Below are 144,179 nucleotides of genomic sequence, written 5' to 3'. Positions count from 1 at the left end.
GCAGCCTTACGATGACCTATGCGCGTCGGTGCTTGCCAGCTATAGCCTCACGTACCGACCACTTCCAGGGACCCGGGATTTTCATGTTTTCCCTGCGTCGCAGCGTGCTGGACCCTCCGGCCCGAAGATCTCATCTGACCGCAACCTAACTTCCCCGACAACGTCTTCCTCCACCTTTGGTCCGGCCACTAGCGCAGTGATTTTCGCACCCGGTCACAGATCCGACGAGGTTCTTGGAAGTCGTTCCTGCTACCGACAACCTGTCCACCACGAAGTGCATTTTCTCGAAGTCCTCGGCCGATGGTCCTTCTGGCACGCTTGCTACCTGCACGTTTTCCACGAAAGCGACGGCACGTGACACCGTGACCCCACCAGACTCCATGATGACCACCTTGCCACCGGCCTCGGAGTCTGGCACAGGTGACCTTTCGCCCGTCATTGACTTCCCGACCTCGAAGCTTTCGCCTTCAACAAGATCCGATAAACGAGACTTAACCTCTCGTCTGGCCACTAGCGACGCGTGTCCTGAGCCCGACTGCCCGTCCGCCAAGGCTCTCGACATTTGGGCTGAATACAACCAGTCAGCCACGAGGTTTGGGTTTTCATCGTTCTTGGCCGACGACGCTGCAGGCATGCTTACCACCGGCTCGTCTCGGCCGACCTCCATGGCTCATAACCCGGCTGACACGTCAGGTTATACGACGGCAACATCACCGAACGCCCTGGTGGCTACAACGACTATGGGCACTGTCACAACCGCTATGCACCTACCGGTTGCGAAACCTTCACCCTCCCCGATGTCCGAAGGCGACTGTCAACCAGCCTCAATGCTCTGCACGTCCTGCCAGCAACGACCACCATCGTCCTCGCAGTTTCCCACCCGATGTCCGAAGGCGACTGTCGACCAGCCTCAATGCTCTGCACGTCCTGCCAGCAACGACCACCATCGTCCTCGCAGTTTCCCACCCCTGAAGTTAAAGCCACCAACCATCAACCACGGCCAAGATTCCAAGACGCTGCGACTATGACTGACGCGTTTGAGGACGACGTGCCCGGTCCGCTTCAGACAGGACTCACCAGGCATACCACGCCTGCGGTGGAGCAATCTAGGGGGTGTTGGCTAGAGGCAGCCATCAATTATGCAGACATGCACTCCAACCCTCGTGCGCGGACTACCGGAGGTCATTACACGAGCACAGGTGTCCTGTCCAATACTCCAGGCGAGCCCACGCTGACTGGGTTCCACCACCACCATTCCCCGGAGCCTTTGCCTCCGGACGGCAACAACCAGACGTGTGTCCACAACGCCAGCTCGTGTGTCACAACCGCGACGACACTCATACCTCATACGTGTCTACCACCTATTACCCTACGTCGGCGACGACAACGTGCTTGGCGTCACACATTGCGGCAACTTTTGAGCCGCCCTGCTACGCAGCCATGAGTTGCAGTCACAGCCCTGAAGGCGGCGCAAGCGCCTACTCGGCCTATCCGACGCAATGTCCCACCACTAGTCGTGTACCCGACTACACACCGTACATTTGGCAGCATTGTTAGGACACGTTCCTGCGTGCGTCGGCACGTCTATCTACACCGGCACGTCAGACGCCGCTCGACTTTGAGGTCTGTGTTGCGTCTACCCCATTGTCAAAACCCACACTGCTGACCCTCTGCCGACGTTAGCAGCATGACCTCGCGACACACGGTCCACTCTCGGCCTGTCCGACCAGGTCATCGTGAGACCCGCTTGTCGGCAACCACAGCGACCCGGCACTTCCTTCTTCGTCCCTTGCGTTTCTCTCAGAGTCGCCCACCGGAGACACACTTCTTACCAATGGCCTATAAACGTTGACAACCTGGACTTGCCAAACGAACACTTTATGGATTGTCGTTCATGTATATAGCACTTGTCGCTCTCTTTCTTTTTTATATGCCTTCAAATCGTGCAAAGCGCTAGGGGGGGGGGCCCTGTAGTGGCACCATCACCATCATGATTTCTCAATCACCGCGCCGCGCCTCTCGCACAGCTGATGCTAGCTTGAGCTGCGCTAGGATTAGAACAAGCAAGCGCACTTTGTGTGAGGGACGTGAAAAGCCACGCGGTTCCGCTTCGGGCGTGAAATAAAGTGGCGAGAGAACGACACGACCACGTTCTACTTGAGCTACACATTCTACTTGAGCTGCAGAGGCTAGAACGCTTTTCTAGTGTCCGGAGCGGCGGAGTATTGGTGTAACATTTCTCGATCCTGTGGGTAGGTGGCGCTGCCGCTCGCTGGCACGCATTCAGCGCGGGCGCTTGTGCGCACTATCCTGCCATTCTACACCTTGGTAAATGAGCGTTGTTTTCTTCATTTCACTTTTGACAGGCTCCCTGGCCTTTTCATTAACGCGAATTTAGCTCAAAAGACTGCTGGCTTCGGCTGAAAAGTATGCGAGTGTTGCTAGCTGAATCCGCGTACGTTGTAGCTCTGTTGGCCGCGATTTAAGTTCTCGACCTTGCTGCGTGAAATAGGTATCCTGCCTTGTACCTACGCTTTTTTACAGTGTCTCAAAATAAAAGCGCCCTCGGCGTTGCCGTGGCACTAATTACGCAAGCGCCCACATTGTCGACAACCTAAGTAAACAGCTTAAAGTGAAACAGGGCAAAGCGTTACAGTGCCTGGTCTGCAAACCGCGCACCATTAGTCCCCCACGTTTTTGCTGAAGGCAGCACATTAACAGCGTCAAAGTAATATTGAAAGAACACAGTAGGTCAGAAATCAGCACATGCAACATCTTTACGGTTTATTGTATAACTTTTCACAACACGAAACTGAAACACTGAACTTGACTCGACACTCACTGGCACCACCTCATCTTCAGAAGCTTTTTCTTTTGCCTCTGCAAATTTCTAGATTTGTTGGAGGCTTTGGCGATAAAATACAGCCTCGTGAAAGCACAGACTTTGATGATGTTTGCTGTCACTTCCCGGCCGTGAACTTGGCAGCCAACCATCTTGTGTTCATTGCCTTGGATAAAGCTAAGAAAACAGGTCATGCTCTCAGCATGCAGCTGGTTGCGGCTGAAAAAAAATTGCCCGCAGCTTCCCTCGGGGGAACACTGAGGAGGATGCGGAGCATATAATTGGTTAACGGGGTGTTAAAGTGCGACTTACTTGGGTCGATGGCTAAATTGGTTAACGTGGTTGTGAAATGGGGTGTTAAATTGCGACTTACTTGGGTCGATGGCTAAATTGGTTAACGTGGTTGTAGGAGGGGGTGTTAAATGAGTGAACACGTACACATGTATGCGAAAGGGCGGCGCTGGTCGAAGGGACGTCGATCATTGTGTTTGTGGATTCGTTGGAATTCATTTCACCGCGACCTTGGACGTCGACGCGCCGTACAAACCAACCGACGAGCGGCAACTGAGCGAGCGAGCGCCGACCTTGAGTATATATACAGCTCGACGGCGCATGCACTGTCAGCTGTTGAATGTTCTCGAAGCGCGACGCCACATGCGCGTCCACTGGAGAATCAGGAGAATTGTAGATGTCGAACGCGGTGTGTAGAGGAGGAAGGGTGCACAGATGGTGGAGGAGTGAAGCACGCGCGGTGTGTAGAGGAGGAAGGGATGCAGAGATGGCGGAAGAGTGGGCGACGGCGTGACGGCGCATGCGCGCGCGTCAGCTGTCGAATGTTCGAGAAGCGGTGCGGACGGCGCGGACGGCGCGGACGGCGCACTACAATGTGCGAGTATAAGATGCTCCGCATCTAAAACAGTAAATGCGTTCTCAAGTTCTGTCACAAGGCGTTGAAGTGGTTTCGTTGGGTAAAGCAAGCCACCATGATCAAATGCTTGAGTTAGTGAAGCGTTACAATTCAACGTGGCCTGAACAGGAAGAATGCATAGTGATGATGCACACTCGAGACACGATATTTTCTTCATGGTCTTGCTTACAGCGTGACCAGCTCCATAATAAATTAATCGGCTGTCACTCTTGTTTTCTACAAAGTCCTTGTGATGAAGCAAGGAGCTGTGCTTCTCCATCATATTTGCGGCATCTGCTAAATTTCGTTCATCTAAAAGCCTGTCCACGAGAGTTGTCATTTTACCAGCTTCTTGCGTAGATGCGTCAGACGGCGCCAAGAGTGCACTGATCAGCTCAGGCTGAGGATTTCCACCCCTGGGTGGTCTTGCTAAGCTATAGAAGCTTAGGTTATTAATAATGATCAACAACTGTCCTGGAGTCGGATGATCATTACATCTGAATGACTGACGAACAATCCCACAGACGTTCTCTACTTTGTCCTGACTGAGGTTCGCAGTAAGCAAGTACTTATTATGAAGCTTGGAAGTGGCATAATACAAAAGAGACAGTGTACTTTTCAGTGTTACATGAAGTCCCAGGGCAGTCCCTGCACTCAGAAAACTACCACCATGCTTTGCTGCATGCTCCTTTTCGCTTAAAAAAATAATGAACTCTTCCAAAAACTCTGCACTTTTTCAGTCTGATCGAAGACCTCTGAGTGGTGTTCGCGACGACATGATGAAAATCAACTTATCCATAAGCCTTACAAAGTGCTCTGTAGGCTCGATCATACAGAACTTTTCCTGCAGTTCACTCTTGTAGAAAAAGAGTCTTTTCAGGACCTCTTCGCTAAACAGCTGGTATGCCAGGTTTACGCGCATTTTTTCAAAAGCATTTGGCTCGACAAGTGCTTGTGTTATATGTGGCATCGCTTTCAGTGTGATGGCTGCTCTGTTATTTTTCCAAGCCTCCTTGATAGGACGGACATGGACGTGGCCTTGTGGGATCTGTAATTCTTTCGAAACAAAGGCATTCCGCACGCACTTAACAAGGTGTGGAAAGTCAGAAATCATGAGTAGGTGTCTCGCAAAATCAACAGGATGGGGAGCCTTGCATATGATTTCCACTGATGACGCTGCAACCAGTAAGAAAGTTATTTAAGCTAATGCAGGCAAGAAAAACATTGTTTTACAATGATGTACAAAATGAGGCAACCTACCCTTTATTCCTAGCAGCTTCCCAAGACTTCTGTTCCATGGCGCACCGTCGCTTGTCCATTAATCAACACGAAGACCTGATTTTTCGGCAAGTATTGTCACTTCAAGAAGTAATTTTGAAAGTAGAGGGGCCTTTACGTTGCCTTTAGAAGAAAACACGCCAAGTATTTGGGTCCATTCGCCTGTAAAGAAGACGAAGCAATTATTGCAGTGTTTTGGACAAAGCAAGGCTCTTTTTTGACATATGCGAAATTAAAAAGTGGACAGAAACCAAATTCTTGTTCTTTTTAGGCCCCACGTGGCATTAATGAAGTATAATTAACAGAAACCACCCACCTTGGAAATGCTGAAACATTATGATGAGTCCGTGGTCGCTCAGAGAAGTCTTGTGTTCTGGTTCAGTGAAGTTACCAAGGTCTGCAAAGCCACTCAATTCTCCACACGCTTTCAATGCAATATTCTCGGATAGTTTCAGTTCATCAAAAACAAGGCCCCCATGGAGACTGAACTCATATATATCCTTTGTTTTTTGCTCCAGGGCTGAAAACACCTTGGGGTTGAAACCGAATGTGCTTTTAAATCCCTGCAAGTGCTTGTCCAAACAAGTCTTGCTTGGCAGTGCCATGATTTCATGCTTCCTTATATGTTCATATAACTGCGGGCTCTTCATCCGCATCAGGATGCATTCCAGAACCCACAGCTTGTCGTAAGCCGTGTCACGGCTCGACTTTCTTGACGCGGCTTTAAAACAAGTTCGTACAGCCAACTGCTGTTTTGGCGGCAGTCCGCAAATTTTTTGCTCGAAAGCCGTATCGGCCACAGACTGAGTCACAGGCAGCAGTTTTTCTACCGTTTCTTGGGCTTTTGCAAGCTTTCTCCTAGTTCGCAACAGCTGAACAGATTGCCTGGCAGCTCGTTGCCGGAATTTCGGTTTGAGATTCTGCTTCTGTCTGCGCATCTGATTTGATATAAGCTTCCTGGTGTACTTGCAACGCAAACACTGTTTCCCTTCTGCCGTTGTAACCGAGCATGCATGCGAGTAGTACGATTCACCAAACTTCGTGCACTGACCGGTCTTGATGGGCTCAATACCACACCCAGGGCACAGAAACAGCGCGTCAGCTTTCTTTAACGCCGCGAGCGCACCACTTTCAGTGGCCACACAAAATTCATCAACCTTGACGTTGCGGCAGTATATTCGGCACAACGATGTTTCAGCCTGTTCCTGCGTCGTTTCGGAGCACCCTGCGAATGTGACGTGCTTTTGAACGAGCACATCTCTGCATTTTTCCCCACAAATGTGCCATCCGGAGCAAAGTTCCCCAGGCTCATTAGTCAGCACAATTTTGGTGCAAAAAGCTGACGGCGGTGAAATATTGCTGAACAGGTGAGCAGAAGTCTCTGACGCTGATTGTACATCAACACTCTCGGTGAGTTCACTGTCGGGCATGCCTTCATCTAAAGCCATGCGCGTCGGTGGTGCGGCATAGTGGTTAGCGAGGTCTCTCTCTTTCCTTCTTTTTAGAACATGCTTTGTGAAGTACAAAGGTGCATCTGGGTATATGGTCGGCACAGCGTCATCGGTCAGCGCTGGCCGTTCGCGTTCAAACTCCACAACCTCTCCATTGATGACATGTTTGAATGTTCTCTGTATGCAGCGTTCATCAAAATGACGGGAACACACCACACATGCATTATCAAGTACCTTGTCGTCTCGTTTGATGTTTCTCGACCATTCCTGCAGACGAACAGGATCTGTTGGAGCTCGAAACAATGACACTTTTACCTCTGACGACTTGTATCCACCCTTGCAGAGTGGCACAAACCACGTGCTACCCTTACGGGCAGGCATGGTCACACATCCTACGAGATAGATGAACGCCGACAATATATGATGTTTGCAGCTCCTTCACAAGTCAACACAGCATCAGGACGAAGTAGTTCGAAACCACGCAAGCTCAGCATACGAACAAATATACTGCATACACCACGCTACCACGCCTGACAGGCCTGGCGGTGAACAAACTTGCCAGCGAGCCAGCGGGCTGCAGAGCCATCTGACGGACAGATTCGAACACATTACACTTCTTACATCGAAGATGTTCTCGCCCTTTGCCGCTGCATCGACTAATATATGGCGGGAAACGACCGTGTGCGCCACCTGCTAAAAGGCATTGCGACATTCGCTTTTAATGCACATGTGATGCAGAATCTCCAGGCCATAGCCGATGTTGTCGCTACCTGTCAGCGCCCTAAAGAGCTTCAGAACACTCGGGTGCAACCTGATACATCTGAACTGAGCTCAAGTCAACATACAACAGACCTGCGTGCATTGATTCGCTCTATCATCCGCGAGGAACTTCATGCAAAGGCTTCACCTCGCCCTCTTGATATCCGAACGACGCCATCTCCTACTAGTTTACGCGACGTCGTGAGGGAGGAACTGGCCTTGATCACAGGTACACCAGTTCCGAGTTCACATCATGTGCTTATTCCAAGTTATGTACACGTTGCTGCAACGACACCTTCGCCCCAGCAAAGCCTGGCCTCGATGACAGTCACAACAGTTCCGAGCTGATATCCTGGGGCCATGCCAACTTCTGCTCAAGTTGCTGCTAGGGCACCTGCACTTCAGCAAAGCCCAATGCAGCTACCAGTGGCCAGTTGGCATGGTTCGCTCAACTCACTCGCACCGCGACCATCTTCGCAGCCTTACAACGACTGGCACACTTCGCGGCCGACTTGCTTCTATTGCGGCATCCATGGTCACATTTCAAGGTTTTGCCAACGCCGTCAGCGAGACGAAAGACGAAGCTACGATAACATTGAACGAAACGACTTCTACCCCACTGGACCATCCTATCGCTGACTGTATCAGAACAGCACACGTCGGTCGCCGTCTCTGCAGAACTTTGGCTCAGTTCGCAGTTCCCGTTTCTCACGTCGTCGCTCACCTTCACTGATGCGGCGCTCCTCTTCTCCTGTCCGACCTTCTACTTTAATTCCCGACCGCCAACTGGAAAACTAAACAATGGAGCTTCGGGAGAGAAAGCTACATCTTTCGAACTGCGTCAAACACCTCCGGACCGCCCATCGAATGTTTTATTGGTGTATGTTGGAGGTATACAGACAGAGGCACTAGTAAACACAGGCGCATCACTTTCCACAATTCGTGCAGACTTTTGTGCCCGCTTGAAAAAATTTAGGACGCAATACGATGGCCCTCCCCTTTGTTGTGCAGATGTAGTCCCTATTCAGCCTTCAAGTGTTTGCACAGTCCGCGTTTTCATAGATGGCATCCTTCACCACACTCAGTTTCTTGTGCTTCCTTGGTGCACTCACACAGTACTTTTATGATGGGACTTCCTTTCTTCGGCATCAGCTTTTATATTGTGTTGTCACCGAGTAATTCAAATGTCAGCTACTGAGAGTTCATACAGTGTCGATCTATACAGCTTCCGTTTCGTTGTTGCCGCTGATTGTTTCATTTCACCACGAGATGAACAAATTCTCACGATCACTTTGCATACTATAGTTAACGGTGACGTGTTAATAGGTCCATCAGTTCGCTCCAAACATGCGGGGCTCACCATAGCACCCGGCCTTGTGTGGTTTAACGACAGTAAAACATTGGTCACTGCCTTTAACCCAACTTCATCGCCAGTAATGCTGCCCCAGGGCACTGCTGTGAGCTGCTTCGCTGACAGCAAGCCTTTATTGCTGGTTCCCCTTCACGCACAATCAACGCCTTTGTCTGCTACAGCTGATATGAAGGATACCACTGTTGCTTTAAATGACACCATAAGTCCTCACCTTACTGCCGAGCAAAAGAGAGACCCCTTGGACCTTTTCCAAAAGCACAGCCTTTCGTTTGACGTATATTCCATATTTCTGGGCCGTACCTCTGTTGCAGAGCACAACATCCAAACCAAAGGCAGCTACATTGTAAGCCACCGCCCATACCAACTGTCTTCTGCGGAACGGCAAATTATTGAGGATAACGTCACCGACATGCTAAAACGGGATATTATTCGATAACAGAGCAGGAATGTCTCGCTGTCGTTTGGGCCAACCAGACATTTCTACCTTATCTGTATAGACGCCACTTCACTGTGATTACCGACCACCATGCCCAATGCTGGTTGTCCTCGCTGAACAATTTGTCTGGGCACCCCGGTCACTGGATACTGCTATTGCAAGAGTACACTTTTGACGTTGTGTACAGGTCTGGCAAACAGCATCAGGATGCTGACGCTCTCTCTCGCTGCCCTCTGCCACTTTCATCTCCAATTACGCATCCTTAATGCCCTACAGGTGATCAAGCGGCTTCCTCTTCACTCACGTTATCACCGGTGGCAGTTGCTGGGTCACTATCTTTAAACAGCAGCACCCAGTTTGCCACATGCCAACGTGACGACCCCTACTGTAACCGCATCATTGTATACTTGAATGGCTCGTCTTCTCCACCTAATTGCAGACTACGTCGTCAGCTACGGCAGTTCAAGCTAGAGAACAATATCCTGCAGCGCTATACTTGCAATGCAGATGGGCATCGGTGGGCGCCAGTACTTCCCCATTCGCTGCAAAAACAAGTTCTGGAAGCATTGCATGATGACCCATAAGCTGGACACTTAGGTTTTCAAAAGACCTACAAGCGCTTTAGGAGCCGTTTCGTCTGGCCAGGTATTTCTACCTTTGTGGCTAATTATGTCGCTTTTTGCGCACTTTGTCAACGCCAAAAAACGACCAACTTCAGCTACTGCTGGCTTATTACAACCCATTCCATGTCCCGATACACCTTTTGACGTTGTCGGAATAAGCCTCGTCGGGCCAATTCCCGTACCGCCTGCTGGCCACCGCTGGATTGTCACAGCCATCATACCACTTCACACGGTACGCGGAGACTGCTCCTCTACGCACTAGCTATGCCTCAGACGTTGCCGCCTTCTTTTAAGAAGCCATTGTGTTGCGTCATGGTGCACCTCGCGCGTTGTTGAGTGACCGAGGCAAGGCCTTCCTGTCCACAATTCTCGACGAAATCCTAAAAAATTGTGGCACAGTTCATAAGACCACATCCGCTTAACACCCTAGACAAACGGCTGACAGAGAAATTTCACCGGACTCTAATCGACATGATATCCATGTACGTCGGACCGAACCACAATGACTGGACAAAATCTCGCCGTCCGTAACATTTGCACAAAACACCGCTGTTCAACAAACCACCAGGTATTCACCTTTCTTCCTCGTCTATGGTCGTGCACCGACATTCATCATTGACGCCTCTTTCTTCAATGTAATGACAAAAACGTCCACGACTACGCCAGAACATTTCGTCTTCAAGCTCGCTGAGGCATGGAAACGTGCTCAACTCAACACGGAGGCCAGTCAGCAAGACCGCAAGCAACGTTATGACAGCTTTCGTCGAGACGTCACTTTCCGTCCTGGAGATGAAGTATTACTTTAGACGCCTGTTCGCACACCCGGATTGTGAGAAAAGTTTCAGTCACGCTTTCTGCGACCTTACGTTATTTGTGAACGAACATCTTCTGTCAATTACCTTGTAACTCCCGTCGAGGGTTCCTCGGACCTTCGTTACCGTGCCTCTGAGATAGGCCACGTTTTACGTCGTAAGGTTTTTGTTCGCCGTACCTTTCCCGCCTAAGCCTCGGCCGGGCCAGCCGCACAAGTGCGCAGAGAAAATAAGGGTGAGGATTATTTATGCGCCCCATCTTTTCATCTGTACATACTCATTATCACCAGTCAAGTTTAGGTTGAGGGGCACATACTCGAGACAATAAAACGAGTTTTGAGGGTACTCGACGCCAACTGAATATATATATATATATTGCCAATAGTACAAGTTCTGAAAGTATTATTTCCATAGATGTTGGCAGGCTTGTAAGTGCCACTGTTCAGAAGAGGACGAAGATACGCTGCAGAGAAAAACGATAAAGTCGTATTGCCGTTGTTCGAATCAGTTTGACGTCCTTGTGTGCCATTATCTACAGGTTACAGTCACGTTGTAACGTGACAATATATATATATATATTTATATATATATATATATATATATATATCACCAGAAGAAGCAAACGAGCAAACGAAAAACGACGCTTTATTGCCAACGTTACGACCGGGGACCAGCCTTCGTCAGAGCACACCAAGACGTATGCTCTGACGAAGGCCGGTCCCCGGCCGTAACGTTGGCAATAAAGCATCGTTTTTCGTTTGCTTGTTCGCTTCTTCTGGTCACTTATAACTCGACCCGAATCCAGGAATACTTTCAAGAAAATATATATATCCTGATGAAGGCCAGACTCTAGGCCGAAACGTCGAAATAAACCACGTTGTGACCACTCACGGAGGATCTACTGGAATATATATATATATATATATATATATATATATATATATATATATATATATATAGATATATATAGATAGATATAGATAGATATTGTGATGACCAAGAAAGTCGCTGGAGCGCTCGGGTTGCTAGAGCAAAGAGAACGAAGAGGCATAATAGAACAGCTTGCCCAACGAACGGGTGTTGTGTCTTTCTCACTCACGCCAATGGACGCAGCTCGACAATTAAACCTTGCAGCTCTAGCCATCTGTCCATATCATCATCAGTCATCGGCAGTGCGGGCTTCTCTGTCCAGGAACGCCTTCCCCGCTTCCTTGGTGATGGAGTCATCAACACAGCCGCCGCTTCAGCTGCCCATCGGACCATTATTAGACGGCATCCATGCCTCCCTTGTGGTACTAGGGCATCAGCCAACCTACACCCTGCCTACACTTCACGGCCGCTATACGCACGCACTCCTGTCCTTTAGGAATGCTGTTCAAGCTTCATATGACCTGCATTCCATTGCTGGTACTCTCCCAACATACGAGCTGCCAATAAACGCTGTTAATGTTTTTTTGAATTTACTACTAGTATCGCTTATTCCGTGGACATGAACCAGCACTGTTCCGGTGCCTCGTCAGAGAGCACCACGCAGCTGCGCCGTACGACGACGTGGTTCTGCGTCACAGTCAACGCCATGACAGCGGCGAGCACCGCCATCTCCCCCGACATTCTTTCGGCATTGAGCGCAGCCGACGCTATGCTGGACGTAGCTGCCTCATACTACCTAGAGGCGAGCACACTCGAGTAACGCAGACAGCTCCACAATAGCCTCTGGCAACTCGAAGACCAGCTGGGTGGCTTCGAGTTGGCACTCTGTGCCTTTTCTCCTAAGCTCCTATCATCACACGCAACCTGTACAATACCCGAATTCCGTGGCTTCCAGAACAACGCAGCCGGCTGGGTGGCGACCGTCAACGCCTTTGAAGCTCGCGAGGATTGGACAAACCAACAAAAATGGTGCGTTGTCATTGACTACCTTCGAGATGGTGCAATGGCGTGGCACAAATTTGAAGGCATGCGGCAGCTGTCTTGGACAGACTGGAGCAACAAGCTCATTGCAGCCTTCGGACACATTGGCTACAACCTCACTTCCACCGTGCATTCTAACCTCGCCGCGAACGAGAATTCAGCCCTGGAGAAGCATCACCTCGAGACAGGTACTGCGCAGTGCAACGTGTCGACAGCAAGCTTCTCACCTTGCCCTTATACAAGCAATGCACTCGGGCAGCGTTCTTACACTGCGCCGGTGTCCGACACAGTATCATCACGACAAGGAGCTGAGACCACACTCCCTCCAGAGGTGATGGTCCAACGTCACCCGAGCTCATCTTCTCTTGGTAACCTGGATGTGCCAGATACACTCGTACTCGGTGTGCAATCACTCCAGACGGCGGACGAATCGAATGCCATGTTAATCTGCGACACCATTCCAGCCTTTTTGTGATGGGAAGAGCCGCCGCTCAGATAGAAACAGAACCACAGTACTTTATTTAATTGCGACAAAGACTTTCCTTCAAGGCATAATATTATTTTTAAATGTGCGCTGTTAGCTCGGTGTTGTGTATGAAGTTAAGTAGTGTTTTGTGGAATCTGTGTTCATGTATCCAGCGGTTGAAAGTGGCTGTGTCGCTGTAGCGAAGGCCGGCTTGAGCGAGGTGACGAGAGAGTTCTGGCTGCAACCCTTTACATGTTCATAAAAGCTGTTATGTGTCTGCTTGCATTCCTGGAGTGGTAAAATACCAACACGTATCACCAACTCGTAAATGTGACCAGTTCCATGACGATATAATGGCAGGTGTAAGGGCCACCCCTGCCCGAAGCCTCCTTAGCACAACTTCCTCCACCCTAGTACGGTGAGGGTGGAGAGAACAGACAGACGGTGGAATGAGAGCACCTGTATCCCGCCGGAGAACATTTTTACGGGTATGAAGTGAGCTTAGGAGTAGCTAACGGCGTATTATCAGTGGCTGGACGAGATGCAGTGTCATGGGTTGAACAGAGAGGAGTTCAGTCAGGTTTCGCGGAACGAGCGCAGGAAGGCGGCCCTCTCGCTTTTGCCACGGTATTCTGCCGGAATAAAACCTATGCTGGACTTCACACACATGGCACTACAAGAGACACGTAGGCCACTTCCAGAGCCCTCGGAGGTCAATGAAACTGCAAAGAGGGAGTGGCCCATTGATAAGACTCCAGACGACACTCTTGACCGTCTTCTTCGCGCTGACAATCATGCGGGTCATACGACGTCGCAGTGCGGTCGAAGCAGACCACTGTGATTTAGTCAGGTCCTCCTCCCAGACCCACCTATAGAAGAACCACCAGCCAAGTTGCAGCATCACGAGAACCCACCGTTGCAAGGCAGCCAACATCGACCACAGTATGCACTTCGGCCAGGTCTCCAAGACTAACCACTTCTATGCAGCCAAAGTCGCCAACAAGAGACGCTCCTCGGAGATGCCCGATCCATGTTGAAATGTGGTCAAGACCGACCATAACGAAGCAGCCAAACCCGCCCACCAAAACAACTGTAAGCAGCTCCGCGCGCGCGCAGTCATAACTGACTGTCATTGCGAAGAAAGTTCTTCGCATTCACAAAGGTGACACGACGAGCATTTTTATAGATACCACAAAGTTCATTCGCACCTTAACACAACGAGGAATGGTGACATTAGCACAATTTCCGCGTTCATTATGCCACAGTCATTTTGCTAACACGATTCTTTCTCTGATTATTTTTTGGCGGTTAACTTCTACAAATACCAGAATAGTTTATTTAATAAATTTATCATGGATGTTAGTCGTCTGAATGGAGATGTACCAAGCGTCAACGATGATGCATCAATGTTTAAAGGGGATAAAGCTGCCCAACACCAAAACATACTCTCGGGAAACCCTCTTTATCTATATAAAGCAAACAAATATTTGCGCCTGCAAAGGCGTGTTTTACTTTCGTGTTATATGCCGATTACTCTGCTGGAGGGATAAACCATGTTTTTTTTTTTCAAGGAATGATTGCTGTTATATTTTTCGTAATAAGTATTACACTTGCTTGCATATATTCAGGCATGTGTGTAATATAATTTACCTTTATTTTTAATAGTCATGATGGTTACTGTTTCTAGAGCACGCAAATATTAATAAAACTGCTATTGATATTTTGCTGTTATTAACTTCATGTCAACTTCTCAACCACTTTTTATACGTAATATCTGCCGTGTTAGGCGCGTAGTACACTGCTCAAATTTATTGTATTTGTAATAAGATTTCTCAACGGGCCCCCAGGAACCTGCACAAACATGTCGATGCATTTGGTGTAAAAAAATTTACTTTGAAAGAACAAAATGTGGGCGATTATAACGTTACACTAACCCTCGTTGCTTCCTTTCGAAATGGTCGTTACCTGTATATGATTAGAGTGAATTGCCATTGTCACGCACACATCACTAGCTTGTTACGCGAGGCAGCAAATGACGCGAAAATGACCCATTGCGTAAAGACCCCTTACACACGACCACGTAAAAAAACTAAAGAATAAACTATTTTTGATACGGCGTGTTGTTTGCCGTCGGTTCTTCGGCATTTGAAATAATCTGTGTGCCTCAAAATCATCTGCTTGGTACATGACGTCTGGAAGCCAGAAAGCGTCTCCTTTAAATGCAATTCAAGAAGGATAGTTGCCAATCACATAAGCATTGGCTACATATAGCACCTGGCGAGATATATTATGAGTTTAATAAAATATTTCCATTTGAAGCATAACGATTTTTATTAGTTTTCCCGTGCATACACTTCTGTGAGGTCATACTTGCAGAGAGAAAGAAGAATAGAGAGAAATAAGCAGCGCTGCACGTGCGTGCTTCTTTGCTTTCCGAGATGTAATTTGAGCTGCAAAGTACAACTCAAGTTGAGTGAAAACTGTCTAGCCACACTCTTAACGTAGCCTCCATAGTGCTAAAAACCATGGTATTTAACCTTCTTCCTGGTTTGGTGTGTCAAGTTGTGGGGCAAGCTTAGAAGCTGAGCTTCCTATTGTGCTCGAGTCCACTGCTTTATTTGTAGCCACTTTTAAATTTGTCGCTATGGCTCCAAGATACATAAGCAAGGCTCATTAGGTTTATCATGGAATAAAAGCAAACAACTTTTGGTGTTAGAGTACGGAAAAATCTAAGCATCAAAAACAATTCGTCACACTCATCGGCTCGCAACAGCTCTGACAGAGCAGCGGGGATGATAGATACTTTTCAAAAAAATATTGACCGGAAGCACAAAATGCGTTGACCGACCCATAGAAAGTTTGGTCGTTCCCATTCGTAACTACATCAACAATTCAAAGCAAAATAAAAGCATGAACAAATGATGTAGTCTTATAGGGCACGTGTTCAGCGCTTGCATGCTCGGCAATATTACATCACAAGACTCGAAAGCGTCGCATAGGCAACGCGCACCTCAAAGAACCTGCAAAGAAAATCACCACAGCACAAATGTTGGGGAAATTTCGCTATGTTTTAGCATTTCCTCGTAACAATTTCATTTTGCCGTATAAACATATTTTATGATCACTGTTGTGACAGAAAACTTTGCCTTACTTGTTGGTTTCCTCAGCGTGCAGACAAGACTCAACATGATGCACTGTCGAAAGTGGCGGCGATGAGCCCCCTTGAAACAAATACATATATACATATATATATATATATATATATATATATATATATATATATATATATATAAATATATATATATATATATATATATATATATATATATATATATATATATATATATATATATATATATATATATATATGAGGAAAGAAGTGTGTGCCTAAGGGTCGTTTTTCCGTGTTTTACACAATATTAAGAGATTTTAACAGACAATAATGCCAAGGAATGTATAGAGGAAGATATTAAACCAAATTGTATTGTAAATATGAAGAAAGAAAAGTGGGTGAAAAGATAACTTTCCATGGGCAGGATCCGTACCTGCAATCTTCGCTTGACGCATTCGATGCTCTACCACTGAGCTACCACGGCAGCTATCCCCCCAGCCACATTATTGGATTTATATGTGAATTTAAACGTGGGAGTGTCAGTCAGCTCCACCAGTAGCCATGGCAGCGAGGGTGACACACTCTTTGGCTCAATATATATATATATATATATATATATATAAAATATATATAGTCCAGTAGATCCTCCGTGAGTGGTCACAACCTGGTTTATTCCGACGTTTCGGCCTAGAGTCTGGCCTTTATGAGGATCCTGATGAAGGCCAGACTCTAGGCCGAAACGCTGAAATAAACCACGTTGTGACCACTCACGGAGGATCTACTGGACTATATGCAACGCTACGGCCACTCAACCACGATGCCTGCCTATATTATAATATATATATATATATATATATATATATATATATATATATATATATATATATATATATATATATATATATATATATATGTTTTGGTAGCAGGAACACAGAGGTTGTCCCCTTTCTTGCCCTTTTGGTGTTGTTTTCTCACCATGCACATTTTTGTCATTACTCTACCGTTACTCGAGGAAGGAAGATACCACCCATTATTGTTTGCCACCGTTTGTCACAAAAGATATAACGCATAGCGAAAGCTAAAAAAAACTAAGTGCCGCTACTACAACGTCTGCGCTGTGATACTGGAAGCACTTTACAGCACAGGTGACCTGCACAGTATGGCATTCTGCAATGTGGTAAGCATAATAGAAAGAGGAATTTTTGTTGATTGACCGAGGTGAGCTGAATTTCTTCGCGATAATTGTAGTTGCCGAGATTTCGACACTTTGCAGTAAAGATCGCTCATGGCCAGTGCGCCAAACATTGTCGGTCCTTGAATGCAGAAGTTTTCGTACTCAATTGACTACGTTCACAAGTCACGGGATCAAATTTCAGTCTCGGCGGCCGCATTTCCTATTGTGGCGAAATTTTTTAATGCCCTTGTGCTTTCATTTAGGTGCACGTTAAAAACTCCAGGGGGTCATAACTTCGGGAGCCGCCGATGTGGTGGCTCTCATAAATGGTGGTTTTGAGAAGTTAAAATCCAACAATCATTTATATTACTTTAAAGCGATCTCAAACTGACACCGCTGATGCATTCTTCACTCGTGGACAACTTTCTGTGGCAATGAAGATAAGGCTATGAAACCAAAGTGGGTGTGTGCCAACGTTCAGGAGTACAGTCACACAAAGCCTGTGTTTTCCACGTCAAGATAATAAAAACAAAATTACTTTCTGTTCTAAGGAATGCTGGTTATAAAGAAAGGCTGCATGAACCAAGGAGTAATATTATTTGTGAAGCTTTGGTAATTGTCATTTGGTGTTATTGCACGTCCGCAAACGTCACACGTTGTAGGTGCACCTAAAAGTCAAAATGACATCTTTGTTTTTAGGTGAGTGCTCGTCATCCTCCAACTATACCAACCGACTCGTCGAAGATATTATGCCGAATTTCGCCTACAAACAGCTGTGTAAGGAAACGTACCAAATTCAGCGCAGTTTTATTATTCAAATACGGCTAGCATTCAGAGAGCGAGTCGAGACGGACTTCTTCGCGCAGGACTACTAGTGCTGTGGCTTTACCTGCGTAGCTTTCCCTTCATTGCCACAAAAAGTGTTCGGCGATTATAGTTCAGCTCAAAATTATCGAGTCGATTTGTATTGAACGTCAGTATAAATGGCACAACTGATTAGCCGCTCATTAGTATAGCATTATATTCATGAGTGGGCTACAAACTACTAACGTGTTATATTTTTCGTTGGTATGATACAAGAAGTAATTTTAAACTTCTGAATACACTTGCAGGACTGTGCCTCTTATGATGGTAACAGTTGCAGTTTGCGCTTTCTTGATGCACCACATGGGTGATGGACCACTCTGGATGGATATTATAACAGCATATGAGGGCACTTGCCGAGACAATTGGTGGATGAATCTTATATACATTCAAAATTTTATCAATACGAAGAAAGCCGTAAGTTTCAATCTGTGCACCCTGGTTGTAATCAAGATAGGAATCCTTTATATACGCTTACTACACATTACAATTTTAGTAGTACCTAATGCTGGTAGGTGGTCGGCACCACACGATGAGGGTAAGTTTCACATGCCTGACTAATGCAAAATATTTTTTTTCAGATGTTCCACCATTTCATACATCCTTAGTAAAATATATATATTTTGCATGACACGCTCAATATCAGAGCGAAATTTCCCTCTATGATTGCGTTTATATGCACTTGTTCAGCTGCACTATAAGTGAAAGTGGCTTGTTAAAAAAATCGCACTAGTCAAAAAGATGTCCCACCTAAAATGCCTAGGTACTCCTCCTTATCACGAAATAAAAATATTCGTTTTCTTTTTTTATGTGTAACTTAATGATTGTACATTAGTACAGTTGAATTTATTGGGTCACACGTGCACCTGGTCGTGGGTTAGAGCAGTTTTGAACCTGCAGCTTCTGAAAATTGACCGCGCTTTTCAAGTATAAATACGTCTTGTCTCACCCATTTCAATGTGCAGGCTCTTTCAAACATATAGCAATGCTTAAAGCACAATGCTATGCCCTATGAGTTTTTCTCTAGTGTTCAACAGACTGTACATGCATTATTCATATAGCTGAAATGAGTAATTTAGCAATTTAGAGTGTGCGGGGTCTATAAAGCTCAGATATATGCTCGAAGTTCCTATTTCAGGGACAACGCTGAACAAACTAGTCAGAAAACAGTATTGGTTTGCACATTAGGCGTCATAAGCAAAACAAATTGGCTGCGTATCTGCGTGATTCACGGCAAATGTCGAAAGACGTCCATCGGTCGTCTTTTCTCGTGCAGAGCGTCGCATAATTAGCGCAGCATAAGAAATAGTAAAATTTAGTGTGAAGCTGGGAGGTAAATGAGAGGTACGAAACCATGGGTCGTACCTCCCATGTTACTGTAGTTATCGTAGCAGTAGCCAGTGGCATTGCATTGCATGTCAATAAAAAGAGTGTCGCAGCATAACCACGGAATGAATGACGATGAGTGAGGTGAAGACCCAATCAGTCCGTTCGTGCTTTCGTGAGTCCGTCCGTTCGTTCGTTTGTGCACCGTTCGGTCGCTCTGTGCATCCGTCCGTGCGTTCGTTGTTCTGTTTGCGTGTCTGTATATCTGGCAGCAGCAAGCACAGGACCGGGTTAACGGGCGGAACATGGGAGAGGCCTTTGTCCTGCAGTGGACGTAGTCAGGCTGATGATGATGATGATATCTGCCTGCGTGTCTGTCTGTCTGTCAGCTCGATGGAATGACAGACAGACAGACAGAAGACAGGCAGGCAGGCAGGCAGGCAGGCAGGCAGGCAGGCAGGCAGGCAGGCAGACAGACAGACAGACAGACAGACAGACAGACAGACAGACAGACAGACAGACAGATGGGCGGACGGACACTTCGCCCCACTAATTATCATTTACTCCGTGGATATGATGTGAATTATTTTGAGTTACCCATCTAAGCATTTCCTGGGGAAGAAACACACCACGTAATACTTTCGAACGGTTGTTGTGCATCAGAGATTGATAATATATTCTTCTTGAGCAGCAATGTTGAAAAGTATGAAAGCGGCTTCCAGTTTAAGATGGCTGGCCGTTTAGGATGGGCGGAAACTTCGGCTGGATGGCTAAGCTTTGTGACAGACTGCCCAACCGACCGAAATGTCTGTGTTCAAGTCTGCCAAGATATACCATTGTCTTTATTAGGAACCTATATCCTAAATGCCTAGCAAAGCGGCTGAATAAGTCAAGGAGCTGACTTTACCTGCGATATTGTGACAGCAATAAAGCCTACCTCTAATTGGGAGTCAGATATGAGTATTTCGAATCTTACCTATAAATCGGGAATGTTACAGTCTCTGTGCCGTGAAGCAGTTTTCATTGCGTACGGGATTCCTGAGAGAGTTCTCATTCACCAAGAGAATGCTCCTTTAACTTATTTGCAGTGCTTACGACATACATGGTACTCAGCAGTTGACTTTCAACTTTACTGCATCGCTCCAATATTTATTTATCTTCTGTACAGGTAGGTTACACTTAGTATAAATTTTGTACATTATGGCTATTTTAATTTAGTACTTCTGGCCTTAAAATAATTAGGCTCAATCGATCTTTGTGTAGTGCAAGGGTTCAAACACGGCGCCCTCGGATATTCAGCTAGCGGCTTGGCCAGCGTATGAAATGTCCCAAGTATTATTATTTTTATCCCGAGTAGGTATGCCAAAGATATTTACAATTAAAGCTCACCTCAATATTTTTTTCTAGGCACTCCGTGTGGTCATAAACATTGTACCAAAGCTTTGAAAGAGAAACTATATTTAGGAATCAATTCCTATAATATAGTCTTCCTGGATGTCAGCATCAATTGGTTGCAGACATCAAATCTCGTTCACGGATGTCTAATATAAAAGATTCTGTACAGGCCTTGTTCGAAGGGCCAAAGTTAGCGGGAAGTTGCTCACCCCCTCATCTCATGCCACCTGTCCTGTTAACTCTTCACCGTCTCAGCTATTCTGTGAGGGTGATTTCGTTGCCACAACCCGGTAGCTGAGGTGAGTGAGACTCCTTTTGTGTAGTGCATGCAATTAAGCTGTTGTTACTAGCGCAACAATATTGAACATCTTCATTAGCACTGTACGGATGAATTGCTCTTTGTGATCGCATATGGCACTTGAGAACATAAAACTAATGAAGAAGGTACTATTGTGCATGAACATCACAATCTAAATAAAACAATGATACCTCATTGTCATAAATTATGTTTTAATTGAAAGAAAACAGTGTTTTTCGAGGGCTTTTTTTTAGACTAACATTATTGCGACTGTCTGTTCGACAACAAACAATATCTGTTAGTTCGGTCGATACAGTTGTTTTCAGGTCACCTACGCACTTTGTTTCTTTTTATTTTTATGTTTCCAGATGGCCTCGTGTAGGAAATATGGTGTGCGGAGTGCTTGTTGTGGCTTCCGCTAGTTTCACCACAGTGTATACTGCAGTGCATGGATTGGGGTTCGTATTCTTTTTGCGCACTTTTGTAGGATGCCGGTTTTCCTACGTATGGGGAAAAAATGCTTTAGTGCCAATGCTGACGCTTACACAATGGGAAACATTCCTGAAATGGCCTGCGATATGTCTTTTTTTTTTAGCTGCACACTCCTTTAGGGCGATCACGTTACTTTGTTGCATGCTTGAATGTGCTGCTATAAAATAACAGAAAGAATCGGCACAACACTGCGAATAGTCATGCTTTACCTGCGCAACTTTTGCTAACAAAACGTCGTGGACAGTAATGAGGTAGCTGTTTGGCGTGCGTTCATCTCTCCGTAATAGAAAATTCAGAAACAATATTGACGGCCATGCTATATATCTAGTGTTTCGCTCACAGAAAATAAGTTCAGGAGCAGTGAGGGAATTGGTTTATGGTCTCAAAGTACTAAAGCAATACTAAGGCTAAAAAAGAAAACTGCCTTATTAGTACCTTCAGGTCTGCTGTCAGTCCCTTAGAGCTGTGCATCAAAATAAGTGTAAAAAAAAGGAGGCTTGAACTAGAATATTTGCTCCGTGAATTTTGAAACCAGTGTTATTTTTGAGAAGTGTGCAACAGAGTGCCTAAAGTAACTTGTCACATTGCAAAATTTCAGTGAATGCTAGCACAATGTTGTTGCGGTCGCTGGGTGCAGCAGCACGCATTCGACTTCGTTTTGATTAAGCGGCGGCGGCAACAGCTCGCTACCAAGCAGTAACGCATAGCTCTGTAACTTCTGCTGTGAACTTCTTCGTGTCTTTCTTTTCATCGGTGGTTTTGTTTAGCGACTCAAAACGTTTATCGCTAGTGGAAAAAGTGCATGCAAATATTTACGCTAAAATAAACCTCACATACTTTGCTACTCTCATATTCTGTGAAGCCTAAGGGTGCGCTTCCTAGTTGAAAAAACAAGTTCCACTGTCAACGCCGTTTCTCCTGCAAGTGCTGATTAACGTTCCCGCGTTTGAATATTCCTATTTATTTCATAAAGCGGACGCGGACGGGAAGAATCACCACCGTTGTAACTCATTTGATAGAGCACAGAATTCGTTATTTGAAGTTATAAGTTTTGCTGTCAGCGAAAACTAATATTTCTCCCCATTCATTTTCCTAACAATTCCACCATAACTACTTCAGGTAACAGGCTTCGTAATTTCCAATTATTTATAGTCTCTAAGTTCTAAAGAAGTTCCTTAATGCAAGCTTTATTGAGATTGCGTCCTTACTTCAGCTAAGTAGTTAGGAGAAAGAACTGCATTAACTGTTAAGAAACTGTATAATTCTGGGTAATTGTAGTTGGTTATACATTCGATAGGCAGCGGGAATTTCCCGCTGATTGATATCTCGACCATAAAAGAGTTCGGTATGCTGTTGCACCTAGGAAAAAAACCATGTTCGCGCAAGTCATTCAGGTACGTTAGAAACAAAAAAAAAAACAAAATAATCGCCAAAACGAACGAACGTTCGACTTATAAAAACATAATATTGAAGCCATCGAACGTTACAACTAATATGCGAAAGAACGAAAATTATAAAGGACATGTGAGGAGAAGTATTGTATAACGGCATTTCTCATCTTTACGCGAAATCTCACTTTTAACACCTTGAGTTCCTTGTGCTGACAACATTTGTAACTAGAAATTGCTCATATATTTCATAGCTATTATTTGCAGAGTCAAGGCGCATTCTGCTGTCGTCGCCATGCTGCCTATAATATTATGTCACGATGCTACATATTAAACGCGCATTCTGCTGTCACCATGATCCTGCATATAACTGTACAGTCCAAAATCGGACTCCACTTACAGGCATCAGGTGTAGTGAACGACAGACGAGGACGAATCACGCGAGCAAGCACCAGCGTAAGTAGCAGCACCAGACTCGAGGTTGCGTTCGCCTGGATTTCAGCTGCTTGATGCCCGCCGCTTTTAGACGCTCCACCTCTAACGTTTCTCGAGCTTCCCTGATGTCCATCGTCAATAAACCACGTCACACTCTTTATTCTCACTGTGAATATAGGCCTTGTTTTAGGGTCGCTTAAGAAAGCACCTTCCATCCATTTCTAGAAGGGTTCGTGCACTGTGCAGGCAGCACGCAGTCATCTTGCGCTAATCGCGACCAATCAGATGGGCGACAAAGCGGCAGGCGTCGCGAGTACGTTTGGTGTATGCGCGCCACCAGGTGGCGTCGACCCTTTCAAAGAATGACGGCACTCTAAGCGAAGGCGCGCATCGAGGCACGGTAGTGGAGGCAGGCGTTGGTGGTGCGTGCCCCGGCGGTGACACGCGACAACCCAACGCCTTGGTGAGAAAGGAAGCTGCTCCATAGACACCGAATGGGAACCATGCGATATATAGGGCGCATACGGTGGCGCATTCGACACGGAAGGCAATGGAAACGTGCTTCAGAAGAGCTTTGTGAAATGGCGACTCTCTTTTTCTGCATGTACCTTTCAAAAGGAGTCAAGTGAGTATCTGAAGGGAACTTGCATGTCAGAACCCACTTTGGACTCTTTTTGTTTAGAGTGCAAAACACTCACAGCTATTTTATCCTGTGCATTAACAAACCCACGAACCAGATGAAGAGTTCCGCATGTTCGCGTGTTGCCCCTGGAAGGCGTCGTGGGCCCTTGGCCAATTCACCAAAGGAAAAGTTTCAAAAGTTTTGGCACATTGAGCAACAAATATAGGTGCTTGCAATAGTAATTTAACGATACTTTGAAACGGTTAATGTCGCGCGCACACTCATTCATTTATTGGACGGCATGGTTGAGGCATATACCAAGAACTGAAGCACGTTATTAGTTCGAACGCAATGCGTATAACGCCTCATTGCGTTATCGCGATTTACTTTAAGGTACTGAAGAAGCACCCTTTATTTTTCCTTTATTATTTGGCGTCTCTATCTTCAGACGCTAACCTCTCACAACATGCTTTTTCAATGAGCATGAAAATTATGAAGCTTTTGCTTGAGAACATGGATCTTGAAGTTCACGCTTGAAGTCTAATTGAACTCCGCAATATATGGCACTAATTTGTGTGATTTTTGACATTCAGTACCTAATGATATTTCTATATAACACCTCTTCACTCATTTAGTGATTATAAATTATGTGATTGCATTGACTACATGAATATTACTCCACGTCTTGCCATAGTAATGTATAATCAGCAGATTTAAGCCACAGTGATCACGAGCTGTATGTGCTATGGGCCTTCAGCTACACTTTAATTGTTTATATTGTAAGGCAACGTTTTGGCTGCAAGACACTTCTTTCACTTGCCTCTCCTCTCCTCCACAAAACAGGTCACACTGATGATGATAAGTATGTAGATATAATAAAATGAAGCGTATGAATAATGCTCACACTCATTCCCCCCCCCCCCCCCCCCCACGCGTGAACGGCCAGCCCGGACGCATCCTTTAGATGGAAATGGATTGTCGACCGAATGGCTTCAGATGCGATACGTGGACAATCTCCGAACCACGACAGCGACTATCCGAAGAACGGTTGGTGGGAGTGACACAATAGTTCACTGGTGATGTTTGTTCATTGATTGTATAGGGTCCAATGAAGCGTGACTGAAACTTATTGCACAATACTGGAGTACGAAGAGGCACCCAAAGCCACACTTCATTCCGCGGACTGAAAGAGACGTCGCGATGAGAGCTGTCGTAGCGTTGCTCGCGACCTTGCTGATTGGCTTCTGTATTAAGGTGAGCCTATTGGCGACATACCTCGAGCCTTGTGATAAACTGATCTGATACGATTGCCGAGGCGTCAGTTGGAACATTTAGGAAAGAGACGTCGATGGTGAATGTCGGTGTACGGCCGTACACGAGGTAGAGAGGCGAGTAGGCAGTAGTTCTTTGAACAGCGGTGTTATGGCCAAACGTCACAAAATGCAAAATCGTATCCCAGTTGCCGTAGTTTGGTGCGATGCACATCGATAGCATGTCTGTTGGTGTCCGATGAAATCTCTTCGTCAGGCCATTAGTTCGGGGTTGGTAGGCTGACGACGTCTTATGTACTGTGCCACAGGTTGTGAGCAGGGTTTCGATTATGATGGACAGGAACGTCTTGCCGCGATCACTGAGAAAGACGCGAGGTGCACCGTGATGCAATACAATAAGAAGTCAGCGAAGTCTAAACCCGAACTTGTGCGTGGCGCAGCAGTCTCTGCGTACCGTGTCAGCTGATTGACAGCAGTCACAATCAAATTACCTGATGGCGTGATGAGGAGAGGTCTGAGTAGGTCTATGCCAACGATGGCAAAAGGAGTCTCGGGACACGGGATGGGTTGCAGAAGGCCAGCAAGAGAAGAAGTTGGTCGCTACCGTTGTTGACACAGATGGCAAGATGCAATGAATTTGGCCACATAGGTAGAGATGCCAGGCCAGAAGAAACGTGTCATGATGCGGCTTTGTGTTTTGTGAAATCCCAAGTAGCCTGCACATGGGTCGTCGTGAAAGGCTTCGAGGACTTAATGACATACAGAACGTGGAAGTGCTGGAACCCAGCGGTGTCTATCAGTAGTGTAAACGTAACGATGGAGCACATTGTTATTGAGCTTAAAGTACCGTAGTTGTTTGCGCAATCTAGCAATAGGAGTAGGTGATATGAATTTAGGCGTTGGATAATGCGATTGCAGTATGGATCATCACGCTGGCCTGTGGCGAACTCGGTGTAGCGATTTGAAGCCGGCGTGTCGATGACCGCAAGGCGTGATAGTGTGAGGAGTGACGCAGTGTCTTACCGACCAGACGAGCAATCAGCCGACGTACTCGATGATGACAGAAGAACGGGGCAGCGAGAGAGAGCATCTGCATCTTGGTGCCTTTCGCCAGACTTATAGATGACGTCAAAATCGTACTCTTGTGGGCGGAGCACCCAACGCCCGAGGTGAGCAAACAAGTTTCTCAATGACCATAGCCAGCACAAGGCGCGATGGTCTGTAATAACTGTGAAGTGGGGTCCGTAAAGACACTGTAAAAATTCTTGTGCGGCCCAAGCAACAGCGCGGAACTCCTGCTCAGTTATGGAGTAGTTCTGTTCTGCAGCCGTAACAGCGCGACTAGCACACGCAATAACTCTTTCCCGTGAAGTGGTTGGCATCCCGCTGTAGAAGAACTGCACCTATGACATGGCCACTCGCGTCGGTGTGCAGACATGTAGGTGCGTTCTGGTTGAAATGGCACAGAGCAGAATCGGATGATAAATTATGCTTGAAAGCTTGAAAGGCACACTTGCAGTCGTCGTTTAGAGCGAAAGTTGATCCGGATGTCAGCAGCTTGTGAAATAGTGACGCGATGGCAGCAAAATGACTAATCAAGCGGCGGAAGTAGCACGGTCGGCCCAGGAAACTTCGTAGGTGTTTCTGATTTTTTGGCCGAGGTAAGCGTATTACGGCACCAAGCTTGTCAGGATCCGGCCAAAGGCTATTTTCGCTGAAAAGGTGGCCCAACACCTTGATGTTCTTGTTGGCGAAATGGTAGTTTTTTGTGTGTAGCTTACGTCCAGCATTAGAAATACACGTCGAAACTTCGTCCAAATGATCAAAATGCTGACAAAAAAGGAGGAGAAAATGACGATGCCAATATTGACAAATTCTTTGAAAGAAATGGTTGAATGGCTACTTTATAACCGATAGTGCTATGAATATAATTGCGTCACTCTGCTATAGCTTTTGACTGAGTATTCAGCTCTTATGATTTGAAACTTGTAGCATAGGTGATGACTTAGTGTTCTAATCTATTTTCGCAGGAGTGTTCCTGGTGTTTATGACTACATGGAAGATGTTTACATCAAGCCCTATTTTCGCATCTCGACGTATCTTGCTGGCATTCTTTTGGGAAAATACATTGTAGCCAACAAAGAGAGCATCTCGACTACAAAAGTAAGGAGGCAATGTGTATTTATTCCCCTTTAAATATTCTTTATATGCTACGCAAGATTTAGCAAAAATATGAACATGTGCGAAAATTGTTCCAGAAGTTTCCTAAAGAAGTAATTTGGAAGGAAAGGCATGCCTGTATTTCGTGATGGCCTGAGCTTTATGTGTATCAGTATATTATTTTTGTATGTGCTATTGTGATTCTCTGTTGTTGACGAAATTTCGTCCATGAAAAGCATAGCTGTGGTGCGTTCTCACATCTTGAAACCCCATAAATTTCACTGAAATGAGCGCCCTGAAGTGGGAGACGCCTCAAAGTACTAAGAATGTGGCAACTTCTATGGACCGCGAACCAATGTCCTTGCAGGGTTTTCCTCTACAATGGCTTGCTTGGGGAGGCTTCGTGCCCGACCGACCACGTAACTCGTCACTAATCGATTAAGTCGTGTCCTTCCAGAGTGAGATGGCAGTAAGCACTGATCTGCCAAATCACCCACGTGACGGGCCACCCCCTCTTCAGTGAAAGGGCCGGGGGGACAGCGAGTCAGCAAGTGCATGTGTTATTTATTAAGTGTATTTGGTTTCCAACCAAAAATCAGGAGCCCGACTAAGGGCCTCAAAACAACCACGCAAGGTGCAAGTGGCTCTGAATCTTGATTTAATGGTTCATCCACCACGATCGTCGTTTGCTGAATTCTAACCTATGTTTTAAAGAGTTGTACGAAACGACAGTATATCTGCTTGTTATTGTTTTCCCCAACTTCTCAGCACCTTTTCCTCCACCCGAAGTCGCTCCACGCTAGAACAGGAGGCCCGGTCTGACGCAACTTTCACATCTCTGTAACATACTTCAATGCTGCCGCATCAGGTAGACCCCAGGCTCGCAACAACGACAAAGCAGTACCTTTACCATGGTGGTGCCACCTCCAGTGATGAATTTTATTTTGTAGAGTCACATTTAATTGCATTGGATGTGAAAATGCTACCAAGTAACATCTGGTATATACTTAGTGTTTAAAAAAATACTATGTTAAGCTTTCTAGATAGATGTCGCTGCTTTCTTCGTGGGGAAGTCGTTGTATATTGAATGGAGATAAACATTGAACAGCCGCTTTATTGAGGTGTTGCCTCCTCTTGTGTAACAGTATATGTCTAACTTAGTGGTGAGGTTTCTAAGTATGGCTTGCTTTGTAGCCTTCTTGTGACTTTTTTCTTGAATACTTCCAGTTATTCTCATTTCAAATTACGTAATGCAGTTCGTTTAGGTGAAAATTTTTCATCAAGATTAAAAATAGAAATTAGTGGTTTGGTGCACTCTAGCCCAGTCGATTCAGATAAGGACAATAAGTTAGCCACTTTGGTACTTAAATAGGTAGTTGTAAGTATTGCTTCGAGTGTAGCTACATAATCATCTAAACAATTATTCGTCAATTTCATTGGACTAAAATGATGATGAATTGCGCCAAAGAATAGCAACAAATTATAACTGAACCATGTTTTCTCTCTCTTTTGCTCTGGGGATTTCCCCAACCTCTATTACCATTCTTCGAGGAGAACCGCCAAAAAATTGAATGCAGTGTACTGCAGAAAAAAAAGTTTTTAGGTCGCTCCAACATTTACTTTCACTCAGCCGACCACATAACAAAGTAAAAACGCAATGCTCCAAAAGAAAGTGTGAGGGGACAACAGCGCCGTTATATTCTTACCAAAATTAGAGCTTTCTTCGAAATGCTCCTACCGAATGCAGTAGGGAGGGCTGTCTGTTTAGAGGTTGAGCGCTTGCTGCTCGTAATTGGTGAATTGAATATACATTGAAATTTCGCATGGCAGTAAAACACTTTTGATACTTTTCAGTGTTCATACTGCATCGGTATGCACCAATTTTATCTCTGAGAATATCTTGAATTTTGCGCATCATCACAAGAAACATCAGGGTAACTCAATAGAAGCACAGTACTTCTATAATCAGACAGAAAATTAACTGACTCTCAATTTCGACCAAGCTTGCCTATGCGAGCTGGCTCACTCACTCATGTGAGACACCGAGAATAAGGTTTTTGTGCCAGGGCGGGCGAAGTTTTCTTTAAATTTGTCAAAAAAGTGAACTCGTGTATGCGAGGATGCCTTAGACACCCTGCAATGCAGTTTTAGGAACCGGTCATACCGTCGGGTGGGCCAAGCAATAAGTTTGAAAGAGCTCGCACGCGCTGGTCAGTTTTTCCTGCACATGTCTAGCATGGTTCTAGCGTTTACTTTTCGAGTATTTGTCCTTCGCATTCAAAACATTTGTGCCCGCTCGTGTAATTCAAGCTTCAATGGCATCATCAGAAGCGTGTGGTCGCATCCATGTGAAAATGAAAATTGGGTGCAAGTATTGATCTGTGATCGACTGCCACAGTCGCGAAGGTAAGCCGGGTGTGAGGCTGAACAGATTCTAGTTTAAACATCGGGAGAATTGACGAATGCAAAAGTGGATAATTGCCATGTGACTGGTCAAGTAAAAAAATTGTCTTTTTAAATTGAAACGGCTGCACATTGCGAAAGCAGCCGAGGACGAGCGTGATTCATTATGTAAGAGCGATTGGGTAAAATATTTTTGTCAATGTGCGGGGGATATACACAAGGCAGTTGCCCAATGTGAGCCTATTGTATGGTGAATGTTTAAAGTTTTGTGGGTTGATATTTTGGAACTAAAAATGCTGAACTCATCCTGCCGATTTACAAAGCGTGGAACACGACCTCTGCGATAGCTTTCGACGCACTGTGTTGTCGTCTTGTGGCACCTGTATTTTTAAATGCAGAGCATTTCCTACTCACTCGATGTCATACGTCGTGGGTCGGTGGAAATATCTACACCCCCACTGCACATGCGCCTCGCGTATCGTGCCGCATGCTTGCGTTTTGTACCGACTGTTTGCTCCCCTCCCCTCTCTCGGCTCGCAAGGCCGAGGCAGGCAGCGTCTTCAGTAAAACCTACTGGTTGAGCTACACAACCGTTCACAGGCCACCCTGCATATGCAGGCACTGAATCGCAAAATACCGTCCCATCACTTGTTGAAGGCAATGCTTCTCCTGTATTCAGTAAATAAGACTAACAAAGACAAAATAACAGATAAGCAATCCCAAACGGAACATTCACGCGATAGCCCCACCACTCTGTGACGCATTTACTCAAGTCTGGGAGTGCTAAAATTTTCCCAGTATATCAGACCATCACACTTATACATTATTCGAGTGGGATGCGACCTTATGCAGCTCTGATCCAGTGTAGCAACAGGCCCTGGTCGACCGAACCCGGACGGCGGCAAGAACCAATGGTCGTCCGGGCTAGGAGGCCCAACCACTGTAGTGACTTATTTATTACCAATGAATCTTTTACTCTCACTATATCTCCCCCCCCCCAAGTGGAAAGATGTGGGCCGCATTATTCAGGGGCGAAGCTCCTTATGTTGTTGGTCGTGCGTCTGCGATGTATATATGTAGTGAATGTCCGCGCTGGATGGTGGTACATCTATATGATGAATATCTGACTAAAGATGCCAGATGGTGGTACTAATAGTGGTCACTAATTTGGCGAACGGATGGACAAATACCTGGATGAATGGACGGATGGACAGACAGATAGATGCGCAGATGGACGGACCTAAGAACGTATAGACGGACGCACAGATGAACGCATGTACGGGCGGACTTATGAACGCACAGACGGGTGTATAGACCGACAGGCGCAGAGATGGACGGACGGATGCCAGGACGTATATACGCACGGACGAATGCGCGGACGAACGCACAGATGGACGGATGGTGGCACAGATGTGCGCATGGATGCATGGACGGATGCATCAGCGAACGCACAGAAGGACGCACGGATGGACGAATGGATGCACGCACGAACAGATGCACGGACAAACGCACGGACGGATGGACACATGGATGGACAGAAGCAAGAACGAACGGACCGTCTGAGGCACGGACGGACTAACGAACGCTCCACCTACTCGTCAGCATTCGCTCCGTGGATATGCTCTGACTTTTTTCATAATTACGATCACACTAACACTTGTTCTCCACAAGGAAATGGAAAATTGCACATTCACGAGAACTCGTCCTCCATTTACTTCGCGCTTTATTTTGTTTCGATGCTGTATTCTTTATGCGGTGTTGTCTAGGTTGATAGTGGCAGGCAAGAAACGGCAGGTAACCAGTACTATCAAGCGTATTTCTTGTGCGCTGGCTACTTTGACGATTTATTAGGTCTATTTGTTCCTAACCGTTGTATCAGTGCATTTCTGTACATTAAAAATTACAAAAACTTGTACGGTGCTCAAGCAGAAGACAAAACAAATAAGTGAGTAAACTTAGCAATAATAAAAGAAATAATGTTATCGTCTGGGGTGTTTCAATGCTCTTATATTATGACCATTTCATTGATTCACACTCAGTGCTACGGATGCTGTAGCAGGTGATTAGCAATTAGTCTTGCTTTATTCATTTCAAATTGAGGGCTCCTCTAGCTGGTGGCCGGTTTATTGTCCAGCAAGCGGTGCCATATTCGCAATAGCAATGGCCGAAATTAGTCGTCCGTGTCTTCGACAGGCGTGAAACCACTATGTAATACTTGTGACATTGCGCGCAGCTTGCGCACTGTTTGCATGGGCTGCTAATAGACAAAAGCGTCTGAGCAAATGAATTGTTGCACAGTGGAACTTTGAGGGGTGCTGCGACGTTGTAAGAAGACGAGACCACAGAACACGACATGACGATCGGAAAGAAAGGGACGAAGGCAGCTGACACGTGGTGGAGTGCCTGTGTCATCGGCGACATCTCCGTTGGGGGCGCGGATGTCAGTATACTGGTAGCACCGCCCGACGATTGTTAGTTCTCTATACTCAAGCGCTCTTCTGAATGATCCACAGCCCGTGATTTTATCAGTGGTGCGTGCCTTCAAGGACGGAATAAAAAGCCATGAATTGCTTTACTTCATCCCATATCTGTATTATTTTTTTCAATTTTGGTGGTTCTATAATCGTAAAGTGGTGACCAATCACTTCCTATAGGTCGAACTGCATGTATGAACATTTCACTATAGGTTTAAAAATAGCCACTGTTTCAATTAGTTTTGTTAATGAGCTGTGCTTCGCAGGCTTGCTCGCCCGCAAACCACATCACACTGGAATCAGCCAAACTTCTAGCATGCCCGACTGTACTTGCTTGACCCTACGCTAAGTCTTCAAGTCTCGTCGAGGCTTTCTCAAGCAGACCAGACCCTGTTATGTAGGCTGTGGTTGGGCGTTGCGTTTACCAACGCCTACGCTTTCCGCATTAGGATGGCCGACACCGCAGCCCGTGGCCACTGTGGCAAATAAAAAACGATCGAACATAATTTTTGTGTTGGCCTAGAGTATAGTAAACAACGACTATGCCTTCGCAAGGAACTCGGCAAATTAGATAATCAACCTCTGTCGGAGCAAGAAATTTTACGTGATTGACAAGATGCAACTTCACAGAACAAGGCCCTGAAAGCGCTACTCCAATTTTTGCGATCGACTAGCCTTACTGATCGGTTTGTACCTAGGACGCCCTTCCTGTGTGTGTTTTCATTTTCACATGAGTGCGCGTGTTTTTTTTTCTCTATATACCCTTTCTTTCTTGCCCCTATTTCAGCCCCCGCCCCCGTGCTGGGTAGCAAACCAGATACCAATATCCGGTTAACCTCCTGGCTTTTCCTTTTCTCTCTCTCTCTCTCTCTGTCTTCTTTTTTGTAATCGAAGTTTCAACTTTTGAAACTGACTACTTCACCCTATTTTATTAAATGCACAGATCTGCTCACTACCTGGTCTGGCGTACTCACTATCAGCCTGGTTACACCGAAGAAATATGAAGTTTTTCTTGAAAGATTTGCGATGACACGTTGTTTAACTGTCTTGTAGGTCATCTTTCTGCTAAAAACGTCAGGTTGACATAGAAACGTGGTTAAAATCAAGAGGTAAGGATGGCAAAATGACCTTTCTTTTGGCCAGACCCATTTTTTGTCCCCGTGTTTGCACGTCTTACACTCTTAAAATTATTTTTATAACAGCCTCATAGTCACGAGTTACAATGCATTCCTTATTTCAGAAAGCTCTAGATGCCAATGATTGAAAAAATGGCTGTTTTATTTCAAAGAATTTTGAGTTGCAACATTACATCATTTTGATATCGCAAAAGTTCGCGTTATTTTTTTTTCTTTGCAGTGCAATGGTCGCTTAGGCTGGTTGTGCTGCATTATCTGCCTACTGTTCGCCGTTTTTGGCCTAAGAATTATGAATCCTCCTTTGGAAAGTCCCTTGCGTGGAGCTTTCAAGGCTTGTGCGCCAACTGTGTGGTGCCTCGGGTTGGGTTGGATTGTGTACTCGTCCTTGGCGGGATGTGGTGGTAAGTAGCACATCAAATAAGTGCTCCCCAGGGCAAATACGTTATCACATTGTAACTATTAGGTAATTTTTCGAGCGAGAAGCTGAACACAGGGAATCATTTATTTTACAGCCAAGAAAGACACCTGGAAATTCTGCACTATGCAGGTACTAAATGCTGAGGAATGGCCGAAGTTCAAGAAGTAAATATGGTGAACTGTGAACCTCTGTGCATTTTAACGTTAGATGATTGCATGACGAGTCAGAAACACTGAGAGTGTTTGATAAAGTTTATAAAGAGTGATTTATTATTCATACAGTGCCGATGATGGTATTTGCTGAGGAGCTATTTTTTTTTACGGACCACAACTGGGGGAGGTCTCCTCATTCTTTGGGTCATATGTGACTTTAAGCTCAGGGGAACGTTTCCCGTTCAGTACATCAGCCTTGTGTTAGTTTTACTTCGGCTTCGCGGGTCCTAAGCTTTGGGTCTGTTTTTCGACAAGCCCGTATGCTGCTTCGGTTTTGTGAGACTTCAGCTCCGCATCAGCTTCTTTTTGTGCTCGCTTTCCTTCGGCATCACAGATCCTCAGCTTAGGGCGCCCTTATCGATGAGCCCGCGCTGCTTCGGCCTCGCAGGACGTCAGTTCAAGATCGACTTCTTTTTGTGCTGGTTTCGCGTCAGCATCATGGATCCTCAGCTTCTGGTTCGCTTGTCAAAAACACGTGCTGCTCCGGCATCGCGGGACTTCAGATCGGGTCGTCTCCTTTTTGTGTTCAATTTTCCTTTTAGACATTGCGGATTCTCCGTTTCAGGTGCGCCTGTCAACGGGCCCGTGCTGCTTCAGCTTCGCTGGACCTCAGTTCAGGACCTTCGCTACACCTGAGCTCCTCTTTGCGCTTGTTTTGCTTCGGCACCGTGGATCCTCAATCTGAGTGCACTTGTCGACGAGCCCATGCTGAGTCTACTTCGTGGGACCTCGTCTCGGTATCGGCTGCGATTTCCACTAGTTTTGGTTCAGCATAGTGGATCTTCAACCCCAGGTGCGCTTGGCGACGAACCAGTGCTCCTTCAGCTTCCCGGCACCTCAGCTCAGAATGGACTCCTTTTTGCGCTTGATTTGCTTCGGCATGGTATATCGCAAGCTCCCGGGGCACTCCTCGACTAGCCCGTGCTGCTTCGGCTTCGCGGGGTCTCAGCTAAGAATTGGCTTTTTGTTGTGCTTGTTTTGCTTCAGGATCATGAGTCCTCAGCTTCGAGTGCGCTTGTCGACGAGCACATTTTGAAGCGCACCCATCGGCCACCCTGGTTGGATGATCACAATTTTCCACAGGCGATGATCACTGGAGAACGCAGAGTTAAGCAAGGCGAAGCGCCTCATTTTCTAAGAGCATTTTTGATATGAATTGATTGTATGAGCGACGCCGATGGTTGGGGTAAAGTCGCCACCAGGGTTACCTTACCCCAAAAGCATTTTTATATTTCACTTCTCTTAGTACGCACCGATGCGACAGGCGCATAAAAACAACACGTTTGGGAACTGGTAGTGGATGTCACGCTAATGATGCATTACTGCACTTTACCAAGAATGCTGTGACAGGACAATATTTAATATAAAAGGCGCGTTTTTAAATTGTATGGAGTGTTTGACCATGGCATACACCCCATAGCATGCTCGCAATGTGTTGCCGAAACGTCAGCCCACCAAATCAATGTTTAGCTAATTTATACAATGAACACACTGGTCTCGCGAGCTGTGGAATGCAGAAACGCTGATTGTTTGCAGCCTTACTTCTCAGAACCACGATGTGTTTTTCATTCATGCTTTAGTGGAGGACACCGAGCATATCAATCACACCAGACATGGTAACGTTCCTCTAAACCGAAGTGCAGAGGACTGCAGCTTTTAGCCGCTATTGAAATGCAACCATCACCACCAAGGCGGTTTGATGGGTAAGGCACTAGGCTGCTGACGTGCCGGTCGTGGAACTGAGTCCCGGAGTCGGTGGCGGTATTTTCGAAGGAGGCGGAAATGCATGAGGCCTGTTTGCTTAGACTTGGGTGCAGGAAAAAAAGGCAGCATATCCACGGAGTGAATGAGGAAGAGTGGGGCGAAGCATTCGTCCGTCCATGCGTTTGTCTGTGTGACCGTCCATGCTTCTGTTTGTGCGCCCGTCTCTGCGTTGGTTCATGCATTCGCTCCTGCGCCCGTTCCTGCGTCCATTCATTCATCTGTCTGTGTGTCCGTTCGTCCATCTATTCAACACTCCAAGTCCCACCATCTCGCATCTTTTTATCGTATATTCTCCATATAGAAGCACCGCCATTCAGTGGACATTCCAAGGACTAAACGAGAGGTGGCACACGCACACTTTCTTACGGCTTGCGCTACGGGTCTACTTCCCACCTTCAACTACCTTGAGTTCATGGTATATACTAGTTCACTGTATTCATGGCACTGCGGCGCAATGCTCGCTAAACCTTTCTAAAACCAAGGAGGTTACGCCCAGCGAGTATAACGTAGCAACCTTTTCCTGTCAGATAGTGCTCAATGTACATGCCAGTGGCTGCTAATGAGAAATGAGAGACAGGAGGATTCAGCTTTTAATTTCTTACGGCTTGCGTTTCGTATCTGCTTCCCCCCTTTAACCACCTCGAATTCATTCATAGTATATGCTAGTTCATTGTATTCATTGCCCTGCGGCTCAACACTCGCTAAACCTTTCTAAAACTAAGGAGGTTACACCCAGCGAGTATACTGTAGCAACTCTTTCTTGTCCGATAGTGCTCAATGTACATGCCAAAGGCTGCTAATGGGGATCGCAGCGTGCGCGTTGACTAAAAGCCGAATGCTCCTGTCTCTCATTCTCCATTAGCAGCCATTGGCTTGTACATTGAGCACTACTTTTATTGTTAAACAACGCACAGAAGAAATCTCTCACCGGCACCACCTTGGAGGTCAAATGTTATACATATTTCGGGTATGTGCCACTGGTGGTTACGTTCTACGAGGGACGCCCAAGCCACGCTATGAGGAGCTTCACCCCTAAAAAAACTGCAGGTGACCACATTTTCGAGAGACCTTCACTACGGCATCTGCCATAATCATGTGAGGTAATTGGGACGTTAAATTGCAACAATGATCACTATAAAATGCAACCGTTGCAATCAGAATCAAATCAGAAGCTTACACGTCAGCAGCCCAACACTCTAACATCTGTACCACTGTAATATCAAGTAGTGCGATAAATTTTCATGACCGTGAAGGTAATAGGAGTTTAAGGGTTCAATGAATAAAACTGTTCTCCCTGGTATGTCATTATCTTTCAGTGCATTTGAGTTTAATCGCTGTGCCCCTATCTATTTCTTATTTGTAGCACACCTATGTGCCTGTAGCCAACTACGATATCATTATCACTTATGTTCCATCGAGAAGTAAATTCCACAGCAACATCTAAGTTGAACACGTCTTTTTTCTGTAGCTTGTAAACATGCTCATACTCCATAACTTTCCTTCCAGGTCCGGTGGCAAAGTTCCTCTCCTGCAGTATATTTGCACCACTCAGCAAGCTTGTGTTTGCAGTATACCTTACGCATCATCCCCTGCAGTATCTCTTCTATGCTTCACGACAGGAAAGCTTCGACTACAATTATTTTCTTATGGTGGGGTTCCTGTGTCGTAGACATTTCAAGTTGATATATTGCTGTTCCGCTCCGAAAGCCGTCTACCGGTCAATAAACTCTAACACATGCCTTCAAATTTTACGTCAGCTCAACATTCATGCGTGTCTATGATTGCTTTTCTGAACGCACTGAAGGCTCTTGCAGGGCCAATGTGTTGCCACGTAATTGGGTTCTGATTTCTCCAACAAATATATTTCCCCAGTTGATTGACATGGCGCACCCCCCCCCCCCCCAAAAAAAGCCACCACTATTCATACTCTCGTTGCATTCAGCATTCAATGTCACCGGTATTCATCATGCTTATGTCGAGTCATTCAACTGCTCAACCCTAATAATGCGCACTCATACTGCATCGAACAGGTCTAGGATAGAAAAGTGAACGCATTGAAAGCACGCTATAATTGCTGTTTTGCAAACAGCCTTTCAGGTAAGCCATGCGGTCACACACTAACAGACTGTACATGCTTTAATTGAAGTGTTCAGTCACTTTGAAAATTCCCAATTTTTTGGTTAGAGAAGCATGTATACTTCGTGTTAACGTCAAGTATACGCCAACGATGAATAAAAATAAGGGCGTGCGAGTATCGAAGGCTTAAATTGTATGCTAAGCTTTATTTTACGTGTGGTGTGTAAGTCAATGCAGATACGGACTTTCCAAAATTTGTTCGTTTAGAGTATTCCAGGACTGCTACTTCCTCTTGTAAAACAGTTGTAAAAGAGGATACAAATGGGCTTAACATGCCACAGACAGAGGTACAAGCTCTATTCTTTAAATACCTGTCCTATGTTACGACAAATTAAGCCTCTATATTTTCTTTAAACGTCTCTTTTTTTACGCAGCCTACATGCCCCAATGAGTATCTCAATGTAATTGATATTTAACTGTTGCTCGCCTAAAATAAGCTTGACAATAAAGCGTAAACTCTAGGCTCAAGATAGATAGTCAGGGCAGTACTAAACAATACGAATATCGAAATGTGTGCGGTGGTATCCTAACATATAGATACAGAGGTACAGATACATAGGTTTTGACGTGACGGTATACTACACAATTAATTTCGAAAAATGACAAGGAAAGTATCCCGAAAAGCAATACAGTTACAAGGATAGATACTCAAATATTTTTCTATGGGATGCTGATGCTTCACATTTGTAGGGCGCAGATTGATAGAGGAAATTACACTGCACGCAATGAAACTAAATTTAAACATGTCACCCAAAGAAATGGTGAACATGATTGGGTTCAAGGACAAAAGTTTATGTTTGGCATAAGCATTGTTTTCAGCAGGAATATTGTTGCATTGCTTGCACCTAAGAAACAAGACATCGCAAAATAGGTTGAATTTCACGCAGCGAAATTTAGGCGTGCACAACGCTATGGCGAAAACGAAAAGCACATCTATCGTGGAGACACGTTTATGTTGTGTTACAGTGAACAACTATCTCCCTCATGGCAGAAATGTCTTGCAGCATGGTGATGTCTTGTGTCAGCTCATTCATAAAAACTCGAATCTAAGCATTCTCACGCTGTTCGTTCTGTGTGCGTGGAGAAGTCTTCGCCCCTTTCCGAGTGTGGCTGACACGCAGTGTGTCTTTCCTTGGCGTAGTACAGAAATTTTTTCATTTTCTATTCAGGACACACGTCTGGTCATTTAAAAAAAAGGCAGCACTTTTGTGGACAATGTGCTGAAAAAAACCACTTCAAAGCCAGTTGCGCTCGATCGATAAGAGTACGAAGTAAGCTTTTTGAGCTCGTATGTTGTTGTAACGCATTTGAGAACTACGGAAATTTCATCTATCGACAATGTGCGTGTTGGACAGCGCTGATCTTGTCTGAATTTGTTTTTTTGTAATTGTGCTAAATGATATCAAATGGCAAAGGTGCTTTCACCGTGTCATAGAGCGCAGGAATTTTATGGTGAATGTATCATGCAATAAAGCTTTTACGACACTATTGTTTGCTATATTTTTCGGATTAGGTTTGATAATCGTTGGTTTATTATTGTATTCTGTTAATTAATTGAGATGTTAGTGTATACAGACAACTGACATGTGCTATCCTGTCCCGGCTCGCACGTATACATGATGCAAACATATTCATATTGACGAATTCATTATTTTTGATGACTCTATATATTCTAACGCATGTCAACTTAATTTCTTTTTTTTCAGGGTTATTTCTTCGTTGGAAATCTGGTGCTCTCTTTTGCTGTTGCTGCACTGCTAAGCCTCGCCATTGAGATGCCCATGTGCAATCTCGAGAAGCTGGTTTTAGGACGAGAATAAAGATGATGCAAAAGGTCATCTCAGAAGAAGTTGTTACTGCACTGGTTGATGACTTATGATTATATAGACTAAATTCAGCACCATACTTTACCAAACATTTTCTTTTCAGCCAATGTGCCCATTCTGTTCTCGTACAAACCACATGCAATTTTGGCAAGCGCTATACCTGTCTCTTTCTTACAACATCGTGTATCTTTTACATACTATTAGTTAGTTCTTTGAGACAATAAATAAAACAATAAAGTTTATTCGAAACGAGTGCGACAGTTTGCTTGGACGAAGGGGGAGGGGATGGAAAAGAAACCCTTGCCCCATCCCACCGTCTGTCGGTGGCTGAAACTGAATAAGGAGTACTAGTAGCTCGCTCGGAAAGCTTTTCATGCTCGCGCCTTGTTGCGTGACGGTGACATGTACACTTCCCCGGTGACTTCAGAAATGCTCGCGTCACGAGCGCTTCGTTTCCCTTCGCACGACGCTCACGCGGTGAGCCCTCTGTTACCGCACAGCCGCGCAAGAACACCTTAGAAGTGAAGGCAGCCGTGCCGCGGGCTCGCAGTGCAACAACAGCTCAGGTTCGCAGCGAACACGCTGCAGTGACAGAATGGGAAGTCGGAGCAAAGAAGTACATCTGAATCACGCAAAATAATTGCATAGCTAAACACATAATGTCAAGTTAAGCTCTCCGATGCTCATCGTGCGACTGCAAACATCCCACTACTATCAGGAGCACCTGTATGAATGTTGCCTTCTCGAACATTTTATTACCTCCCATGATCAACGATCCCTTGGCCACACACCTTAGTGATCATTAACTAACAATCGGTAATAGAAAACGAGCCCATGAGCTCGTCTGGGAATACCCTTTTGGTAATTTGTCAAATAACATCTTTTGCGTATATATAATGTATAAAGTTCGTGCAACATAAAGCAATTATCGCTGAAGGAAAACGAATCCCCGAGCTCAGCGAGGGTGCCCTTCTTGCAATTCGCCAAGTACCTTCTCGAATATATATATATATATATATATATATATATATATATATATATATATATATATATATATATATATATATATATATATATATATATATATATATATATATATATATATATATATATAAATTTATATATATATATATATATATAATCAGCCTGACTACGTCCCCTGCAGAACAGAGGCCTCTCCCATGTTCCGCCAGTTAACCCTGTCCTGAGCTTGCTGCTGCCACTTTATACCCGCAAACTTCTTAACCCCATCTGCCCACCTAACCTTCTGTCTCCCCCTAACCCGCTTCCCTTCTCTGCGAATCCAGATTGTTAATTGTTATATATACATACATATATATATATATATATATATATATAAACATATATATATATATATATATATATATATATATATATATATATATATATATACATATATATATACATACATCTATATATTTATATATATATATATATATATATATATATATATATATATATATATATATATAGTTACTGACACTCCCATCTCCCGTTTAAATTCACATATAAACACAAAAACGTGGCTGTGGGGTGGGGATAGCCGCCATGGTAGCTCAGTGGTAGAGCATCGAACACGTCACTCGAAAGTCGCAGGTTCGGTTCCTGCTCATGGCAAGTGATCTTTTCACGCACTTTCAGGCACCACGTTCCCCGAACCAGACTACAGGCTTCCGGATGTGCTAGCTGATAACCGAGGCACTACCCCTTCGCACGCGCCGGCGAGATGCAAGTAGTCATCTCGCAAGTTTGTCACCCTCGCCCAGTTGAGAACATGCCCCGCTTATGCAAAGGGGATCGACTGGAATATAATTAAAGGCGGAGGATTCAACAATGGTATACGAATGATTGCGTCCATGTCGATGCCAAGAAGAGATTCAGGGTACACGAACGTGATTTAAGCTCAAAGTATCACCCTGCTAAACAGTATGGTTGCCTATACGACATGAGATAGAAGAATATCATCGAGTATCTCTTCAAGAAGTTCTTAGTGTGCGTTTGTATTGGCTCGCCACCTATACTTAGCCGTTCTTCTAGTTGCAATGCAATGATTGTCTGCCTCGTAGAAATCTGAACTTCACCTCAGGTTAGCTCAACCTGCCTGTGTCTACCGTCAAGCTCCAGCTGCCGAAAATATCAGCTTTGCAACGCCGCCGGAATCACACTCGGGCAACAACTCATCGAGATTTCTCGCATCGGATCGTCGCGGATCCAACGCTGCAAGGTAACTCAGGTATGCCATCACCTGTTAGTACTTCGCAAACTCTGTCACGATTTAGTTGTTGTTTTATTGTCAACTGTGTTAATTTAGTGCTTTCGAATGCTTGTTGCTTGTTTGCTTAGCTATTGTTCATATACATATATATATATATATATATATATATATATATATATATATATATATATATATATATATATATATATATGTATATATATATATATATATATATATGTATGTATATATATATATATATATATATATATATATATATATATATATATATATGAGATCTAACAGATAATAATGCCAAGAAAAATGTTGGGGAACTTATTAGACTAAATTGTAATGTAAATATGAAAAAAGTGGGTGAAAAAAAAATAACTTGCTGTGAGCCAGTGACAGGCGTCGGCCTATCACTGGCCAAGCTTCATCGACGGTGGCCTACAACCTCAGCAGTTATAGCGAAGCCGCACGACGACTCACACGGTCGAACGTCAACTGACTGCCAAAGAGTTCAGGTATGGTTCATTCCCCAAAACCGCGATCACGCTCATTTCAACAGATTAGGAAGATAATTGAGAAACGTGTAATATACGACCTCCACTACTCGACGCTGACGTCATACTCAACCTGTGATTCGGTACAAAAAAGTTTATCTCTCAAGCTTAATCCCGCAATGACAACCTTAAGTCGAGAAGAACAAGCACAGTGGGAGAAAACACTTCACAATGCATCGCTGCAGCTCATGCAGATCATTATTCAGCACATCAAAGGAAAATCTCGTGAGCTTAATGAGAAAGAACTGTAACTTAGGCGTCAGTCGGACCTCAGCCAAGAGGACAATAATGATCTCGAGAGCTATGAAAAAAAAAACAGCAGTGACAAAAGAGCGGAGGTGTCGCAAACTAAAACGGGATGGGGTAACTGAGACAATTACTACACATGAAGCTATACCGACGACACCACTAAATATCAACCGGGATGTGGAAACGGTGCCTCCGAGTGTAATTATACTTTCTTCAGCACAGCTATCTGCGACCGAAATCGGACTTCTTTCAAAGGGCCAATATTCTGTCCGGCTAGTGCAAAATTTCGTAAATTCCAATTGTATCAGGATTTAGATAACTTTGCTAGAAATTTGCGCATACGGGAGTACTTCCATGACCATGAACCGAGCCGAACAGCATTCCCTGCTTCTTCAGAAAAAACTTGGTCACCACCTGAACAGTGGGACAGACACCTAGACATGTATATATCGGCAGTACAAAAAGACTTCATAGCGTCTTGTTCAAAAACCCGGCACTATAGAAACAATCTCTCCTCAGTAGAACGTAAGTCACCGGAGCTCCTAAGCCGTCGGGCGGATTCGGTAATTAAGCCTGCGGATAAGGGTGGTGCGATAGTAGTATTAGATAGAACTGATTACCTGAGAGAAGGCTATCGGCAACTGTAAGAGAAAAACTTCTATGCGGAACTCGAAGATGACCCCACTAACTTATTCGAATCAGAAATAATTCGGCACTATAGAAACAATCTCTCCTCAGAAGAACGTAAGTCACCGGAGCTCCTAAGCCGTCGAGCGGATTCGGTAATTAAGCCTGCGGATAAGGGTGGTGCGATACTAGTATTAGATAGAACTGATTACCTGAGAGAAGGCTATCGGCAACTGTAAGACAAAAAACTTCTATGCGGAACTCGAAGATGACCCCACTAACTTATTCGAATCAGAAATAATCCGTGAACTAAGTTCACTGCGTAAGAATAGAAACATCACGGCTGATATGCTCAAGGAAATGCAACAGATTCAGCCTGCTCCAGGCCGGTTTCACTTGCTCCCTAAAATACACAAAGCCAACTACCCCGGTCGTCCTATTGTTTCAAGCAACGGCACAGTAAACGAAAGAATGTCAAGCGCACTAGATTTCATCATTAAGGATATTGTTCCAACTATCCCTTCATACATTAAGGACACTAACAACTTTCTCCATGAAATCAGCGGACTCGAGGTTCCCACCGATAGCATCCTTGTTACAATGGATATAGTGTCACTTTACACGAACATTCCACATCAGGTGGCATTGACGCAACAGCCCCAGCTTTCAAGAAGGCCAGTGTGCCAGTGTGCTTAGGAGAAGACACGCTTACGACTTTACTGCATTTGGTACTCAGCCACAATAACATTGGGTTCAATAATAGGCACTTTCTTCAGATAATTGGCACAGCTATGGGTACAAAGATGGCTCCTAATTACGCGAATATTTTTATGGCATCTATTGAAGAGCCATTTCTTGCAAGCAGAACACTGAAACCTCTCGTTTACAAAAGATTCTTGGACGATATATTTATTATTTAGCACCACGGAGAGGAAAGTCTGCTGTTATTCATAGATGATTTTAATTCAACTCACTCATCAATCTCGTTCACACACACCTACTCTAAGTCAACTATAAGTTTTCTCGATGTCAATGTTCGAATTAATGAGAAACGAATTTGCACGGACCTATACAAAAAACCAATGGATCGCCATCAGTACCTACATTTTAAGAGTAGCCATTCGCATCACTGCAAGACAGTCATCCCATACTCGCAAGCATACCAATACCGCCGAACTTGTTGAGTTGTGTCAGATTTCTAAGATCATGCCAAGGATCTTGAAATGGCCCTTGTGGCAAAAGAATACCAGAGAAAATAATCGATGATGCTATAAGCCGGGCACGTAGCTTGGATACGAATGACATTTTGTCGGGCTCGAAAACACACCATTCAAAAAACCAAGCTAACCTTGTCATCGCATACTCGTCCACACTACCGAACCTCAACAATATCCTTTCAAAACATTTTAACATTACACAGCATAGTGCGCGCCTATGCTCAATTTTCACGAAGCCACCGCAAGTTGTCTACAGCCGCGAAAAGAACATAAAAGACATAATAGTTTGAGCTAAGACGACCGAGTCTGAAAGCAGTGATGGGGGTTGTAATCCATGCGGGAAACAACGTTGGCAAGTCTGCAAGCACATGACTACAACCTCTGTTGCCGAGGTTTTGTCCTCATACTTCACATTCAAAATTAAGATCCCGCTGAATTGTGACAGCTAGAACGTAACATATATGCTGCATTGCAATGTCTGTGGCCAGCAGTATATCGGTCAGACTGGTACGGCATTCAGACTGCGGTTCAATAACCACAGAGCCCACTCACGCAGTTTGCTAAATCTGCCTTTTTCCAATCATCTGAACTTGCCAGGGCACTCAATCAAGAAAATACGAGTCAACCTCTTCCAGTAAGGCTTCCGCGGGACTCGTGAACGGGAACAAAGAGAGTCATACTTCATCCACAAATTCGAAACACTAACACACGGTATCAATGAAAGCATCGGCAACCTGTCGTTCCTTAGGTCGTGCAGCGGCGAGATGGGACAGGAATCGAGTCAGGCGTAGATTTTCATTTTAAATTTCTTATTCTTTTTAAATTTTTTATTAACTTTTAAATTAAAAAATTCAATTTTTGCCCAATAGGTATTGGGGGAATGGACCAACCAAAAAAATTTTTTCATGTACCATTGGTATATGTACTTTTGTTCGGTGAGTTCTTTTCTTATTATTTTATTATTACTTTTATCGGATTCATTTTATTTTTTGTTACTTCTTGTCTGTCCCTGAGTTTCTGGATTTGTGCATATTTCTCTCGCACAATATCACCCATTCCATTATATTTGTTATTATTTGTTTCATTTTCACTGTTCACCTTTTTTTTATTTTTCTTTGTCATTCTAGCTGTTTAACTTATATTTCCCTTGTTATCTGTAAGTGAGAGAGCCCAACCAGCACCAGCCAATTTCAACCACAGGCGCTTCGGGGAGTCTTACAAAACGGCTGTAGACACGCACGCAGTCATATTGACAACGTGTGCCTTCCCATTCTTAATGTCTGCTTTACTTTCCAAACCGCCTTTTGTGCTTTCACCATCTTTGCCCCGAAATCTTCCTCCCCTCCCCCACATATGGAAGGTGTCAGTATAGTTTCAGTGAAAACGAAACATGTGATTCTCCTTCCCTTTTTCTAAAGTGCCAACCACTGGCAGCACGCGTATGCTCTGGTCTACGCGTCAAAAGCGTCAAATGGCCCTCTCGGCGTCAGCGTCGGAGGAGCATACGCGAGGAGGCGCGAGGGATCAAGCCGGGCTTGATGTTTTTGCCACGCGTACGCTACGTCACCATGCGTACAGTGGCGCCAACCAACCAGAGGCCGCTATGTCTCGGAACGTTATGCCTAATGGCCGCCGCTTCGAAGGCACGGCTGAGTGCTGGAAGCAAGCACGGAAACTACTCCATGCGTTCGTGAATGGCCGCTTCGTAATCTGGAATGACAACAAAACGACGAATGACTTCGAGTGCTACCAGCGTGACGTGGTTTCGTGCCGAGTTCGAGCACCGCCGACATATCCAGCGAATGCCGGCACCGGTCCCGAGTGCAATCGTCGGCCGAGCGAAAACATCGCACTGACAACTGGAGCATGTCGGTGTTCTTGTGCTTTGATCTGTGATTTTATGTGCTAAAAACGAGTGTATAAAGACTTCGGAGGTTCGAATGTTTGAGCGTGAGCCTTCACCTACCACGGATGCGATTCAGAGTGGTGTCATCTGCATACAGCGTTGGCCTCTACCGTCTAGTTCGGATGAACCAGCACAAGCGAGGAACATCGACTGAAAACAATCTGGGGTAGTTTCTGTCGCAACAAGACACCATATACGACGCCCGAAACATCGCGTAGTGCATACGGAGGAGTTTTTATCTGCACTGTGTTTGTTGTCAACATCGGTATTCATCATCGCTAAAAGCGAACCTCGCACTAGCCAGCACAGTTCGGTGATGTGAAATCGTACGTACCTATATAAGTGTATTCGCAAATTGTATGACGCTGAAACATACGTTGGCTTCGGGGCTAATCGTTTTCGTGTGTTGCCAAGCTAATAACAAGCGTGCGCTGGTTGGTAGCAGCGCGATGTGACTTCGTGTCGGATACCAGCGACGCTGACGCATTGAGCTGTCAGCGGTCTCATTTCCATTCATGTAAAAGATAGAAACTCGAACGTGCGTGGCTGTGATGATCGAAAAAAATTACATAATTAAGTGCTGCTGGTATTGCCTGCCATTTCACTTCTCGCTTGTTCTGCTTCTCTGCCACGCTCAGTAGCACATACGTTGTTTGGAGGCATTCTAAAACACACATTTTTAATTAATAGTTCATTCTGATATTCATAGCTATAGGCATACAATGGCGCTTCTTGATTGTTTTTAAGTTTACCATAATATAACATGCGTTTTGATAACAGTTGGACAGATAGCTGAACACCTTGCGAGAAGCACATGATTTCAATTCAGCTGCACGATGACACGGTGGTAGGAAGAGAAGGGCACCCCATGTATGATCAGAATGAATGAAAGTGCACTGGTACTGTGCTGCACTTTGTATTGAAAAAATACAAAAAGTACCTCATGTGACTACCTTTCAGAACTGTGCATGTATTCCTCCGGACTGTCATTTGTATGTGTTTCCAAGGACTGCTTCATTTCTGTTCAGTTTTTTAGTATACACATTATCTTGGACTATATATGCATGCACTTAAGCATATTCAAAATATCAAGATATTCAGTTTAGCTATGTTAGGAAACTTGCCAAAACTTCTGTATGGTGCTCTGATGCTATCCTATGACATGTATCTGTCCCATCAAAAGTTTTGGGCATCCTTTTTTGCATTATAGGCTATTTTGACTACTGATGACATGTGAAAGCCTTCTACACAGTGCTTGGCTGCAATCTCAAAACCAATGTCTGTCTCATCAAGAAGTCAGATGCATTTTGTAGATGTTAAAGGATACTTAAACTAGCAGCAATGTGCAGAAACCTTCAACACAGCACTGATCTGCAATCACAATCTAGCTTAAAAGGCATTTGTAGTGCTCTCTAACGCGTTCGAATAAAGTTATCAGACACTGGAATGATCTACTTGGTTCGGGTCGCGATACTAGTGTGTCTGACTTTTTGGAGGCACTTGTATAATAATAATGTTCTATTTCTCTTCTCTCAATTCTTACCGGGGTGCACTCAGAAGGTAGTGATATTTGTTTACGTTAGCACACTTATTTTGATATTACTGGTTATATGATTTCATTTTGTATATATGTACAACCCTCCTGCAGTAGCCTCACATAGGGCTGCTGTATTTGAAAATAAATAAATATGCCATCTGAAAGTGTTCTACACTGTGCTCGGTTCCAATATGATAACTAGTATTTGTTCGAATCAGGAAGTGTCGGGTGAGTTTTATTGCTTTGGAGAACATTTTGGCTGCCTTCTATACAGGGTTCAGTTCCAGTATTATGGCGGATATCTGTGACCTCATGTAGAGTTGGGTGCGGTTTGTCGTTTAAGAAAATACTCTAACTACAGACAACGTCCAGAAGTCTTCCATACAGGGTTCATTTGCAGTATTATGACCAATATTTGTCTTATCATGAAAGTTTCAGGTATAGCTAGTTGTGTTAGAGTATATTTTGACTACAAAAAATGCCCAAAGCTTGGTTCCATTCTTATGACCAGTATCTGTTGTATCATTAAGAGCCAGGTGCGGTTTCTTGCATTAGATGATATTTCTAATACGCTTATCATTTGAAAGCCCTCGGAACAGGGCACAAATACAGCCTCATGACCTAAATCTGTCACATCATGAAGAGTAGGGTGTGGGCTGTTGCATTGGAGAACATTTCGGCTACAGACAACATTCAAAAGCCTTATATACAGAGTTCAGTTCCAATATTATGACCGATATCTGTGACTTCATGAACAGTTTGGTGTGATTTGTTGCTTTCGAGAATACTTTGACTAAAGACAATGTAAAAGTATTCCATACAGGGTTCAGTTCCAAAATTATGACCAATATCTGTAACTTCAAGAACAGTTGGGTGCGATTTCTCGCTTTGGATAATACTTTGTCTAAAGACAACGTCCAGAAGTCTTTCATACAGGGTTCAGTTCCAATATTATGATCGATATCTGTGACTTCATGAGCAGTTGGATGCATTTTTGTCGCTTTAGAGAATACTTTGACTAAAGAAAACATCCAGAAGTCTTTCATACAGGGGTCAGTTCCAATATTATGACTGAAATTTGTTATTTATGAAGTGGCAGGCACAGTTAGTTGCATTAGAGCACATTTCGACTATGGAAAATGTCCAAAGGCATTCTACACAGTATTTGGTTCCTATCTTATGACCAATATCTGTTGTATCAATAAGAACCAGATGTGCTTTGTGGCATGAGAAGATATTTCTAAGACACACATCAGCCGAAAACCTGCTACTCTGGCCTCAATTGTAGTTTTATGACTTCAATCTGTCAGATCATGAAGTTTCAGGCGTAATTATTAAGTTGAGGGCTATAAAGTATGAAGTGTATATGTACTGAAGGTACCAGCATATTCACGGTATTGTTTATAAATTTGGTAGTGCAGGTATAGAAACCCGGTGGTGTAAACCTGATTAAGAGGGCAGCCGCCGCCTCATTCACCGAAGAGAGAGGGGGGGGGGGGCGAGCTCAATATTGTCACGGGGTCGTGACGTGGCCGAAGACAGGAGACTTCTTGTTGGAATTTAACTGTTTATTTGGGCGAACCTGTGCCCGGTAAACAGAAAGTCCAATTACAGCAGCAGTCTCGCACAGATAGCAGTCTCAAACTGATAGCGGCGAACGGAGCGTCGGCTTTCTATCAACTACTGACAAGCGGCGAAGCGCGTCGGCATTTATACTCCCGCCGTCGAATGTTCTAGTGCTATCGCTGGCGGCGGCGTGCGTTCCAGAACAATCTGTACCATTCGCACAGTGGGCGTGATCTTATCGAAATGATCTACTACAGTCCGGAACCCTCTAGAAAACTGCAGGCGCGGTTTGCGCTGAGAATCGTGTGGTGTTTTGGGACGATAACAAAAACTTGGGAAATGGAACGTGGCATTGCCCCCCTCTGAAAAAGGCATCGTCTCGATGCTTTAACTAAAGATGAAGGTACAATAATAATGCAAGAAAGTACAATGAATAAATTACGATACAACAATAATACAAAAAAACACTCTTTCAGTTTGTTAACGCGCATGAAACGGCTTGAGGCGTGCGACATGGACGACGTCAGGTCGCGATCGACGTCGTTGAGAGTTCGTGATGCCGTCGGGGACAACCTCGTAATCAAGTGGGCCGAGACGTCGAACAACCCTGTACGGTCCGAAGTACCGTCGCAGAAGCTTTTCACTTAGTCCACGTCGGCGTATCGGCGTCCACACCCAAACACGTTCACCGGGCTGGTATTCCACGAAGCGTCGTCGAAGGTTGTAACGGTGGCTGTCGGTCGTCTGTTGATTCTTGATACGGAGCCGCGCAAGTTGTCGGGCTTCTTCGGCGCGATGAAGGTACTCGCTCACATCGAGGTTTTCTTCGTCGGTGACGTTGGGTAACATGGCATCGAGCGTCGTTGTCGGGCTCCTTCCGTAGACCAATTTGTATGGAGATATCTGCGTCGTCTCCTGAACCGCCGTGTTGTATGCGAAGGTCACATACGGAAGAATGGCATCCCACGTCTTGTGTTCGACATCGACGTACATTGACAGCATGTCGGCGATCGTCTTGTTAAGCCGCTCGGTGAGGCCGTTGGTCTGTGGGTGGTACGCTGTCGTCCGGCGGTGGTTTGTTTGGCTGTATGCCAAGATCGCTTGAGTTAAGTCGGCAGTGAATGACGTTCCTCTGTCGGTGATAAGGACCTCTGGGGCGCCGTGACGTAGGACGATATTTTCGACGAAGAACTTAGCTACCTCGGATGCACTGCCTTTTGGCAGGGCTTTTGTCTCGGCGTAGCGGGTGAGGTAGTCGGTGGCTACCACGATCCACTTGTTTCCGAAAGCCGACGTCGGGAACGGCCCCAATAGGTCCATACCAATCTGCTGGAAAGGTCGGCAAGGTGGATCAATTGGCTGCAGAAGTCCCGCTGGCCTTGTCGGCGGTGTCTTGCGTCGCTGACAGTCCCGGCATGTCCTCACATAACGAGTGACGTCGGTTGTAAGACGCGGCCAGTAGTACCTTTCTTGTATCCTCGCGAGCGTGCGAGAAACACCGAGGTGCCCTGACGTCGGATCGTCGTGCAGGGCCTGCAGGAGTTCTGGTCGCAGAGCTGAAGGCACCACAAGGAGATACTTAGCCCGAAGCGGTGAAAAGTTTTTCTTTTGTAGAAGACCGTTTCGTAGAAAAAACGACGCAAGTGCGCGCTTGAATACCTTCGGGACTTCGGCGGTCCTGCCTTCGAGGTATTCTATTAGGGCCTTAAGTTCCGGGTCGGCCCGCTGTCGTTCAGCGAAGTCGTCAGTAGTTATCGTTCCCAAGAAGTAGTCGGCATCCGGGTCGTCGGGTGGTGGTTGGTCGACAGGCGCACGAGAGAGACAGTCGGCGTCGGAGTGTTTTTTGCCGGACTTGTAAATGACAGTAATGTCATATTCTTGAAGTCTCAGGCTCCATCGTGCGAGGCGACCTGAAGGGTCCTTCAAAGTGGCTAGCCAACACAAGGCGTGGTGGTCGCTCACAACTTTGAAGGGCCTGCCATAGAGGTATGGGCGAAATTTCGACGTAGCCCAGATGATGGCGAGGCACTCCTTTTCTGTTGTGGAATAATTTGCTTCTGCTTTGGATAGCGATCGGCTGGCGTAACTAATAACCCTTTCAAGTCCGTCAGCCCTCTGCACAAGAACGGCGCCAAGACCTACGCTGCTTGCGTCAGTATGTATTTCTGTCTCGGCGAATTCGTCGAAATGGGCAAGTAACGGAGGCGTCTGGAGGCGATGTTTAAGCTCCTGGAAAGCGTGTTCCTGTGGCGTTTCCCACTTGAACTCCACGTCGGCCTTGGTAAGGTTAGTGAGAGGATCGGCGATGCGGGCGAAGTTTTTCACGAACCGCCTATAATAGGCGCACAGGCCCAGAAATCGGCGCACGGCTTTCTTGTCAGTGGGCGGCGGGAATTCGGCGATGGCGGCAGTTTTTCGTGGATCAGGACGAACTCCAGACTTGCTGATAACGTGCCCCAGAAACAAGAGCTCCTCATACGCGAATCTGCACTTTTCTGGCTTCAGTGTGAGTCCGGAAGTCTTGATGGCTTGAAGTACAGCTTCAAGGCGCCGAAGATGCTCGTCGAAACTCGAGGAAAACACGACGACGTCGTCCAAGTACACAAGGCAAGTCTGCCACTTCAATCCTGCCAGTACTGTATCCATAACGCGTTGAAAAGTTGCATGTGCTGAGCAAAGGCCGAAGGGCATCACCTTAAACTCGAAGAGGCCGTCCGGTGTTATAAACGCCGTCTTCTCTCGGTCTCTTTCGTCGACTTCGATTTGCCGATAGCCAGTCTTGAGGTCCATTGACGAAAAGTACTTGGCGTTATGGAGTCGATCAAGTGCGTCGTCTATTCGTGGGAGAGGATACACGTCCTTTCTTGTGATTTTGTTCAGGCGGCGATAATCGACGCAGAAACGTAGGGTCCCATCCTTTTTCTTCACTAACACCACGGGGGATGCCCATGGGCTCTTGGACGGCTGGATAATATCATCCCGCAGCATTTCATCAACTTGTCTCTTGATGGCCTCACGTTCTCGCGTCGAAACCCTGTACGGACTCTGACGGAGTGGTCTGGCATTTTCTTCGGTTATGATGCGATGTTTCGTGATTGGGGTCTGTCGAATTTTCGATGACGACGAAAAGCAATCTTCGTATTGCAGGAGCAGGGCCTTGAGCTGTTCTTGCTTATCGTTCGGAAGTCTGGGATTGACGTCGAAAGCTATGGGAGGGGCTTGGTTCCTCTGAGCAGGTTCCGCAGAATCGGCGAGGGTGAAAGCGCTGGTGGCTTCGACAATTTCTTCGATGTATGCGACCGTTGTTCCTTTGTTCACATGTTTGTACTCATTGCTGAAATTTGTGAGCATAACCGTTGCTTTGCCTCCCCGCAACTCTGCAATTCCTCTTGCGACGCAAATATTTCGGGTGACCAACAGATGCTGACTGCCTTCAACGACGCCTTCGAAGTCAGGTGATTCAGGAGTGCCGACTGAAATAATGACGCTTGAGCGAGGCGGAATGGTGACTTGTTCTTCCAGCACATTCAAGGCATGGTGTCCAGACGGCGTGCGCGGCGGTAGTGCTTCTTCTGTGGATAACGTTATCGACTTTGTTTTTAGGTTGATGACAGCACCATGGAGGCATAAGAAGTCCATGCCAAGGATGACATCTCTCGAGCAACGCTGTAGGACTACGAAGTCTGTAGGATAAATACGGCCGTTTATGGTGACTCTCGCTGTGCAGATTCCTGCAGGCGTTACGAGATGACCTCCGGCTGTGCGGATCTCAGGGCCTTTCCAAGTTGTCCTAACTTTCTTTAACTTCGCGGCGAACGACCCACTGATGACAGAATAGTCGGCTCCAGTATCGACGAGAGCGGTCACACTGTGGCCGTCGATAAGAACGTCGAGGTCGCTAATTCGCCGTCTCGCATTACAGTTAGGGCGTGGCGTGGTGTCACGGCTGCGTCGGCTTGTTCCGCTGCTTCCCTGTTGCGTCGTCAGGCCACCTTCAGTAAGTGAGCTTTCGCCGTCAGGGCTTTGCCTGTTTGGCGTTGTGTTCGGAAAGCTCCGTCGCGGCGTCGTCGTCGTCGGAGGATCTTCGGTAGTTCGTCGCACAGCAACCGCACCTCCACCGGTTGCTGCCCTTAGTTTCCCGGATACGGGCTAGGAGACCGGCCCCGCGTTGGGCCAGAGTACTGTCGGTGGTGTGGTGACGTGCGGCGGCTAGGCGACGGCGAACGCGAAGGGCTTCGTGGTGTCCACCGAGTTCCTGTCAGGTAGTCGGCGATGTCACGTGGTCGTTCTCCTGGCTGTGGACGCGGTGCGTTGACGGCGAAGCCACGCAGTCCCATCTGTCGGTACTGGCAACGGCGGTATGTGTGTCCGGCCTCGCCGCAGTGGTAGCAGAGCGGGCGATGGTCAGGGGTGCGCCAGACGTCAGTCTTCCTCGGTGCACTGCGCTGGGCCGCTGGCGAACGGTATGACGTCGGTGGGGGTGGTGGCGGCGGTGGCGTCTGTCGACGGAAGTGCGATGGGGCGGCGTTTTGGCGTGGACGGGGAGGAGCGTTGTGGCGCAGTGCAGCGGCGTAGCTCATAGCTTCCGGCTCGGGCAGCGGTGCGTGGGGAATTTGAAGCGATTGCCGAACTTCTTCTCGCACAATGTCGGCGATCGAATCCACTTGAGGCTGCGCCGAAGGCAACAGCTTGCGCAGCTCTTCCCGCACGATCGCTCGGATCGTTTCACGCAGGTCTCCGTAGTTACTGACTTGAGCAGCAGCGCAGTCTGCACTCAGGCGACGATTATACTGTCTGGTGCGCATGTCCAGGGTCTTTTCAATAGTGGTCGCTTCGGCTACGAATTCTTGGACGGTTTTCGGTGGGTTTCTCATCAGCCCCGCGAAGAGCTCCTGTTTGACCCCTCGCATGAGGAAACGAACTTTCTTTTCCTCAGGCATGTCTGGGTCAGCGTGACGGAATAGGCGGGTCATCTCCTCTGTGAAAATTCCAACCTTTTCGTTTGGTAGCTGAACCCGGGTCTCGAGTAGAGCAGCGGCCCTCTCTTTGCGAGCGACGCTTGCGAACGTTTGAAGAAATGCGCCGCAGAAGACATCCCACGTTCGGAGCGTGGACTCCCGATTCTCTAACCAGGTCCTTGCGGTGTCTTCCAGGTAGAAGTACACACGACGGAGCTTTTCTTCATTGTCCCAGTGGTTGAGGGCGGCCACACGGTCGTATGTTTCTAGCCAGGTTTCCGGGTCTTCGAACGATGACCCATGAAAAATTGGTGGTTCCCTGGGTTGATGCATGACCATCGTGGGCTGGGACGCTGCGGTTGTCATTGTCGCTGCAGTCGCGGTCATGGCTTTGGTCTTCCGCGGCTTGTCGTGTAGAAGCCCCTACTCCGGTGGTAGCCCTTGCTGTCGGCGGCTTGTTCGCTGCTCCTGGTTGGCGTCGGTGTCTTCTCCGCGACGTGGGCTGGGTTCACGGCTTGACGGGGGCGTCCGGTACATGAACGAAGCAGCACCTCCACCAAATGTCACGGGGTCGTGACGTGGCCGAAGACAGGAGACTTCTTGTTGGAATTTAACTGTTTATTTGGGCGAACCTGTGCCCGGTAAACAGAAAGTCCAATTACAGCAGCAGTCTCGCACAGATAGCAGTCTCAAACTGATAGCGGCGAACGGAGCGTCGGCCTTCGATCAACTACTGACAAGCGGCGAAGCGCGTCGGCATTTATACTCCCGCCGTCGAATGTTCTAGTGCTATCGCTGGCGGCAGCGTGCGTTCCAGAACAATCTGTACCATTCGCACAGTGGGCGTGATCTTATCGAAATGATCTACTACAGTCCGGAACCCTCTAGAAAACTGCAGGCGCGGTTTGCGCTGAGAATCGTGTGGTGTTTTGGGACGATAACAAAAACTTGGGAAATGGAACGTGGCAATATCAACTCCACATATATTCATAATAGGGAGGGAGCGCTAAGTCAGCCCCTACATGGACATAATAGGAAGGGGCACTGACAAACTTTCGCCCCCCCCCCCCTCAAGGAGAACTTTGATAGACGTACACCATCCCCTCCCCCATTAAGGAGCCTATGATAGACGTACAGTATCCTAGACACGAATGTTTATTTGCGGGAGCGGCGCACGCACCGATGTTGATTTCTGGTGTATACCACTGTAGTTACTTTAGGGACTGGAATGTCAATTACTTCTAAAATAGTCTAAACTGTGGTGGGTGAAGCACCTACATATATATATATATATATATATATATATATATATATATATATATATATATATATATGCCGTTCGGCCTATATACTATGCTAACTGCCGAAGAGCATCGAACGCGTTATTCGAAGGTCGTAGTTTCAATTCCTACTCACGGCTGGTTATTTTTTCACCCACTTTTCTTTCTTCTAATTTACATTCCATTAGTCCTAATAACTTCCCCTGTACATTCCTTGGCATTACTGTCTGCTAGATCTCATTATTATTGTGTCAAAAACACAGAAAAACGAGCCCTTCTACGAGCCCTTCTTCCTCGCTCGTTCAGTTCGCGTTACATTTCCCTCCGGGCCAGACGAAGCTCACCGAGCGAGTAGACGCGATCGGTTGTTGTAGGGCTTCAATCGGGCAATGTGCACAATTTGCGTCTTGCGCGAATGCCGGTTCTGAGCTGTCACTTTCGCAACAGCATAAGTGATGTCACTTAAGCACTGAGTAATGACGAATGGTCCAGAGTACTTAGAAACAAACTTCTGGTAAACTCCCTCCTTTCCACAGCCAGACCAAATCACCTGTAGCGAAAGTCACGGGCGGGTGCTTTGTGTCATAACGGTCTTTCGCGCGAGCCTGGGCGGAAAGAGTTCGGAGACGAGCAAGTCGACGAGCTTCTTCGGCGCGACACAAAGTCTGCGCGACACTGGCGTTTTCGTTCGTCCAAAATGGAAGTATGGTGTCAAGGAAACTTTAGGAATGACAAGCATAGAGAATAAAGAAAGGCGTATAACCCGTCACTTCGTGTTTCGCGGTATTAAAGGTGTATGTAACAAAAGGTAATGCGGCATCCAAGTTCTTGTGATCCGCTGCGATGTACATTGAAAGCATGTTGATGATGGTACGATTGGTGCGCTCAGTGAGGCCGTTGGTCTGGGGGTGGTATGGCGTGGAATGGCGATACTAATACCCACAAAGCCGTAGCAACTCTTCGACAACGTCAGCGGTAAACTGTCGGCCGCGATCACTTATCACCACACGAGGGGCCCCGTGACGAAGTATGATCGAGTGTAGAAGAAACCATGACACATCAGATGATGTGGCTGAAGCAACTACCATCGTTTCAGTATACCGCGTCAAGTAATCTACGCACACAATAATCCAGCGGTGGCCGGTGGTAGACTTAAGGAAAGGGCCTAGTAAATCTATGCCGACTTTTTCGAATGGTGATGTCGGTGGCTTAACCAGCTGCAGTGGGCCGGCCAACGGTGTGGTAGGTTGTTTGTGGTGTTGGCAGACATCACAACTTGCGACGTAGTGCTTGGTGGTCTTCTAGAGTCGAGGCCAGTAAAAACGTTGTCGGATACGGTGAAGCGTTCGGGCAAATTCAAAGTGCCCAGACGTGATGTCATCGTGCATGGCTTGGAATACCGCAAGACGCAGGCATTCTGGTACGACGAGTAGTAGTGTGGAACCATGGCTGGAATAATTCTTGCGATACAGTAGGGCGTCATAAATCACGAATGGCGTGGCGCGTCACATCAATCATTGGTTTGAGCGAAGGGTCACGCTGTTGCTCGTGACGCAAGACGTCCTAATTCGGGAAGTTGGATGATATTGCGGCCAGGTAGTTGTCGAAATCTTCATCATCAGCATCCACAGTTGGAGATGGAAGACGAGATAAGAAGTCGGCATCTGCGTCACATCGGCCGCTCTTGTAGGTCACAGAATAATTATATTCGTGAAGCCGTAAGGCCCAGCGAGCCAACCGACCAGCTGGGTAACGTAGTTCGACAAGCCAACAAAGCGAATGATGATCTGTGACGATCTTGAACTGCAGGCCGTACAAATAAGGTCTGAACTTTTGGACGGCGAGAACAACTGCAAGACATTCCAGTTCAGTGACCGTATAAATCCTCTCCGCCTTAGTTAAAGTCCGACTTGCATACGCCACGACGTGCTGGTGGCTGTCGTGATAGTGAACTAGCACGCCACCAACACCGACCCCACTAGCATCTGTATGCAGTTCCTTGAGTGCCTCCGGGTTGAAATGACGCAAGAGGGGCCTGGAAGTAAGCAAATACTTCAGCTGCTCGAAAGCAGCCTCACACTCAACGGTTCATTGGAATGGGGCGTTTTTGCGGAGCAACTTTGTCAGGGGATGAGCAAGCTGGGCGAAGTCTTTGATAAACCGACGAAAATAAGAACACCGGCCAACGAAGCTACGGAGATCCTTCACAGACGTCGGTTGCTTGAAGTCTCGGACAGCACTGATTTTGTGCGGGTCTGGTCGTATACCGTCCCTGTCGACGAGATATCCAAGCACAAAGGCTTGACGCTCACCAAAAACACTTCTTTGCGTTTAAAACGAGACCAGCTTGTTTGACGCAATCTAGAACAACGCTAAGCCGATGGTTGTGCTCGCGGAATGTCTTGTCAAAAATAATTACATCATTGAGATAACACATACATGTCTCTCATTTGAGACCGCGAAGGATGGAGTCCATGAATCGCTCGAAGGTAACGGGGGCATTGCATAAGCCAAACGGCATAACGTTGAATTCAGATAACCTATTCGGCATGACAAAAGCAGTCTTCTCTTTGTCAGACGGATGCATTGGTATTTGCCAGTATCCAGACCTTAGGTCGACGGACGAAAAGTATGCGGCCGAGTGCAGACAATCAACAGCATCGTCAATGCGTGGTAGCGCATACCCGTCTTTCTTTGTGACGGCGTTGAGACGGCGGTAGTCTACACAAAATCGCCAAGCATTGTCTCTTTTTTACCAATATAACAGGAGCTGCCCAGGGACTGCTTGACTCTTGAATAACGTCTTTTTGCAGCATGTCGTTGACCTGATCGGCGATCATTTGCCTCTCTGACAGGAATACGCGATAGGGTTTCTGGCGTATCGGTGTAGCATCTCCCGTGTTGATGCGGTTGTGCATACGGGATTCGGGCAACATGGAACAATCCTTGTTTTGAGCGAAATCAAAGACTCCCGCGTAGCGTGTAAGTACCTCCTCAAGTACATTCTGCTCCGAGGAAGGCAACGACTTATTGATCATACGTTTAATCTCAGCTGAGTTGTTGGGCAAAAGAATCGGCAATGAGTAAGGTAAAAACACAGTATACTATAGTGATGCACGACTTTAATGCAAAAGTAGGGAAGAAGCAAGCTGGAGACCAGGCAGTAGGAGATTATGGCATGGGCACTAGAAACGCCAGAGGAGAGCTACTAGTAGAATTCGCAGAACGCAATAATTTGCGGATTTGAATACCTTCTACCGAAAACGAGAAAACCGCAAGTGGACATGGAGGAGCCCTAATGGCAAAAATAAGAACGAAATAGACTTTATAATGACTGCACACCCAGGAATTGTGCAGGATGTGGTAGTGGTTGGCAAGGTACGATGCAGTGACCATAGAATGGTGCGGTCTCGAATTCGCCTAGACTTGAAAAAGGAACGACAAAAACTGATACGCAAGAAGCCAATCAATGAGCTAGCACTGAGAGGGAAAGTGCAGGAATTCAGAGTGTCGCTGCAGAACAGGTACTCGGCTCTTAGTGAGGAAACCAACCTTAGCGTAGATACAATGAATGATAATCTGACGAGTATCATTACGGAGTGTGCAGTGGAAGTTGGAGGCAGGGTAGTTAGACAGGACTCTGGCAAGCTTTCACAGGAAACAAAGAACCTAATTAAGAAGCGTCAAATCATGAAAGTGTCAGTACAACAGACAAAATAGAACTGGCAGAGCTTTCGAAGTTGAATAATAGACGTAAAGTATGCGATGTAAGAAGGTATAACATGGAGAGAATTGAACACGCTCTGAAAAACAGAAGAAGCGTCAAAGCAGTGAAGAAGAAACTTGGAATAGGCAAAAGTCGGATGTATGCACTAAGGGACAAAGAAGGCAAAATAACTACCAATATGGATAGGATAGTTAAAGTAGCGGAGGAGTTTTACAGAGATCTGTACAGTAGCTGAGACAACCATGACCTTAATACTATAAGAACTAGCAGTAACCCAGATGACACCCCACCAGTAATGATAGAAGAAGTCAGAAAAGCTTTGGAGAGCATGCAAAGAGGCAAAGCTGCTGGTGAGGATCAGGTAACATCAGATCTGCTGAAAGATGGAGGACAGATTGTGTTAGAAAATCTAGCCACCCTGTTTACGAGATGTCTCCTGACGGGAAGGGTACCAGAGTCTTGGAAGAACGCTAACATCATCTTAATACATAAGAAAGGAGATGACAAGAACTTGAAGAATTACAGGCCGATCAGCTTGCTCTCTGTACTATACAAGCTATTTACAAAGGTATTTGCTGACAGAGTGAAGAAAACATTAGAATTCAATCAACCAAAGGAACAAGCAGGATTTCGAACAGGCTACTCAGCAATTGACCACAGTCATACTATCAATCAGGTAATAGAGAAATGCTCAGAGTATAACCAACCACTATACATAGCCTTCATAGATTACGAGAAGGCGTTTGATTCAGTAGAAATATCAGCCGTCATGCAGACACTGCGGAATCAGGGCGTAGATGAAGTATATATAAACATTCTGGAAGAAATCTACAGGGGATCAACTGCTACCATAGTGCTTCATAAAGAAAGCAACAGAATACCAATCAAGAAGGCTGTAAGACAGGGGGACACAATCTCCCCAATGCTATTTACCGCATGCTATCAGGAGGTTTTCAGAAGCCTAGAATGGGAACAGTTAGGGATAAGAGTTAATGGAGAATACCTTAGTAACCTGCGCTTCGCCGATGACATTGCATTGCTGAGTAACTCAGGGGACGAATTGCAACTCATGATTACGGAGTTAGACAAGGAGAGCAGAAAGGTGGGTCTTAAAATTAATCTGCAGGAAACGAAAGTAATGTACAACAACCTCGGAAAGGAGCAGCGCTTTGAGATAGGTAATAGTGCACTTGAAGTTGTAAAAGACAATGTCTACTTAGGACAAGTAATAACTGCTGAGCCTAACCACGAGATTGTAGTAACTAGAAGAATAAGAATGGGGTGGAGCACATTTGGCAAGCACTCTCAAATTATGACAGGTAGATTGCCACTATCCCTCAAGAGGAAGGTATATAACAGCTTTATCTTGCCGGTACTTAGCTACGGAGCAGGAACCTGGAAACTTACAAAGAGGGTTCAGCTTAAATTGAGGACGACGCAGCGAGCAAAGGAAAGAAAAATGGTAGGTGTAACCTTAAGAGACAAGAAGAGAGCAGAGTGGATTAGGGGACAAACGGGGGTTAAGGATATCATACTTGAAATAAAGAAGAGGAAATGGACATGGGCCGGGTATATAGCGCGTAGACAGGATAACCGCTGGTCATTAAGGGTAACTAACTGGATTCCCAGAGAAGGGAAGCGGGTTAGGGGGAGACAGAAGGTTGGGTGGGCAGATGAGATTAAGAAGTTTGCGGGTATACATTGGCAGCAGCAAGCACAGGACCGGGTTAACTGGCGGAACATGGGAGAGGCCTTTGTCCTTCAGTGGACGTAGTCAGGGTGATGATGATGATGATGATGATGATGATGATGATGATGTTGATGATGAGTTGTTGGGCGCAGTCTGACTGATGGCTGGAGACTCCAAGACCATTCTGACGTCAATTGTGGCCTGCTTCTCGAACGTTCCCAGTTTGAATCCGGCTGGTAGAACAACAGGCTCTGAGGCTGCGTTCAGCGCCCACAAGCAAGCATGTCCGTCGATGGCTGTAAGGACAGACCGTGGGACCAGCACATTCGTCTTGACGGCGTTTGCATGATTAGGCTCCACAAGTCCAGTGCAGGGTCCTGAGTGGACATGAGAAGAGCATACGGGTACAAACACTGCTATCTGTCCAGGGATCATTACATCTTCAGACAACGAAAGAGCATCGACGGGCAGAGTCGGAAAATTGTCAACTATTGCAGCGGGCAACGTACTTTGTAGAAGAATCTCTCCAGTTCCACAATCAAGCATAGCAACGCATTCATGAAGGAGGTCTATCCCTAAAATGATGTCATGAGTTGCGCGAGCCAGTATAGTGAATTCAACTCTGAAATTCTTTCCACCAATCGTGAGTACAAGGGCATAAAGCTTCGCCTCCAACTCCACGAAAAGTTTCTTTACGATTCCACGCAAACATAACTTTGTGACCTAAGAAACGATGTTTGAAACGAAGGCTCATAACCGAAACAGCAGCACCAGTCTCTACAAGAGCAAGAGTATCTACACCCTCTATACACACACGCACTTTGTTCATCAACTTCACAGCAGAAGGAGGAAATGGCGAAACTGGCCCTTCCGCGACCGCACCTCCATCGGTCGAACCAGTTAGTTTCCCAGCTGCTGCGGGGAAGGTGACCGACGACGCGGAGACGGTGATCGGCGGGACCGTGTCGGAGGCGGCGTAAGGCTTCGTTCAGAGACGGGGGACTCGCTGCGAAATTCGTTAGGCCATTGCTGTCGGGGACGGTGGTAGGCCGGGTGAAAGGTCCAGGTTTCGTGCATACGAGGCGGGGGCGTCGATAAACGTGGCGGCACGAGCGTTTTGTACATAGGAGCCGGATACGTTGAAAAACGTGGCGGTGCAGGTGGCCGTCTGGGACAGAAGCGCGAAATATGCCCTGAGAGACCACATGTGTAGCAAACGGGGACTTGTCGGCTTACATTAGCAGGAGCAGAGGTGGCAGAAGTACGGGGAGACGGGTCGTGCTCCGCAGGAACATTTTGTGATGACGCATAGTAATCTTCTGGTAGAGGCCTGGTTGACGACGGTAGGAGGTCCGCAGCGGCACGTCGAAATGTTGACAGCCAGTGGTGGCCGCGACCCGTCGGGGAAAGTGGAAGCCGCGGGGTAAAATCTGCAGTTTCTGTGCGTGATCGGTTTTCGATGTGGCGCTCTCGCATCCAGTAAGGAGGTGGTTCGGGGCACGCGGCGAACGAGCATTGGTGGTGAACGTCACCTGCTTGAAGTCGTACGAGCTCTTCTCAAACTACCCGATGTACGTGGAAGGGAACGTCTTCGCAGGTGGCGCCGTCCAGATTTGTGATAGTGGGAACATTCTCCAAGTACCCGAACTTGGGTAGAATTCTCCGGGTCTTCAAAGCCTCGAATGCGCGACACTGCTGCCTGAAAATCGAAGGAGTGTTCAAGTTTTCTTTTGTTATCAAAAATTGTACACGTCCACGGCGATGCCTTTTAACAATTGACCGACTTCGTCTTTGTCAGACATATTTGCGTTGACAATCCCGCAAAGCTTCAATACTTCTTCAATGTAGGTTGTGCACGTCTCGCCGGGCAACTGAGCCCTACGTGACACCGTTTGCTCAGCTTTCTTTTTCATAGAACTCGTGTCCCCAAAACAGGCCTTCAGTTCCTTAACAAATATATCCCAAGCGGGCAGGACATGTTCATGGTTCTCAAACCAAAGCAAGGCTGTCCCGGCAAGGAAGAATACTACGTTCACGCTCGAGCTTCGCCGGTGCGCCCCATTTGTAGTAGTGGCTCACTCTGTCGAAGTTTTTTAGCTAAGCGTCCACGTCTTCGTGAGTTTTGCGTGAGAAAATGCGTGGCTCGGGTGTTCCATAGTCTTGTTGTCGAGGGCGACGGCCACCTTGTGCCGTGTCGATGGCACTGGTGGATGCAGCAGCGTAGTACGTCAATGGGATTGTTGTGTCCTCGTTCATGCTGATGTTGTCCGGGGCTAGGCCAGCTAAGCGTCTGCTTCTTCGAAGAACTTCTGCTGCGGGGTTCAGGATGGCAAGTTACCCAGCACCTCCACCAAAGCTGTTACGGATGTGATGGGTTTATTTACACTGAAAAATGGCATCGCTCTACCGTCACTGCCGAATCCCCATCGCTCGAGAGCGTCCGATCTCTTCTTCTTCCTCGCTCTTTCAGTCCAGCTTACAATATATATATTTATATGTATATAAAGAAAGAAGTGTATACCTAAGGGCTCGTTTTTTCGTGCTTTTACACAATAATAATGAGATCTAACAGACAATAATGCCAAGGAAATTATAGGGGAGGATATTAGACCAAATTGTAAAGTAAATACGAAGAAAAGTCGGTGAAAAATAACTTGCCGTAGGCAGGATCCGAACCTGCGACCTTCGAATGAAGCGTTCGATGCTCTACCATTGAGCTACCATGACAGCCATCCCCCAGCCACTTTATATGGCTTATATGTGACTTAAACGTGGGAGTGTCAGTCAGCGCCACCAGTAGCCATGGCGGCGAGTGTGGCACACTTTTTTGAGCTTGTTTGGCGTCACGTAGCACGTGAACTTGTTACGAGCGGGCAGCTGACCAATAGTCCTTCGTATACAACCTAAGCGCACTAAGTCTGCCAGTACGAGACCCTCGTTAATGAATAAGGAAAGAAGTGTATACATAAGGGCTCGTTTTTTCGTGTTTTTACACAATATTAATGAGATCTAACAGACAATAATGCCAAGAAATTGCAAAGAATTGCAAAGAAAGCGGGATAGTCGAATTTGCCAGGAGTTGTCCACTATATATGGCATCTCTCTTGCCTAAGCAGCTTCGCGATGTCACTGATCATTTCGTAACAGTGTGTGTGTGTGTGTGTGTGTGTGTGTGTGTGTGTGTGTGTGTGTGTGTGTGTGTGTGTGTGTGTGTGCTGCCGCCAATGTTTTGACAAGTGTACTTCTACTTTTTAAGGCTGGAACTAAATTTCTTAGCTGCTGTGTGTATGCGCTTTGTAGCTATTCCTCCCATCCAAATAACTGAGAAGAACTGTGCAACAGTGACAGCAGGCGTGGGGCGGCGTAAAATAAAATGCATTCATCAAAAATTAGATGAGTCAAAAGGAAGATACATTCCTGCGAAAAGAAAAGGACGAGGAAGCGGGCATCATTCAAACAACCATAATTCAATAAAGTTTATTTGTCGCATGTGACAGTTGTTTACAAGTTTTTAGAAGAACGGCTTAGCGCTCACACAGCTCCATGTAATAACGTTTGTACCTGCTGGCTCCAGACAGACAGACAGACAGACAGACAGACAGACAGACAGACAGACAGACAGACAGACAGACAGACAGACAGACAGACGGACAGACAGACAGACAGACAGACAGATAGACAGACAGACAGACAGACAGAGAGAGAGACAGACAGACAGAGAGACAGACAAAGAACTTTATCGGATCCTGAGAAGCGCTGCTCTTTTAGAGCAACGTCACTGGCCGCTACCCCGTAGTAACGGGGAGGCCTAGCCTCACCGCCGCATCGTGGGCGCTCTGGACAGCCCGTTGTTGTGGTAGCAACTCTGAACTACCTAAGGCAGAGTCGCAATCTTCTTCTGTGAGCCAACTTGGGTCCCGTAACGAGGGGCACTGCCAGAGCATATGTGCTAAGTCACTAACCTCACCACGATCAGGACAAGTAGAGTAAAAAGCCTCTGAGGAGACTATGCCGAAAAAAATAGGCTTGGATAGGACCTGGTCTGGGGCATTCTAAACATGATGGCCTGAGGTCTAGACAACTTGTTGTGCGGAGGAGCCAATTACCGCCTACTCAACTGGTAGTGTTTAGCCACTTTACTGAATGTAAGTAAAACGTCCCGGAATATCTCACTGCCAACCTGCGGACCTACGTACCCCCTGGGACGACGACGAAGTGTCTATTTCATAGAACGCTTGTACCCTTGTCTCAAATTTTCTATTTGTTTTACCGCAAATTCTGGGAGCTGCTGCTCCCTCCTTGCGAGAATGGATGAAGAAGCTACTCAGGATTTTCGAGGTGGACAACCGCTATGTCTGGCAGCGGCTAGGAAACGTGGTACCACCTCAAGTGGCACAGACAGCGAGGCAACGGAGCTCTATTCCGACGGTTTCAAGTCATCGGATGACGACTACACAGTCGTCGTGAGCCGCAATGCAAAAAGAAGACTGCTACAAACATCGTCGACGGCGAGTTTATCCACCATGCAGGCTACCGCGCAGCGTTGGCCACACTATACTCTTCATGGCTGTGGACCCTTCAGCCAACCTATGGCGGCTTAACAGGCAAGTCCTCTCTGGATACCTCGAAGGACTTGCTCCAAATGAAATTAAAGACGTCAGGATCAACTCACGGAAGAATATTCTGGCAGTTGATGTTCTACACCGTAGTGCGCTGCAAAGCCTACAGAACCTCTCGGAAATCGACAGAGTCACAGTTAAATCAGTGATCCCCACTGACTGTAAGGGCAGTGTTGGCGTCATTTATGACGTGGACATTTCCATTCCCGCTGACGATTTCCCAATCTTGATAAAGCCAACTACAGACGACATCTCATCAAGCACATCACAAGGCTTGGTCAGTCCCGATGCCTGAAGTTTGTTTTTGAGGGAGACCGTCTTCCCCCACACGTCAAAGTTGGCCACGTTCGCCATCAGGTCCGTCCATACATACCAAAGCCCCTACAATGCTTTAGATGCTTCAAGATGGGACATTTCAAAGGAGTATGTACCAGCAATGTCGCGTGCCTGCGGTGTGCCGAACCTCATTCAAAAGACCCCTGCCACGCAACTGCGTTCAAATGCTCCAATTGCCACGGCGCTCATAAAGCCTCGTCTAAATATTGCCCACGAGTGAGAAATGAACGCGCGGTGCTCAAACGCATGGTGCGCGACAATTCAACGCAGAGGGAAGCCGCTGCTACTGTCAGGCGACGTCGGCGTCACCACAGAAGATCATCAGGCAACGTGGCATCTGCTGATAGAGACCCGTCATCTCAAGCAAGAAGAACTGGCCCCCCATCGTCAAGCTCTGAGAAGACGGATACACCGAAAACAGAATCAGGGTCAAGACTCCCACATCGTGAAGATTGGCCATCACTTCCACGAACACAGCCTGTTTCAGAGGTGCATCGATCCCCGCCAACCTCGATGCCATCACGAATCACTGATGAAAAGACAACTGAGGATCACCAGGTCATCAACATGTTGCAGACACGTATGAGCGCAATGCGCATGCTCCTAAGCAACATGAACACCCCCTCAGCGCAGAGCGCACTCCAAGTGCTGGACACTTTGAGTCCGGTGCTTCCAGCTCTAAGGTAAAACAATGGCCCGCAACATGTTATCCTTTCGCGAGGAGGTCAAGAACGCATCTGTCCTTCAGTGGAATGCCAGAGGACTTAGGGCGCGTATGTCCGAGTTCCGGAAATATGTATTCACGAACCAGTTCTCCATAATTGTGATTTGTGAACCAAACCTGTCAGCCCAGATGAGACTGTCTGGATATGAGTGCTTTATGTCTTCTACCCATGGAGAGAGCAGCAAGGTCGTTGTGCTCATACGGCGCGACTTAACTTATGTTCATCACCCTGTACTCCGGACGAAGAAAACCAGTACGTTTGCCTAACAGTAAAAAACAATAAGACCACATTCACCATCATCGGAGCCTACTTACCTCCATCAAGTCGTCTAGACCGAGAGCGCTTGCGCGGAATTTTGAATTCAACTCTGCAGCCATGGGTGATAACTGGTGACTTCGATGCCCACCACTGCTTATGGGGAAGCTCCAGGGTCAACACTAGGGGTAGAGAGTTAGTGTCTTCTGCTTCTGAATGCGAACTTATCCTCGTGAATGATGGCAGCCCTACTTATCTGTGCGGATCGGCCTATAGCAGTTGCCTGGACCTCACTTTCGTCTCACGCTCGTTCACACGCAGAGTACACTGGTTTTCAGATTTGGAAACAAGGGGTAGTGACCACTTCCCAACATACCTGAAGATTGACGGCTTTCCAAGTCTCCAGTTCTCCAGAGTTGTCCAGTGCACCGAGTGGCAAAAATACAAGTTAATCATGGAAGACTATGTTGGCGCCTCACCTTTCAACCTAGAGGACGCAATAAAGAATGCCCTAATGTCAACGACGCGTTCGCTTCCGGTGAGCTCATTTCGCACTCATATGAAAATTGATCTCGAGAAACTCCGAGCAATTCGTCGTCGTGCAGAACGACATTATAGACGCACGCGGTCACTTGATGATCTGAGATTGGCCAGACGCACACAAAAGAAAATACAGCGTCACATGGACAAGTTGGCCAAGCAACGATGGGTATCTTTTTGCGAGTCTTTGGATCCTAGAAAGCCTCTGTCACTAATCTGGAGAACTGTCGGGGTGTTCTTACAACCATTACTTAGCACTACCCAATAAGATCTCTGGCACTTCACTTACGCTGCGAAGAGATTGATGTCGCCGATTCCTTCGGTCAAAGGATTGCCTGCGGCTCAAATTCAACTGGGACAAAGACGCTCGACTTTTCTGTAGCCTCACGTGATCCCCGAATGGAGATTTTGTTTTCAATGGACGAACTAAAGGCTGCGCTTGCTTTGTGTAGACGTTCTTCAGCGCCAGGACCTGACGGAATTACTTACCGCGCTCTGTGTCACCTAGGAGATCAAGCTCGGCAGGCACTCTTGCAGCTGTACAACGACTCCTGGCAAACTGGCATGGTTCCACAGGAATGGAAGTCAAGTCACCTGATTCCACTTCTCAAAGCCGGCAAGTCACCTTTGGACATTTCCTCTTACCGCCCAATTGCCCTCGCGAGCTGTGTGGGAAAAGTTATGGAAAGAATAATTTTAACGCGTCTGGAATGGTACTTAGAGTTCTATGAAATATATCCAGATGCCATGTCTGGGTTCAGACGAGGCGCTCGTCAAGTGACAATGTAGTTGACTTGGTGACATATGTAGAACACCAGAAGGCCTGCAAGCGGTTATCTGCTGCTCTATTTCTTGACGTTAAAGGGGCATACGACAATGTCACCCACGAAGCCATTCTCAGCGCACTAGAAGGAGTGGGACTCGGTGGCAGGATATATACGTGGGTTCAGAGCTACCTACAGAATAGATCATTTCACGTGCAGGCAGAGAATGGCCCGGCACCCGAGTATTACTGCAGCCGAGGAGTCCCGCAAGGCGGAGTGCTAAGCCCGACGCTGTTCAATCTAACACTCATAGAACTAGTTGGCAAGAAACCAAGCAGTGTACGACTTTCCATTTATGCTGATGACATCTGTGTGTGGACATCAGGTGTGACTCGACTTCAGCTTCGCGCTCGACGTCAGAAGGCAGCATCAGTGACACCGTACCACTTACGCAAACAAGGGCTTGAAATCACAAGTGAGAAGTGTGCAGCCGTGGCCTTCACCAGAAAACCAATGTCCGCTTACGGCATATCAATTAACGGGCAGTTGGTGTCATGTAGCCGGAGTCACAGGTTCTTGGGAGTCGTAATCGACCTAAATCTGTCTTGGACACCCTACGTAAACTACGTGAAAATGCGGCTGACTGTTATTTGTCACTTATTCAGGTTCCTTGCTGGGAAAAGTTGGGGAATGTCTGTCGAGTCTATGTTACAGATGTACAAGGTATTATTTACTGGATTCCTGCGGTATAGCCTACCTGTTATATCTAACACGTGCAAAACGAACCTGCGCACAATCCAAAATATTCAAGCCCAAGCGCTTAGGATATGCCTTGGTTTACCCCGCTGCGCATCGACAGCTGAAACAATTGCCATTGCACAGGACTACTCGATCATGACGCACATCACCATTGAAACAATGCTTACGTACCTCAGGCAATATGCTAGGAATCCTTCCCACCAATTGGCAACCCTCGCTACTGAGAGGCCCCGCACGAAATTTAGTGCAATTTTTTGTGCTCATCGTGCATCGTTTACGTCAGGCTTTACGCCTGCTGAGAAACTGGTGTATCCTCCGTGGTGCCTGGCACTTCCACAAGTACGTGTTTCAATTCCAGGAATACAGAAAAAATCAAATTTGCCTTCATCAGCCCTAAAACACTTGAGCTTGAGCCATCTGCACGAAATGTACAACAACCACGTGCACATATACACCAATGGTTCAACCGCAGCGTCTGGTTCTGGTGGTGCGGTGGTGATTCCAGCTAGAGGGATCACTCTGCGAATCAAACTGTCACATGCCACTACGTCCACAACGGCAGAACTTGCGGCTTTGCGTGGCGCCGTAGAGTACATCAAATCCCAAAGACCTAGTAAATGGGCTGTGTTTTCCGACCCAAAACCAGCCCTAAAGAGCATGCAGTCAGTCCTTCGACGAGGTTGCCATGAACAATTAACTTACGAAGTTGTCAAGCTCGTTCACCACGTCACAGAAACAGCCCACGAGGTCAAGTTTCAGTGGCTTCCTGGCCATTGTGGAGCCAGTGGCAATGATTCCGCAGACAATGCGGCTCGCACATCGCACCAAGAAGAACACACCCTTCCGATTCTTTTGTCAAGGACTGACGCTGCAAATCAACTTCGTCACCTGGCACGTAGTCTGTGTCTGCAGGAGTGGAACACCCCAAGCCTAAGACATACGAGACTATACCAAATAAACCCCCGACTGGAACTTCGAGCTCCATCCGGACTTCGTCGACGTGAAGCTTCACTTTTTTGTCGCCTTTGTTTGGGGGTTGCCTTCACAAAAGCATATAGAACCCTCATCGGATAGACCGACAATGCGAAATGCGACGTCTGCTGCACCAAAGAAGACAACGACCATCTGATATGCCATTGCCTTCGATTTGCCTCCAAAAGACGGAAGCTTTCGGACGCATTGCGACAATTGGACGATCGGCCACTCTCTGTGCAGATGCTACTAGAACACCGTCATCGCCTTTCGTCGGCTCAAAAAGCAGTCAAAGCTGTCTTGTGCTTTTTGAGGACTAAAGGCCTATGTGACCACCTTTACCTTTTGTGTAGTGCCACCGCTGCATACGCGCACACCGATTGACTGAAAATCCTCCTTTTTTTCTGTCTCTTTTTCTCTTCTCTTTCCTCTCTTTCTCGAATCTTTATGCCCCCTTCCTATTCCCCCAGCGTAGGGTAGCAAACCGGGCATGTGCCTGGTTAACCTCCCTGCCTTCCTTCTTGTTGTTTACCCCCCCCTACGTCCTCCCCAGCACGTAGGGTTAGTGCGTGCGCCCGGGAGTGAGACGTGTCATTCAGGTTTACTAGAAAGTCCAGTAGGGGTTCGGGATGGAATGTATCAATCTTCTAAATTAAACACAACCTTGTATGTTTTCTGTTTCTCCGGAACCAGAAGTTTCAAGTATGTATTGCTTGAGGTCATCACAGTTGTTACTTGCCACAACCAAATTCGGTGCCACTGCTTTCGAGGCACACGACTTTGCTGTGGCACCTCACATCCCCTCAACCCACCAGCGCTCATGCGCATAAACTTGTATCGTACATAATGCGTATGTACTCTATTCTACCATAGTCCGTATAACACGTGCATTTTGTATTACCGTAAATCTACGCAATCCTTGAGGCGACTCGGGAGCGTCCTATTATTTATTGTTTTTCTGGTATGCGTTCAACGCTGCTAGCAGCAGAAAAGGAACAATGCTGATATATCTAATGAAGGGGAAAATGCACCATTTCTAGTTGCGCAGTTTATAAGAGTGATGTTGCAAGGAATCATTTATTTTGTTTCAGATAAACTGGCTTGCTTCCAAAGCTTATCGGTAACATTCCATGCGTAGTTTGAATGTAAAAAGTAGATACTTAGAAGCATGCTCTTTTACATATATACATATTGTTTGATTGTTTCAGGATGATGAACTGCAATTTATTTGCGCAGATGGAAACATATTGTAATTGCGGTGATGCTTTGTAAAGCAATACCCCAATATAACAATAACAATGTCATACATTCTGGGGCTTTCTGCGATATCCTGTCAGCATCAATCATAAAGGAAACGCAGCTGCCGCAAACTTGTGCGGCCGGGTAATGAGCGCCAAAAAACAAATATATATATATATAAAAACTTGACACCGTGACAGCACCGAAACCTGCACAGGGTTAACCTCTTTTTTTTGTTTCCGCTGGCACATCGTTTGAACAGCATTTGTTATATCTGAATGTAACCGAATTCATCTACAGCTCTTCCCTTTGCGCGTTGAACTGGCCCCTATGAAGGTAATATTTGCATGATTTAGTAACTTATTGATATTGTGTTTTTGTGATTAGCATAGGCTTTCATCACTTACCAGGTAGACCTATTTCACTGCATCGCGTTATACAATAAGTTTACTACCATAATGGAAACAGACAAAACTTTCTGTTCGACAAGGCTAGATATTTGTTGTTAAAACTGTGCCAAATATTTCAGAAGCGTTGTCGTCGTGTCCTAACTAAATTAGCTCATTTTACACAGTTGAAGGCTCCGAGGCTGTTTCTTACAGTGAGGCATTGATAGTGCTAATATATTGTGCGGTTATCAATACCAAGACAAAGAATATTTGCCTTTAAGACCTCGTGAGGATCTTAATGTCAAGATCAATACTATTGGCAGTCACTTCAACTGCTTCGCCTTTTCAGAAAAATAGATTTTTTTTTTCAGAATTTGATGAACAAGTGTATATCACCACCAACTCTTGAATTGTGATCCACACTCTTTTTACCCTCTTCCCCCTTTGATTACATTCTTGCTAATTATTGTTCATCGAGCTTAGTTGGTAATACAAATGTTGCTAAATCCTAGCTCAGTTTACAGTTGACTCATTTGCACCATGATAAATAATATCTTGCTCACCGCAATATTGTAATGATCTTGCTAAATGGAATCATATGTGTAGTCGCAATCAAAGTGTAGTCGCATGTCTTGATTTTATGGGCCAGTGAACTCAGCGTCCGCTAACAAGCTTCATGTACAGATGTTTTGTAAATGGTTGAACGCTGAATTCAGACTCGCGCGCGCTTTCACACCGTTTGCTCAGTAAGAGACTTCCTGTCAAAAACCACTGTACAATGGGCTTGTGCAGCAATTTGTGGTTGGACATATTTCAGTTGTTGCAATTCGGCAGTATCAACTTCATTCACTCCTACTTGCGTATATGCAAAGGTGATTCACAGTGATGTTTGTAAAAAGCTCGTAGCTGCAAGCAATAAAAAATGTTATCTCACAATCAAAGCTGTTACCACATCTCTCAGGCTGTTACAGATTTCTGGCAACACATATGATATTGCGTCAGCTCCACAAAGCACAGTGCTTTAGCTGGGGAGCTGTCAAAATTTTCCTCGAACGATATATTCCTGGTAGCCCATGGTCACGCGTGGACGCAACAACAATTGGGCAAATGAAGTCAATGAGGGTGGCGACTTGGGCTTGTTGGTATGGTTGCATGATGATAGATGGTAGCGCAGACAACGAACACGGACAAGAGAAGGCACATAGACACAACACAGCGCTAACTTTCAACAACAGTTTATTACACGCAGATCTCCGTGGTGTATGCGATCCACCACGCCAACGTCGCACGTGCGTAGCTCTAAAAACCATCAAATATAACCAACGCGCGTGTTCCAATACTTTACAATTTTATATTTTTCAATCTTTTTTTGCTTTTTCTTTCTTCCTTTTATCCCATGTTACCACAAACCCTATCGCGAATACATGTAATCAAGTTCCTTATCTGTCAACACCACTGATGGGCTGCTCACACACGTGTCACCTAGCTCTGCAATTTTGCCGGCCTCCAATACCAATCGCGTCATCTCGTGCCTACTTCTATTGATTATAACCGTTTCCTTGAATTTCGGTGTGCACTTACATCTCAGGCAATGAAGGGAAAGAAAACCATCAGGAACAACACTATTTACTTTGTTATTGTGCTCGCGCAAGCGATCGTTTATGCATCTACTGGTCTGACCGATATAACACTTTCCACAAGTAAGTGGAATGAGGTATACCACACACATGATGCACTCCACAAATAGGTTTCTATGTTTCTTTTGGCATACATTTGATTTTCCCTTGTCTGGTCTTGTGCTTCTGCAAAGACTCACCAACTTATTGGGTGCCGAGAAAACTGACAGGAGGCTATCAGGACGCCTAAATGAATACAATGTTGTGCACGTATTTAGGTACGTCGATGACTTTTTAGTGTTTATCAATGACAGAACTGCAGATTTTACTACTCAATGTAGTAGCGTGTGTAGCGTTTTTCGTGAGGGTCTTAACCCACTTGAAGTGACTTTTGAAATGCCATGTGACGGAAGGCTCAGATTTCTTGACATTAACTTTCAATTCTCAGATGAAAAGACATGCTGGTGTTACGAGCCCAGAGCAAGTAAGCCATTACTACAGTTTCACTCAGCGCATACTAAACTGGTAAAACGAGGCATTGCGAAGATGTGCTTGAGTGAGGCACTAAAGAAGTCCTGCCGGTGCCTCATGAATGAAAGCTTCAGACAACAGGTCTCGAGGCTAAGCAATGCCGGGTACCCCAAGAGCCTCGTCGTGTCCGTTGCTGAAGGATTGCACAGAAAAGTGCTGGAGAAAAGATGTGAAGCGATGGATAGGGTGAGCTCAAGAAAGGAAAGTTTTGCCGTAATTCCATACATGCATAAGGTTTCTCACAGGATAAAAAAGATTGCGGAAAAATGTGGCACTAACGTAGTTTTCTCGGCACCCAATAAGTTGGTGAGTCTTTGCAGAAGCACAAGACCAGACAAGGGAAAATCAAATGTATGCCAAAAGAAACATAGAAACCTATTTGTGGAGTGCATCATGTGTGTGGTATACCTCATTCCACTTACTTGTGGAAAGTGTTATATCGGTCAGACCAGTAGATGCATAAACGATCGCTTGCGCGAGCACAATAACAAAGTAAATAGTGTTGTTCCTGATGGTTTTCTTTCCCTTCATTGCCTGAGATGTAAGTGCACACCGAAATTCAAGGAAACGGTTATAATCAATAGAAGTAGGCACGAGATGACGCGATTGGTATTGGAGGCCGGCAAAATTGCAGAGCTAGGTGACACGTGTGTGAGCAGCCCATCAGTGGTGTTGACAGATAAGGAACTTGATTACATGTATTCGCGATAGGGTTTGTGGTAACATGGGATAAAAGGAAGAAAGAAAAAGCAAAAAAAGATTGAAAAATATAAAATTGTAAAGTATTGGAACACGCGCGTTGGTTATATTTGATGGTTTTTAGAGCTACGCACGTGCGACGTTGGCGTGGTGGATCGCATACACCACGGAGATCTGCGTGTAATAAACTGTTGTTGAAAGTTAGCGCTGTGTTGTGTCTATGTGCCTTCTCTTGTCCGTGTTCGTTGTCTGCGCTACCATCTATCATCATTGGGCAAATGAAGTGTCTTCAACTGAACTCATTCTGATTAGGAATAACGAAAATAAATTTCTAGTTATATTTTGTGTAATAAAGGTAATAGGCCACACGTGACAGCAGCAGAAACACCATAGTTATCGTTATCACTGCTTCAAGCTGAATCCACGACAGTTTTTCCCACCTCCACAAACGTTTCCTCTGCATTGATACCTGGCCACCCGTGGCCTTGTTTTCAATCATTTGCGCAAGATTCAATATTAGGAGTGGTGAGCGCTGGTACAAGGCATGTTTCGTATTTTTACATACTTTACAAGGTCTACTAACGATGTCAGCCTGGTCAGAGGCGAGTAGTTGGGCTCTGGTTATTCAAGTTCAAGATATATAAAAACCAGTGATTAGTAACCAAACATGGTAATAATAACATCTTGGGTTTTAAGTTCAAAGGACACGATATGAATAAGCCAAACATACTCTGTCAATTGGATAGTTGAAACGTTTCTAAATTACCCATCCCGAGAAAACTGAGGCAAGTATTGTTTTGCTGAGTCTGGTGTCGCTGAATCTCGTACTTAACTAAATGAGAAGGCTGCACTGAGGCGGAAATCAGCAACGTATTTGCAATGATTCTGATTTAAAATATACATCTCCCCTTCTTGAGAGGAATATTTAACAGGAAAACTACATCGGTTACTAAGCTCATAAAGTAGAATTTTGCAGTAAAATTGCAGCGTAGTTATTTTTCCGCTACTATTTTGTAAAGTGAGAACTCTTCAGGCTTCTGCACGTGACTACGCCCTCATTCTTTACGCAGGAAGATGGCCACAATTGCGTTTCGAACGCAGCCAAAAACAGTGAATTTTCAACGTTGGCACGCTCAGCTACTGGCTCTTTTTTACGTCGTGTTATTCTCAGAAGCAACGCTTTCCACACCAAAACGTTCACACATGGTTGAGGATCTTCATGAAGAATTCCTCTCTGCCGAACTTCCACTGAGCGCAAGGTGCAGACATGATGTTTCTGTCTACATGACGCACTTGCAGAGTGGCTCCGATTGGGCAATGAAGAGTAAGTTAACCTTAGGCACCTTTTCATGCTGGACAGTTCCTTTATCTTTTTATCGACAACTATTGCGGGTGAATTCACTTCCGAAACCACGCGTAGCAATCACGCGATGTTCGAAAAAGAAATGTGTGACCTCATCAAACAGCTGCAGACAAGAAAGAACATCCCACAATTGGCTATTCGCTTTGGTTTATGATATTTTGCTCAAATTAATTTCGCTAAGTACTGCACCAAATAAAGTAACTTCTTTGTTGTCGTACGCTTTACTACATTAGCATTAGAATACATGAAGTGGGAAATGCGCTGGTGGTGTCGGTGACGTCGCCTTTTTGGAGATAGATCTGCCGGTCTACGGAATAAAGAAATGTTGGATCGAAAATCGAACACAGACACTTTGCACGGTGGTCTGATATTTTACTGCATGATCAAGTCAGTGTATTAAACTGCTCCAGAAAAAGCATTTAAGAACTATCAAGTTACGGCAATAAAATCCTCTTATCCCCTGAAGAACCACGTCAACAAATCTAACAATACCAACCAGCAGCGTAGGATTGCGCCAGGAGTCACACAGTTTAAATTTAATTTTCAGTAGGTGGTTAAAGTGTGGCCGCTCAATACAAAGGGCTCATCCACAATAGATCATTGTCAGAACATTTAGCAACAAAATCGACATAGTACGCTCAGGTGCAAGCGTGCCTATTACCTTAAAAACAAGTTTGCAGTATGCCCTGTTCATCCATTGGGCCGACAAGAACAATGTTAACGCGTTCCAGTATTAAGTGCAAAAACTATGAGCGCTTCAAATTTTATATTGTAGGGCTTTATACCAAAACGCAAGTGAAGTAACTCTTGCCATTTCGTGTTAGTTGAACATGTTTTATTCAGTTCTTAATGTTCGCGGTTCAACACTGGTCATGCACATTTGTTGCCGTTGCGTTAAAATTACTGGGGCACGCCAACATAATCTCCACATTCAAAATAAAATTACTGAAAACGCTGTTCCTCTTTCAGCGTACCACAGTGAGTGTTATAGTTCTTTATCTCCCCGTGACTATTATTAGCTGCGCAGTGAAATCTCTAATGGTTGAGTTACTTATCGAAGCGAAGGTGTGTCCAGCAATAGGAATTGTCAAGATAACAATAGGTATATTCTATGGCGTTCAAATGGAATAGACCTAGTGACAAGCTATGCCAGGGCTCAAAAAGTGAATGCCATCAATAATTGTTCGTGGCAATACAATAAATGTTTTACCACAAATAAAATAAATTTAATAATAATGTTAACATATAGTCGTTTTTGTTAAAAATGAAAAACTATAAATTGTCCCAACTTTCGTGACCGATTGTGTTCCTTTTTTAGGGCTACCATTTGGCCGGCTCCGAAGCTAGCGACATTTTATTTGTTGGTGTCCTCCTCGCCGTTTTCACTCTTCCCGGCATTCTTGTTTATGCGGTATTTTTTTTCAATGCTTCTGCAAACCATGCACGTATCCAGTCGTTAAGGTTCTAGTCGAGCGGTTGATAACTTGAGGAGATGTTTAGATATGCCAGGGCTCTAAGAACTGCAATTTTCTGTGGGTACTTTCCATTTTGATGTCCCGGGCGTCATCTAAATCGCTGCGGTTATTCATGTTGTCGCTGTGTTCTGTGAGAGCGTTTCGTACAGCGTTGAAGCTACGCACCTCGTTGAACTGAAGTGGTTCTAAGAGAGGGAAAAGAAGAGAAATGTGGGCCCCGTAACTGTTTGCTTCAGGGTGCGACACCACAACAGTAGCTCACAGGGCATAGGATTGAGGAAGGATTAAAAGGATAGGAATAAAGGTGTAAAGAGAGAGAAATAGAGATGCGCTAAGCCAGCGAGCGAGGACATATCAAGGGGATACGAGAGATAGGAAAGATGGAAACACGGTCACAAGAGTCCGAGGACGGGGCACCACTTGAGAGAGCTCTTGTCGGCGTCCGGAGATGGCGTATGGCAAGTCCTATTGGTCAGAGCTACGCTGTAGTCGGAGGTCGGTGTCAGGAGTTGACGTAGGGCCAGCCCAGTTGGCCAGATCTATGCTGACATCGGAGATCGCGAGGGCACAGCTGGTCGGCACGGCATCCAGCGAGCGAGTCCTGCGCACGTCGTTTGCATGTTCCCGTATCCTTTCAAGAAAGTTTTTGTCCCATGGATGTAAGTGGTGTCACCGTCCATGCATGGAAACTCTTAGGAAATTTTTCTTTTAGCAGGTCGTTTTTTGGTCGCAGCAAGAGTAACCCGATTATTGCAACGGGTTTCTGCGCCATCTCGATTCTCTTCTCTCACAACTCCTTGGGAGTTGCCCACTGATTACAGGAACTTATGGGACCGAAATGCGGTAGGAATGTTTTGTACAGGCTACATTGTTAGTGACCGCCATTGCAGAATAAAGCAAGTGGAAGGCGCGTTACTGTCCATCACGTCGCTGGGGCACAGAGCGAATAAGTGTATTCAGGTACCCATTGTCCAAAAAACTGCTGGTGATCGTGCCTTCTTGTTTCTTCACAACTTTTGTGAGCTGCAGACGGCCTCTGCGTGATTCAGCAGTAACTTGTCTCTGAAATTTTTGAGAAGTTGGATAGTTAGAACTGAGCTTCGGATACCATGTGGTTTGCGCAAGTTTTCGGCACATCAACAAGCTGAAACAGCCTTTCGCCCCTGCGTCTTGGCATTTCAAGAGCACACCCAGATTAGAAAGAACGTTGTTTTTTTTTCTTGATCCACAGTGAATTGATTTGCCGGCTCGTTTGATTTTAGGTGTGCCAGCAAACTGTCGGTGTTAGACTCTTTGATCATGCAAAAGACGACATTCATATATCTCAAAAATATTTTGGGGTGGGGCAAGTGAGTCCAAAATTCGTGTTTCGACGCGCTTCATTAGGTTTGTTGCTGTGGCTGAAATGGCGGCTCTCGTGGCAGTTCAACTGTTGCCGCTGTTTTTTTTTGTTTTTTTTGTTGAATATACCTGTGTATAAAAAATACGTTGCTTTGGGGCAGAAGTCCATCAGACGGCACAGCTCAATCATGCTCAGGTCTCTCTTTTCGCTTGTATTCTCTCATTTCCTCTCCAGATATTCACAGTGATTATGGACGCTGGCAATGTTCATGCAGGACTGATTATTTCATTGGTTAAATAGCAACTTCGGAAGCCAGTCAACTGGTCTCAACTTTCACATTTTGTTCTTGTAGTCGACGCACATGTGTTAAGCCAGTAAGGCTGCCAATCAATCAATGAGGGCAACGTGTTCCAGCCTAAGGGAGTTGTACACAGAAAGCTGAGTTCTTATCTTTGTTAACTAGGATAGATTTTTCTGACTAAGGCACGAGTACTGAAGGTCTGTGTATTTCGCCGCAGTTATTGCGTGGTACTTATTTGGCTCATAGACGACAATAAATAATTATACAATTTTCGGATCAGATATCACCGGACACAGATGCAATATTTGTATCAGCTCAGTCGCGGGATATTATTCAAGCGCCTCTATCACGCGGGGCAATGCAGGGACTCCGCATCAGTCGTTGCTGGGATTTTGAGGTAAAAAAAAACAGGGTACTGATTTATTGCCATAAGATGACATGCAAGTGACAGTGAACCCCTTTTTACTTTTCAGTCGATATAATACTCTTACGGCCCTCCCCGATACCTTTCTGCCCAAAACTATTTTTGTTGCTATCAAAACTATTTTTGTTGCTACTGCATCATTCAGCTCGTGCACTTAGCAAGATCTACGTTTGTGTCATTTGCATAGGTGTTTTCTCCTGTTTTGTTGCCAATCGACTTTACTCCGCAATATCTCACTTTCAACAGCATTTACAAAAAAAACATCTCAATTCCAGTGTTTGACAGCACTGGCAAAATGGAGAGTGGAATAATGAAGGGAGGACGCACTTTCTTAGGTTTGTATTCAGAGTGCATAGAAGCACTTCCGCAAGCCACCACACTTTCACCTTCAGAAGACCATACTCAACACCTGCCCGCTTTCATGAGCACTTACTGCTTAACCACCATGCGTCTTCACTCAAAGCAAAAAGACGAAAAACAGGTGTGTATTCTATAAAACGTATATAAATAGTTCGCAGAGTCGTAAAGGTTTGTAAACAATAAATGTATTCCGGTTAGTGTTTACTACAGCTAAAACAAAATAGCACTACCATTCTTGCTGGCATTCAAAAATGTCACCTTCATTCAGATGAATTAAAGGGACGAGGTGACGAACGTTTTTTGATATATACTAGCTGCATGTCGACCTGTGAACACGTATATATGGATGCCTGGGTCACGCTTACCTCGCCTTGGCAGCGGTCAATGTGATCTTTGATTCTAGGCATTTCACTTCTAAAATACTATTTATAATATCCGTGTATCCTAGTGCACGTGGTTTAATTTTGATAGCCGAGAAATATATACAACCAGGAAACATGCTTTTACTATTAGAATCAATAAAACTTACCACATGATGGAACAGTGCTACAATGTTTCCCTCCACGTTACTTGATTCAATCATTGAAACATGCAGAATGGTCGCTATATTTTTAGCGAGGTCTTTCATGTGTATTTCAGGGCATAGTAAGTTCTATCTGCAAGAAGCTGTCTGGTTCAGGTATCACTGCTGGCGTCTGTGTACCTTCCACTTGCACTGAAGAAGATGTCAGTGCCATTGCTACCTTTGGTAAGAGGTTATCATGGCTTTGTTTGCAAAATATTTTTTTCACTGATTTATGTGCTAACTGTGTAATATAAGCACTCTTTGTTCCCAGCCTTACTCTAATATGTTTACTGATCATGCGCCAAACTACATCTGTGCTTTGTAGGGACTGCCATTATATCAAAATGCGTATTGCAGTTGAAGTAACTACGAACGTTCTGGCTGGCAGCTTATTCGGAATCTTTGCCTGTTGCTATCATTGTGGTCAACATTAGCCAATAAATCTTGATATGTTTTTTTTTGTGTTTGAAAAAATACTTCTGGGAGTAAAAACTGCCAGACAGAAATAAATTCAAATATTTTGAAAAGAAAACAGCTCTCGCTTTGAAAGCTCTATTTTTAACTAACAAGCTTTCGTTGGTTAGCTATGTGTGGATTCGGCTGCAATGGAAACGCAACATCAACGAGATGCCGAAGAGAAAGCATGACGCTGATGGCTGACAGTCCGGCCCTAGTGACTACGTAAGTTTTCTTGCATCCAACATTTATTGGGTATTTTGGCACTTTAACGCGCCTCTGTGACTCAGTTGAAATTCAGAGGTGTGAAAATATGCTTGAAAGCCTGATATTCAACCGTAGACAGAAATGAAAGAGTAACTCCAGCAACACATTTTTTACTCTAATCAAATGTTTCTATTATCTTCATAGAAATTCATCTTATAGGTCACATACTTCAATTTATCTAAACTAGCATTAAGCGGGTCACATTTAGGCATCACAATTGAAGTGGTGACTAGAGTTGCCCTTTGAGTGACTTCAAAAGAATCCAGCAATCAAGTGAAAATAGCCACAGCTTAACCAACCTACATCTGACAAAGGGAAGAACCACAGTCAAAAGAAAACGTTCGCTTGATGGTTTCTCAACATCTTGGTGCGAACCAATCTGGGGAATAATTCATGATCCAGACGGTGTCTTGCTTATCAAACTTATTCATTCTTGAGGACGAGTGTTGAAATTGAATTCATTAGTTATTGCAGTCAAAAACAATTTTTCCCCAAAAGATCTGATTACCGTCTTCGTCAGTCTACGAATACCTGTGATCACGGACCGTGCAGATGCGCCAAGACGCAGTTCCGGAACTAGCGCGATACAGCATTGCCTTCCCCTGAAGTACCTGGTGAGGTACTGCACTTTCTTCTAAAACCTGTCCAGTGCTATTTTCTTGCGAGTTGAACGCCTCAGTGGAACCGGGTCTTTTACGGCGCTTGGAGGCTGGTCAGTACCTAACCCTTTATCGATTTCCTCGCACAGTTTAACCTGCTGGTAGTTAATGCGGCAGTGAACTTTCAGCGCCGACGTCCGTTTCACTCTCCCTGAATTAGTCACGAATGCCGCTTACAACGCTTTCTGCGCTTATCGAAGTCGTACTTAATGAACATGTCACTGGGCTCCCCTTTTGTATCAACAATGAGAAGCTGACCCCCGCTGCTAGCCATCTTTCTTTCCTTTTATTTCCGCATAAAAAGGCGCAACTGGCTGCGATTTCATTACTTTGCGAGTTGAATTTCAGATATTCCACGATATCGTCGTAGCTTATGCTCTTGACGGGCATGCTCGGATTACGCTTTCTAATATCCATAGAAGGTTCTCGCTCTACTAATAAATTAGCAAAGCGGGGCGAAGGGATCCAACACTTTATGTCCCTCGTTTAAGGCATCTAAACGTATGTGTTACGTAGCACATCTTTCCGCTGCTTCGTCGAAAGATGGTGGGCGAGATCCCATGCCTTAAGACCATTCTCCTTCAGCAGAACATGACGTATATTGGAGCAATATCCCATCCACGTTTTGTGCGTTTTGTAATATCCCGTCGACGTCAAACCTCAAGCAACGTAACTGGCACAGGTCATAGCAGGATCACAAGTCAGACAGGGTTACATAGCTGGTTCTTGCTTAATGACCTGGCGCAACCCGCAACAAGGGATCTGACATGAAACGAATGGTACCTTATTTTGGAGATCAAATTGTTGTGCGAGTGTTACACGGTTAGATATGGACGCTTTTAAAATTAAACCATTGGCGAAATACGGATAAGAATTTCAATAAACAAACAAGATAATATACGCTTTTTGTTCCTTAGCAGAACGTATACGGCTTCGCGAATGTTGCTGTGACTAAACGCCATTTCAGTTTCCCCAAAGAGAAAAAAGCAGGCTTTGTTCGTTTTTCTCCTGGGTAAAATGGCACTAACCCACTTTGGTGTATTGGCCTAGAAAACATATTGTGGCCTTTGGATGGTAACTGCACCATTGCTTATAAACAAAAAAAACGTGAAAGGAAGATAACATTTCAAAACTTAATTGCAGTATGGCGAAAGAAACAAAGTGTAGTGAATAAGCGCAATTACATTACAATATTCTGATTTTTGGAAGCCGACCAGACAGCTCAGTTTACCTAAACTAATTAATTTGAGATGTATGTCTTTTATTTCATCAGATCCTTAAAGGTTTTCGAGTATTTATAAAATGAACATTATGTTGTAATGCATTGAGCGGCTTGAATGGACTTACATACCTCATCAAATACGCCTGTGGCAATGTCGCATAACGAATGCACCATAACTTAGAACAGTTTCTGCGGTTAAATCTTAACCTAGCTTCGCAAACGAAATAGCTAGAAGTGCTTATCAAATTGATGAATAATCACGACATGAAAAAAAATTAAATTCAAAAGCTTTTGATGCCTCTCAGAATCGACAATGTGGAGAGAGCATCAGACCAGCCATGTGTAAATACATGTTCAAAGGTGGGACATGGCACCGAGATCTGGTAATAATATCTTCAATAGTTTTCCTTATCTCCACTGAGGTTTCCAGGAAAATTTGAGGTGCTGGTAATTTGCACCAGTCCTGGCCTGCTGGCGGACGAAGGGCGAGTGCACAAGTGGGTTGAAGAAAAGTATAAAGATGCTGTATTTTATCTGCAAATAACGAGAGAAATGGCTGCTTAATCGGTCAAATAAATGTTTTCGAATAGCTAAAGAGTCGCGACGGAACCAACCGTCATTTATTGTCGCCAAAAAGCGTCAAAAAGTAGCCACCTTGGTGAAACATAGCCGCCAATGAAACCTTGGCCAGTGCAAATAATGGACCTTTAGAGCTTTATATTTAATTTCAGCTAACAGTGATTATGAGCCACGGTAAATCTGTTAAGCTGTGTTTAGTTCATAATTTATTAGATTTTGTCAACTACTTAAAACAGGTGTGAGCTAAATTTTTTATGACGTAGCCGTTTTTGTAAACATATATTGACAATATTCGTTTGTTTCTCTTATTTATTGCTTTTTGACAAGACGCACTTTAGTGCTCTGCCAGTAGAGACTCAATTTCGACAGGAACAGTACCGCTAAGGAGTTGTGCAGGGAATTAAAAAAAATAATGTCTCATTTCTTTTCGTACAGCATATGTCTTGTGTTGCTGACGCTGGTTGTTATAGCTGCCACCATCATGGACTACAATGGAAGGCGGCACGTGAAAAAAGAAGCCATGAAGTCATCCGCAACTGAAAAGGACTCAGTGAGTGCAGCCACAGGAAAAACGAATCAAGGTTAGACCACATATTTTTATTGATTATTATTTCACATTGAAGCTGCTCCAATTGCTCCAGACAGATGAAAAATCTGGTAAAGTTAAGCAGTGGTCAAGTGTAGGATACACGAGACTGCCAATATCAACGCTAAAGGGAGTCAAGAAACGATAGGAACATTCACTTTCTTTAACTGTAGTGTAGCGATCATGAAGTTAACTGAAGCGAACTGAAGGAAATAAAAATCTCAAACCTTTAGAATATAATACCGTTACTATGGTAAAGGAGAGAAATTGAGGTCCCCTAGAGTGCCCTTCATCAAGTAGTTTTTAATAGTACTTGTCGTTGCGTTTAACAAAGAAACCAACGCCCCAGGAAAACATTCCTTTCTTTGAATGATGCGATGATCAGACACTACATTAGGGCAGTGTTGAATGTGTTTGTCTGTTGTTTAGGCAGAATACGGTGGACAAACGCGTACCCATTAGTCAGAAATGCAATGATGAATGCATTGTTTGCCTTATGTTCAAACTGGTACACTCGCCCATGCCTGTGTATCAAGCGATAAGAGTATTGCCCTAGATTTTACGAGCCAAACCATGATATAGTCACTTGTTTGTGACGTTAAAAAGCCAGCAGTCGCCTTTTTCGAGATGGAATTTTCTTTTTGGTCAAACCTCTGTCAGTTTGCTGAATTAAAGTCACACTACAAGGATACATATTTATACAATGAGTGCAGTAACAGCCCGTTGGTCATTTATAATCATCGATAGAGTCCTTTTTTTTCTGTGTGGCAACAACCAAACCTTTCAGTGGTGTTGCGGGCGTTTCCGTAAGCTCCCCAATAAAGTTGAGTGTTCACGTGCTTAGCGTACTCTTAACAAAGCGTTTCAAAATTGTCGTGGAGCTTTTGTAACACTGCCAATTGTCTGTGCTTAACGGTTTAAGCGTTTTCTTGTGCACGAAATTTTAATACATCATAAATATTACACGCATCACCTTGGCTCTGTGACTAAGTATAGGCATGGGCTACGTGAATTTCATCCATGAAGGTACCCTTAACGACTATTTCAGGTCGTCTGGCTGGATAGCCATCAAACCCTCAACGCGAGGTTTTCGCTAGTATATATATATATATATATATATATATATATATATATATATATATATATATATATATATATATATATATATATATATATATATATATATATATAATTATTTATTTATTTATTTATGTAGTGTTCCTACTTAAAATAACGGAACAGCATTAAAGCTTCAGTATGGAACTGGCGTCCATCTTAATCTGCTTTATTTTTCACTTCATCCTCCTCTTCTCTCCTGCCCCGGCCCTCGCGCTTCTTCATCTTCTGTCCAAAGGCTCATACCGCTTCACCCTTCCCGCTTTCTTTTAATTACCCCTCCTGGGGTAATACTTGAAGACATTCCCAATTGAAGCACATTCAACAGATCCACGTTCACCAGTGTACCAGACAGTCTTCAAAATTCCGTTCTGGGTGGCTGTCTTGGTCACAGAGTAAGGCCCATAAAATTTGGCACTGGAAGAGTTGCAGGAGATGCTAGATGCTGATATCATACGACCTTCGGTATCACCCTTCGCTTCTCCCATAACGATCGCACCGAAAGAAGACGGAACCTTCAGATTATGCACCGACTACAGGGTTCTCAATCGTCAGACAGAACTCATACCATTTCCTATGCCGAAGATCGACACAATTATAGATGAGACCGGGGGTTGCCGACATTTTTCCCGCATCGATTTATGCAAAGGTTTCTGGCAGATCCCACTAACCGAAGAAACAAAAATGTACACCGCTTTTATCACGCCATTCGATCTCTACGAATACAACCGGCTCCCTTTCGGTTGGAAAAACTCGCCAGCGTGGTTCCAGAAGATCATGAACGACGTCCTAAAGCCATTCCTTGGTGTTTTTTGTAATGTGTACATAGACGACATTATAGTCTTCTCCAAAACAGAGGCTGAGCATCAGGACCATCTGTCTCAGGTGTTAAACGCCTTGAGCTTGGCACATCTCAAGGTTAATTTTAAGAAGAGTGTATTCTTTCAACAAAAAGTGGTGTTTCTTGGAAGAGTCTTCGATGGGAACACCAAAAGCACAAAACAAGAGTCCGTCGAGAAGATCTCCCAGTTGAAGAAACCATATGACGTCCATTCACTGCGTGTGTTTTTGGGATTGGCAGGACATTTCCGATCTTTCATAAAGGACTTTGCTGTCAAAACTAGATGCCTCACGCGCTTAACGCAGAAAGAAGTTCCCTTTGAATGGAGTGACGAATGTGAGAGAGTCTACCGTGACTTGGTGCACAGAATTTCTTCTGACCCCGTTCTGCGTATACCAGATTTCACTTTACCCTTTGAATTGAACACTGACGCCTCACATTATGGGACTGGTGCAGTGTTGTATCAAAAATGTATTGAAGCATCTGGCCGAGAAAAGCGACACGTAGTCGGTTACTACAGTTACACTTTCAAGCCGTCTGAAACAAACTACACTACTACGGAAAAAGAAGCACTGGCGGTTCTGAAGGCCGTTGACTACTTCCGCACGTACCTGGAAGGTACGAAGTTCACTTTGTTCACCGATCACCAGGCACTCACTCATCTCTTGAATATGACCCAAACTAAAGGGCGTATCGCCAGATGGGTGAATTACTTGCAGCAATTTGACTTTACCATCTCGCACCGACCCGGACCGCTTTTAACCGATGCAGATGCTCTATCAAGATTGATGGTACAAAACAACACAGAAAAATCTGAAGAAATCAATGAAGTGAAGCTGTGGGAAGGCTCAGAACAACTGGTTTTTACGGAAGGTCGGTATCAAGTCCCACCAACTCTTGTTTCCAAAGTGCTTTACTTGTACCACGATAGCCCAGAATCTGGAGGACACGACGGCTTTTGGCGTACCTACAACAAGTTGGTCAAGAGGTTTACGTGGCCTCACATGAAGAAAGACGTTAGTCAGTACGTTCGTTCATGCCATGTGTGTCAAGTACACAAAGTCAAGTATAAACAGCCTACGGACACCATGATACTACCTTGCCACTCGAACGTGCCTTTTGAAGTAGTTCACCTGGATTTCGCCGAACTTAACAAGAAACGGGAAGGAGTCAGAAAAACGCAAGCTTTTCTGCTGGCCATAGATGAATGCACCAGGATGGTCGCGGCACGAGCAGGAAAAGAAGATGCAAATAGCGTCATAACCCTTCTCGAAAGGGACATGTTTAGAACTACGCGGACAATCGTATGCGATAACGGCCCCGCGTTCAAGAGTGAAAAGCTAGTAAGATGGGCTCGAGATCACAATGTATCGATCAAGTTCTGTGCGCCATACCATCCTGTCGGCTGCGCCAAAATAATGTAGTGTTCCTACTTAAAATAACGGAACAGCATTAAAGCTTCAGTATGGAACTGGCGTCCATCTTAATCTGCTTTATTTTTCACTTCATCCTCCTCTTCTCTCCTGCCCCGGCCCTCGCGCTTCTTCATCTTCTGTCCAAAGGCTCATACCGCTTCAATTTATATATCCTGCTCATGGCAAGTTATCTTTTCACCCACATTTTTTGATTCTCATTTACATTACAATTGGCTTAATAACTTCCTCTATACCTTCCTTGGCATTATTGTCTGTTAGATCTCATCAATATTGTGTAAAACACAAAAAAACGAGCCCTTACGTATACACTTGTGTCTCTTATACGTTACGAGGGTCTCGTACTGGCAGACTTGGTGCCTTTAGGCTGCATACGGGGGACTATTGGTCAGCTGCCAGCTAGTAATAAGTTCACGTGCTACATGACGACAAACAGGCTCATAGAGAGTGTCCCACACTCGCCACCATGGCTACTAGTGGCGCTGACTGACACTCCCGCGCTAAAATTGACATAGATACCCAATAAAGTGGCTGAGGGGATAGTTGTCGTGGTAGCTCAGTGGTAGAGCATCGAACCCGTTATTCGAATGTCGCAGGTTTGGATCCTGCCCACGCAAGTTATCTTTTCACCCACTTCTTTTTCTTCTCATTTGCATTACAATTGGCCCAATAACTTCCCCTATACCTTCCTTCGCATTATTGTCTCTTATCTCTCTCTCTATCTTCATATATATATATATATATATATATATATATATATATATATATATATATATATATATATATATATATATATATATATATATATATATATATATGTGTGCGTGTGTGTGTGTCTGTATGTGTGTGTGTTTACTTTTGTTACATTGTCTAGGCAAAAACTTCAAAATGCAACATTGTAACAATTCAAAAGAAAATTCCCCGCTACAACGAAATGTTAAGCGACTTTCAGCCCCACATAGTCTATTTTTCAAACACAAATTACACCGCGTTGACAGGCTGTATGAATGTACATTAACAGAAAAATTGTTCTTCTCACCCCAAAATGTTAAAAACTACTTCATTTCATTCATTTCAATTTATTATACTGTCAGCCCTATTTGGGCTATAACAGGGGTGGAAAAAAACCAATATACATACAGAAAAATAGGTACTCCCTGCACAACTTCTAATATACATGACAATCAATGACAAGAAATAGCCAAAGCACTCTGCTCTTGAGGACACAGAACAAGGAAAATATAAACTATACGTCTTTATACACGACATCCTTTGGGCCCTTCAAGAAAGAAGGTACACATTCTGATAAGACAGTGGAATTCGGCAGCCTTACGTCACTTTACGTCACTCGCAAAGTTACCACCGCAACACAACACGAAACACACACGCAACCCTGAACAATCGAAGGTGCTTGGTGTCGGAACAACTACAGCCTGCTGTCACTAGCTCATATTAATCCAACCATACTCCACCGGTACAAACACACAACTGCATGAAATAAAAAAAAATCTGAGCGAGCACTTTTTATCTTCATAATAGCGCATTTCCCTTTATTCTTGTACGAAGTGTCATTGTTACATTTTATGTGTACGCGTGATGTGTGCTGATCTGTACGTAGAATGATTTCGATTTGAATGCCATGCAATAACACTTGTTGACAAGTGCCATATATGTGCTATTGCCATGTAAGGGACCCTTGGTCTTCGTCAAGCTGCTGTGACAGCTTTTTGCCCAGGTGTCCCTCCAGATTGTTTTGTGGTAAATAAAATTGAATTGAATTTAATTCAATTCAATTTGTTATGTAGTCTGATTGTGGTTGTAGTGTTTCCTATTGTTCCTCTTGAAATGATTGACCTAAGGGCGACAGGCTAGCGGTGATAGTGATGGCTTCACGGTGATAGACCAGTTGTTAGCGGCTGCACAGGCGATCACCACTTTACCGGCTGATCACCACCGTGAACAGCACCGGCCAAATCATGAAAGTTGTACGCAGAGTTGTAGGAATCTCGCAAATCGCACGCGCGAATATAGGATTGTATGATTTGGCATTTTTTTATATCATGAGCAGAAAAAATTTAACCTTAGGGCTGATTTCATGCAAAATCAGGAGCTAAGTAGTGTTATAATTCCTAAATAGGAATAAAACTTCTTATTTCGAATCTTTGACTCAGCCTCGCTGACTTAGTAACTTGCAAAATGGAAGCAAGATACGCAAATTGTGCGACAAACTTTTTACAAAAGCCAGCAAGGTTCATGTGGTCAGTCTAGTCGCTGCATCAATGTAAGCTGAAGGAAAACATTAGTGCAGCCCCTTGCGTATCACGCATGCTTAAAATCAAAATACTGAAGCGTTCCATATTCATAGAAGGGAGTTACAACGTGTCAATTGCACGTTAAAAGCCAATACTACGATTTATATTGGTAATATTAGTAATAACTTTGGTGCATTACTAGCTGGTACCTAACGTCCTATAACCCTATATAACCTTGAGGAACTGTGTAATGGAGGGCCCCGGCGATTTTGACCAGCTAGTAATCAAGAACGCGAATCCAAATTTAAGTACGCGAGCCTCAAATAATTTCGATTTCACGAAAGCGCAGCCAGCGCAGCCGAGGTTCAACTCTGTGACTTTTAATCAACGCTTGTGCGTCACTAACACTAGACTAGTGGGGCAATGTCGAAAATATACCAAGTGTTCTTCATCTTTTTGGACAAAAAAAAAAGGTGTGTTGTTTGAAAGTGGCTTTCTGGCACTTAGAAATTGTACGAATGTAAGCTTGTTACACGGGTGCTAGTTGAGTCTATATTTTATTTCTTCTACAATAAAGCTTTTAGGGTAAATAAGTTGTGGGCGTCCTTCCCATTTCTTCCCCATGCTTTAATCTGTGCTTAGATTTTCAATGAAGCATACTGAATATCACACTGACCTTCATGTGCGTGGTTGCAGTGCATTTTCTAAACAGGATATAGGAGTCAATAAATCATGTGCATATATCGCGCATGCCATGATTCTTTTCCTTTGGTCTCGTAATTTCTTGGCCGCTTCATAAACTAACAAGCAATTCAAAACTTTGTCAATGTTTTAGGTTCCACGTTTGATTCCTACTGTCTGACGATTCCAACAGCGAAAAACGATAACTTGCAAAACATAGTGTTGCAGCATAGCGGCTGCGGTGTTCAGCCCATCGTCACACAGGCGTTGTTTTGACTCATAGCCAGGGCAGCAGGTTTTTAATGAACCGGCGATGCCAAAACTCATGCACAGCTTGAACAATTATCTTGTCACACAATTTGCAACGGTCGCTGCATATCGATTACATCACTTCCAAAGCACTGAAAAATTAGGTTACCTTTGCCGTACGTCATCTAAATCTTTGAAGTGCAGTAAGTTACTGCTCTACAAAACCTTTATACGCCCTATACTAGAATATGTTTCATGTGTCTGAAACCCGTATAAAACACGTGATGTCAACAAAATTGAATTTGTACAATTGAAGGCGATTGGCTTAATTTTCATCGCTACGATCGTAATTTTTTACTTTCATTACCAATGTATTTTTCGAAACTCCCTCTCTTATCCACCAGACGAGATACCGATTCCTTGAAGCTATTGCATTCGTTTATTCACTCATCTTGTCGACTATCCTCAGATCTGAAATGCTAATACTCTTTCATTTTTACATCTCAAATGCTAATACTCTTTCAACTCGATGTAACAACAGCCGACAATAAAGCCTTTCTTTACGCACAGCAGCGTTTTTAAGAATAGTTATTTTCCTAGAGTTATTTAAAGGTGCAATTCGTAAATTTTTATTGTCGGATTTTTTAGACGGATTGGTATGAATAATCACTGTTTTTTTCTGTGCTATGATTGTTCAAGCTTGTAATCAGTATACTTTATTCATGTAAATGTACCCCCTTCTTGAAATAACCCTGTATAAAACTGCTGTATTTTAAAATAAATAAATAGGGCTCACGGCACAGCTATTCCGGTTAAAGTCATGGTGCCTTTCCTCGGTTTTCGACTACGCTAGTTATGCCCTCTCAACAGCACCACAAGTGCTTGAGGGAGTGCTATGATTGGTCGACTGCACCTGTTGGTCACCCTGCTTCCACTAAATGTCACCTTTGCTCTCCTTCTCAGTTTCACCCTCTACACCTTGCTAGTATTTTTTCACCACACTCTACTTGCTACAGTACGGTTTTGTGTCACCACTTTGTCTTAACCCACGCTTTCCAACTCGCCCGACTCGGCCTTCGCAGCTGGGCTAACAAGGGCAACAATGATCCTCAGCAACTTACTTTGGCTTTGAAGAGCTCCTTGGTAAACACATATGTTCACCTCAACTTGGATGCACGTTCAAGTACGTAAAATACACAAACTGAACTAGCCTACCCAGCTATGAGACAGATTCTAATGTCACGGTCTAGTTCTGGCTCATAAAAGCTTACAGTGTTTTTTTTTTGTGAAGTTGACGAGCGTTCTTTATGTGTACCTGTCAATAACAGTCCATCACTGTGTCTTCTTCATAGAAGGATCATTTGGTCCAAAAACCCGCAAGGCACTTCTTTGCTTCTCTCTACTTGAAAATGGCGCCAGACTGTTTGGAAGCGAGATCTCGATGGCGGGATCATTGACCGTCTTGAATGGGCTGAGGTTTTTCAGCATTGCATGGATTGTTTGTATCCACAATCGATATATTTCTCGTGACATCGCAGTTTTCCGTACGTATCAAAGCATTCTTATTTTTATGAAAATATAAATGTAAGAGATTGCCTACTAAAAAGATTGTAAAAATTCACACTCATCCATGATTTACGTCATGCTGCATAAATATATATCCATATAATGTCGTGCCAGAATGTTCTGAGTGGCATTACTACATGGCAGCTTCTAGAACTTTGGCCATTTGATGAAACGCTTAGTGGTCAGCGACACCGATAGAGGACGCTCTAATTGCATGGTGAATATGTGCAATGAATATAAACTCGATACGAAAAGTTAAAATCGATGCACGAATAGTAGTAGCCAAAAGTTGTTCACTCAAAGATATTATTAAAACGCAAGTACCATGCTTAGAAAAATGGGGCAGGAGTAAAACAATGAAAACTAGAGAAAAAGAAAATCCATTTGAGAAAGTTTTCTGAGATGCAGAAGTATGCCGTTTTTGGCGAAATTATGCGCGACCGACTTGCACACTTGCTTTGTTGGCTACACGTATCTGCGAAAATTCCAAGCCATGAAAGTGTGTGATATGCACGGGTAGCAAACCTGCCCATCAGCTAATGAAAAATGTGAGGTGACTCTACAAAAAAAAAAGGTGAAATAGCACAATGTATTGCAGAAACTTACGTTTACGTTTCCTACGGAGCTCACACGATCTTTCAATTGCAGGCAACTCACATGAACTGTACAAAAATCACCTGACGACGACAATTATTGATCGAGGAACTTTGGCAGTGGATACGTTTTTGTTCGTTGGGTATGTTGAGCACAAGCACATGAACTAGCACGTCTAGTAATGCATATACGTCTTATTCAATGCATTGATTATTGCTATACGTATATTGGTGAAAAACGCCATTCCTGATGCTGTATTATCAACATTGCTTGAAGATAAACTAAGTTAGCTGAATTAAAGTCATTTTACATAAGTTAAACCATCGAAATGTCAGGCATGGTCGAATACAGCGAAAGGCAGCAAAAGGGAAACATGCTTCATGTTCAATAATAAGTACTTGCCTCAATGCTAGACGTCTTTCAATTGAACGCACATCATGTCTCATGAGCTCGTCGATACGTCTCAGAAAATTAGCATCAACTGTAAACGCACACATTTTTTTTCACAAGAAACAGCATAGCCACTGAATCACTCAGCAGCCCCATCAAAAAGAACCAAGAGAAGTGACAAGTAGAACTAACGAAATGCGTACTAAAGGAATGAAATTAAATTGCCTAATGTGCACAAACCTCACTGATCGAGACAACCGTACGTATTTGGTCATCACGTGGTTGATAGTCTGTATGACCTTCTGCTCTTCTCAAGCAACTTCTTTCCTACCGGAAAACAGAATAGTAGACATTCCGCTGCATAGAGGCACACGTTTTCCGTTCTTCAAGATTTACACAATTTTTGCATTTGCTGAGACCTGTCTGCCACGTGTCATGACTGTGAGATGATCCACTTAACTAGGATACAAGCTGTTGTCTGCAGGATGTTAATAAACGTCTTTTTAAAAAGTGTAAATCATCACGTGATGAGAAACAACATTACCTGCGAATACCTAAGACCCTTTATTTATACCATTGATAAACTTTACACCGACTGAGGAGCAAACGCTCTGAGAAAACTAGCTATCACTGATAACTTGCATTTCTAATCTCCACAGTTCACTTGTTAATTTATGCAAACGATGCCACGCCAAGATTCTCAACGAATTTAAAGGTGTGCACAGACATGGTGCAAATGAAAGTGGGAATGAAATAGTTGTTATGGCACACACTAGCAGCCAGGTTGAGTGCGGATATCTCTTACATTCCAACATCTATTGCTAACAGTCATCTATTGCTATTGATAAATAAAAGGAGCAGATAGCTACACATAAGCCTTAGTTGGTTTTTCAGAGATTATTGAGGCTCACAATTGTGCACTGGTACTTCCCACACCTCATTCCTTCACTGGATCAGTCAAGTTTGACAGCAAGAATGAGCTTTCAAAGTACATTCTGTCCACTTATTTTTGCTCAATGGCGTGAATACTCGTCTTCACCCGTTAATTAAAAAAATGGCTCTGTAGTGTGCACCTATCTCAGTACGGCCATTAGTATGGATTATGACTTAGTGCGCAACAGAAGTGCGTTTGTCAGTGCCTTGCGCGAATTAGCACACATCTGCACACATTCATTAGTTACACGAAGGCACCGTGCGAAGCGTCCTAAATACACTGTGCTGCTCTCGGTAGAATGAGGAACACTTTATTCCTTGCTGCAACACCACAAAACGCAGTCCCAAGCCCGCTCCAAGAAGTGACAGGAAAACAAAACGGGCTTCAACCTTCTACGGGCAGATAAACACAACAAGAACGTCGCTATAGCCCGTCCTTGTGAGCAATGACATGCTGTGACACTCCACTAAAGGTAGATTCACACGCGAGGGCAAATTGCTCTGCTCCGCGGACAAAATAGCAACGTGATTAGTTTAATCGGGTGCAGCAGTGGACGCGTCGCATGCACACAGCTACGCTTGCGGAATCCTTGTGCATACTCTCGACTCCTATGCTTATGCAGCGCGCTTATGTGGTCATGCGCGCTTTTGCAGCGCGCTTATGTGGTGAATGAAAACCACGAATCCACCAACAAGACCACCCAAAACCACTCGCCTCTGCTACAGTCCCACGAAACACATTCGGTCATTGCCGCTAAACTAAAGCATGTGGATTTTAATCCATCCGCCTGCTTCCTAGCCACGCTAATCCAACCAATGCTGACATATTTGACGCTGAATCACCTTGATCGACAGCAGACAGCCGCCAAAGGCAGGTATCGAAATAGCGGCGACACAATTCTACCCGTGCCACGATCGGAGGAGAGCAAATGAAGCGAGGACGGCAAGTTTCGATGACGCTCATGTCACGTGGTGCGCCATCCGCTGCGAAAAATTCTCCTCGGTTTCCTCATGTGAATCCACTTTAAGAGAAGAAACTTCTTGCGACAATGCTTCACAATCTCACAACCAGCGACCAGCATGCCTCAGTTTTTGAGTGAGGGCAAACTGAGTTAGCGTTAAGCGTCGACAGAGTTCTATGAATACGGCGAATAAACTCCACCGCGCTTTGGCAAAGCTTTCAGAAGGGACAACGTCAGCTAAGGAGGACACCATGGTCAAACTCCTTTCGAGCCAGCCCTAAAACAAAAGAGCCGAACGCGTGCCTACCTTGGGCTATCCAAAAAGATGGTCTCTTTCAGTCGCATGCTAGCAGAGATGGGTGTGGCTGCGTCAATTTAGTCACAACTTTGATGGGGCAGCCATCATCTTGCAGCTTTTGGGAAGCTTTGCTTTGCGTACATTGATAATGAGGGCGTAGTTGAGAGCAGTATCACACAATATTTTTTGATGGATATCAGCCAATAGATCGTTTACTTTTCTACGCAATGTGCTCTCCACACTTACTAGGCAGCACGGAATCAGCTTCTAACCGTGGAGCGGCCGTATTCCGTTACAACAGTATATTGTGGAGAGCACAAGATGAACGAAAAACCATTAAACGTTGATTTACTATTACATTTTGCTGCTATCTTATTTATTAGGTCCCCTTTGCAGCTAAACTACTTTTTTTCTTGTTTCAGTGGTCTCCTCGTGGGATATGCAAATCTGACGTACCTCAAAAAAGTTAATGGCCAGAAAAACTGGCTTATTTACTATTTCCACCGCTACTTGAGGTAAGCAAGCGTATCAGTGGCTTCTACATTTGAGAACTGCACACTAATTGATTGATATGTGGTTTTTACCGTCCCAAAACTACCAAATGATGATGAGAGACGCCTTAATGCAAGGCTCCGGAAATTTCGACCACCTGGGGTTGTTTAACGTGCACCCAAATGTGAGCACATGGGCCTACAACATTTCCGCCTCCATCGGAAATGCAGCCGCCGCAGCCGCGATTCAAACCCGCGACCGGCGGGTCAGCAGCCGACTACCTTAGCCACTAGACTACCGCGGTGAGGCGAGAACTGCACACTAGGAGTATTTTTTGTTGCCTCTAATTTTCTTTACGCCCTGAATGCAATCGCTGCCACAATGATGGTGTAGAGGCTGCGGCACTTGGCTGCTGACCTGAAAAACGTGGGTTCCTTCCCATTTGCTGCAATCATATATCGATAATGGCGAAATATTTGAGGATCGTCTACTCTACGAGGTCAGTACAGTAGATTGACCTTGTACAGTAGAACCCCACGTGTTAAATGTCTTATGAGCCCTGCAATACAAGCATGTCTAACGTCTATAATATGGCTTTCTCTGGTATATCTACATAATCTTTATATCATAGTAAACGTCTACCTATAGGGATAATGGCCATAAACTTCGCAAACCTATAATATGGAAAGGACTTTGTACTAGAGCGAATACTTTTTCTTCTCTCCTGATTGTAATAGTAAGAATAATAATTCTTTTGGTTTAACGTCCCGAAACTACTAAATGAGCCGCCCCATTGCAATGTTCCACGGTAGTGCTCTGTTCACTTTTTGCACGATATGATATTTCCAGGTACCAGATATGCTGTAGTTACGATCTTCTTTGGATATTCTGCTTTTTGGTCGAGGTACATTTTTATAGCCGCTAACATGAAACGATATCAAAGCCTTTTCACTGTGTTAAGCAGTAAAAGGGGAGGGGGCCTGGGCTAGCCGGTGGTTCATAACAATTTTTATATCGTGAACTCAGGACAAGATGAAAGGAAGCTGCAAAGACTATTGTGCTTGCTTCCGACATGGTTAGTTTTGCATATTAAAAAAATGAATAAGTGACAACAAACACGTGTCAAAAGAGGCTTCTAGAGAAATGGTGCGTAGCCCTTGACCACCTTCGTAACAGGGCTGCGGCATGGCACCGGTTCCTGGGCACAAGTCAGCTGTTCTGGACGAAGTGGAGCGCAAGGCTTATAGCTTCTTTCGGTCGGAAGCACCTTCACCACGCTGCCGCCGCCAAGTCCAACCTGAGTGGTACCGACAATGAAGCTCTGGAGGGGCACATTGTCGAGGCTACACTTGAGCACTGCCGCTTACCGTCAGAAAGTATGGAAACTACCGCTAACACAAACACCAGACTCGGAATATTCCCCACAGTCAGTCGAGAGAAAGGAGCGTCCGCCTAGTTTCAGTGACCGGACCAACGTCGTGACACCACCACAAGGGCGACATTCAGCTACTCAACACCGAACGTGGCCACTTCCTATGATTCAAGTCCGCGTTGACAGAATTAGTGAGCTTATGGCTGTGGTTCAAACTGGAACTCCGCGTACTGCACTACATTGACGCCATGCCCCACTCGCCCTCAGCCTTGGTCCAAGGCACCCTTGCGCGGCACTATTGGGGGCGCGTTACCTGTCGGTGCGCTCTATTTGCAGATACACACCGAAGCTGTGATTAAGTCCCTAACCGTCGTTCCTGTACTAGAGGGCTTAGACGAGGACGTAGTTTCGGGAGCCGATTATCTTTTGTCTAGGGAAGTTCAGCTCACCATAAAAGGCGGCCGAGCAAAGCTCTGCTGCTTGGCAACAAGCATTTTCTCTGCTCCTAATTCCAGAGTTGAAAGACCGCAGTCACAGAAGTCTTGCGACGAGAGCATCCTCAGTGACCAGCAGGAAGCAGATCTTTCTACTTCACGGCAGTCATTGGTCGAGTGTGCGAGTGCTCCGCTCAATAATTTCAAGGCTGCTGGAGAAAACTTCATGAAAGACGCGCCTATATAGATCGAATTCACTCACCGCGCCTTGGCCAAATCGAGCGATAATGACCGAATCTAGCGATAATGGTTTTTTTACTTGATAATTGCACAAGTATGAACGCTAAATCTTGAACAGCATTGGTGGGCCCTGAGGATGGGGTCGACCATTTCCAGTACGCTTTGCTGTTAACAGCGGACACACAGACAAACGTACAGACAGACAGACAGACCAAAATTTTTGCGTCGAAGGTCACCAAGAAAGACTTTCGTCTTTAAAACCTCAGGTGGTCAAAAATTCGCTAGCCGCCCGTATGGGGTCTCTCATAATCATATGGAGGTTTTCAGAAGTTAAACCCCAACAATTTATTATTTTAAAGCGACTTCAAACTGACATCACCGATACATTCTACACTTGGGGCCAACTTTCTGTGGCAATGAAGAGAAGGCTACAGAACCAAAGTGGGCGTGTGCCAACGTTCAGGAATACCGTCCAACAAACGCGCCTGTGTTTTCCGCGTCAAGATAATAAAAACATTTGTAGCGAAACCTCCGAACTATGAAATGGGTCGAACTCTTGAGTACCTTCTAGTGGGGCTACCCAACAAGGACGCCGCTCGCGCTGAGAGCCCGTGCTTGGCCGTTACTGTCGCCATTGTGCTTGCTCACTGTGGGCCGGCTAATAAACGCCTTAACATTTTGGTGGAGGTGCTGTGCCCTTCAAACATCTTCGGTTCACATTCGATGCCCTTGGAGCTTAGATCCCGTACCGTGCCTTCAACCATGCAACAAGACGCCGCCCAGCAAACGCTTCCTCCTGCGCCGACGCCATGTTCCGGTGTCCCCCGCATCCGCGACTCACCTGTCTTCACCGGCGCGGGTGGCACCGACGTCGAGGACTGGCTCGCCATGTACGAACGCGTCAGCGTCCCCAATCATTGGGACGAGGCAGGTAAACTCGGCAACCTGGTTTTCTACCTCGCGGGTGTGGCTGGCATGTGGTATAAAAACCACGCGTCTGATTTCGCAACCTGGTCCAATTTTAAGACCGCTATCACCAACGTTTTTGGCCGCCCTGCCGTTCGTAAGCTGCAAGCCGAGCAGCGCTTACGCGAACGCGCTCAGCAGGCCGGTGAATCATTCACCAGTTACATTGAAGATGTCCTGGACCTATGCACGAAATTCAACGACAGCATGACCGAATCAGACAAGATCCGGAACGTCATGAAGGGCATTGCCAATGATGCCTTCACGATGCTGCTTGCCAAAAACCCAGGCACAGTAGCTGAGGTCATCACGCTGTGCCAGAGCTACGAGGAGCTCCGCCGGCAGCGTTCTATGACCCGTCGCTCCACACCACGAGATCCAGGGCTTGCAGGCTTGGAGGCGAGCTGTGACCAGGTGGCACTGCTGGCAGACCTCAAGTCCTTCATACGTGAGGAAATCGCACAGCAGTTCTCTCTCCTGCCCTTTGCCCACCCACCGGCTGCTCAACAATCGGCCACTACTATTTTCCCCCCATCCGCCGAGCGATTGAGCAGGAAATAGCGGAAGTCATGCCTGCGTACCACCCACAACAGCTTCCGGCTCCTGTACCCCCAAGTTACGCCCAAGTGGTCGCCAGGCCGCCTCCAGTCGTTCAAGCGCCCGCCCCACTGACTTACGCCGAAGCTGCCGCACGACCTCCATCCTTTGCAGCGGGTATGCCGGCTACGTATGTTGACGTGACCTCTCAGACTCAGCTCCAGCACCCCCTGCAGCCTTTCCAGCCACCGTTCCGTCCATCGGCTCTTGTGTCATGGACAAGACCTACCCCGGCGAACCGATGGCGCACATCCGACAACCGGCCCATTTGCTTTGCCTGCGGTTATGCCGGCCACGTAGCACGTTATTGCACTCGCGTACAGACGCCCCATATTTCGTCGCCTGTTGCTGGCCAGATCAGGCGTACCTATCACGAGGAAACGCCGTTTATGCCACCGCACACTCGCCTAGCTTCATCTTCTCGCAGGTCACCGTCTCCACGACGTCGTTCCCCGTCCCCCATGCGGCCAAGTTCAGCTGCTCACGAGCGGGAAAACTAGTCGTCGCAGTCCCCGAGGCAAGGACTGCGATGCTATCGCATTGTGAAAGCCCTCAAAGCCGCCCATCTAATGTCATTGACGTGCTTGTAGACGGTGTTCACGCATCTGCTCTTATTGACACAGGAGCTGCAGTATCCGTTATGGACGAAAAATTTTGCCGCTTGCTTCGTAAAGCGACGACGCCAATTTCTGGATTGTCCCTTCGTACCGCCGGTTTGCATCGTATCCATCCTACAGCAGGGTGCACAGCTCGCGTTGTCAATCAGGACGTTCTGTATGTCGCCCAATTCATCATCATTCCCGCATGCTCTCATGACGTCATCCTGGGGTGGGATTTTCTCTCCCGCAACGACGCCATCATTCATTGTGCCGCCGCCGAAATTGAACTCTCCCCCTTCTCGCATTTGGCGCCGGAAGACAGTTCTTCGAAAGTGAGCAAGATTCTCGTGAAAGACGATACCATAGTGCCTCCAAGCTCCACGATGGGCGTATCTGTCTACTGCGCTGGACTCTCCGACACAATTGCACTCGTTTCGCCATCCGACCGTGCTTGCCGAAGGAAAGGGTTGCTAGTACCTTTCGCGACCATGCAAATCACCCAGTTCAACGCCTCCATTTTCGTGACCAACCCATCTCCATACACTGTAACCTTGGTTCGAGGGGAATGTCTCGGCAGAGCGGAACCAGTGGATAACGCACAAGTCCTGGACGTACCTGATGACTCGCGTTGTCCCAATTTGCGTACCGTCAGTGCTGTTTCCACTTCTGATTCATCATCTCGTGATGTATTTGGCCCTTACATTGATAACAACCTCACGTCGGTACAGCGTTCCCAGCTTCTGAACCTGTTGCGAAAATATCGTTCTTCTTTCGATGTCGGGCGAAGTTCTCTCGGTCGTGCGTCCGCTGTTACGCATCGTATCGACACTGGTGCCCATCCACCATACGGCATCGTCCCTACCGCGTGTCGCCTGCTGAACGTCGGGAAATTAACGAGCAGGTTGATGATATGCTCAGACGCGACGTTATTCGGCCCTCGGACAGTCCATGGGCGTCTCCTGTTGTTCTTGTTGCGAAGAATGATGGTTCTGTGCGGTTCTGTGTGGACTACAGACGGCTCAATAAGATCACTCGCAAGGATGTTTACCCACTGCCGCGCATCGATGACGCAATTGACAGCCTTCACGGAGCCGAATTTTTTTCTTCTCTCGATCTGCGCTCGAGGTACTGGCAAGTACCTATGGCTGATGACGCTTGACCGAAGACTGCGTTCATCACACCCGACGGCTTGTACGAATTCAACGTCATGCCGTTTGGTCTATGTAATGCACCTGCGACCTTTGAGCGCATGATGGACACCGTGCTGCGCAACTTGAAATGGCACACGTGCTTCTGTTACCTCGATGACGTTGTTGTGTTCGCTCCAGATTTCTTTACGCACCTCTAACGTCTGAAAGAAGTTTTTGCACGTGTCAGCAATGCCGGCTTGCAACTAAATCTGAAGAAGTGCCGCTTTGCAGCACGGCAACTCACCATCCTTGGGTACGTCGTGTCCAAGGATGGCATTCTTCCTGACCCAGCCAAGCTTCGGGCCTTGGCCGAATTCCCCAAACCTGCGTCCGTCAAAGAACTGCGTAGTTTCGTGGGCCTGTGCTCATACTTCCGACGCTTCATACGAAACTTTGCCACGATTATATCACCGCTGACGAAGCTCCTTGGAAGTAACGGGCCCCTCAATTCGTGGTCGTCTGAGTGCGACGACGCGTTCGCGAAGCTCCACCACGTGTTGACGTCTCCTCCCATTCTACGCCACTACGACACTACGGCCCTGACGGAGGTGCACACAGACGCCAGCGGTGTAGGCCTCGGCGCTGTCCTGGCGCAGCGCAAACCCGGATTCCCTGAATATGTCGTAGCATATGCAAGCCGTACGCTCACGAGAGCTGAGACAAACTACACCGTCACGGAGAAAGAGTGCCTGGCAATCGTCTGGGCTCTTACAAAGTTTCGACCGTATTTGTATGGTCGCCCATTCGATGTCGTCACCGACCATCATGCACTATGCTGGCTTTCATCATTGAAGGATCCCTCAGGCCGTCTCGCCCGTTGGGCTCTTCGTTTACAAGACTACGACATCCGCGTGCTGTACCGCAACGGACACCAGCATGCTGACGTCGACGCCCTCTCGCGCTCCCCTCTGCCTGAAGGTGATGTGCTCTGCTCAGTATCCTCGGCTGCTGTTTCTGCCATTGACGTTGACATAATCGCTACTGAACAGCGAAAGGATAATTGGATCGGCCCGCTGATCGACTTGCTCTCTGATCCATCCGCAACGCCATCCACGCATGCATTGCGTCGTCAAGCTCGCCATTTCGCCATTCGTGACGGCCTTCTACACCGACGCAATTACGACGCCGACGGCCGGCAGTGGTTACTCGTGATACCCTGCAGTCTGCGGTCAGAGATATGTGAATCCTTCCATTCTGATCCGCAATGCGCGCACTCTGGGGTATTCAAGACCTACCATCGCATTCGACAACGCTACTTCTGGCGCGGGATGTACCGCTATGTGCAGCAGTTCGTTCGGTCTTGCCTCACTTGCCAACGCCGTAAACCGTCAGCTCACATGTCGCACGCCAGTCTTCAACCGTTACCTTGCCCTGACCGTCCCTTTTGGCGCGTAGGTATCGATTTGTATGGACCACTTCCTCTGACGTCGGCTGGTAACCGCTGGGCCATCGTTGCCGTTGACCATTTAACGCGATACGCCGAAACCGCCGCTCTCCCTGCGGCTGCTGCGCGCGATGTTGCGTCCTTCCTGCTGCATCGATTTATACTGCGCCACGGACCACCCCAAGAGCTTCTCAGCGATCGAGGCCGTGTCTTCTTGTCGGAAGTCGTCGAAGCCATTCTGACAGAGTGCCATTCTGTCCACCGCAAAACTACTGCTTACCACCCACAGACGAATGGCCTCACCGAACACTTTAACCGCACCCTCGGTGACATGCTTTCTATGTACGTCGCTGCCAACCAAACTAATTGGGATAATATACTGCCCTTCGTCACCTACGCCTACAACACCGCCCCTCAGAGCACGACTGGTTTTTCACCTTTCTACTTGCTGTACGGAAGGCACCCGTCGCACACCATGGACACGATACTCCCGTACACGCCGGATCCATCTGATTGTACACCTATTTCCGAGACAGCCAGGCTTGCTGAAGAGTGTCGCGAGCTTGCCAAGACTTTTACGACGCAAGAGCAAGAGCAGCAGAAGAGTATCCGTGATGGCTCCAACACTTCTGAGCCGACGTTCCTTCCTGGTGCGCTTGTATGGCTCTCGATCCCGACCTCTGCCGCTGGCCTCTCTTCCAAACAACGTCCCAAATACGAAGGCCCCTACCGTGTCATCGAGCGCACCTCACCCGTCAACTATCTGATCGAACCCGTTGAACAATCTTCGGACATGCACCACCGTGGGCGAGACATCGTCAACGTGGAGCGCCTGAAGGCTTATTATGACCCGCTCAAAATAACAAGCTGTTAGGTCGCCAGGCGGCTCCCTCTTCGACCCCTGGGTAATTGTAGCGAAGCCTCCGAACTATGAAATGGGTCGAACTCTTGAGTACCTTCTAGTGGGGCTACCCTACAAGGACGCCGCTCGCGCTGAGAGCCCGTGCTTGGCCGTTACTGTCGCCATTGTGCTTGCTCACTGTGGGCCGGCTAATAAACGCCTTAACACATTACTTTCTCTTCTACGCGATGCTGTTTATAAAGAAAGGCTGCATGAACCAAGGAGTTATTATTATTTGTTTCGCTTCATCAAGTGTCATTTGGTGTTATCGCACGTCTGCAAACGTCGCGCGTTGTAGGTGCGCCTAACAATCAAAATGACATTTGTGTCTTTAGGTGAGTGCTCGTCAACCTCCAACTATACCGACCGACTCGTCGAAGATCTTGTGCCAAATTTCACCTACAAACAGCTCTGTAAGGAAACGTACTGAATTTTGCGCAGTTTTATTATTCGAATACGGCTGGCATTCAAAAAGCGAGTCGAGACAGACTTCTTTGCGGAGGACTATATGTGCTGTGGTTCCAACTCCGTAGCTTTCCCTTCGTTGCCATAGAAAGTGGTCTTCCAGTATAGTTCAGCTCTAAAATATCGAGTCGCTTTGCATTGAATGTCAGCATAAATGACACAGCTGATTACCCGTTCATTAGTGCGGCATCATCATCATGAGTGGGCTACAAACTACTAACGTGTTATATTTCTCATTGGTATGATACAAGAAGTAATATAAACTTCTGAATACTCTTGCAGGACTGCGCCTCTTATGATGATAACAGTTGCAGTTTCCGCTTTCTTGATGCACTACATGGGTGATGGACCACTCTGGATGGATATTATAACTACTTACGAGAGCACTTGCCGAGACAATTGGTGGATGAATCTTATAAACATTCAGAATTTTATCAATACAAAGAAAGCCGTAAGTTTCAATCTATGCACCCTGTTTGTAATGAAGATAGGAATATTTTATATACACTTATTACACAGCACAGTTTTAGAAGTACTAATTGCTGGTAGGTAGTCGGCACCAGACGATGAGGGTAAATTTCACACTCCCTGGCTGTGCAGGATATCTGTTTTTCAGTTGTTCCACCTCGTCATACAACAGGGAACCCTTAGTAAAATATAAATAACTTGAATGACACGCTCAATATGAGAGCGAAATTTCAATCTATGATTGCGTTTATATGCGCTTGACCAGCTGCACTACAGATCAAAGTGGCTTGTTAGAGAAATTGCACTAGTCAGAAAATTACCCCACCTGCAAAGCCTAGGTACTCCTCCTTATCATGAATAAAAATATTCGTTTTCTTTTTTTATGAGTAACCTAATTATTGTACATTAATACAGCTGGCTTTATTAGGTCACACATGCAACTCGTCATGCGTTAATGCAGTTTTGAACCTGCACCTTTTGAAAGATGACCACGCTTTTGAAGTATAAATACATCTTCTTTACCTATTTCAATGTGCAGGCTCTCTCCAACTAGAGAAATGCTTAAAGTACATTTCAATGCGCTATGGGTGTTTTTTTGGTGTTCAACATACCGTGCTTGCATTATTCTTATAGCTGAAATAAATAATTTAGCAGTTTTGAGTGGGCAGGTCCATAAAGCTGACATATGCTCGAAGTTCCTATTTGAGGGACAGCACTCAACAAATTAGTCAGAAAACACTATTGGTTTGCACAGAAAGCGTCATAAGCAAAAAAAATTGGCTGTGTATCTGCATGATTTACTGCAAGCGTCGAAAGACGTCCATCAGTCGTCTTTTTTTGTGCAGCGCGTCGCATATTTAGCGCAGCATAAGAAACAGTAGGATTTAATGCGAAGCTGGAAAGAACATGGGAGGCACGACACCATGGGTCGTACCTTCCATGTCGTCGTAGTCATCGTGGTAGTAGCCAGTTGCATTGCATTACATGTCAATAAAAAGGGTGTCACAGCATAACCACGGAGTGAATGATGATGAGGGAGGTGAAGCACCCATCAGTCAGTTCGTGCTTTCATGAGTGCGTCCGTTCGTTCGCCCGTGCACTCGTCCGTCGCTCTCTGCATCCGTCCGTGCGTCCATGCTTCTGTTTGCGTGTGTTTCTATCTGTCTGTCTGTCTGTCTGTCTGTCAGTCTGTCTGTCTGCCTGCCTGTCTGTCCGTCCGCCCGTCCATCCGTCTGTCAGTCTGTCCGTCCGTCCGTCCGACCGTCTGTCTGTCTGTCTGTCTGTCTGTCTGTCTGTCTGTCTGTCTGTCTGTCTGTCTGTCTGTCTGTCTGGCTGGCTGGCTGGCTGGCTAGACGGACTGGCCGGCAGACAGACAGACAGACAGACAGACAGACAGACAGACAGACAGACAGACAGACAGACAGACAGACAGACAGACAGACAGACAGGCAGACGGACTGGCTGGCAGACAGACAGACAGACAGACCGACAGGCAGGCAGGCAGGCAGGCAGGCAGGTAGGCAGGCAGGCAGGGGGAGAGACAGATGGACGGACGGATGGATGGATGGACAAACTGACGGATGGACACTTTGCCTCACTATTTATTAATCAGTCTGTGGATATGATGTGAATTATTTTGAGTTACCCGTCTAAGCATTTCCTGGTGAAGAAACACACCACGCAATACTTTCGAACGGTTGTTGTGCATCAGAGATTGATAATATGTCCTTCTTGAGCAGCAATCTTCAAAAGTGTGAAAGCGCCTTCCAGTCTAAGATGCTGGCCGTTTAGGATAGGCGGAAACTTCGGCTGGGTGGCTGTGCTTTGTGACAGATTGCCAGACAGACCGAAATATATGCGTTCAAGTCTGCCAAGATAGACTAATGTCTTTATTAGGAACCTATATCCTAAATGCCTAGCACACCAGCTGAATAAGCCAAGGAGCTGAATATACCTGCAATATTGTGACAGGAATAAAGGTTCCCTCTAATTGGGAGTCAAATATGAGTATTTCAAATATTGCCTATAAAGCGGGAATGTTACATTCTATGTGTCTTGAAGCAGTTGTCATTGCGCACGTGATTCCTGAGAGAGTTCTAGTTCACCAAGAAAATGCTCCTTTAACTTATTTGCAGTGCTTACCACATACATGGTACTCTGCAGTTGACTTTCAACTTTACTGCATCGCTCCAATATTTATTTATCTTCTGTACAGGTAAGTTATACTTAGTAAAAATTGTTTTTAATCAGAGCTATTAGAATATAGTACTTCTGACCTTGAAAAAATTAAGTTCAGTCCATCTTTGTGTAGCGCAGGGGTTCAAACATGTGGCCCTCAGATATTCACCCAGCGGCTTAGCCAGCGCGTGACTATCGTCGTCCCAATTATTATTATTTTTATCTCAAGTAGGTATGCCAAGGATATTCACAAATAAAGCTCACCTTAATATTTTTCTAAGCACCCCAAGGGGTCACAAGCATTGTAACATAGTTTGAAGAGAAACTATAATTAGAAATCAATTCTGATATTAAAGCCTTTTTGAAGGTTAGCATCAATTGAATGCTGACAGCAAATCTATTCACGTATTTTTAATATAAAATATTCTGGACAGGCCTTGTTCGAATGGCCATCCTAAGCGGGAAGTTGCTCGCCCCCTCATCTCATGCCCCCTGTCCTAATAGCTCTTTACCGTCTCAGCTATTTTGTGAGGGTAATTTCGTTGCCACAACCTGGTAGCTGAGGTGAGTGAGACTCCTGTTGTGTAGCGCATGCAATTAGGCTGTTGTTAGTAGCGCAACAATATTGAAGATCTTCATTAGCACTGTACCGATAAATCGCTCTTTGTTATCGCATATGGCACTTGAGAACATAAAACTAATGAAGCAGTTAATTTTGTGTCGGAACATCACAATCGCAATAAAACAATGATAGCTCATCGTCATAAATTATATGTTTTTAATTAAAGAAAACAGTGTTTTTGAGGGCTTTTTTGTTTTTATACTAACAATATTTAGACTGTCTGTTCGACAACTAACAATGTCTGTTAGTTCTGATGATACAGTTGTTTTCAGGTTGCCTACGCAATCTCCTTCGTTTCATTTTTATTTTAATGTTCGCAGATGGCCTCGTGTAGGAAAGATGGTGTGCGGAGTGCTTGTTGTGGCTTCCGCTAGTTTCACCACAGTGTATACTGCAGTGCACGGATTGGGGTTTGTATTCTTTTGATTGATTTGTGAGGTTTAACGTCCAAAAACCACCATATGATTATGAGAGACGCCGTAGTGGAGGGCTCCGGAAATTTCGACTACCTGGGGTTCTTTAACGTGCACCCTTTTTTTTGCGCACTTTTGTACGGTACCGGTTTTCCTACGTATTGGGGAAAAATTGTTTTAGTGGTAATGTTGACGTGTACACAATGGAAAACAATCCTGAAATGCCTGCGATATGTCTTTTTTTTCACGCTTCACACTCCTTTAGGGCAATCACGTCACTTTGTTGCAGGCTTGAATGTGCTGCTATAAAACTACAGAAAGAATCGGCACAACACAGTGAATAGTCATGCTTCACCTGCGCAACCTTTGCTAACAAAACGTCATGGACAGTAATCAGGTAGCTGTTTGGCGTACGTCAATCTCTCCATAATGGACAATTAGGAAGCGATATAGAGGACCATGATATATCTCTAGTACTTCGCTCACAGAAAATAAATTCAGGAGCAGCTAGAAATTTAGTTTATGGTCTCAAAATACTAAAGCAATACTAAGGCTAAATAAATCAAACACAACTGCCTTCTTAGTAGCCTCTGATTTACTGTCATTTGCTTAGAGCTGTGCTATAAATAAATGCGAAAATAAGAAGGCTTGAAGTTGAATGTTTGCTCCGTGAATTTGAAACCAGTGGTATTTCCGAGAAGTGTGCAACAGAGTGCCTAAAGAAACTTGTCACATTGCAAAATCTCAGTAAATGCTAGCAGAGAGTTATCGCGGTCACTGGGTGCAGCAGCACCTACTCGACTTCGTTTTTATGAAGCGGCGGCGGCAACAGCTCGCTACGAAGCAGTAACGCATAGCTCTGTAACTTCTGCTGTGAACTTCTTCCAGTCTTTCTTTTCATCGGTGGTTCTGTTTAGCGACTCAAAACTTTTATCGCAGGTAGATAAAAGTGCACGCAATATTTACGCTAAGATAAACCTCACATACTTTGCTACTTTCGTCTTCTGCGAAGAATAAGGGTGCGCTTCCTAGTTGAAAAAAGAAGTTGCACTGTCAACGCCGTTTCTCCAACCAGTGCTGATTAACGTTCGCGCGTTTGAATATTCCTATTTATCTCATAAAGCGGACGGAAAAAATGACCACCATTATCACTTATTTGATAGAGCACATAATTTGTTATCCGAAGTTATAAAGTTTGCTGTCAGCGAAAACTAATATTTCTCCCACTTCACTTACCAACCATTTCTATCATAATTACTTCAGTTAACAGGCTTCGTAGTTTCCAATCATTTAATGTCTCTATATTCTAAATAAGTTCCTAAATGCAAGATTTATAGAGATTGCGTCCTTACTTCAGCTCAGTACTGAGCAGAAAGAACTGCATTAGCTGTTAAGAAACTGCATATTTCTGCTTATTTGTACTTGGTTATACATTCGACAGGCATAGGGAATTTCCCGCTGATTGATATCTCGACCAAAAAAGAGTTCGGTATGCTGTTGCACCTTGAAGAAAAACATGTTCTCGCAAGTCATTCAAGTACGTCAGAAATAAGTAACAAATTAATTGCCAAAACAAACTAGCGTTCGACTTTATATAATATTGCAGCCATCGAGTATTAAAACTAGTATGTGAAACAACGAAATTTAAAAAGGACATGGGAGGAGAAGTATTGTATAACTGCATTTCTCAACTTTACGCGAAATCTCAAATTTAACAGCTTGAGTTTCTTTTGTTTACAACATTTGTAACCAGAAAGTGCTCATATAGCTCATAGCTCTTAATTGCAGAGTCAAGGTTAGTTCTGCTGTCGTAGGACAATGCGATTGCAATATGGATCATCACGCTGGCGTGTGCCGAACTCGTTGTAGCGATTTTAAGCCAGCGTGTCGACGACAGCAAGGCGTGATAATGTGAGGGGTGACGCAGTGTCTTACCCACCAGACGAGCAATCAGCTGACGTACTCGAGGATGACAGTAGAAGGGGGCAGCGTAAGAGAGCATCTGCATCTTGGTGTCTTTTGCCAGAATTATAGATTACGTGAAAATCTTACTATTGTAGGCGGAGCACCCAACTACAGAGGCGACCAGACAAGATTTTCAGTGAAGATAGCCAGCACAAGACGTGATCGTCTATAATAACTGGGAAGTGGCGTGCGTAAAGATAAGGTCGAAACTTTTGTGTGGCCCATATGACAGCAAGCCACTCCTGCTCAGTCATGGAGTAGTTCTGTTCAGCAGCTGTAACAGCATGACTAGCATACGCAATAACTCTTCCCCGTGAAGTGGCATCCCGCTGTAAAAGAACTGCACCAATGCCATGGCCACTGGCGTCTGTGTGCAGACATGTAGGTGTGTTCTCATCGAAATGGCATAGAACAGGGTCAGATGTTAAAGCATGCTTGAGAGCTTGAAGGGCACTCTCGCAGTCGTGGTTCCAAGCGAAAGTTGATCCGGATGTCAGAACTTGTGCAGTGGCGACGCGATGGCAACAAAATAACTAATGAAGCGGTGTAAGTGGGACGACAGGCCCAGGAAACTTCGTAGGTGTTACTGATTTTCTGGCCGAGGGTAGCGTATAACGGCAGCAAGCTTGTCAGGATCCAGCCGAACGCCATCTTTGCTGACAAGGTGGCCCATTATCTTGATGTTCTTGTTGGTGAAACGGCAGTTCTTTGTGTTTAGCTGAAGTCCAGCATTAGAAATACACGTCAAAACTTTGTCCAAACGATCAAGATGCTGACAAAAAAGAAGAGAAAATGACGATGTCAATATTGACAGATTCTTCGAAAGCAATAGTTAAATGGCTACTTCATAACAGATAGTTTTATGAATATAATTGCGGCACTCTGCTATAGCTTTTGACTGAGTATTCAGCACTTATGATTTAAAACTTGTAGCATAGGTGATGACTTAGTGTTCTAATCTATTTTCGCAGGAGTGTTCCTGGTGTTTATGACTACATGGAAGATGTTTACATCAAGCCCTATTTTCGCATCTCGACGTATCTCGCTGGCATCCTTTTGGGCAACTACATTGTAGCCAACAAAGAGAGCATCTCGGCTACAAAAGTAAGGAGGCAATGTGTATTCATTCCCTTTCAAATATTCTTTATATGCTATGCACAATTTAGCAAAAATATGGACATGTGCGAAAATTGCTCCAGAAGTTTCCTAATGAAGCGATTTGGAAGGAAAGGCATGCCTGTATTTCGTGATGGGTTGAGCTGTATGTGTATCCGAATATTATTTTTGTATAGGCTATTGTGACTCTCTGTTGTTGAAGAAATTTCGTCCATGAAAAGCATAGCTGGGGTGCGTTCCCAAATCTTGAAACCCCATGCATTTCACTGTAATAAGCGCCCAGAAGCGGGAGACGGCACAAAGTACTAAGAATGTGGCGACTTCTATGGACCGCGAACTAATGTCCTTGCAGGGTTTTCCTCTACAATGGCTTGCTTGGGGAGGCTTCGTGGCCGACCGACCACGTAGCTCGTCACTAAACGATTAAGTCGTGTCCTTCCAGAGTGAGATGGCAGTAAGCACTAATCTGCCAAATCACCCACGTGACAGACGAACCCATCTTGAGTGAAAGCGCCCGGAGGGACAGTGATTCAGCGAGTGCATGTGTTATTTATTATGTGTAATTGGTTTTCAACCAAGAATTAGGAGCCCGACTAAGGGCTCAAAAGAACCACGCAAGGTGCAAGAAGTGGCTCTGAATCCTAGTTTAATGGTTCATTCACCTCGATCGTCGTCTGCCGAATTAAAACCTTCTATGTTTTAAATAGTTGTACAACATGCCAGTATATCGGTTTGCTATCGTTTTCCCTAACTTCTCAGCATCTTTTCCTTCGCTCGAAGTTGCTCCACGCTAGCACAGGAGGCCGGGTGCGACGTAACCCTGACATCTCTGTAAGCTAATTCAATAGTGCCGCGTCAGGTAGACCCCAGGCTCGCAACAGCGCTAAAGCAGTACCTTTACCATTTTGGTGCCACCTTCAGTGAGGAATTTTATTTCGTCGAGTCACATTTTATTGCATTAGATGCGAGAATCCCACCATATAGCAGCTAGTATAAACTTAGTATTTTAAGAAAAAAATACCACATTAAGCTTTTTAGATAGATGTCGCTGCTTTCATCGGAGGCGAAGCCATTGCATAGTGAATGGCGATGAAGATTCAACAGCCACTTTATTTAAATGGAGCCTCCTCTTATGTACCAGTATATTTCTAAACAAGTTGTGAGGTTTTCAAGTATAGCTTGCATTGTACGTTTTTTGTGACTTTTTTAATACGCCCAATTATTTTCATTTAAAACTACGTAATGCAGTTAGTTTCGGTGGAAATTTCAAACTACGTAATGCAGTTAGTTTCGGTGGAGGGGAGGGGAGCGAAGCCGAGGCCGCTGCCTGCCTCGGCCTCGCTCCCCTCTCCTCTCTCGGTTCGCGAGGCCGAGGCAGGCAGCGTTTACAGTAAAAACCGACATCTTAAGCTGCACAATCGTTCACTAGCCACCCTGTATATGCAGGCACTGTACCGCACAATAGCGTCCCATCACTCGTTGAAGGCAATGCTTTTCCTTGATTCAATAAATAAAAAATATAAAAGACAAAAAAACAGTCAGCCATCCCAAGCGGAACACTCACGCAATAGCCCCACCACTCTGCGACACACTTACCAGAGTATGAGTGCCAAAATAATGCCAGTATATCACACAATCATAATTCTGCATTATTCGAGTGGGAGGGGACCTTGTCCAGCTCTGACCCAGTGCAGCAACAGGCCCTGCTTCACCGAACCCGTATGGCGGCAAGAACCAATGGACTTCCGGACTTGCAGGCCCAAGCACTACAGCGGCTTATTTATTACCAAATATGTTTTATTCTTTTTCTCTAGCCCCCGCCCCCCCCCCCTGAAGTATGATGATTGATTGATATGACGGGTATAACGTCCCAAAACCACCACATGAATATGAGAGACGCAGTAGTGAAGGGCTCCGGAAATTCGACCACCAGGGGTTCTTTGACGTGCATCCAAATCTGAGCACACGGGCCTGCAACATTTCCGCCTCCATCAGAAATGCAGCTACCGCAGCCGGGATTTGATCCCGCTACCTGCTGGTCAGCATCCGAGTACCTTAGCCACTATACCACCGCGGCGGGGTCCTGTTGTAAGATGCGGGCCACATTTTTAATGGGCGAAGCTCCTTATGCTGTGGGTCGTGCGTCCGCGATGTATGTATGTATTGAATGTCCGCTGGATGGCGGTAATTTTATTTGATGAATATGTGATAAAAAATGCGAGATGGAGGTACTTGGAGTGGTCCCTAAGTGAACAAACGAATGAACAGATGGACGCACAGACAGACAGACCGATGCACAGATGGGCAGACGCACGAATGTATGGATGGACGCACAGACGAACGCATGAATGTACGGACAGATGAACGCACAAGTGGACGGACGGATGCAAGGACGCATACACGCACGGATGGACGAATGGCTGCCCGGAAGGACGCATGGATGGACGAATGGGTGGATGCATGAACGAATGCACGGAAAACGCACGGAAGTATGGACGGACGGACACATGGATTCACGGACGCAAGAACGAACAAACGGACGGAGGCACACAGACTGATGGATGCTCCACCCTGCTCCTCAGCATTCACTCCGTGGATGTGGTGTGATTTTTTATATAGTGACGATTGCACTAATACGTGTTCAACGCAAGAATATAGAAAATTGCACATTCATGAGAACTCGATCTCCATTTACTTCGGCTTTATTTTGTTTCAATGCTGTATTCTTTGCGCGGCGTTGTCGTGGTTGATGGTGGACGGCAAGGAACGGCAAGTAACCAGTACTATAAAGCGTTTTTATTGTGCGCTGACTGCTTTGCGCTATTTAATATTTGTATTTATCCTCAACTTTTGTATTAGTACACTCCCATACATTGAAATTACGAAAAATTGTACGGCGCTCGAGCAGAAGACAAAACCAATAAGCGAGTATACTTAGCAATGCTTAAAGAATTTTTGTTCTTGTCCAGTGTGTTTCAATGCTTTTATAGCATGACAATTTCGTTGATTGACACTCAGTGCAAAGCAACCGGTCAATGGCAATTAGTCCTGCTTTATTCATTGCAGTTTTGGGGCTCCTCTAGCTGGCAGCCGAGTTATTGCCCAGCAAGCGGCGCCATATCTGCAGTAGCGATGGCCAAAATGAGTCTTCAATGTCTATAATAGGCGTGGAACCACAATGTACAAGCCGTGACATTGCGCGCAGCTTGCGCGCTGTCTGCATGGGCTGCTGATACAAAAAGCGTCCGAGCAAATAGAGTTGTTACGCAGTACGACCTTGAGGGATGTTGTGACATTGTAAGAAGACGAGACCACAGAACACGACGTGACGATCGGAAAGGTTCGAAGGTAGCCGACACGCTGGTGGAGTGCCTGTGTCATCGGTGATATCTACGTTAGTGGCGCGAATGTCAGTACGCTGGTAGCACCGCCCGACGTTTGTTAGTTCTGTATATTCAAGCGCTCTTCTGAATGATTCACAGCCTCTGATTTTTAATCAGTGGTGCGTGCCTTTGTGGAAGGAACAAAAAGCCATGAATCGCTTTAATTTATCTTGAAGCTGCATCATTTTTTTTATTTTTCAGGGGTCTATACTTGTTAAGTGGCGACCAATCACTTCCTATAGGTGGAACTGCATGTACAAACAATTCACTATAGGTTTAAGAATTGCCGTTCTTTCAAATAGTTTTGCTAATGAGCAGTCTGTAATGTTTCTTTTTCTTGTAATTTGAAGTTTCACCGTTTGAAACAGACAATTTTACCCTATTTTAACTATAGCACAGAACTGCTTGCTGTCTGGTCTGCGGTACTCACTAGCAGTCTGGTTTTTCTTGAAGTATTTAAAATGACAAGTTCTTGAAATGTTTTGTAGGGCACCTTACAAACAACAGCTAGAAATATCAGGTGGACATGGAAACGTGCTTAAAACCAAAAAATAAGGATTGCAAATTGACATTTATGTTGGCCAGACCCATTTTTTTATCCCTGCGTTTGCACGTCTATCGTACATTTTTACATTATTTCATAGAACAGCCTCGTAGTCAGGCGTTACAATGCATTCTTACATCAGAAAGCTCTAGATGCAAATGATTGAAGAAATGGCTGTTTTATTTCGAAGAACTTTGAGAGGCAGCTTTACATCAATTTCACGTCGCAAACTTTCGTGTCACTTTTTTTTTCTTTCCAGTGCAATGGTCGCTTGGGCTGGTTGTGCAGCATTATCTGTCTACTGTTCGCAATTTTCGGCCTAAGGATTATGAATCCCTCTTTGGAAAGTCCCTTGCGTGGAGCTTTCAATGCTTCTGCGCCAACTGTGTGGTGCCTTGGGTTGGCTTGGATTGTGTACTCGTCCATGGCGGGATGTGGTGGTAAGTAGAACAATGAATAGGTGGTCTTCAGGGCAAAGTACGTTATCACATTGTAATTATTAGGTGAAGTTTCGAGTGAGAAGCTGAACAAGAGGAATCAGTTATTTAGTTCACAGCCAAGAAAGACACCCCAAAATTTCCGCAATACCCAGTCACTGAATACTGATGAGTGGCCGAAGCTGAGAAAGTAAATATGATAAACTGTGAATCATCTGTGCGTTTTTAACGTTCGACGACTGCTCGACGAGTCAAAAACACACTTACAGTGTGTGATACTGTTTTTAGGAGTGATTTATTATTTATACAGAGCCGATGATGCCATTTGCTGAGGATCTCTTTTATTTTACGGACTACAACTCGGAGAGGTGTCCCAATTTTGTGGGTCATATGTGACTTTGGGCTCAGGTGAACGTTTTTCGTTCAGTACATCGGCCTTGTGCCCGCTTTTTTTCGGCTTCACGGGTCCTAAGCTTTGGTTCTGCTTGTCGAAGAGCCCATTCTGCTTCGGTTTCATGGGTTTTCAGCTTGCCATAGGCTTCTTTTTGTGCTCTCCTTGCTTCGGCATCGTAAATCCTCAGGTTAGGGTGCCCTTGTCGATGAACCCACGCTGCTTCGGCCTCGCGGAACCTCAATTAAAGATCTGCTCCTTTTTGTGCTGGTTTTGCTTCAGCATTATGAATCCTCAGCTCCGGGTCTGCTTGTGGACGAGCCCGTGCTGCTTCGGCTTCGCGGGACTTCAAATCGAGATCGTCTCCTGTGCGTGCTCGTTTTTCTTTGTTTTTTTGTGGCATCCGGGATTCTCTGCATCAGGTGCACATCTCAACGAGCTCGTGCTGCTTCAGCATCGCAGGGCCTCAGCTAAGGGCCTTCACGGGACCTCAACTCCTTTTTGCGCTTGTTTTGCCTCGGCACCGTGGATGCTCAATCTGGGTGCGCTTGTCGACGAGAACATGCTGATTCCGCTTCGCGGTACCTCAGCTCCGGGTCGGCTGCTTTTTGCGCTAGTTTTGGTTCAGCATAGTAGATCCTGAACCCCAGGTGCGCTTGTCGACGAATCCGTGCTCTTTCAGCTTCCCGGCACCTAAGCATGGTAGATCGGTATTGTAGATCGCAAGCTCCGGGGGCGCTTCTTGACTAGCTCCTGCTGCTTCGGCTTCGCGGGGTCTCAGGTAAAGATTGGCTCTTTCTTGTGCTCGTTTTGCTTCGGGATCGTGAATCCTCAGCCCCGACTGCGCTTGTCAACGAGCGCAGTTTGAAGCACACCCATCGGCAACGCTGGTTTGCTGGTCAAAATTTTTCGCAGGGCGGTCGTAAGTGGGGAAGACGGAGTTTAGCAAGGCAAAGCCGCTCATTTTTGCAGAGCATTTTTGTATAAATGGTTTGGGTGAGCGACACCAATGGCTAGGGTAAGGTCGCCACCGGGGCGCCCCTACCCCAAAGGCTTTGCAAATTTCACTTTTCTTAGTACACACCAATGCGACCCGCGCATAGAAGCAACACGTTGAGAAAACTGGTTGTGGATGTCACGGTCTTCATGCATTACTGCACTTTACCAAGAATGCTGTGACAGAACGACGTTAAATATAAAAAGGCGTGTTTTCAAAGCGTGTAGAGTGTTTGACCATGGCAAAAACTTCATAATGCACTCAGAATTTGTTGCCGAAACGTCAGTTCACGAAAATTACTGTTTACTGATTTTTCGTTCGTATAAAATGAAAACACTGCTCTCGCGAGCTGTGGAGTGTAACAAACGCTGATCGTTTGATTGTTTGTAGCATAACTTCGCAGAACCACGATGCGTTTTTGATGTGTGCCTTAGTGGAAGACACCGAACATTTCAACCACACGAGGCATGTTTGCGTACCTCTAAATCATAGTGCAGAGGACTGCAGCTTTTCGCTACCATCAAAATGCAACCATCACCACCAAGGTGGTCTAGTGGGTAAGGCACTAGGCTGCTGACGCGCCAGTCGTGAAAATTAGTTGCGCAGTCGGCGGTAGTTTTTTCGATGGAGGCGAAAATGCATGAGGCCTGATTGCTTAGTCTTAGGTCCCGTTAAAAAAACGCAGGTAATCGAAAGTTCTAGAGCCCTTCGTTACGGCGTCTGCCATAATCATACCATATGAGGTATCTGGAACGTTACGTCTGCAGCCCAACACTATACCAATTGTACCACTTTAATCTCAAGTAGTGCGATACATTTTCAAGACCGTCAAGGCATCATAACTTTAATTGTTCAATGAACACAGCGGTTTTCTCTGGTATGTCATTTTATTTGAGTGCATTCGAGTTGAATCCCAGTGGCCCTATATATTTACAATTTCTTGCACACCAGTGCGCCTGTAGCCAACTGCGACATCATTTTAACTTATCTTACATCGAAAAGTATATACCACAGAAACATCTAAGTTGAACACGACTTGTTCCTGTAGCTTGTAAACATGCTCATACTCCATGATTTTTCTTTCAGGCCCGGTGACAAAATTTCTTTCCTGTAGTGTATTTGCACCACTCAGCAAGCTTGTGTTTGCGGTATACCTTACGCATCAGCCCCTGCAGTATCTCTTCTATGCTTCACGACAGGAAAGCTTCGACTACAATTATTTTCTTATGGTGAGATTACTGTGTCGTAGACATTCAAAGATAACATAGCGCAGTTCCGCTCTGAATGCTGTCTAGTGGGTGAATGAACTTTAATACATGTGTTCAACTCTTACGTCAGCTTAACATTTGTGCGTGTCTATGAGTGCTCTTCTGGACGCATTGAAAGCTCTTGCAGTGGCAATGCGTTGCCACGTAATTGGGTTCTGATTGATATCAAAAAAATTATTTCACCAGTTGATTGACATTCCGCAACCCAAAAGAAAAAAAAAGCCACCACTAATCATAATCTTGTTGCATTACGCATCCAATGTCAGCGGTATTTCTCATGCTTATTTTGAGTTTTTCAAGTGCTCAATCTTATCAATGCGCACTCAACTGCACCGAACAGTTTTAGGACATAAAAGTGAAGGCATCGAAAGCACCCTGTATTTGTTATTTTGCAAACTACTGCTCAGGTTTGCCATGTGGTCGCACACAAACGGATTGTACATGCTTTAATGTACAAGTGAATGTCCAAGGCTTCAATTGTATGCTCAGTCTTATTTTGCATGTGGTGCGTAAGCCATTTCAGATACTGAGTTTACAATCTTTGTTCATTTTGAGTATTTCACGACTGCTACTTCATAATAAAATACAGTTGTAACAGAGCCTTTTTTTCACAAATGATTTTAACATGTTCTAGACAAAGGTAGAAGTTCCGTTATTTAAAGTACTTGTCCTATGCTATGACAAATTAGGCTCTCTTTTTTTTTCTTTTTCAAACGTCTCTTTTTTAAGCAGCCTGTATGCTCAAAGTGAATATCTCAATGTGAATAACATTCAATTGCTGCTCAGCTAAAAGAAGCTTGACAGTAAAGCGTAAATGCAAGGCTCAAAATTGATAGCCAGGACAGTTCTAAAAAAATACAGATATCGAAATTCGTGAGGTGGTATGCTAACATGCAGATAGGTAGATGTGGTTTAGACGTGACGGTATACTACACAGGTAACTCTGCAAAATGACGAAGAAAGTATCCCGAAAAGCATTGCAATTACTCGAATATTTTTTCTGTGGGATGCTGATGCTTCACATTTGTAGGGCGCAGAATGAAAGAGAAAATTACGCTGCACTGCAATAAAAGTGAATTTAAGCATGTCGCCCAAGCGAATGGTGAACATGATCGGTTTCAAGGACAAAAGTTTATGTTGGGCATAAGATTTCTTTTGCGCGGGAATACAGTTTCCTTGTTTGCAGCTAAGAAGAGTTTACAAAAAAGCTGAATTTTACGCAGCGTGATTTAGGCCTGAACAACATAATCGCGAAATTGAAAAGCATCTCTACTTGTGGAGTCACGTTCAGGTTGTGTTACAGTGAATAACTACCTCTCTCATGGAAGGAATATCTTGCAGCATGGTGACGTGTTGTGTCGGCTCATCCATACAACCTCGAGCCTGTGCGTGTGGAGAAGTCTTCGCCCCTCTCCAAGAGTCACTGACGCGTGGTGTGTTTTTCTTTGGCGTAGTGCAGAAGTGAATCTATTTTCCAGTCAGGGCACACTTCAGATCACTTGCAGAGAAACTGCATGTTTGTAGACAACCTACTGAACAAAACCAGTTTAGTGCCTCGTGCACTCTATAGATAAGAGTACGACATAAGCTTTTTGTGCTCGTACGGTGTTGTTACGCTTTTGAGAACTACGAAAATTTTATCTTTAGACAATGAGCGTGTTTGACAGTGCTGATCTTACAGCACGTCTTAATCTGTTTGTTCGTAATTTTGATAATAATATACAATGGCAAGGGTGCTTTCACCGAGTCATAGCGCACAGGGATTTTATGGTGAAGGTATCTTGCAATAATTTTTCGAGAACAATTGTTTGCTCTCTTTTTCGAGGTAGGTTTAGAAATCGTTGACCTAATATTGATTTCTGTTTAACAATCAAGATGTCACTTGGTGTACAGCCAACTGACATGTGTTATTTTATCCCTGCTTCGCCGGTATTATTGATTGAAGCATATTATCACAGAAGCACTTATTATGCATGATGATTCTATATATTCTAAAGCATGTTAGCTTAATTTCTTCTCTTTTTCAGGGTTATTTCTTTGTTGGAAATCTCGCACTCGCTTTTGCTGTTGCTGCACTGCTAACCCTCGTCATTGAGATGCCCATGTGCAACCTCGAGAAGCTGGTTTTAGGACGAGGATAAAGGTGATGCAAAAGGTCATCTCAGAAGAAGTTCTACTGCACTAGTTGATGACTTACGATTACATCGACTCCCTTCAGCTCCATATTTTATCAAACATTTTCCTTTCACTCAGCGTGCCCATTCTGTTCTAGTTCAAACCACATGCAATTTACAAGCGTTATACCTGTCTCTTTGTTACAACGTCATGTATCCTCTGCATACTATTAGTTATTTCTTTGAGACAATCAATGAATCAATAAAGCTTATTCAAAACGAGTGCGGAAGTTTACGTGGACCAAGGGGGATGGGGAAGAAACCCTTGCCTTCATCTCACCGTCTGTAGGTGGATGAAAGTTGATAAAGAGTATAGCAGCTTGCTCGGAAAGCCTTTTATGCTCGCGCCTCGTCCTGCAACGGTGACCTGTACACTTCTCCGGTGACTTCAGAAATGCTCGCGTCACGAGAGCTTCATTTCCCCTCGCAGGGAGCTCACGCGTTAACCCTTCTCCTACCTCACAGTCGAGCATGAACACCTCAGAAGTCATGGCAGCAGCTCGGCGAGCTCGCAATGCAACAGCAGCTCAGGTTCGCAGCGAAGACACTACAGTGAAAGGATGGGAGATCGGAGCAAAGAGGCACGTCTGAATGGTGCAAAACAGTTGCACAGTTCAACACATGATGTCACGTTACCCTCTCTGATTCGTATCGTACGACTGGAAACGTCCCGCTACTATCAGGCGCGCGTGTATGAATGTTGCCTTCTCGAACTTTCAAATACCTCCCATGATAGACCATCCCTTGGCCACATACCGTAGTGATCATAAAGTAACTAACAATCGTTAAAGGAAAGCGAACCCAGGAGCCTGTCTAGGAACGCCCTTCTGGTAATTTTTCAAATGACATCTCCTGTGTGTAAATTGTGTATATTGTTCATGTACCATAAAGCAGTTATCTCAAAAAGAAAACAAATACCCAAGCTCATCATATATATATATATATATAGATGTGTGTGTGTGTGTGTGTGTGTGTGTGCGTGTGCATCCTGATGAAGGCCAGACTCTAGGCCAAAACATCGAAATCAACCACGTTGTGACCGCTCATGGTGAATATACTTAATTATATATATATATATATATATATATATATATATATCGTTCGTTCGTTCGTCAGAACGTAGATAGTGTATTAGGATGTTGTGACCGACTGCCGATTTTCGCAACCCGATGTCACGCCAAATTTTTAGGCGCCATGCTCCTTCCTCTGGCCGTGAGACCACTTGGGCATCGATATAGATTTTTTTTAAGCCGCCAAGTCCTAGCAGGGGTTTTCGTCTCAGACGTCAAGCTCTAAGTAACAACCCGTTTGCGTCAGTGGCAATGAGGGGCAGCCACCAAGTTCCCCAAACTAGAATACAGGCTCCCGGATGCGCTGGCTAATAACCGAGGCACTAGCCCTATCGCCCGCACCAGCGAGATGTAAGTGATCACCTGACAAGTTTGTCACCCTCGCCCCGTTGGAAACATGCCCCGCTTATGCAAAAGGTGAGTGACTGGAATATAAATAAAGGCGGAGTGTTGAACAATGTCACACGGACGATTGCATCCATGTCAATGGTCCTCTTTTCTTCCAAGAACAGAGTGAGGGGACGCGAAAGTGACCTAAACGCAGGATAATGCTCTGGTAATAATGCTCTGGTGTGGTTGCTTATACGACATGCGATAGGAGAAGACCATCTGGAAGTTTTTAGTGTGGTGTTGTAGTGGATCGCCACCTATACTTAGCTATTTGTATAGTTCAGACGCAATCAATGTCTGCCTCGTAGAAATCTGAACTTCAACTCAGGTTAGCTCAACCTGCCTGTGCCCACCGTCAAGCTCCAGTTCCCGGAAACATCAGCATTGCAACGTGGCCGGGATCGCTGTCGTGCCAGAATTCATGTAGACTTCTCGCATCCGATCGTCGCAGACCGAACGCTGCCTAATCACGTATGGCATCCCCTGTTAGTACTTCGTGAACTGTAGCGATTAATGTGCTGTTTAATAATGGAGCTGTTTATAACATTTTGTAATTGAGTGCCTTCTATTACTTGTTGCTTGAAGGCTTAGTTATTGTTTAAATATATATATATATATATATATATATATATATATATATATATATATATATTTGCTGAGTTGTTGAACTGTTACTCTTCTTGGGCCGCATACTAGTACACTAAATCTGTCGTTTCGTTTGCCCACACACGTCTCTGACCTCTTCACTGCTTTTGCTTGCGTACGGAAGAATATAACCTGCTGTCATACCCACCGTCGACTTCGCGCCGGCGACACTAGAGTGGCAGCTTGTAACAGATGTAAACGATAAACATTTTGTAGGTATTGTATCCATAAATACTTTGCGACGTCTGTACGCAGCAAATGCATATGTACAAGCAATTGTCACAATACCCGATATTTATTAATGGGACAGCGATAGCTGCTGTAACGCAGCACAAGTTTCTTGCGGTAGTCGTTCAGGGAGATCTATCGTGGACGAGACACGTCGCAGCACTTAAGTTTAAATTGAAGAGCTTTGCTCTCATTCTTTGCCACGTGGCAGGAGCAATATGGGGCCCATCAGCATCATTGCTACTTCAATTGTACAATGCTCTATTTGTGGGGTACATACGTTACAGCATGCCGGTGCTCTCCAATATGAAGACGCTTGAGAGTGTTCAAGCTCAATGCTTACGAAAATAATTGGTTCTGCCGCACTGTAAATCAACAAATGGAACCATAGCAGAGGCTCTGACTTGTCCCATCAGTGTATACATGCTCTGCGAGCCACTTGGAGTTCACCTTCGATTGCTGAGCCAACACAGACAGCACCCACTATCAGTACTACCCGCCACTCACCCAGAGTGCAGGAACTCAAAAGTGATATCGCCGCATGAGAATATTCTGCCATCGAAGTTTCGCCCGCCGAATGTTCCTGCAGTGCCTCTATGGGTCCTGCCTAAACCACCTGTTTGTATTACGATACCTGGAATTACAAAGAAGTCGCTCGTTTCTTCTATTGGCCTCAGACAACTGACCCTACATCACATTTATACAACTTACGGTGATTCTCCAAACGAGTACACCAACGGGTCCACAACACTAAACTCCTCGCCACAGCCTTTGTCATCCCAGGCATGAATAACGCTCGATGGTTCAAAGTAGACCATAAAAACACATCAACTGCCACAGAATTTTTCGCTATCCGAGAGGCAATAAGATTTATTTCCGAAGAGCAACCTCCAGCCTGGATGAATTTCTTGGATGCCAAACCCGCTTTACAAACCATTAATTGCGTAATGAAGCAAGGTCGTTAGTAAATTCTGGCAACAGAAATCGCAGAACCTATTCAGGTTGCTTTAACAAATGGCCATCTTATCACTTTCTAGTGGATTCCCGCTCATCGCGGCGTGATGGGAAACGAAGAGGCAGACGCTGGAGCTAAAATGCCTTAAGGAGTGCCCCTGAAGTACGCATTGCGTTTTCACGAGCTGACACGAACGCCCTGCTTCGCTGCGTGATCAGCAGCTACACATTTCGTCACTGGACCAAACCGGAACGGTGACAGCGGCGACTTCACAATTGGGACCCGGAAATGAGACTCCGCACGCCCCCTTAATTGAAACGGCAACTCGCAAGTACGATTCACGGCGTTCGCATTGGTGTGGCGTACACCAGACGTTACGCACATATCATCGGTCGCAGTGACACCGGCCCTAATTGTGAACACTGTGATGTGCCAGAAACACTTGAGCAGATATTTTGTAACTGCCCAGCATACGCACGTGAACGACTAACACTGATTTCTTCTACTGAACGATATCGCAGTAGGTCTTTAACTGATAAGACCGTGTTGGGCCCTTGGCCAGGCTCCAACAGTGCAACTGTGGTCGTAAGAGCAGTTATACCCTTTTTGGAAGCAACTATAGACTATATGCGTGGCTATAAATTTTTTCTCAACTAGAAAATTTTCTATATACTCACATTTCTATCTCACCATTGTCATCCATTACTATTTCTTCTCCCCTTTCCCCTCCACCAGTGTAGAGTAGCAGGCTCGAGCAAGCTATCGCTCAGGCCGACCTCTCTACCTTTCTGTAAATAAACCTGTCTTTTTCTATGTACAAGCAATTCTTTTGCTGAACCTCCGAGCCTGAGAGCAAGGTTGCCGTAAATGGCTACTTCGCCCCAAACTAATTTCCTAATGACCCAGTCTGGTCATGAAAATTTCAGGCTGACTCTATGGATAATCTCTGCCTAAATTTCTACTTCTGTTCTGTCCTATAAAATAACAAATAAAAATATTTGCAAAGAAACACATTGCTTCTAAGCCTTTGTAATGCCAGACAGTGAGTGCGCTTGGTGCCCTTCCCGACATGTCTGCTGCGCATTGAAGTAATATCTGCTACATGTCTGCTGCGCACTGAAGTAAGCGTAACGCACCTGCATATACATAGTGACGAAGTAGCCTGATTGGACACAAACTCGTGGTGAACTCGCTATTCATCGTCGTCATCATCATCATTATCAGCCTGACTACCTCCACTGCTGGACAAAGGCCTCTCCCATGTTCCGCCAGTTAACCCGGTCCTATGCTTGTTGCTGCCAATTATACCCGCAAACTTCCTAATCTCACCTGCCCACCTATCCTTCTGTATCCCGTTACCTCGCTTGCCTTTTCTGGGAATCCAGTTAGTTACCCTTAGTGACCAGTGGTTATCCTGTCAACGTCCTACATGCCCGGCCCACGTCCATTTTCTCTTCTTGATTTCAACTATGATATCCTTAACCCCCGTTTGTCCCCTAATCCACTCTGCTCTCTTTTTGTCTCTCAAGGTTACACCTACCGTTTTTCTTTCCCTTGCTCGCTGCGTCGTCCTCAATTTAGGCTGAACCCTCTTTGTAAGTCTCTTGGATTCTGCTCCGTAGCTAAGCACTGGCAAGATACAGCTGTATATACCTTCCTCTTAAGGAATAGTGGCAATATATCTGTCATAATTTGAGAGTGCTTGCCAAATGTGCTCCACCCCATTCTTATTCTTCTAGTTACTTCAATCTCGTGGTTCCGCTCCGCGGTTATTACCTGCCCTAAGTAGACATAGTCTTTTACAGCCTGAAGTGGACTATTTCCCATCTCGAAGCACTGTTCTCTTCCGAGGTTGGTGTACATTATTTTCGTTTTCTGCAGATTAATTTTAAGACCCACCTTTCTGCTCTCCTTGTCTAACTCCGTAATCATCAGTTGCAATGCGTCCCCTGAGTTACTCAGTAATGCAATGTCATCGGCGAAACGCAGGTTACTAAGGTACTCTCAATTAACTCTTATCCCTAACTGTTCCCAATCTAGGATTCTGAAAACCTCCTGTAAGCATGCGGTAAATAGCATTGGAGAGATTATGTCCCCCTGCCTTACACCCTTCTTGATTGGTATTCTAATGCTCTCTTTATGAAGCACTAAGATAGCAGTTGATCCCCTGTAGATTTCTTGCAGGATGTTTATATATATTTCATCGACGCCCTGATTTCGCAGTGTCTGCATGACGGCTGATATTTCTACTGAATCAAACACCTTCTCGTAATCTACGAAGGCTATGTATAATGGTTGGTTCTTTTCTGAGCATTTTTCAATTACCTGGTTGATAGTATGAATGTGGTCGATTGTTGAGTAGCCTGTTCGAAATCCTGCTTGTTCCTTTGGTTGATTGAATTCTAATGTTTTCTTTAATCTGTTAGCAATTACCTTTGTAAATAGCTTGTATACTACAGAAAGCAAGCTGACCGGCCTGTAATTATTCAAGTCCTTGTCATCTCCTTTCTTATGTATTAGGATGATGTTAGCATTCTTCCAAGACTCTGGTACTCTTCCCGTCAGGATACACCTCGTAAACAGGGTGGCTAGTTTTTCTAACACAATCTGTCCTCAATTTTTCAGCAGATCTGATGTTACCTGATCCTAACCAGCAGCTTTGCCTCTTTGCATGCCCTCCAAAGCTTTTCCGACTTCTTCTATCACTACTGGTGGGGTGTCGTCTGGGTTACTGCTAGTTCTTACAGTATTAAGGTCGTGGTTGTCCCGGCTACTGTACAGATCTCTGTAAAACTCCTCGCTATTTTAACTATCCTATCTATATAGGTAGTTAGTTTGCCTTCTTTGTTCCTTAGTACATACATCCAATTTTTGCCTATCCCAAGTTTCTTCTTCACTGCTTTGACGCTCCCTCCATTTTTCAGAGCGTGTTCAATTCTCTCCATCTTATACCTTCTTGCATCGCATACCTTACGCCTAATTATCAACTTCGAAAGCACTGCCAGTTCTATTTTGTCTGTTGTACTTGAGACTTTCATGAATTGACGCTTTTTAATGAGATTCTTTGTTCCCTGGGAAAGCTTATCTGTGTCCTGTCTAACTAACCTGCCTCCAACTTCCACTGCACACTCCATAAAGATACTCGTCAGATTATCATTCATTTTATCTACGCTTAGGTTGGTTTTCTCACTAAGAGCCGAGTACCTGTTCTGAAGCGAGACTCTGAATTCCTGTACTTTTCCTCTCAGTGCTAGCTCATTGACTGGCTTCTTGCGCTATTCACGCTATTCACGCTATTCACGCTACCCTCAATGTGTGCTGGTTAAACGCATAGGTTTGTCATTCTGATGCACCACGCATGTTGTGTTGTGCACTTTACAAAAACGGACATCTGCAACAACATGCAACTTGACTGCTCAGCCTCAATAAGGTTTCACTGACTGATGCTTTTGTGGTACAAGTTGAATATACTAATCGAATTCAATTTGCTGCTAGATAGATAGATAGATAGATAGATAGATAGATAGATAGATAAAGACAAAAAGACAGACAGACGGCCAGATAGATAGATAGATAGATAGATAGATAGATAGATAGATAGATAGATAGATAGATAGATAGATAGATAGATAAATAGATAGATAGATAGATAGATAGATAGATAGATAGATAGATAGATAGAGACAGAGAGACAGACAGACAGACAGATAGATAGATAGATAGATAGATAGATAGATAGATAGATAGATAGATAGATAGATAGATAGGTAGATAGATAGATAGATAGATAGATAGATAGATAGATGCGCGCAATGTCGCTAAAGTTCGCATATAATAAACAGTCTCAAACGAAAATGAATTCTTTTCTTTTCTGCCATTTTACAAAGCATAAATATGAAGACTTGGTACGTCGCCATAGGACCTTTCTATTTGTTCAGCTGATGCCCCCTTTCCAGGTTTATTTCTTGCACTTTTAGTGCCGTTTCACCTTTGATATAGATGGGCTTTATTCACAAAAAGCAGTGATTAAAGGTTGTTCACTGGCCTTTGCGAAATCATGAAAAAAAGGCTTCGTTGTCTGGCATGGACATCAAAATTGATCTCTTCCTGCCTGCACGTTCAGATGACTGTCATATCCTGTATACCTATTGAGAGGGGAGGGATATTGTACCTATTTTTGGCCTGTAACATGTGAAAGTAAATGCTATCTTGCTTCAAACATCCTATATGGAGGTCTCATTTTCACAAATACAGAGAGCTAACTAAAAGTATATGCTATGCACGTCTAAGTCGTGTTTTTCTTATATACGTTAGTCTTTCTTATTATGCTGGAATGCAGAAATACAGGTCTGTCTGTCTCTTACATGATTAGGTCCCCAGGCTCAAGTTCAAGCTCTTGCTAACCAGCCGCGCATTTTAAAATGGTAGCTGCGCTCATACTTGTGAACATTGTCAATCAAAAAGCAACTCTGACGCATATCTGAGGTGCAAAATAAATCAGGAAGTATCGGCTGATGTGTGTCTTTGCTGAAAAACAAGTAGATGCGATGCTATTCCCAAAAAAGCCTTCTGCCAAAAATATGGCGCTTCCATTTAGCAGTGATCCTGGGTTCTGAACAAGCTCTTGTTTCCCGACACCACTCCCAGGTGCTGTACATATCTCAAGCGGATAAGGCCAGGACAGTCAGGACTGATATGGTACTGCTGGCAGTAGACTATTGTCATTCAATGAGATTTGCCGAGAAGCATGCAGAAACTCGGCCTAATTTCTTGTGTTCAAGTACATGTGTACGTTTAGCTTGAACGTAATAACCAGAAAGTTGCGTGATATTTCACAAAAAATATTTTAGTAGATCAAAAAAGAGGCTAGTTCCAGTGCTTTACTTGTCCACCACTAACACCTTCGTTCGTAAATACAATAAAACGAGATAAGAAATATTATCAAAATACCCTGGACAGAATGAAATTCAACTCATGCACTCTTCGTGGCACACCAGTGCGCTTCCACTGAGCTATGCTGGTGGCGAAACCTGGGATGCAAACTGACCCCATGCAGATTTCAGGTCGAGTTAGGAATCGCGTTTATACTACAGTGTTTCACAACGGCGAGATTACAAGTGTGCATGTACAAACAATTCACTATAGCTTTAAGAATTGCCGTTTTTTAAATTAGTTTTGTTAATGAGCAGTCTGTAATGTTTATTTTTTTCTAACTCGAAGTTTCACCGTTTGAAACCGACAATTTTACCCTATTTTAACTATAGCACAGAACTGCTTGCTGTCTGGTCTGCGGTACTCACTAGCAGTCTGGTTTTTCTTGAAGTATTTAAAATGACAAGTTCATGAAATGTTTTGTAGGGCATCTTACAAACAACAGCTATAAATATTACGTAGACATGGAAACGTGCTTAAAACCAAAAATTAAGGATTGCAAATTGACATTTATGTTGGCCAGACCCATTTTTTGTCCCTGTGTTTGCACGTCAATCATACATTTTTATATTGATTTCATAGAACAGCCTCGTAGTCAGGCGTTACAAGGCATTCTTATATAAGAAAGCTCTAGATGCCAATGATTGAAGAAATGGCTGTTTTATTTCGAAGAACTTTGAGATGCAGCATTACATCAATTTCATGTCGCAAACTTTCGTGTCACTTTTTTTTTCTTTCCAGATCAATGGTCGATTGGGCTGGTTGTGCAGCATTATCTGTCTACTGTTCGCAATTTTCGGCCTAAGGATTATGAATCCCCCTTTGGAAAGTCCCTTGCGTGGAGCTTTCAATGCTTCTGCGCCAACTGTGTGGTGCATTGGGTTGACTTGGATTGTGTACTCGTCCATGGCGGGATGTGGTGGTAAGTAGAACAATAAATAGGTGGTCTTCAGGACAAAGTACGTCCTGAAGACCACCTATTTATACTACAGTGTTTCACAACGGCAAGGTTACAACACATGATCTCATGATGTCAGTTGCACTTCATAGGGGGTCGTTAAATGCTCTACCCTATTGCAAAACCCCGCGCCACTGGGTACCAGCGTCCAGCACCATGCCTGATTATGGGCCCAGTATGGCGCTGGTACCAGCGCTTGCCAGCGCAGGTACTGGGACGCTGGAGCGGCAGCGTCCCAGTACTCTGCGCAAAAGGGCTTCCCAGAAATAAAACAGGGGTGCCCATTCGGAATTAGTATATATATATATATATATATATATATATATATATATATATATATATATATATATATATATATATATATATATATATATATATTAGTAAAATAACGCGCATTCACAGAAAATAAAAAATAAAAACTGAAAAAAACATGACGCCATTTTACAGGATTTGAGCTTGCTACCTACTGATCTCTAACTGAGTACGCTACCCACTACGCCACGCCAGATCGTGCTTGACGGGTTGTAATACGACTACTTATCCAAAGAACGCGCCATTCAACTTCCGGAGTACAAGTCGCTCAGTCAAGACTGACACGATATTTCTTTCCAAAAAACAATTGCGTCTTGAATCGACTGTGGTGAACGGCTTCCGGGCGCTGAATGGCGTGCAGAGTTTAGCAAGAGCGCAAAGTTTTTCGAAGCATCTACATATTGATTCTGAAAAATTTCAAATTAACTGGAGGAGCATCCACAGATTGTCAGCTGTTGCTGCCGACAGTTTTCTTTCCTTTGATAGTTGTTCTTAGCACTTGCTACTGGTCAACAAGAACAGATGATTTACATGTCTTGTTTGGTAGATATCCACGCGCACGAGTGAATATTGAGTATTTTTTGTCACGCAAGTGAGGATGTAGCAGTACACATCTGGCGTGCCAGATTACATATTTGCAGTTATATCAATACCTGCAACTAAGAAACCGCCGAAGAAATGACTAATGTGATCCGCTGAAAAAGTATGCCAGTATGTTAGTTCACTAACGTGTACCAAATTAGCAACTCAGAAATGCGTGTTCTCACGTACGAGTCAGATAAGTACCGGCTCCTGCGCTCAGAAGGAAGCTTTCGGTGACAGCCTACGTTGCTGAAAGCACGACACATCGATCGTCGCTGCTCCTTGTGCGGGCACCGCACACCCGGATAAATGGTTGATTCAGGCTCAGGGATGTCTGAACTGTACTTTACAGTCATTCTTACACTTTAGAATTGTGCTTACTTAAAGTAAAAAGCGCCGGCAGCAGGTACACCGACGCGGGCGGCACGATAGGCCTCGTTGGGACGGGGCACTGGGTAAGGCTGCTTTCGAAGCAGCTGAGTTGCGATGCTTGAAGTTTCTGCATTTGAGCTTCGCAATATTTCTAACTGTTACCTAAACTGTACGTGGAAGTAAGTGGAAGGTCAATAAATGCCAGATATGCATTTACGGAGTGGCGATGGTGAGCGACAGCCATTTTTCTGGCCTCCGCTGGCAGTCAATAGCGGGCGTGCCAGTGTACAGACATATGCAGTTATATCAATACCGACAGTTGAAAAAACACCCATAGAAATACCAATTCTATCCGCTGAAAACGTATGCCAGGGAGTCAGTTCACGAAGGCATACCAAATTACCAACTGAAAATTGCGTGTTGTTACACATCGGTCAGAGAAGTACCGGCGAAGTGCGGCCGGCAGCTTTCGATGACAGCCTGCGTCGCTGAAAGCGCGACGCTCGATCACCAGCGCTCCTTGTGCGAACATCGACACGAAACAAAATAGTTGATTTAGGTTCATGGATGTCTAAAATATACTTTACAGTTATTCTCACACTTTTAAGTCGTGTGTACAAAAAGCAAGAAGCGCCAGTAACATATATACCAACGCGGCTGGCACGACAGGTTTAATGCTCGCTGGGCCGGGCACTGGGTGAGAGAACTCTCGACGCGTAGAATTGGTTTGGTTGAAGATTCTCCGTTTGAGCTCCGGAACATTTCTAACTCTTACCTGAAGTAAGAAGTAGAAGAATAAGCATGACCAGACATACATTTTATGTGGTGTGGCGGAATCGAACGACAACTTTTTTTTTTCGCCTCCGCTGGGAACCCTTGCGAAGCGATCGAGAGAGCTCATTTACGTTTCGTCAACTTTGCGACAAAAACAGTTTCCTGATTCAGTTAGGAGTGGCGTGCAGCTCCAGGCTTACAAACGCTGCAACTTGGAATCGTTACCGCAATACACGGATGATGCGAATATGGTCGGTTCACGCGGTGGCATATGCGAAAAAAGTGCAATATAGTTGTTGCGATGCGTGCGTGCGTTGCAAAAATTACGTATGCTCGGTATCTGTTAGGGTAGCATCTCTACCTGCCGTCGAATCAAGCGTTTTATATTCAACGACACCGAAACAAACCTTGGAACACGCTACAATAACATGCACGCTGCCGCTGCGCTGGTAGAAACAGTGCGTGCTCCAGTTTTCACCAGCGCTTGCCAGTGAAACTTCCAGCGCTTACAGCGCTTCTCAGTGCGCCCCAGCATCAGAGCGGTTGAGCCAGCGCCCCTACCAGTGCGACACAGCTTTTTCCAGTGCGCCCAACGAAGTGCCAGTGATTACAAGCGTGTACCAGTGTCTCAAGCGTGTACCAGTGCCAAAAAACGTACTGGCATCACGCTGTTTTTACAATAGGGTAACCTATTACAAAAAGCCTAGGGATACTTCTTGATCGCCGTCCGCCGCAGCATGAACTAAGGGCACATTATGTTTTACAAGTCAACTTATTCGAAAAATCGCGAAGCCTAGTGAATGCTACTCCAATAAGAAAAAAAAAAGTATCTTGATTTAAGGCATTGTGAGTACTCTGCAAGTGCACAGTGAAATCTTTTTACATTCTTATGGGTGTAAAAAGGGTGTTTTATGGTTACACGCTTTTCTACTAAGTTTAACCTTCATTTGTTTACTGGAACACAATAAAATAAGGATGTAAGTGGCATAACGGTGTTATTATGCCGAACTTGATGGCGTTAGTTGCAAAGCTGAAGGGTGTACACCTATATTTGCAATACTAATTGTTAGTTTTAATGACTCAAAGCTTTCATATGAAGATAGAGACGCCGTACTGAAGGACGGCAGAAATTCACACCACCTGGGGTTGTTTAAGATGCACTGAAGTATACCTACACAGGTTGGGAACCATTTCGCCTCCACCAAAAATGTGGCCGCCGTGAACTGCAGGGATTCAATCCTGTGACTTGCGCGTCAACAGTTGAGCACCATAAGCACCAGACCACCGGAGCGGGTGGTGCACATGCAATAATCGACCTTCATGCAAGCTTGTAATTAAAATCCTGTGCAAAGTGCAACATGCCTTTTGTACTTACTGCCTTTTATAGGATTACAGTATCGTAGATATCACGAAATAAAAGAAATGGTCGAGGCATTGGCACATCTTACAGGCCATTCTAAGAGAATTTTTTTACTCTATGAATTGACATTGCTTCACCTTTTCATATCGCCCACCATAAATGTCACTGAATGGATGCGCTATTTCATCATCTACGGACAGTATATATAAAGTGTAGAAGAAATTGAGAAAAAAAAGCTTGAAATTATCAGGAAAACCCTTGCTCGGTCAAAAGCCGTTCAAACGCATACCGTTTTCACTAGCTTCTCGAAGACGAGACGTGCTTGGTCGAAAAGAAAAACATTGCACTACCGTCTGCAACCATGCGGGAGCACAGGAAAGTGATTCTTTAAGGCAAGAAATAAAGTTCAGAGAATGGCACGGTCAGTGCATGCAGCGAGTTTGCGAAGCGAAGGGTAGAAGGGCACGACAGGAGGGAGAGACTCACGCCTCTCGCTCCGCACACAGACACACACACACACACACACACACACACACACACACACACACACACACACACACACACACACACACACACACATATATATATATATATATATATATATATATATATATATATGTGTGTGTGTATATATATAGGGGAAAGAAGTGTATACCTAAGGGCTCGTTTTTCCGTGTTTTAACACAATATTAATGAGATATAACAGACAGTAAAGCCAAGGAATGTACAGGGGAAGTTATTAAAACCAATGGAATGTAAATGAAATATATATATATATATATATATATATATATATTGTAAGGCAACGTTTTGGCTACAAGACACTTCTTTTACAAGCCGAGCCTCAGCCCCTCAATACAGGTCAGGCTGATAATGAGTATGTATATATAATAAGATGACGCGTACAAATAATGCTCACACGTTTTCCCCCCATGCGTGAGCGGCCAGCCCGGAAGCGTCTTATACAAAAACGGAACGTCAAACGAATGGCTTCAGACGCGATATGTGGGCGATCTCCGAACAACGACAGCGACGGTCCGAATAAAAGTCAGTGGGAGTGACACGATAGTTCACTGGTGACACTTGTTCATTGGTTGTATAGGGTCGTGACTGAAACATTGGTCGAGCGTGACTGAAACTTGTCGCACAATCCTGGAGAACGAATGGGCGTCCAAAGCAATACTTCATCCCCCGGACTGAAGGAGACGTCACGATGAGAACTGTCGTAGCACTGCTTGCGGTCTTGCTGATTGGCTTCTGTATTAGGACGAGCCCATTGCCGACATACCTCGAGCCTTCCGATGAACTGCTCTGATGAGGTTGCCGAGGCGTCAGTTGGAACATTTAGGAAAGAGACGTCGATGGTGAATGTTGGTGAACGGTTGTACACCAGGTAGAGAGGCGAGTAGCCAGTAGTTCTTTGAACAATGGTGTTATGGGAAACCATCACAAAAGGCAAAATTGTATCCCAGTTGTCGTAGTTATGCTATGTACATCGATAGCATGTCTGTTAGTGTCCGATGAAATATCTGAGTCAGCCCATTAGTTTTGGGGTGGTAGGCTGATGTCGTCTTATGTACTGTGTCACGGGTTGTGAGCAGGGTTTCGATTATGGTGGACAGAAACATCTTGCCGCGATCACTCGAGGATATGCGAGGTGCACCGTGACCAAATACAATGGCGCTGAAAAAGAAGTGTGCGACGTCTGAAGCAGAAGTGCATAGTGCAGCAGTCTCTGCTTACCATGTCAGTGGATCGACAGCGGTCCCAATGTTACATTTACCTGTTGGCGTGATGGCGAAAGGTCCGAATAGGTCTCTGCCAACGATGGCAAAAATAGTCTCGGGACACATGATGGGTTGCAGAAGGCCAGCAGGAGACGAAGTTGGTCGCTTCCGCCGTTAACACAGATGGCAAGATGCAACGCACTTGGCCACAAAGGTAGAGATGCCAGGCCAGAAGAAACGTTTCCTGATGCGGCTTTGTGTTTTGTGAAATCGCAAGTGACCTGCACATGGGTCGTCGTGAAAGGCTTCGAGGACTTGGTGACGTAGAGAACGTTAAAGTACTAGAACCCAGCGATGTCCATCAGTAGTGTAAACGTTATGATGGAGCACATTGCTTTCGAGCTTAAATTGCCATAATTGTAGGCGCAATCTAGCATTATGAGTAGGTGATATGGCATTTAGGTGTCGGATGATGCGATTGCAATGTGAATCATAATGCTGGCGTGTGGCGAACACGGTGTAGCGATTTGTAGCCGGCGTGTCCATAACTGCAAGGTGTGATAATGTGAGGGTTGACACAACATCTTGCCCACCAGACGAGCAATCAGCTGACTAACTCGTTGATGACAGTGAAAGGAAGCAGCGAGAGAGAGCATCTGCATCTTGGTGTCTTTTGCCGGACTTATATATGACGTCAAAATTGTACTCTTGTAGGCGGAGCACCGAACGACCGAGGCGACCAGACAAGTTTCTCAGTGACGATAGCCAGCACAAGGCTTGATGGTCTGTATTAACTGTGAAGCGGCATCCGTAAAGATACGGTGGAAATATTTGTATGGCCCATATGACAGCGAGACACTCTTGCTCAGCTATGAAGTAGTTCTGTTCAGCAGCCGTAAGAGTACGACTAGCATACGCAATAACACTTTCCCGTGAAGTGGCATACCGCTGTAGAAGAACTGCACCAATGTCATGGCCACTTGCGTCGGTGTGCAGACATGTAGGTGCATTCTCGTCGAAATGGCACAGAACAGGGTCGGATGTTAAAGCATGCTTGAGGGCTTGAAAGGCACGCTCGCAGTCGTCGTTCCAAGCGAAAGTTGATCCGGATGTCAGGAGCTCGTGCAGTGGCGACGCGATGGCAGCAAAGTGACTAATAAAGCGGCGGAAGTAGGATGGCAGGCCCAGGAAACTTCGTAGGTGCTTCTGATTTTCTGGCCGAGGGTAACGTATGACGGCAGCAAACTTGTCAGGATCCGGCCGAACGCCATCTTTGCTGACATGGTGGCCCAACAAGTTGACGTTCTCGTTGGCGAAATGGCATTTCTTTGCGTTTAGCTAAAGGGCAGCATTGGAAATACACGACAGAACTTCGTCCAAACAATCAAGATGCTGACGAAAAGAAGAGGAGAAAATGACAAGGTCATCTAGATAACAGAGGCATATCTCTCATTTTAGGCTGCGTAGAACGGTGTTGTTCATTCGTTAAAACATGGCTGGAGCATTTACATCAACCATATGGCATGACATTGAATTCATACAGCCCGTCAGGTGTTGCAACGGCAGTTTTTTTTCTCCGCTTTGTGCGTAAGTATTTGCCAATAGCCAGACCATAAGTTCAGGCTGAAAAAAACTCAGTGCCTTGCAGAGAGTCAAGTGCGTTGTCGACTCATGGCATCGGGTAGACGTATTTGCGCGTGACCTTATTAGGTGCTCGATAATCGACGCAGAATCGCACCAAACCATCCTGCTTTCGGACTAGCTCTACAGGTGATGACCACGAGCTGGACGAAGGGTGTATAAAATCTCGTTTGAACATATAAGCAACGTTGTCCTCGATAATTTTCTGCTCTGCGGATGACACTCTATATGAATGGCGGCATAGAACTGTATTGCCTTCCATTTCCATTCGATGCACGGCGACGGAAGTGCGACCCAAAATCTTGAAATTGACATCAAATGCTGTGCTGTGTTTTTGAAGCATACCCAAAAGTTCTTGCTTTTGCGCTGACGTGAGATTGGGATCGGGACATGGGGCTAGGAACACTTCACCAGTACTGATCTTATCTGATATCAGGGTCAGAATATGCTTATTACCTGGAGGAATAAAACAGTCATCAGTGGTGACGAAGCGCTGGCTATGAGCATAGTCGTCAGACGAAAGCGCAGTATCTGACATGCGAATGACCCTCTGACGGCAAGATATCAATGCTGAAGCTGAGGAGAGAAAGTACAATCCTAAAATGAGCGCATTAGTACACAATGACAGAACGAGGAACTGTATATGATGAAGGATTCCCTCAATAAAAACTCGTGCTCGACAAACACCTGAAGGCTGAACAAAAACCGCATTATCACCACGAAAAGGAGTGTCATTATACGGTGTCTTCACTTTGCGCAAACGGGAACACAGGTCCACACTAATAACTGGAAGCGATGCACCTGTGTCCACCAAGGCCTCAGTCCATATACCCTCAACACACACTGAAAGTACATTTGAGGGGCCTTCCGGAGGAGTTCGATGCATTCCGCAAAATGCAGCTTTCCCTGCTGAAGCTGCACTGTGTATTTTTCTGCGCGATGACCAGACGCTGTGGTAGCCAGACGAAGTGGTGACGACGAACGGTGCATAGGCAACAGGGAGCGACGGCGCGAGGAGGGGAAGGTATTGGCTGCATTGAAGTGCTGTGGAGATGGTAAGGGGCGTTGGTAAAGTTCGTATGGGTGGCGATGTTGTTAAGCAGGGGCAAACTCATCCCTCTTGAAATCACCATAACCGCGCCTTTCGTCTTGTGGACGTTGACGACAGAACCGTGAGATGTGGCCACGGGTTCCACAACAATAGCAAATTGGTCGAGATGGACGCCAGACATGGAAAAAAGTAAGCATTTTCCTTGGGTCGAGGACATTCAGTGAAGGCTGCGTAGTTGACCCATACTGCGGTGATTGCTGAGAAGGTGACGCTGCAACCGCTTGAGCGTACGTGGGCTTTCGAGTAGCAGGCGAGTTCGAGGCTGGTTAACACGTCCTGTACACTACTTCCTCCCTCATGAAGTTGCGGAGGCTGCCTGCAGAAGGCGCCATGCGGAGCTCATAAAATGATGAGGTGGCCAGGAGTTGCAGCTCCTCGTGGATCATGGACCATCTCAACGTACCAAGGTCACTGTCATGCGTTTGTCTGAAATCTGCTGTGTCATGCTGTAAACTTATAGGTTGAGGTTGAAGGTCATCGAGTCGCAGACACGTATAAGTTGAAGGTCATCAGTCGCTGACACGGGACAGCTTCACAGAATCATGCCAATATTTAGGGATGGATGGAGCCGTGTTGTTGTGCTCGTCTTGCGACATGACCGTGGACTAACTGCGCAGACGGTGGCCCGACCGGAGCTCCAGGAATGGTTTGTATTCAAACTTAACAAAAAAGCGCTGCAGGAAGAGGACCAGGGGACCGGAAAGCCCTCTCCACCACTTAATAGGACGTGTTGGCTGCAAGACACTTCTTTTACTTGCCGAGCGTCTGCTTCCCCACAACACAGGTGAGACTGATAATGATGAGTATGTACTTGACAAGATGACGCGTATGAATAATGCTCACAATATATATATAAATATATATATATATACATATATATATATATATATATATATTCTGGCACGCCAAGCCCCACGCCATAAAGTTGGTATTTGCTGTCTATTCAGTTTGACATCCCTTCAAGGGGGCAGGGAGTATGAAGTGATCTGGAAGCGGCACACTGCAGTCCCCCTTCGTGTTACAGTTCACCCTCACTATTTCTCTCTGTATAGGGCTTTACTTCGCCCCCTCTTTAGTGACCAGCAGCCACCCTCCACCCCTCCCGTGGGTTGCATGCCTATGCATAAGCGCCACCAATCATTGCAATAAAATCTCGCGTGTAAATGTCTCCATCAACAATGGCATATTTTATTTCGAATTCAAAAATATGAGTGTATTATGGTGAATATCGCCACAGTTGTTTCTTTGTTCCAAATTGCAATGCACCTGTAAACGTTTCAAATTTCACGCGCTCAAATTTCTACTTCTATTTCTTTAACGTAAAAATTTGTTGTGCTTTTGGTATTTACGTACATATTTTTATATTTGAATGCATTACTAAAGCTTTTTAAGTGCGCAAATGCCTCAGTGGGGATGTAACCCAGATACTTGTTTAGCCTTGCTGATCGCTGGTCGGCCGCCTCGTAGGGGGTCGCTTTTACATCGATTTTTCTTGTTTTTGAGGTGCGCTTGCCTTCCTTGTTCGTGTTTTGTGTTCTTTCGGTGCTGCTTATTACGAAGATGAGCTACACTCAAGCGAGAACATGTGGCATTGTATTGTGAAGCACTCACCATGTATGTACCACATTTGTGCTGTCAGTGCTTTGTTAACACCGAGAGCGTGATAACAACGCCATGCTACATTTTTCTTATCTTGTAGACGATAAGTGAGGTTTGTTAACGTAGCAAACCTGTTTGTGTGTGTCATTTCATGAGGATTAAGGCAAATTTGTGAAAAATTTAGCATGGGCGATCTTTTTCTTCCGATTGTAGCAAGCTTTGGTGTGCGAAGTAACGAGTGCGTGCCTGCGCAGTGGGTATTCGGCGGCAGATTGAAGCCGAGTGGTGGCGGTGCCCCCCTCTGTCAGCAATGGTGTTTAAAGGGTGCCCTACTCGCGATGGACCAATATTTTGGTTAAATAATTGTTGGGCAAAGATGGCATTTGTTAGCTGTAAACGTTGATCAAGTCCAGGGCACGTATGCTTAGATCTGTTATTTTGGGGATTTTTTTTATGCCTGTTCACATTGTGTGCAAGAGGAGTCAACGTCTCTAAGAAAGGTTCATATGTTTTACTTTTTTTTGTTGCTACCAGAAATACTTGAGGGTAGCTGAACGTATGCCAGTGTATGCATCCGCGCCGGCACGCATCTTCGAATTACCGCGTTACTCGAGTTCACGTGCAGCATGTTTCATCGTCTTAGGTAGGGCTCGCAAAGCTTGCAGTTACGTTTAGGTGTTTATGCAACCCGTTTAGTGAAATGTGAGCTCACGGTGTACACCCGCAACATAGGTTACCTGATGCGGCTGGAACCTATGAATTTGGAGCCGTTCGTTAAACTTGAACTGTATTTTCGAACAAACTTTTCATGGCTAATTGGGCCGAACAGCTGCACCCTGACTATGCGAGCCCTGATTCAATCATTAGTCCATTAGTTCAGCTTGTTTTGACTAAGCATAGATTTTGTTATTTTGTTGAGGTTTATTGAATATTGTATGGGCCTCGCCCAACCTTGGTGTTCAAACTTTGCTAAACACTTTTACGTGTACGAAAAATAAGAACAATTTAGACCACCACCTCTAATGACATTTTTAATATATGACAAGAATAAACCCATCTGGTGAGAAACACAAACGAAAACATGAAAAAACCACAGACTGACCACGAATAAAAGCACAAGGTTTGTCACTTGTGAATAAGGCTCCTGTGCGGAGGCCAACACGTCATGCTTTTATTTGCTTTTAATCGGGGTCAGCATGTTCTTTTAATTGTATTCACATCAGATGAGAAGCCTAGGTAAATTCTCTAGGCATACGCTACGGGTTTTGAAGGGATTTGTGGTGTTTGCTGAAATGAATATATTATTTACCGCACAAAACGTGCAATAATATCAACATCATGGTATGCATAAACAAGGCATGCACGTGTTACTGTGAAAATGTAAAATAGAATAATGTATTTATCTGAGAATTATAAATATACTCTGCGTGTTTCCAAGCTTGTGACATTGATACAATTATACGACTTTGGAAATCATTCTCATCAAGTGTTTATTGGGTATTGCCATATTGTGGCCAATAGCTTCTATGATTCTGGTTACAGGATATTTTTGCAGAAACTTACATGCTTTATTGAGATAGTATGTTGTTTAAGATGGGTGCTTTGTAGACCTTGGAATTTCCACATTTTTCCATTAATCATTAGACACCTTGAAATGAGGAGTATGTGAGGAATGAGTGAGGGGCACTGCCTTTTTAGCAACCACGAATCATTAAATCTAATAGCCATAATTCAGCAGCAGACAATAGTAATTTAGTCAAATCAATTTTTGATATTTTAGGTATATTCGTCCCAATGTAAGCTGCCGGAAGAAAGTTACATAAGCTGCGTTTAAAATAAAATTTCTATTATGTTACCTGCAATGAATACGTGATGAAAGTACATGCCGTCATATATCGGCTGTCCTATCACTGAATTGGCATGTATACGCAATATGCAGGTGCGCTATTCAACCATATTTTGTGACACATCTCTAATGAGGAAATCGCATATTCTTTCGTAAGGTTGCAGCTATGTTTGATAAAACATTGAGGCAGGTTTTGTTATAACACGCCTGGTTTTTGTACATCTCGCTCCTTTAAAGCACATTGTTCCTGATCATTCTAATAAGATCGCCTAATTCAGCTTTGCTAAAAGACACATGTCTATAAATTGTCTTTTTTTTGTTTCCCTCGCAGCCTATATCTGCTTGTCGTAGGAATAGAGTGTGAAAGACGTTTGGACTAGCCTGAAATTATTGCTGGCTCGTGGAAAAGTTGACTGCGGGTGCACAGAAGCTGCGCATGGCGGTTGTTTCCTGTGAAAATGGAACTTCACAGAGCTACGTGGTATCGGTATTCAAGGAGCACAAAGGTTCAGGGTGTTCGAAATTAACCCTTTTGTTTTCCTTAAAAATTAAAAAAGAAGTCAGTGCTGGAAGGTATGTATGTAAAAGCCACCCTTCCCTGTTAGATATCTATCAAGGGGGGCGCAATTTGAGAATCAGCATCACTGTCAGCGATGCCATTAAGTAAGAGCCATTTATGAACTTACCCCTTACCTCTTTTCTTGCTTCAAAAACCACTGCTTCCACGCATCGTTACAGTCATCCCCAACCCACAAAGTTTCCAGCGTCTCATTTTTTCCCCTCATCTGGTAACGCTAACGTCCCATATACCCCAAACCCGGCTTTTTCCTTATTTTCCTTTCTTGTGTTTCTCTCGCCACTCCTACTTTCTTTTGCATTGTCCATTTTCCCTTTTCTCTGCCAACGTGCTGCAAAAATCCTGAGGTGATTCCGCTGAGCGGGCCACCTAAGGTGATACTCAAGGCATAGTTTCGCCAATGACCTTCCCGATTAGACACGTGCTCTTTCGAACCCATCCGGGATCGCTTGCCTTCGACATTTTGGCATTTAAAAGTATTGCACATGCTTCTCTTTCTCCCCTTTTTGTAAGTTCTTTCTTTATGCGTCCCATTCATAAATGTTCGAGGACAGGCGTAAGCCGCTATCGTCGGCAAACCTTTGTGGTGGCCGGACGTGGAGACCGTCTGCCGGCTTCGAACTTTTAAGATCTTTCTTTTTTTTGTGTCATTAGTGGCCCCCGCTTGGCAGCACACCGCTCCAACTTTGCGTGCTTTCTCGCTATTTTTTTCTTTCCTTTTCTTCTACACCGTCCTAGAACATGTTGAATCAGTACAACCCGACTTGAAAGGAAGCAAAACCGCACTCCTTGCATTATTGTTTTTTTTTTCAGAAGGCAATTGCCAACAAGGACACGCAGCACCACCACGAGATGAAGTCTCTACTAACCCCCTTAAAACGATAACGCCAAGGATGTCAAGGTGCCTTTGACGAAAATAGGTCCTCCTCACGAAGCGTCCGCCAGCCTATCTGAGGCACTTTCACTGTTCACCCTGACTATTCCACTACGAGTTTCCCCCTGTCGGTCCCATCTTGATTTTGTTGTGAAGAGTGTGTGTTTAAGAAGTGAATGCAGTCTCTATTACCTAGAAAGATGCTGGAAAATTAAAACTTAAAATTTTAGTACTGTGGTGAAGGTTTGTGGAGGTAGGGCTGATCTGTTAATCTTATCTTCAGCCACTGTCAGATGAACATCACCTGTAAGAATATTGGTTGCAAAATTCTTAAAACTGTAGTGTAAAAGATAATCACATGTATGAGATATCATAATAAATGTCTTTCTTTTCAGTTAACAGAAAACCTGTGTTGTGGTACATGTCCTTTACATTTATCCGACGCAAATATGTATTTACTTTAAGGAGGTGTGAAAAAAGACTTGTCAATAGGTGGAAACAATGTCTACTAGAGCAGCTCTGTTATTTTTGTTTTATCAGAAAGTTTTAACTGAACTAGGTGAGGTCGAGCTCACATGGTTTTCCGATGCCAAGTTTTACTGCAAATCAAGTTGCTGAAACATGGATATGTCTGCATCCTGCATGAGAATTGTGCACTGCTATGGGTACTATTGTATTCAATATAACGTGTCTGTGTGTCTACACAAGTATACATACCTAGCACCCTTGCTGCATCGACTCACTGTGCCTCCAATAGATATACACGAGATGCTTATGCTATTCACCACTCTAAATGTTTGTGTTTAGTTGTATAACAATAAAAGCAGTCTAAATTTGTGACATATATATATATATATATATATATATATATATATATATATAAGAAAAAGAAGTGTATGCCTAAGGGCTCGTTTTTCCGTGTTTTGACACAATGTTAATGCGATATAACAGACAGAAATGCCAAGGAATGTACGAGGAAAGTTATTAGAACCAATGGAATGTAAATAGGAAGAAAGAAAAATGGGTGAAAAAATAACCAGCCGTGAGCAGGTCACGGCTGGTCCTGCTCACGGCTGAGCAGAACCTGCTCACGGCTGGTTATTTTTTATTATTTTTTCACCCACTTTTCTTTCTTCTTATTTACATTCCATTGGTTCTAATAACTCCGCCTGTACATTCCTTGGCATTACTGTCTGTTAGATCTCATCATTATTATGTCAAAACACGGAAAAACGAGCCCTTAGGTATAAACTTCTTTCCCTTATTCATTAACGAGGGTCTCGTACTGGCAGGCTTGTTGTCATTAGATTGTATATGAGGGACTATTAATCAGCTGCCCACTCGTAGTAGGTTCACGTGCTACGTGACGCCAAACATGCGCATAAAAGAGTGTTTCACACTCGTCGCTTGGCTTATAGATGGCGCTGACTGACACTCCTACTTCTAAATTCACATATAAACCCAAAAAAGTGAATGGAGGGAAGGCCGCTCTGATAGGTCAGTGGTTAGAGCATCGAACGTGTTATTCGAAGGTCGTAGGTTTCTGCTCACGGCTGGTTATTTTTTCACTCAATTTTCTTTCTCCATATTTACATTCCATTAGTTCTAATAACTTCCCCTGTACAGTATGTCTGTTAGATCTCATATATATATATATATATATATATATATATATATATATATATTTAGATATATATATTGTAATGAATCTGAATAACGAACGCTCTGCTGGTAATGAAGAAAGTGAAGAAAGAAGACGATGATGATCAGTGGCTTTAGTATAGCTCGCGCACTCCGCTAACCATTAGCCAGCCCTGCCTGATAAAGCACATTTTGCCAAGCTGCGTCTGAACCTTTCTCGACGTACAGCACCTCTGTTTTAAGTGATGGAGGAGCCGGGGTTCCCATCAACCTGGAACTTCGCAATCGGACGCTACTCTCACCGTTCACTAT

The 144,179-nt window shown here is 45.1% G+C and overlaps 1 protein-coding gene across 1 annotated transcript; it reads left to right on the top strand.

The window, feature by feature from the left end:
• Positions 1-71,754: 71,754 nt before the first annotated feature.
• Positions 71,755-120,495, top strand: LOC119187085 (nose resistant to fluoxetine protein 6). Its single transcript, XM_075871171.1, has 16 exons — positions 71,755-71,864; positions 75,834-76,087; positions 79,944-80,149; positions 80,668-80,776; positions 81,178-81,274; positions 84,212-84,357; positions 92,287-92,478; positions 93,149-93,236; positions 96,100-96,192; positions 104,600-104,768; positions 106,921-107,000; positions 107,906-107,995; positions 110,935-111,067; positions 115,266-115,446; positions 117,918-118,060; positions 120,127-120,495. The coding sequence occupies exons 2-16, from the start codon at positions 75,838-75,840 to the stop codon at positions 120,238-120,240; spliced, it is 2,091 nt and encodes a 696-aa protein (XP_075727286.1). The 5' UTR covers positions 71,755-71,864; positions 75,834-75,837; the 3' UTR covers positions 120,241-120,495.
• The last annotated feature ends 23,684 nt before the right edge of the window (positions 120,496-144,179 follow it).

This window comes from Rhipicephalus microplus, chromosome 1 (genome assembly GCF_043290135.1).
Source record: "Rhipicephalus microplus isolate Deutch F79 chromosome 1, USDA_Rmic, whole genome shotgun sequence".
In the NCBI taxonomy this organism is placed as follows: Eukaryota; Metazoa; Arthropoda; class Arachnida; order Ixodida; family Ixodidae; genus Rhipicephalus; species Rhipicephalus microplus.
This window is presented reverse-complemented; position numbering and strand designations above follow the sequence as displayed.

Coding starts and splice junctions, on each gene's coding strand:
- LOC119187085 (XM_075871171.1), top strand. CDS start 75,838: ATGGCCACAATTGCGTTTCGAACGCAGCCAAAAACAGTGAATTTTCAA. Junction 81,275..84,211: donor AGTCCGGCCCTAGTGACTAC/GTAAGTTTTCTT, acceptor CTTTTCGTACAG/CATATGTCTTGTGTTGCTGA. Junction 107,996..110,934: donor ACTGCAGTGCACGGATTGGG/GTTTGTATTCTT, acceptor CTATTTTCGCAG/GAGTGTTCCTGGTGTTTATG.